Raw genomic sequence first — 144,179 nt, forward strand, 5'->3', positions numbered from 1 at the left:
CCAGCGGACCCTCCGCAGGCACGTCTGCAGGAGGTCCACTGGAGCCACGGGACCAGCGGACCCTCCGCAGGCACGCCTGCGGGAGGTCCACCGGAGCCGCCTTCCGCCCTCCCACGGGACGCCGCCCCAAGCGCGTGGTTGGCGCACTGGGGTCTTGAGCCGGCCCTGTGCCCTGCATACCAGTAAGTCCATTAAGTTACTTTCACCCCTGCTAAGTTGACCTACATTTTAGGAGTAGACCAGCCCGCAGTGGGACTTGAGACTGAACATTGGATTCAGCACCTGAAGGCAAGCAAAAGAATGTTACAGAAATAACTACCTGGTAGAGAGAGGAGAGTCTTCTGAGGAGCTAGTTCTACACCCTGGTTCTAAAAGGTTGAACTGAGTTCTCTGTTAATGTAAAAAATCCATTTCCCCCCATACCCTATGCACTCTAAAGCATACAGCCCTGGCTAATATATCTTGCTAGTTGAAAGGCTTCTTGTTTGTTGCTGAAGCACTCCAGCTTGCACTGACATGTATGTTAACACCTTATCTGCTGTACTGCCTCTAGCAGTGAATTTTAAGCACCATGCAGTATGTGAGATTACACCTTTGATAAATAGTCAGAAAACATCTTGGCTAGTTCTCCGAATACCTCCAGCTACAAGTAAAACATATTGATGCTAGTACAAGAAAATTATAGAGGGGTTGTGGTGTTTTTGGCCCTATGTAAAATAACACCTGTGAGAACATGTCTAGCTTTTTTCCCACCTGGAACTGGGCACATCTCTGCATTGCCTTTCCTCACTCATGCCATCTCACATTTGTCTACAATCCCCATGCAGGCTGTGATGATTGCTTATTTTCATCTGGCCTGGTTTTGCAGCCTCTGATGTCCCACCTGCATGGCCCATGAAATCATAAGTGGGGCGTAAGTGTAACTTCCATGGCATACTACCATCAGAGACTGGGAACTGGGGATGTCACTTTTTCCACTTAATCAGATGTGTGTGGTGCAGGACCCTGGAAAGTGCAAAGGGCAACAGGATCAGAACTGAAAGGGAAATACATATGATCCAAGATGCTGACAGAGACAACTGAGAGGCTTTGGAGTACAGAGAGAGACAGAGAGAGCGATCAATGAAGAATAAGTCCTGTCCACTCCACCAAATGGGTTCTGTTAAGAAATCTTGACAATCGTTATCTAGTCTCCAGAATTATTTCCAAAAACTATCATTAAAATGTTGCACTCCATTCACACTGGCTGGCAGTGACATGCAAAACTGTGTCACCTGAAACCATTGTCAAAATCATTTCCTCATAGCATGTTCCAGTTGGCTAGGGAGAGAAACAGTTCACCAGAGGAAAAAAGAAATGAGGACCATATAGCAAAGAGAGGGAACTCAAAGACAGAGAAGGCCAAGCACAGCTGAGGGATACCACCAAGGAAGGTTGTGTCCCTAACTGTCTGTCAGAGAAAAAGAAGAAGGGTCTTGAAGCAGAAGGGTCAAGAGTTGTGGCTCATTAAAAGAAGTAAGCAGGGAAGAATAATTAGGAGGCGGGAAGAGAGACAGAAATGGAGCCTTGGAAGTACTGTGACATGAATACTACATCAAATAAATATAATGCACATTTCTACCGTTAGTGACCATTTACAGATTTGGATTGTGCAATCATTTTGCTCACGTTCAGCCTTGAACAGTTTCCCCTGGCAGAGACCTATGCAGTCCAGTCTTTAAGTTAATAGTCCTCTCCCCTGGCAGAGACCCTGAGGGAGGGTGACAGGGCATACATCACCTGCAACAGCGTATGAGTGAATCCCCTGAGCCACAGCAGTCCCTATCTATATAAGGAGATAGACTTTTCATCACTACCAACCACCAGCTGTGGTAAATTGAGCACAGTGACTCAATGGAGAAAAGTTGAGTGTATATGACTTCCTTGTAGACCAGTCAGAGGCAAAGCTCAAAAATGTCATATGCTCCTGCCCTCCTCCTTAGCTTCATTCTATTTTTAAAAAATGTGGAGAAGGGAGCCACAAGAGATGGGGAAAGAATTACTCCAGCAGCTGCATCCCATAGGCTCAAGGAAAAGAGAATGCAGATCCACACATCCAGTCCAGTCCCCTGGAGGAAAACCACACTGAGGAGCAGTAAGAAGTAGGAGGGAAGGCCTATGAGATGAGTGGTGCACAGATGTAATTAGGATTTAGATTCAGAAGTATGAATATCATCCATATTGCAGACCCTTCAAATGTGAATATGACCCTCATATTAGGCAATTCATCCATTCCTATAAAGACATTGAGTGATTGTGCTGGAACTGGGATTCTCTCTAGGTGAAGAGAAGTAACTCCTTAATATTCTACAAATGAAACACTACCCATTATTCCTTTCATGAATTTGGCCATTTGTTCCACTCTTCCTTTAATCTTGCTCTCCGGTATTCTGTTCCTCACTGGTGCCCCTGGTGATGATACAATGCTACTCATTCATCCCAATGGCATGTGGAGATTGATGATGCAAAGCATCTCAATTTCCCTCCCTGAGGCAGCCTTTCCAGTGACTGATTTGTTCTTGTCCTGTGTAAGGGCTGTGTAGTGCCCCTTGCCAACTCTGTTTTACTACTCTATCAACCTTTTAAAAGTTCAGGAACTTAATTATCATGGAAAGCATCATACACTAAATTCAGGTGTGGTGGGTGTAAAATAAGGAAGTGAGTAAAAACCCCACTTTCTAAAGTGGCCTTAGTTATAGTTATAACTTGGTTGTACTTTGGGTTTGTTGACTTTATTAGAAGTTTTTCTTACTGAAGACAGAAAGGGAACCCCCATGGATCTTAATATACATGATTAAAACATACCAGATAACTCTCCTATCAGTATTCACATGAGATTACCATTCCACTGTGATTACACATTTTCATAAGAGATATTAGATTATTGATTCATATATAAGCAAGCAGCCTTAAAATAAAAACATGATGGTATTAAACACTGATGATGATAAACCTTGGTTAAACACATGAAGTATGAAAGCCTTCTCCAGTACATCAGGTTGAGTGTCAATGTGTAAAACAGAATGCCAATATTAGTTAAAAGGCTCTTGAAAAGAGTTAAGCTTTGTCAATAACTATAAGTGTATAGATGCCAATACCTATGAGTCTATCAATCTCTCTTTACACACTCTTCGAGCAGTATTAGTCTATTTGACAAATAAATGACAGATAACTGATATCTTTATGTGATACAGTGGAAGTATACAACACACAGAAGCAACTCCTTTCCCCTGGAGCAACTTTGTTTGTGAATGATAAGTTCCCGACTAGCCCTCCGTAAGGTAGGCTTGCGCTTCATAGGCTTTTTTTCCCAGCATGCCTTTCTGGGGCTGGTCCTTTGAATTTGGCAGAGGAGGCACCTGTAGTCCTTCAGTGGCCATTTTGTAACAGTCAGCAGCTTACTACAGCTTCTTCTCTTCCTACTGGTAAGTGTCCTTAACTTCTGTTGTGTTTTTTTTTATTGTGCCTAAAGAGATGAGGATATGTTTTCACATGAATATTTTAAAATACATAAATCAACTGGGAGTTCTTTGTCCCATGATACTGAACATTGTTAGCTCTTGCATTCAGTAGCACAGGTATCAAAGTATTGTATAGCAAGCCATGTTGTTATAATGTGGTATGTGATTTTTGTGGTAAAGTGATGTACAATTAATTGGTATAATGCAATTAAAATAACATACAGCCTGAGGGCAAATTTCTTCTCTCTGATCTGCATTGTGGGGCACTTATAGCAACAGGGCAGATCTCTATGGCATATTCTATACAAGTAACTCTCATCAATGTCAATGGAGCTTGCATATTCCATCATTGCTCTGCATGTACAACAGAGAACTGGGTTACCAATAACTGCTCCATAATGTGGATCAGGGAGGAGAAATTTGTCTTAAGACTGTTTAAATGTATACTGCATCAAAGCTTTTTGTTTCTTGGGGTGGGGACGAAGGAACAGATGGGAGAGAGCAGCACAATTACATATTTACAGGACAATTTTCACTTCCTTTGCATGTTTTCTGTTAGAAACATTTCTGCTAAAAACTGACTGCAAGAAAGACATTGTCTTTTCAGACTCTGTTAATGAGTGTGGGCTGCATAAACCTATCTCCTGTCGGTATGCAAAGCTCAGAAACATTTTATTTTAGTATAGTATTAAAAATAAGATCTGAAGAAGAGCCTGGATTCTTTATATTTTTTGTGGTCTGTGTGGAATTAATAGACTTTTGTTGTGCACATGTAATATTAGAGGAATTCCAATCTAAACACTATATTGTATGTTAAACTGAACTGGAGAAATGTTTACATAGGAGCTTTAGCTTCAGAACAACAGAGGAAAGCTAATACTTTACAGAAAGGTGTCTGGAGACCAAATGAAATTTTTCAACTGTCCAGCAAAATTAGCCTGGTTGTGGTCCCCTGACTGCTATGGTTGTGATGATCTGATTCTCACTACAAGCAGCTAAGTCTTTAAAGTCCACGAGATTAAAGCACTGGTCAAGCCTTACGGAGTAGATATTCCCGCATGAAACATAATACAGCGTGAAATGGACAGAAAAAAGATCCTGGGCTTTTAACCCACCACTCTTTGACAATGAGGCTGAGTGTAAGCAGATGTTGTTGCTACATAAACAACTAAGCCCTTTGTCCATATAGGCCTTAAGAGCTTAGATTCTAATGGACTGGTGGATGGCCTTGATTTATACAGTTTAGCAATGATGTTGGAAATACCTTTTTATAGGCCTAAAGAGAACTATCTCCTTACTGCCATGCATTTTGTGATCACTTTATGACCTGGAAAGACAGTGAATTTACCTGGCAACAAAGCAAATCTGTAAGGGATCCTACTAACTAGGTTTTGCACTGTTGTCAAAGGCAATGTCATAAGAGTTAAGTTTTTATTTTAAAGTGCAAGTTTCAAATTTTGAGGGAAGTTGTTTGAAGCACTATGACTACAAAAGGCCCATGGCTGGAACACTGAGAAACATGTCATGGATCCTTTTTGCCTCCTCCCCTATCTCATTACACCCTAACATATTTTTGGTAATATAGTACATAGGCCAGATTTAATTTGGTTATGTTGTTTAGATCTATCTTTTAAAGTAAATGCCTCGTATCGTAATTATTGTGTTGACATTGTGGAGTTCACAGTTCGTGAAAAGTACAAGCCTGGACAATTAGTGTCACTTAGGACTAAAACCTGGATGGGTGAGCAAAGCACAAGTACAAGGCAATGCAGGAACTACATGGAGATCGAAGAGAACAGAAGCCTCCTCATCAAACACCCCCAAGTAGAACCTAGAATATCTAGTGCAAAATATGGGGAGGAACAGCAGAAGCAGTGTGCTGCTCCCCCATTTAGTTTTGAGGCTCTTCAAGTCTGTGCTGTATACAGACCCATGTGCCACACTCAGCTATGTCACTCCCACAATCCAGTCCTGACATACTTATGCAATGCCCATGGAAGTGTGATATCCCCATGAATGTGATCTCCACTGTTTAGTACTCCAAGCAGTTAAAGGGAAACATTTCTGATGTATTTATGGTTTTGTGTAGCTGTGGGGGATAGGGAAGAAACTGGATTTGTTCCTTCTGCTAGCATTGTAGCATAACCCAAAAATCTTTGGTTATTGTTGCTACATACATAACATCACTTACATCATATTTTTGGACCAGAGAGGAATCCCCTTTCTCTAAATCGTATGGCTCATTTATAATGAGCATGAGTGAGAAACAAAATGAAAGCAAGTTTCCCCAGCAAAACAGCAATATTATAATTAATATTATTATGATTAATCTTAAAAATTCCTTCCCCACGTGTGTCTAATTTTCTATCTATAGATAAATGCATATGTGCTATCAGAACACAGGATGCAAATTATTTTGAATAAGTGTTAGTGAAATGTTTCTGCAAAAATGAATAACTATTAACCACTAATAGAAACAGTAATGGCAATACTTACTAATGCAGATATTAGATCTATAGTTTATTATTTTAGAAGTATTATGATCTTCATTTGAGAGAGTGACAAAACTGTGATAGACAAACAATTATTGGGCAATAACACTGAAACAGTTAAAAAAACCTACAATTATGTGCAAGAAATTGCTTACTATGCAGCTTCTTAAATGAGTCGTTTAGATTTTTATTTAAATCTTGCTATGTAATGGTAAGGCCATTTGGAAACACTTGTGTTAGCATAAACAAAAATGTAAATGACAGTTTAATTTGGATTTAAGTTTCATTCCCCTCCTCCCTGTCTTAAATTCCTTGTTAACTGAAACTTTTTTTCATTAACTCAAATAATGCCCTAAGCTTAATATATTTGCTGATTTAAAAAAAGCTGTGCATAAATCACATGAACAATATGAATTTTGTGCTGTTTGAGACACATTTCACTTCTGTTTTTTTCATAAATAAATGTTAGTTGTTTATTTTAAATTTTTTGACTGAATTTCCAGACAAAACAAGGTCAAATCTCAAATAATACCAGATCAACTAAGAGCAAAGGTCAATGGTTTATAATGCTGGGCGGTTAAAGGTGGTAGGTCAATGTGCAAAGCTGTGGGATTTTTGAAAAAAAGAAACACACATCTTATGCTAAGAATACTGCAAAAGAGAGATCTTGTTTTAAACCATTTATTCCAAAGACAAATACCTCCCTAACAACGAGCCCTTGACGTCTGTGACACAAGAGACATGCAAAAGTCATTAAGGCTATCCCAAGGGAGTTTCTACAGTTGCTTCACTTTAGGGTGGGTGTGAGTATGCTTAAAATTAAATTACTTTAAAATAAAGTTAGAGCACTAAGCAATATCCTGCTTTCAACTCGGCAGGGTTTCCCGTGAGAAAAGAAAGTGGGCAAAGAGAGCTTAGACAGACAGACAAACATATTTACCCCTAGGTGGAAGGTACAAATTAAATTAGCCTGCCACAAAAGGGAGATGTTTTCTCCTTCTGTTCAGATGTCATGGTAGTGAGGAAACATAGTCTGGGGCCAAGAAAAATGGCACAAATACATTCATCCAAGCTACCATTCATCCTGTTCCAAGGTCTAAACAGAACACATAAAAGAACAGCACTGTTGAAGCACTTCCTCTCCTTAGTTACCAAGTTGGGACTTGCAAAGGAACATGGGTGCAGAGGGTGTGAATATTTCCAGAATGTTTCACTGTTGTGATGGGAGTGACTATTGATACTATAGATCTGATGAGATGGGAGTTAAAATGTTATGAATATAATTCAATTTCTGTTGCTCGGTACGGTATACTGCAAACTTTCTCTCCATTTAAAACTAGAAAAGAACACAGGCACTTCCTGACAGTCAAGTATATCTTTTATTGTGCCTCATTAATATGCATGTTTTTGGCACTCAGTTGGGTTCAGCTGGTATGCTTTCCAGTATCTCATTCTTTATTTATATGAGACTGGGAGGCGTGACCTATGGAGCCAGTTGGCTGTCATGAATTGGAATATTCATTTAGCCTTGTGAATTATGCATTGGACTGTTTATAATACTGAGATCCACATTTGATCCAGCCAGAACTCTTAAATGCTTCCCATTAGGTAAAATGATCCACAATTTGGTCCAAATATGCATGTGCTCCATACACTGCAGAAAGAAAGCAGAACCGCTGTGTAATTGTATTTGTAATACAGAAATGCTTAGGGATTCTGTGACTCATGTTTGACAAAGTGGTTTTGATATTTGTACTTGTTTGAAAAGCTTTATAGTTGTATTTCTTCTCTTGCAAATCACAGTCAGACTGTGCTATCCTATATTTTGAGGGGGTTTTCCTATCCTTCAGCCGTCGCACAATAAATTACCTTGTTGTCAGGCTTAGAGGTCTGGATCTTGCAAGAAAGCCTCTTTATATAGATATCAACTGCTATTTTATATAGGAAATTCAGTGCTTAGATTAAGGAATGACTCTCAAGAATTCAATTATTCAAAAAAGGAAAACTACCGACTGATATAGTGGCCACTGCCTATTTCTTTTGATGGATAGATGTATTTCACACAAATGCTAGATTTGTTTTTCAACTACTCCTTGTAAGAGTTATACTTGTATCCAGGTTACATTTGTCTAGTAGTTTTTAATCAGAGGAATTGCATATGCCTTTTTTTGTCATCAAAGGACACTGTTTAGCATCTTATTTTCAAAAGCACCTATTGTATATCTTTCTTAAGAGCTGCATTGTTGAAATGTACTGTTGACTACCTAAAGAAGACTTGCAGAAATGCAGGCAAGAGGATAAAAAAGAGGTCAGTGAAGGATCTTAAAAGCCTTGGTCACTTCAATAGCATCAACAGGTCTTACAGAAGTTGAGTTGTCTTGTCACCTTATGACTTTTAGCTTGAGATTTGTAGTTTCAGTATGACCCATGCAAGCTAAAACTGTAAAGGCAAAGCAATGCAATCCTTTTGGTGAAATACCTTCACATAGACCATTATGGTTAATAAATAAGCTCTGTACTAGCTCTGTCTAAGTCTAACCTGTCTATGGTAGTGTACCTGCTAAACTGAGTAGCAACTACATGCAGAGTAATTATGGAAAGTAAAGTTCTTATTGCATAATCTAAATTCACTTCATTGTGTGTGATAGGTTCTGTGGCCTGGTCTGAAAGTGGATAGTCTGATCTATGAAAAGGTCATGGGTGAGCCCTGTGTAAAATGGCATTGTTTACAGGGTTTTTTAGTAAAGAGATTGACTGTCATTTATTTTCACATACCTAACTGAAGAGCTTTAAAGGTTCCCAGCAAGAGCATGTTCCCTTCTCTTTCTGTGCCTGTCACATACTTGTCAGTTCCAATAAAATTACTTACCTGAATTATGCAGATGAGGTTTTGTGATGTCCAGCACTCATCATTGTTCATCTCCACTACAGCTGAAACTTCTAGTATTCCCCTTGCTTACACTGTCTGATTTTAGCACTCCTTAGGTCAAGACCTTTCAACCCCAGGGCTTGACTTATGCCACAACCGTTTGACAAATCGCCCAGACCCTCACAAAAGCTGGTTGAGCTCCAAAGTGACTGCTCTCTATACACCACTGTTTCACTGTTTGGACATTTCCTTCTCACTTTTCCCCTCAGTAATTACACAAAGGAAGAAAAAGACATTTGTGTCCAAGGAATGCTTTCATTGGCGATTGTGATAAATGGCTACCCTTTCCAAAAAGCTGCAATCCCACTGTATGACAGAAAGTTCCTTCACAAGAAGGCTGAGCACAGGGAGCCACCCATCAAAACTCTTTCTGCTTCTGGAATCACCTTTTAAGTGTAAAACTTGCATATGTTTCTGGTGATTGTACAACTTTTTCATCCTGGCAGTGTAATGGAGTTGAACAAATTGTCCAGATTCTAGGTTTGTCCATCATTTAATAACTTGTCATGGGATGGTTTAATGTGTTCAGCATGGTGAGAGCAATAGTAGAGCAAGTTTGGTATCTCTTAGTGCAGTTGGGTTAAAATGTGAATGCTGAAAACTATTGAAAATATGCCACCTCCCCAGTTTTTTCTTACCTTCCGTAGAGGGAACAGAATGAAAATTAGGGTCTGAGCACAGAAATGGGAGTCAGGAATTTGAATTTTAATCCTGTCTCTGACACTGACTCCTTTTGGTCAAATCACTTAATTTCTCAGCCTTAGTTTGCCCATCAGTAAAATGGGGATCAGGCTACTTACCTCTTTCTGTAAAGTGCTTTGAGATCTATGGATTGAAAGCATTATTTGGAGTTGATTATTCTTGTAAGTACTCTTGTTATTCTGCTGTTAAGTGTTTCTAACATAGAGCTCTATTTAATTCAAGCACAGTTTTTTCTCATTAACCCCTACTGCCCATTATTTTTCATGCATTCACCTTGCAATAACACTAATTTATTGAACTATCAATGATTTGACATATTAGTGGAGCATGACAAATCGGAAACTATTTTCAAGGCATTCAGATCAGGATCTTTCTTTTCAAATGTACAAGCAAGTGTGGTTAAAAACAAAACTGGCATTTTACTGTAAACATATTTCTTAATAGAGAATAAGTTATGTCAACTATGTTTTTATAAGCTTCTTTCAGATTATTGAGTTAATGCTTATTGTTCCATTGGGGAAGAATGGCTGCCAAACATGTAAAATAATTGAAACGGCATGTGACTCAACTGTTAGAGTTACAGTGAGGAATTAGTTGTGTTACAATTCATATGGTTAATCTGTCTCTTCTGTTCATGCTAGTGCATTAATCAGAACATTACCAAATCAGTCAAATTACCTTTATGATCTGGTCATAAAGGTAAACCAACAAAGCTGCCCTTGAAATTTTTTGAATGAAATATAACCCTCATTACCAAGACTTCCAAAGAACAGTACCAGGAAAACACCAGCATCTTCTCTGAATGCTTCATTTTGGGGATAAGAAGATGCTGACTATATTTTTCTAGTTGTAGCATTGCCACGCCATAATATCATTTATTCATCAGAAATCTGGAATGGAAGGCAGGAGTACAATATTTATACTAAGCAGGAAGGTTATAGGCATTTACAATATAATTCCATTGAAATGCAGTGACACTGGGGGGAAACAATAAACATCACATCTGAAACATGGCATTTAAAAAACCTGCCATCCCGAGTCCCATCTCCAACATACATTGTGAGAACACAGCTATAGTCTACTAAGATTGCTTCCAAAATTAAACAAAGCCAAAAATGATTTAATTTAACATGAACTTTTGCTTTGGAATTGGAACAAGGGAAAGGAACTTTAAAAGTTTCCCATGTAAATGCACTAGACCAGACACCTGATATGCCTTAAATAATTCATCCTGAGGCCTAATACCCCGGATGCATTCCACTTCACAGTTCCTTTCCAGTGCATGGGAATGCATTCAGTGAGGGAAAAGGAAACCATGAGAACTCACTTGGTAAACCTTTAACTAATATAGCATATACTTTACTGGATTGTTTCTGTTGAATCAGCTAACTGGAGAGAGCCCCACTTTACGAGTCTGAACAGACTGGAAATAATCATATTGCATAATAACTTTACAAATGTAGGGTAAAACCTTCAGTCCTTTCTCAGGCAAAACCTCCACTGACTTCAGGATCTGGCCACCACTTTTCATTGAAAATAATATCTCGGCTACAAAATAACAGTCCATATAAAATTCCACTATTTAATTTTTAAGCTAATATAAATGTGCTTTTTACTTGCCTCTCCTGATGTCTGATTCTGTGCTCTCGCTACATGAGGTTCAGTGAAAGATAGGCCTAGCCTAATTCTTATATCCTGCTATTAACTTTCTTGAATGCCAAAACTACAGTTTTTAAAGCTTAAAACTTCAGCTCCTTAGAAATGTTTTCTGTACTTTCCTCCAGTATGAACTGTGGGGTATTAACGAGAAGACAGAATAGGCAGCTGAGTAACATACCCACTGAGACTTAGTCCTTGAAGGAGGACAAGGGATCTTTGTCCATTCATTATTCAAGAATTTACATAGGTAACTCCAATTAACAATAATAAGGGTGGTATATGTTTGTTCTTTGCATAGAGGTATAAGAATAAATTGCAAGTCATCTCCCAATGGCCATATTTTGGTTCATTTTAAAAGTTACATCAGATCCCCTCCTACGATTTGCTGTAATCAGGACCTCAACACATTACACCCAATAGGAGAATACCAATTAAGCCCAAGCAGCACTCATAAAAATACATGCAGAGAACTTCAAAATATGAGGCTCCTCCCACATCGTGTTAGTTGGACATTAATCTTGTTACCCAAAATTGGGCCAGCTAGTAAGCTTAGGGAGGACTAATGACCCACCAGAGTGTGGTTCATACACCACATTTATTACACTGATAGCTAAGCTCAAAAGAAGGGGGCGGGGGGTGTCACACTCACACTTGCATATTCACTCTCCCAGGACAGGCATGGCACTGGAGATGTCAGGATTGTTCAAGTTAAGTGTCCCACAGCACAGCGATGGACGTGCGATGAAGGTAAGTCTTCCCAAGGCACGATGGAATGCAACACGGTGAACCACTGGCCAGGCGGTCCGGACGAAGGGTACAAGCTTGTGAGTGCACTCCTGAGCACATGGCCTCTTCCTCTTTTAAGGACCTGCTCCTCATGGCCTAGAGATGACTTGTCCATGCCTGGTTGGTCACACTCCACCTCAGGCAGTGTCCATGCATTGAGTGTGTGATCTCTGCCTAATTAGAGTCCCAGACACCTTGTCTACCTGGTAGCTCTTCTGATCTTCCAGCTGTTCAACCAGCCCATTCATCCCACAAGCATTCCAGGAGGGAGGGGGAGGGGGGAAAGCCACTTCACAGGTATTCAGAGAGGGAGAGGAGACGGGGGGAGGGGGGAGTGTAACAGACCTTTTGAGCATACAGGTTATACATAGCATACAGATCACATTAGTGCTCCTACAACAAATCTAATTTCCTAGATCAAGCACCTTAGGCTGTGATCCTGATACATATAACATATTCAACATGGTTGGTCCTAGTCAGTAGTTGGATGGGGCTAGGAACTTCTAAGGAAAATACCAGGTGCTATAGAATGATGTTCTGGTGATCTTACAGGTGAGATTTTTCCCTCAGAGTACTGGACTGGAGCCCCAGCATTGCATTAGCGGGCACTAACTACACTGCTTGAGGATTTATTTTAAGATAACACTTCAGTTAAAACTGAGGTCCTGAACACATGTGGTGATTAAAGATGCTGTGGCACTATTCAAAATAATTAGCACTTTAGCCGTAGTCTCTTAGGCAAATTTCAATGTATATAATCACATTCTGCCTACCTACATTTCCTCTGCAATTTCAGTTAGATACAATATTCTTCTCTGAAACTTTCCAAGTTAGTTTTGATTTTCTCAGTCTTGCTGTTTTTCATATAATTCTGGACAGGAAAATTGTTCAAATGGTGAGAAATCATTTACTTATCCTGAATTGGTGTTGGATACGGCATCAAATTTTTATAATATGGTTTTTAATTACTGATATTTAAAAACAATGAAGTCCGTTCAGTGTATACATACAATAAAAGATTACCAGATATCTATTTCTGTATCAAAACAGTTCAATAGGTGAAAAACTCGTTTATCTAAAAATTAATATCCTTTAAAGTGTTGCAAGGTACTTGGGTTAATGGTAATTGGCAACCAGAAGTGTAATATACACCAGGAGAAAAAACAAAGCATAATATGAAGATGCTCAAAAGTTCAATTTTCAGAGATTCTGATAAGATTCAATAATCAGATAATTGGAATTCATTTGAAAAGAAAACAACTTAGTAGCAGACATTCTCTAACAGATGATAAAAAAAAATTTCAATGCAAATTCATATTTGTAATGGCAAACTGTCAAGGCCAAACTTGACTGTTTGGCCTTCTTAAAGCAAAAATGTTCAGGTACATCCATTTTCACATACAAAGACCTTTTAGTCCTAGACCCAGACATGTTTTATTACAAATTGGATGCTGTTGTTATCATTTATATTTCACTTGTGCTCACATATTCCATTCAGGGTCAGGGTCCCATTGTTCTAGGTACTCTACAAACACAAAGTAAAATGCAGTCCATGCCCTAAACAGTTTACCAGGAAATCCAATTTCCTGATTTCTGTGCATTTACACATTGATTAATATACCACTAGTTATTTTTTTCCTTAGATGCTGCTCTAAGACAGCAGGTATTAGTTTTTTGTCATAGATTATGAGAACCACTGCTTTTTGCTGGCTTTATTAGGTGCATTTGAGGCCCATAAGAGAATGAAGTAGATATTCCCATATACTCCTTGATCCTGCATGCTGATCTGCATGGACGGAGATCCATGTGAAGTCTAGCTGAAGTCAGTGGGACTTCCAGGAATCAACTCATGCAGATCAGCTTTCAGGATTGGGGCCATAATTTGTAAGCAAAGCACCAAGCGAGATGGTGCACAAATAATTATAGTATACGTTTATAGTGAGAAAGAGGTGAACGTATGTGAAAAAAGAGAGAGAAACTTTGAGTCTGTGGGATCTTAATGATGAAATCAGGGTATGTCTACACTGCAATTAATGTGAGAAGAGATTGAAAAGACTGGGACTGTTCAGCTTGGAAAAGAGACAACTAAGAGCAGGGATATGGTAGAGGTCTATAAAATCATGAGTGGCATGGAGAAAGTAAATAAGGAAGTGTTATTTACTCCTTCACATAACACAAGAACCAGAGATCACTCAATGAAATTAATAGGCAGCAGATTTAAAATGAACAAAAGGAAGTATTTTTTTACACAATGCACAGTCAACCTGTGAAACTCCTTGCCAGAGGATGTTGTGAAGGTCAAGACTATAACAGGGTTCAAAAAGGAATTAGATAAGTTCATGGAAGATAAGTCCATAAATGGCTATTAGCCAAGATGGCCAGGAATGCAACCCCAGGCTAAGACTCTATCTGCCAGAAGTTGGGAGTAGATGACAGGGGATGGATCACTCAATAATTGCCCTGCTCTGTTCTCTCCCTGTGAAGCACCTGGCAGTGTCCACTGTCAGAAGACAGGATACTGGGCTAGATGGACCATTGGTCTGACCCCATATGGCTGTTCCTATGAATATGGGATACAGAATTAAATCTTAAAACCTTTCTAGGCTGACTGAGTGGGCAGCTGCTGTAATGTCTTCTTTCTGTTGTACTCTGGTATGGCCACTGAATAAGGAATTATGAATTACTTTACTCAGTTCTAGCTGGTGAATGAAAGTTTGGCATCAGGTGGTCATGAAAAGAATATCAGTTTCACAGAGGTGTATGCTATCTCCCTCTCAACTTTTATCTCACAGCAATAGGCTAAAACTGCCTTGAAAAAGATTTTTATTACAGAGCTGTATCCTGGATTTAATAGCTGTTCAGTGTATAGAAAATCAGTGTATATTCTTGTCCAATGGTGGTTGTGAAACCTAGTCATTCTCATGTGCTCAGATTCCATCCGTTGGCTTTGTGTTTGTGTGTGTGTGCACGCGCGCACGTGTTCACATTGAAATGTTATGTTCTACTCTGTACATGAGACATTATTAAAGGGCTGAAATTTATAGCCTGCACATGCCCAACAGGAAACAAAAATTAAAAATATAGATGGACTGCAGAGTACTTGAGGAATCGCATTACTACATAATTTCCTATCGGTCATGTCATCTGTGGTAACTGGAGATACTATTTGAGATAAACAATTAAAGGGTTTTTTTCTTTTAAAAAAATCTTACAATATGATAACAATAATGAAACTATATTTTCAGGACTCTTGGACAACTGGTCATTCTATGTAAGGACCAAATTGTGATCTGAGCCTTACACCAAATTTACTTTGGTGTAACACCATTACATTTAGAGAAGTTACTCCAGATGTATCCCTGTGTAACTCTAAGGAGAATTTGCTTCAAATTACTTGTTTTTAAAATAACATGTTTTATACTGACAATATTCATCCTGAATGATCCAGTATCTGCAAATGAGTTAGTGTTTGTTTTGTTTGCCAGGCTTAGGTCCCATTCCTCAGCTGGTATAAATCAGAGCAACTATACTGACATCAATAGAGCTGTGCTGATTTACACCAGCTCAGGATATATCCTTTAGTCAGGTCAGTTCATCACATACCCTAATCAGAGGTGTTGTCATATGACTCATTCTGATGTAATACATATGCTAGAAGTATCAATATTCTGCTAGAGTTACCATTCTAAATGTAGCCCATTAAGAAATTGGAACAGCGCCACATTCTGAACACAGAAAAGGCATACTTTTACTGACCAGCTCTATCTACAAATAATTAACTTCAGTGGATGATTAGCTATGATCACTTCTTAAATAGCTAAACACTAAATACCAGTCAATTAAAAGGTTATAAAATGTGATTATTGGAGATAATTAATATATTTTAGAATGATATTTCAAAGCGGACATAGTTATGCATCTCATACATTTATAAACTGTGCTTTTTATGCACACCAAAGTGTGAACATGCATAGTATTACAATGTTACTGAAGGCTGCAACATCTGGATGATTGCATCCTTGAAAACAAGCTTTATGAAATAGTACTGATGCTCTAATCATTAAATGTAGTTCTCATTTCCACCTTTCAGTGACTGAAAGTGAAATGAGAGGATATTTATTGAGGAAAAAATACAAATTCAAGTAATTTGCATCTTAAATGAACCATATTTTACAATAAATGTGGTTAGTCCAGTTCTTTAAACTTTTGCATACCACTTAAACCAGGAAAAATACAGAATATCCAGGAAAAGGGTGGTGGGTTGGACCAGTTTGTAACAAGGAATCATCAGTTTAATTGCTTCATCCACTATGTCCACTTATGTCCCCAAACCTCTTGTTCTCCTATTAGAAACTGCAGCTTGTCAGCTATTTAAAAACTGGAGTACTTGTGGCACCTTAGAGACTAACAAATTTATTACAGCATAAGACCAGGTTATGGGTTGCTGGTTATGATTATGGTGTCTATATGTCTGTATCATTTTGTAGTTGAAGTCATAAGTATTGGCTCTGTACTGTCTGTATTTCAAATTTGTGCTGTGTTTCTGGGAAACATCCCAGACAAGTTGATCTTAGCTCTGCCTAGTCTGCCTGATAGCCCATTAAGGACCATCAGCTACACAATTGACCCATTGAGAGAAGGCAGATACGCCTTGTAACTCAGCAAAGTGCAGGGACTTGCCCATGTGACTCCAGACTCCATCATAATCAAAAAGGCCGACAAAGGAGGTGCTGTCGTCATCATGAATAAGTTGGAATATGAACAAGAGGCTGCTAGGCAGCTCTCTAACTCCACATTCTACAGGCCATTACCCTCTGATCCCACTGATGATTACCAAAATAAACTACACCATCTGCTCAAGAAACTCCCTGAGAAAGCACAGGAACAGATCTCTACAGACACATGCCTAGAACCCCGACCAGGTGTATTCTATTTGCTACCCAAGATCCATAAACCTGGAAATCCTGGACGCCCCATCATCTCAAGCATTGGCACCTTAACAGCAGGATTGTCTGGCTATGTGGACTCTCTCCTCAGGCCCGTATGCTACCAGCAATCCCAGCTATCTTTGAGACACCACTGACTTCCTGAGGAAACTACAATCTGTCGGTGATCTTCCAGAAAACACCATCCTGGCCAATATGGATGTGGAAGCCCTCTACACCAACATTCCACACACAGATGGACTACAAGCCATCAGGAATAGTATCCCTGATAATATCACAGCTAACCTGGTGGCTGAACTTTGTGACTTTGTCCTCACCCACAACTATTTCACATTTGGGGACAATATATACCTTCAAGTCAGCAGCACTGCTATGGGTACCCACGTGGCCCCTCAGTATGCCAACAGCTTTATGGCTGACTTAGAACAACGCTTCCTTAGCTCTCGTTCCCTAACACCCCTACTCTACTTGCGCTACATTGATGACATCTTTATCATCTGGACCCATGGAAAAGAAGCCCTCAAGGAATTCCACTGTGATTTTAACAATTTCCATCCCATCATCAACCTCAGCCTAGACTAATCCACACAAGCGGTCCATTTCCTAGACACTACTGTGCTAATAAGCGATGGTCACATAAACACCACCCTATACTGGAAACCTACTGACTGCTATACTTACCTATATGCCTCCAGCTTCCATCCAGGACGCACCACACGATCCATTGTCTACAGCCAAGCTCTAAGATACAACCGTATTTGCTCCAATCCCTCAGACAGAGATAAACACCTACAAGATCTCTATCAAGCATTCTTAAAACTACAGTACCCACCTGCTGAAGTGAAAAAACAGATTGACAGAGCCAGAAGAGTACCCAGAAGCCACCTACTACAGGACAGGCCCAACAAAGAAAATAACAGAACGCCACTAGCCATCACCTACAGCCTCCAACTAAAACCTCTCCAGTGCATCATCAAAGATCTATAACCTATCCTTAAAGATGATCCCTCACTCTCACAGATCTTGGGAGACAGGCCAGTCCTCGCTTACAGACAGCCTCCCAACCTGAAGCAAATATTCACCAGCAACCACACACCGTACAACATAAACAGGAACCTATCCTTGCAACAAAGCCCAATGCCAGCTCTGTCCACATATCTATTCAAGTGACACCATCATAGGACCTAATCACATCAGTCACGCCATCAGGGGCTCGTTCACCTGCACATCTATCAGCGTGATCTATGCCATCATGTGCCAGCAATGCCCCTCTGCCATGTACATTGGCCAAACCAGACAGTCTCTATGCAAAAGAATAAATGGACACAAATCTGACATCAGGAATCATAACATTCAAAAACCAGTGGGAGAACACTTCAACCTCTCAGTGACAGACTTGAAGGTGGCAATTTTGCAACAAAAAAACTTCAAAAACAGACTCCAAAGAGAGACTGCTGAACTCGAATTAATATGCAAATTAGATACAATTAACTTAGGTTTAAACAAAGACTGGGAATGGTTGAGTCATTACACTAATTGAATCTATTTCCCTACGTTAAGTTCTCCTCACACCTTCTATGGGTCATCTCAGTTATCACTTCAAAAGTTTTTTTTCTCCTGCTGATGATAGCTCATCTCAATTGATTAGACTCTTCCTGTTGGTATGCATACTTCCACCTTTTCATGTTCTCTGTATGTATAAATATCTCCTGTCTGTGTGTTCCATTCTATGCATCGGAAGAAGTGAGCTGTAGCTCACGAAAGCTTATGCTGTAATAAATTTGTTAGTCTCTAAGGTACCACAAGTACTCCTGTTCTTTTTGCGGATACAGACTAACACGGCTGCTACTCTGAAACCTATTTAAAAACTGTTAGTAACTGTGGCTAATCCAAAAGTATTTTATTAGTTACATTTAAGTTCCATCAAATCTTTAATTTGTGTTGCTGAGTTTCCCCGTTTGATCTTCTGCTCAAGTTTTGGTGGGGGAAGAGCAGACAAAAAGGATGAGGGAAGGAGGAATAAAGAAAAGTCAGAAAATGTAGTGTAAAAAACCCCACATGCTAGAGAAAAGTAGAAGGATATAGGAGACCACAGGAAGTAGAGATGGAACAGAAACAAGGAGAGCAATGAAGAGAAAGGTGAAGAAACACTACTTGTAAGATGGCAAATTAAGAGGGAAGCGAAGAGGAGATAGGGAGAAAAGTAATTCATAAGGGAGGAGGGAACAAACATGAAATGGGAAAGGAGCAGGGCAGATGGATTGAAAGGGGAAAGAAAGAAGCAGGGAAAAAAGGAGAAGATATGTGATGAAAAAAGAGGGGAGGAATGAGAATTACAATTAAATGGGAGGAACAGTGGGCTTTTCCCTCTTATTGACTGCTTATTCCCTCTTATCTCTTCCTCCTTTTCCCCTTTACCCACCTATTTCTCTCTCTCCTCTCTTTTCACACCAATCTTCTTCTTGGTCTTTGTGAAAAATGAGTCCCTTTTCTTACCATTATATTCAATTCCTTAGAAAAGAAAGTTATGTATCAAATAATTGAAATAGTACAAGGTAACTTGTAGAAACATATCAGCTCTTTTGTGGTCAGACATTCAGCTTCATTTTTGTCTTAAATAATCTATTTGGACTCCTGCTATGTCTGTAGGGTCTTCTGCTTCAAAGGAGCCCCCTTTATGAATCTCTGATAACTTTAAATAGTTTTATGTAGGATGTTTCTGCGTATGCCTGTGATAAAAGTGGGGCCACTTTGTATATTGGTCTAGTTATTGGTATGTTTATTGTATGAATATATTGGCTCAATAGGAGGGCTGTAAGGAAAAGCAAGCAGGAAGGGCAAAGAATAGTTCAAGACAAAGCCACTCCATGGTAGACACTTAGGCCCAGATTTTAAAAGCTATTTAAGCACCTAACTCCTATTGATTTCAGTAGGAGATAAGCACTGAAATACCTTTAATTTGGTCCTTAATGGTAAAGAAACAATCTCCAAACTCTTAGCTTTGAAGATTTTACCTCCTCCCCAGCCAATCTACAAGACTGTTTTTTACCAGAAGGGACAAAGCCCAGGACCACAGAAAATTCTGGCTTTTTATTATAAAAATAAATAAATAAATAAAACTGCTCTCTCAGGAGAAGTGGGTTGTTTTTTTTTGGAGTTTCTTAGTTAGAGCTGAGATTCTGCGATAATTGATTCCAGAAACTGGTGCTTTCAAAAAAAAGCACCAAATATTGCAAGATTCACAATACAATAATGATAATTGACGACACTGCTTGTCCTCAAGTGGGGGCTCTTCCTGCCCTGGCAACTCTACTCCGAGCTTTAGCTGTTCTTTCTCCTGCATTTCTCAGTTACGCTCCAGCAACAGAGCTCCCAGCATGATTGGAGTTTAGGTAAACAAACTCTTTTTTTTTTTCCCTCACAAGGCAGGAGTTTCATTCTCTCACTCACTCAGACACTCTTATTCCTTTCCTTTTATGTTGTCTCTCATCTCTGAAAGTGGGTTTCAGTCAATTCTGACACCATGTCACCTTGTGATGGAAACAGGGAGCTAGGAACACAGAGCAGAGGCAAACATTTTTATTAGGAATAATCCAAAAGTAAGAGAATCGCCTTTATTTCCTGATGTAGTGAAACCTAGGCTGCAAAAAAGTGGGGGTGGGGGGAGGAAGGTTTACAGCTGGAAAACTAACACGCACATTTGCTATCATAGCTTTTATTGCATGGTAGCTAAACAAAGTAAGCACTTTGCCTTTGCTCATGGTTCACCTAACCTAGCTACCTCATGGTAAAAACCACAGTGCCTTGTCTCCACTAGGATTTCACAGTAGGATAGCTAACCCTGTGGGGGACAAAACAGTCTCTTTTTTTTTTTTGACTGAAGACAAAAGTTTAGATTTTTAACTCATAATGTGCCTTCCAAGGCAGTAGAATACTTGCTAAATAATTTCTCCAGCCTCTGGACAGTTGAACATTTCTTTTTGACAGAGTTAAATCATTATTATTATTTTGCTGTGGAAGGCTGACCTTCCCTTGAATAGTTCTGCTTGCCACAGGGCCAGCACCTACAGTGGCTCTGAAAGCTTAGGCTATTACCTATGACTGTTTCATAGAGCTGGAAGGGACCCTGAAAGGTCTTCAAGTCCAGCCCCCTGATTTTGCCCTAGATCCCTAAGTGGCCCCCTCAAGGATTGAACTCACAACCCTGGGTTTAGCAGGCCAATGCTCAAACCACTGTTGAGCTTGATCAGGCCATAAGTCATACAACAGTAATCAGCTGAACATTTTTCTGTGGGTGATTGACTTGTTTTGTATTTCTACTAAAACAGCACTGATGAGCCATGAAACATCAAGAAAAGGAATCAAGGTGTTTTTTATTTAAGTAACTTGCTGCTGGTGTTAGATTGATCAACTGAGCTGTTTAGGAAAGGTGAACCAAGCAGGTGAACTGATTAGAAAAAAAAATCCTTGATTTATTTTTTCTAGTGATATGCATTCTTCTCGTAACTCATAATCTATGCTGCCTCACATCTGCTGTTCACTCAGCTTTTATATGTCACCCTCTTTTTTAATACTTATCAACAACAAAAAACTTGAACTGCCATCAATTTTCTTTTTAGCATCAGTAATAAGTTAGCACCTAAAACCCTGATCCTGCTCTTATTAAAGTCAATGGAAAAAGTCATTGGCTGCAATGATGCAGGATCAGGCCCTAAACAGCCATCTGAGTAAAATTGTGAAATAAGATGCTTTCATTGGTTTCTGGGAGAGGTTTTCTGAGCATAATCCCATCATTCTATGGTCCTACGACTGTGCAGACCCAGAGCTAAGAAAATAAAGAGCAGAGAGCGAGAGAGTTTTGTGAAAATATTGTTGGAGCCATGCCTTCTCCTTTGTCTAATTGTTACATCTAGACAATCCAGGGTTTTTCATATACTACACTTCTGAGCTCTAAGGGTTTTAACATTGACTGAAAAATGCAGTGCATTGTTTTGTTTTTAAACTACAGCCATGCAAACATTGCAACTGAGATGCTAGACTTGGCATTGGAGATGTATAAACCTATACACTCCACTGGGGAACAAGGTCAAAAAATTGGAAGGTGTGTATCTTTGCTGTAATTAAATTCAGTAAATCACTGTAAAAATAAACCTTTCATTTGATTAAAAATAAATAGGTATATTCTAACAATATATCTTTAATTTCTTCCTTTTGTCTCCCTTTGTGAAATATTCTCTCAATTTTTTTATTTTAATGCAGACATTTTCTTTACCCCCACATCTGCTGTCTAGCCAGGGCAGAATACCTTTTTTTAACCCTCCGCATAAGCAGTCCCGTAAAAATGTGGCAGATTGCAAAGTTCAAGTGCTCCAAAATGTGAAGCAAAACAGCTGTCCCTAATCACTTGCACAAGTGAGGTTTTTGGAGCTTCGATTTCAGATCTCATCTGCCTGGAATTCTCCATTTCCTGTGTCCAGATCAAGTGGCAGACGGTGTCACAGAGGTCTTTGATATATGGACACTGATTCAGAGCTGGTGCATGAGTCTTTGCATTAACAACCCTGTCACATTTTTTTAATTTGATATGATTTCCAGACTCTTTGTTCACGTTCAGTTAAGAATAGTCCTGCCAAAGAGTCATGCACAATGGTTAGAAGTCATTTGTCAAGCCAAAGGTAGTTCAGATTAATGAATAGAATGGGATTTTTATGCATTGCTCACCATTTAAGAAGAACAATCCACTTAGAATGTCAAGTATAGTCACTTGCAGCAAACAGAAATTCAGCCCCCTCATTTCCTTAATGCACCTTGACTGTCACGTAATTAGGACAGCCTTCTCTCAAGAATCTGCTGTACACTTCACTTAAACAGACATGTTGTATTGAACTGTTGTTGAACAGGCAGTTCTTTCATGAATGAATCCACTTCAGCATGCAAGTCCCAACTACTCTAAGTGAGGACTGCACATAGAATGAATTGATATTTGGTTTCAGGACAATCTTCAGTAAAGTAGGTTATCAGATACTGTTAGTGGGGACCATAGAAAAACCTAGATAGGTTAGGATTGTGTCCTCATATCTGAAACAGAATATATTGATTCAGTTCTAAACTGAAGGACTACGAGGTAATCCTGGTAATGGGATGTTAGGTAAGTATGTTGTATGTCTTTGATGTTGTATGTCATGGAAAGAGTTCTTCAAGAATTTTCTGATCCAAAACCAAAAGCAAAATAGGATAAAAAAAATCAAATGAATGAAACACAAGCAAGGAAAATCAAAAGGTAATTTTCCCTTCAGTGTTTGTCTTGCTTTGAAAATCTTACTCAAGCTTAGTGAAATTTGAAAATAAACCACATAGTGAACAATGATGAAAATAGAATTAGATTTAATTATTCCAATTTTAATCACCTATGTTGTCATTAGTAACACATGAAAATAAATTAAAATGAGTTCTTTGTTAACAATGAGCTTTTAAACAGGAAAAATTATCAAAAGGGCAATTAAATGTGTTATTTTCATGTGCATATTGCACAATTGCATCTGGTCATTAGAATTAAACATTATTGCTGCAATATACTTAAATTGTCAGATGATTTAGCATTTGCTACAGCATTTTATCAAACTGAATTTTCTGATCAATGGTGCTTTGGAATGTGAATTGTGTAGATGGTAATACTGGTTGTTCACTGCTTTCAATTCCAGCCCTCTGTTTACCAAGCATAAAGACAAATGCCAGTTATACTACTTTCTGTTTTATCCTTCTGCTGTTCAAGTGCAGGAAGAATTATCTCCATCAATATTTAATGGCCTAATCCTAAACAGACAATGCCACAAGTACAGGCAATACTCCTGTTAACTGCTGTTAATTTTCAAGCATAGAGGCTGAAATGGACTATAGAGTTACTGGAAATGAGTAGAAGTACATTTCCCTAAGGTAAAATACACTCAACAGTCTCCGAATAATGGAATTAGATCTCTTTCATAGTTCTGTTTAATGGGTTAAATCTGTGCAGTCCTCCATGTTCATTTGGGGAATGTATCTTTTCCATTTTCTCCCTGAGATTCATTGTAGCAGAACTTGTGGGTAGCTGACTCAAGCTGGGTGTGGTGTGTTGTTTTTTCCCCATCTGCTCATTGATTTCTTATTGAATTAGCTCCTAAAATAAACACGCTTGTTTCCCTAGAGTCCTTGTCCAGGTCTCTGGAATCTGGTCTGTCTGGCCTCTTTTTGTATGCCAGAATTTCATGGCAACATATGACATGACTGAAGTTGATTAAAGCCATGAAAATAAATGTATTTGTCAATGTATGAACCATAAATATAAAACAATTTTCCCAAAGAAATGTAGTATTTGAAATATGTATGTTTGCATTTGATAAGACTTGATCTCTGAAATGAGATGACTATAAGGCAAATCTCTGCCCTGTAGTCTGATACATATATGGTATATTTAAGTATAGGTGGTGGAAGGGCAGTGTCTTGTAATAATTCACAAAATCCCCTTCTTTATTCACAGGCTAAATACAGTGCAGAGCAGCTGCTCTGTGGGCTCAAGTCCATATTACCCTGTTCATGACCTCAGTTCTGACCTTGGAAGGTTTTATGCTCCATTTATGGTAGATAGTATTTCTGTTTCTAACCTGAGTTGATCATGAAGCACTCTTGAAGACACGTTTAACTAATCTTACAAAAATAAGCCAAATTTGTTACTCTGTGATTATAAAATTCATACTATATTATCTACGAGGGGCTGAAACTACCAAAGCAATTACATTTGAGGTCTCTGAGATTACTTTCATTGCAAGCAACGCTGCTAACATTCAGTGTTCATGCTCCTGTGATATATTCCCAGAAGATAAAACAAGGAAGCAACCTGTTTTCACATTAAAATGTGAAGCTTAGCTACAAATCTGATTTAGAGCCTCATCCTATAGAAGCCATTAAAGTATATGTTTCACATTGCCAGGGTTTTAAGATTGCTCTGTGCTCTTCATTAGTCTCCAAGTAACCCTGTAGATCTTGGAGTGCTAATTAAATATTAAAGATATTATTAATGCAAAGGAACCAAGTAATGAATATTCTTCAGTGTATTGTGTAAGGTAATGAAGATTGATACGTCTGTTCCACAATATTTTGATAAGGGACAAAAAAGATGAACTATTTTTTAAACGCTGGGCTAAGTAATATAAACATGAGAGAGAGACTGAGGCCAGGTCTACGCTACAGAGTTTAGCCAGCATTGTTGTACTGGTTAGGAATGTTTTTAAAAATCACACTCCTAACCTCCATATGCCAGCAAAACCCCTGTATCACAGGGCAATTGGTTCCTTCAAGGGGAATCAGGGCCCAATTTGCATGTAACGGCCTTCTGAAGCCTTACTGAGGGTAACTGACTGCTACTTAAAGGGTAATTGGTAAAGGAGCATCTGGACCTAATAAAAAGGGTGCCTGAGTTTAGGTACTCTCATAGTGTCTAGAAAGAAGGCTCTCACAGCAAAAAAGTGTTCTCCTAGGACAGGGTTTCTCAAACAGGGGCCGCCGTTTGTGTAGGGAAAACCCCTGGCGGGTCAGGCCAGTGTGTTGACCTGCAGATGGGGCAGGTACGGCCGATTGCAGCACCCACTGGCTCCCGAGGACAGCGTTATATCGGGTTAGAAGTGTATTTCAAATTTCAGAAATATAGTGAGAAAGTATGTTCCTTTGAGGTTTCTAGCTCAATTTCTAGATCAAATGAAGTTTGCCTGAAGCCAATCCAATCTTAGAAATATTTGTATGATTGTCAAAACTGAACAGAGCCTCCAGAAACCACCTGAGGTTTGCCTATCCATAGATAGAACTTGACACTAGAGGAAAATGAAAAATGAGAGCTCTAGATCAGTAGCTCTCAAATAATAGTCTCAGACTCTACCTGTGAACAACAGAGGCTTTTCTAGCAGTTGACAATCACGGCAGACAGAGAAATCCCCAAAGCAGACAGGAAATTGGGAAGTTGGAATGGCAAATGGTCCACAAGAAGATGCCTGGCTGCCTGCCCTCCCCCTCCCCTCCCCCCCCGTCTCTCTCATATGAAGTGGTCTGGAAAAAAAGCGTGAGAATTGCTACTCACTATATATTGTCAACGTTATGGGATACTAAATCTCTTGTTTATTACTTGTTAACTTGTTTTCTATATCTATTTTTGTAGTTTTGTAACACTTCAGAAGGAGCTCAGTCAATGATCAATCACTGGTAAATAGTGGAGAGCAAAAGGCAAAACCACTGATTGACTCACGTTTCTGCTTTTAAAAATGGCACTTGATCAATAGCAATCATCAGTGCAGCAAACTTCACTTTTTCAGCCAGAGAAGCGTGCTTAAATGAGCTCCACAGAAACCAGCACTAGAATAATGGCACCTTTTTGTGTCTTTGGCAGCCCAAGTCTGCCCTGTTCACACTGTCTACTTTTAGCTTCTTTAAGGATTATGCATTGCAAATTAAGCCAAGGTCCAAGTGTCACTTTTTTTTTTTAATTTCTTGTTTCTATGATACAGCTTGGGAAGGGCACTGTGATAAGATGCCTCTGATACCTATTCATATCATTGGGCCCTTCCACATATGGATCAGCGAGAGGCAATACATGTTATTTACGTGTAGAGGTATGTGTGTGACAATCAGGGCCCAGACACTCCTAAGGGAAGAAAAGTGAATATGAACCTCAAAGAATAAGCAATTGAATCCACTGGTTGTATAAAATGTTATTGTATATAAATATATGTTGAGTAAAGTCTTTTATGAAAGCTTGTAATGTTCTGAACTTGATGGTCATTATAAGACATGTATACAGACTGTGGTTAAGAGGAAATACGGTGGGCCAGTACTCCACTGACAGTACAGAAGATTTCTGGGAGTGGTGAGACTCTGGTACAACTAGGAGATATTGGGAGCTCCCAGACAGGGCCGGCTCCAGGCACCAGCGCTCCAAGCAGGTGGTTGGGGCGGCCAACGGAAAGGGGAGGCACGTCCGGCTCTTCAGCGGCAATTCGGCGGTGGGTCATAGAATCATAGAATCTCAGGGTTGGAAGGGACCTCAGGAGGTCATCTAGTCCAACCCACTGCTCAAAGCAGGACCAAACCCAACTAAATCATCCCAGCCAGGGCTTTGTCAAGCCTGACCTTAAAAACCTCTAAGGAAGGAAGGACCCGCCGCTGAAAAATAAAGCGATCATGGCTTTTTTTTTTCCCCCGCCACTTGGGGCAGCAAAAAGAGCTCCACTGAGAGCAGGGAAACTGAGGCACAGCTAGGCAATGGTGTGGCCAGGAAATCCCTTGGAGCAGGGAAGACTGCTGGCAGGTGAGACACTAGCATAGCTAGGAAATTCTGTGGGCCAGAATGCCGCTGGGTACAGGGAAACTAAGCAGAGTCCTCAAGTGGCGAGTGTCAAAGCTCCGGTGGAATGAATGACTCTGCATGGTAAAAGTGCTGACAAATTCACACTACCCAGTAAAGTTTGGGAAAAGCCCAATAGAGGTGTAGATATCAAGAAGGGGGAAAGGTACCCATTAATCTATGGATTTAGACTGATCATTTCAGATGTAATAAACACATTGAGCGATTGGAGAACAAAGTAGCCAATGCCCTGCCCAGAAAAGAGGGGGCAGAGGTGAAGCTTACATCATAGCCAGTGGCCAAAACTTCAGCATCAGACTCACAAGGGTGTGACATTCAGGGTCCAGACACTGCATGGGGAAAACAGGAGGTCTGAACCCCAAAGAATAAACAATTAAATCAACTGGTTGTATACAACATTGTGTATAAAAATATGTCGAAGGGTCTTTTATGAAAGCTTGTAATGTTCTGAGTTTAAAGGACATTATAAGATATGTATACAGACTGGTTATGAATCTCTGTATTTATGCATATAGAAAATTGTGCTCATAACCTGTACTAAAGTGTCAAATACACCTCATGACAGGGAGAGGTGCCTCCCAAGCCAGGTGTTTACACAAAACCAGATGCAAGTAATGAGCCATGGTACAGCCTCAGAAAAGATAAATGATGGACCATTACTATTAATGGAAAGACACTGAGATACCCAGACTATCAAACTGAGAGAGAATTTCCCCTGCTCTGAATAACCATGAATCACCATAGTCTGAGAGAAAGAAAGGGAAAAACAAAACCAAAAAAACCCCTGCAAACTTTGTTAAAAGGGAAGCATAATCTATCCAAAACCTGAGGAACAGCATCTAGGCAGGAAGCTGTCTGTGAAATGCTGGATCCCCTCTACAGCTAGGAGGTATGCTGGGAAACGGATCAAAGGCAATAGGTAACTTGTATTAAAAAAGGGATTTATCTAATTTGAAAGTGTAAAGCCTAAGGTGGCTTTCTGTGTAACATGCATATGTGTGCTTCCTTTGCTAATTCATCTTTGGATCTATGATGTTTCTATCAAATAAACTTTTCATTTATTTTTACCCCCAAGCGGGTCGCTCTTGTGCAAACTGTGTGGAATATGTGTGCTAAAACAAGCAGGTGTCTGGGGGCTGGTTTCATGCCTTTCAGAGCGGACAGATTTGGAACAGGAAAGGTTGTGGCGGTCACCCTGCAAGGAGTAACTAGGCTACTGGAAGCCATGAGGAGACCTTTATGCTGGTGTCAGGACTCAGACTAACAGCATAGCATTAAGGCACCCAAAGCGACAGGGCAGGCAATGGCAGAACCCATTACTGGTGCGGGTGATCCCCAAAATGTCACAATGTTCTTTTTCTCTTGTTATGCAACATAAGATTCTGTCACAGAATGTTGTAAATGCATATTATTGACTTGACTGCTTTTTGGAGCTGTTCCAGTCTCTCAGATAAATACACGTTCTGGCAGTTTTAAAAATATGCATTATGCCCATGACAGACCAGTTATCAGTTTAAATAACATGTATACATTCTTTTAGATGCAAACTATTATTTAACCATCAAGGCTTTATAGCTGGTTATAAATAAATGTATTAATGAGGTTTTATTTACCTGACATATTCAAACAGTTCATGCCCAGCCATCCTAGTGTCTGATGTAAATATAATTTAGGGCCTAGCGTGTGCTTATTAAAACTGTATCTTTAAAATCCTTATAACAATGTGTGACTGCACATTCACAGGAGCCAGTTTGCAGAGAAGGATAGCTTGGCAGTTTTAAAGTTTCCCCCTCTCCTTATATCAAATACAGTTATACCATATTATGGACTAATAGCTTATTAAATTATGGTTATTAAATCAAAATCAATTTAAGCTTTATAAGAACATGTGCGCACACGCACGCACACGCGCACACACACACATTATGAACCACTAAAAGGGAGACAAGGTGGTGCAACTAGGTTAGTGCCTTGCCCTTTCACCTCTAGCGACCTACATTCAATGTCTGGCTTTGATCACAAGTGAAAACAATTTTGGTGGCTAGAGACTCCTCCACATTAGAAAATCCACAGCACTATTGCAACAAGTAGTTTCTCCTCGAGGAAGGCCTAGAACTAGAATAGCAGGTAATGTTGCAGGCAGATCATGAAAGTACGTTGTGTGAGGAACCTTACATAATCCTGCCCACACTATGCTCTCTTAGAGAAAATGCACTTAGTCCAATTTTGATCACAAAGTGGGTGAGAGAAGTCTCATAAATGTCAATGTTTCTTTTGCCTTAGTTCCTTGTTTGAGCTGATAATTTACTATTAACTACTGGATTTCAGACCAAAAAAAAAAGAGCATATGATATATAAGAAGGAAATCCCAAATTCTGATATTTGTAAACTGGTTAAAATTAGTTTTCATTGTGTTCAAAGAGCTGCTGTTACTGATTTAACAGCTTAACTTTCCTATGAGTTAGCTGTCCCAGAATAATTCATTACTGATGGTTATTCTGCCTTTGCAATTAATCAGGTTTGTAAAGTGCTTCATTTGGTGCATTTGTATTGTTTAAATAAATCTGGAAACACTAACCTTGTCACGTTCAGGGGTCGAGTGTGGGAATGAATCTTTAGAGCACAGAGGGTAAAATACTTCAGAGCGTATCCACAAGAGATTTCTGCTGGACAATCAGAATTTATTTTCCCAGCGGATGGTGTACCCAGTGTAAGTGAGCACTATGGCATGTTTTAAGGTCTCCTTAACCTGTCTGTGCAAATTGCATAAATCACAGCAATAAAGTCTTCCTATTCAACATGCTGGGGCTGAAGAGCACTGACCAGCTTTTGACCTCCTATTCTGGGCCCCAACTGACCCTAACATAGAAGTTCAGTCGGTCAATAGCAGGTCACTGGGGGCAGTTGCAGTGTCATTTTAATTCCAGTTTGATTGCAAGGTTAAATCTGTGCAGTACAGGTAACCTTTCTTGCCTTCTTTAAGTCTTCCTGACCACCACAGAACATATGGATCTAATGAAACAATCAACAGAAAGATTGGGGGTGGGGGGGAGTTGCTTTCTTGCTGGCCAGTTCCATTTTGGCATATACCAAGTTGGTCGTTTATCAGTATAATGGTTCTACAGACAGCCTTAAACAATTGTCAAACATTCTTTTAAAAGCCATTAGTTTTTCAGCTAAAATAGATCTGTTTTGTGCATTTGTTGAACCCTTCACTTGTCACCGAAAAAGACCTGTTAAACTAAGCAGAGGCCTGATCAGTTTTCAGTGAGCTCTGAGCCTCAGAGTTCACTTGGGTCACCCACAAGATTTATGAGACCTAGTGCCAGCATCTGATTGGAACTGTTAGTCCTATGGAAAGCTGACACTCCCTCCCCGCAGCACAAAAAGTCCAGTAACTTCGCTCATACATTCCCAGTGGCTGTCAAAGAGGCAGCAAAATTGATGACCTGTACAGATACCAAAGTGGACATCAATAAAAGGAGATGGATGTGAACCAGCAGAGTGACATGCCTCACTGCTGGGGTGGCTGGGCAGAGGGGGAAACAGGTTAAAAAAACACAGGAAAGTTATTTATATAAGCTTCAAGGACAAGGAGTTTGTCACTACTTGCTTGAGAATTTAATCTTAAAATGTTCTTTCTTCTGGCTTCCATCATTCTCTAGTTTACAAAAAGACGGTGAAGTTGGCTCTGTTGTGGGGTTAAGTGTAGGAAAATGTGTTGCAATTTGCATTAAAAAATAGTGCCCTCCAGTAGAACAAGGAGCATCAAATTTTGTGCATGAAAAATGCAGAGCAGGCTATGAAACAAAAAATAACATTGTTAGTTTGATAAAACAGGAATTTAGCTCCTTGTGATACATAAGTGTGCTTGAAGCCCCAAAAGAACTAATATTTTCTTTATGGTGGTGGCTGTATGGTGTTGCATGGATTCCTAAGGAGTGCTTGATTTTCCTGATATCCACCTGTCTGAGGGACATTTCTATGGGAGAGTTGGTAACAACCAGACTAACAGCTATTGTCTGTATTGTAACTTTTGTAAAAGAAAAAGAGAAACTAACCTTGTTGTAAATTTGTGATATCCATCTCTTAGGCTTTAAAACACTCTAAAAAACCCAACGAAGAAACGGTTTTCAAGATATCTTTCCATTTTATACTCAAAGTGTTTATTTGCCCTTTGGGAGATTTTCTACAGCCTTATGTATTATGTAAATGAGATCTAAATCTAAAATGTGATCTGTGTATTTGGAAACATTATGCATTCATCCATATCAGAAGCAATGGCAGATTCCCCTGATCGTGATGTTTACAAAGAACTGTTCTACTATCTACTTACTGTACTCAGAATTTATGGAGCTTTTTCAGTAAAGAAACTGATGCCTCAGGCATTGCAGCTGATAAATATACAGAAACAAAAGCAGAAAATGCATCCATAAGAATAAGTAATGATGATAAAAATTAAGCACGACCTAGTATTTAAAACTCAGGATTGAAAGCCAAGCTATTTGAAGTCTGTTTTCATTTTTAGTACAAACAGCATGTTTCACTTTCCCATCTGTATAATGGAGAGAATACTTAACACCTCTGGGAGGTAGAGATCTTAATTTGTAAAGCACTTTGAGATCCTCATATGGAAGGCATTATAGAAGTAAAAAGCGTAATAAATATTTGTCAGTCTGATGTTCTGGAGTTTGTAGGAGGATGGAAATTATGGGGAAGATGACTCAAAACTGATGTAATCAGTTAATAGGAACAGCAATATTAACAATGTAAGCCTATCTGGTCACATAACTTATTTGCCTTAGACTAATGAGTACTCCTTCTGACTTCAGTGAAACTACTCACATTAATAAAATAAACAGGTTTAAACTCATAAGAGCTGTGCAAAAATTTTGCAATGGAACGCAAAATACAGCACTCATGTGGTTTTGGGTTTTGCAGGGAATCCATACTTTAGACCAGTTTAGATGAAACGTTCATCAAAGTTTACAAACCCTTCAGGTGAACTCAGGCAGAGCTCTGAGCCAACGTTGGCCCAAGTTTTGGGTGAATGCCAAGGATTTATGATTTGTGGTGAAAAACTATATGAAACTGCATTTTTTCTTACTTTTAATCCCAAACTGATTTTGTCTGGGTCTCACTGTGAGCTTCAGATTTGAATGAATCTAAGTGTGAAAGCATATTACAGGAGAACCAAATCTCCTGTTTACACTACCACGGTAAGTCAACCTACATTACGCAACTCCAGCTACATGAATAATGTAGCTGGAATTGACGTACCTTAGGTCGAGTTACCGCAGGGTCTAAACCACAGGGGGTTAATGGGAGAAACTTTCCTGTCAACTTACCTTATTCTTCTCATCAGGGGTAGAGTACAGGGATAGACTGCTGTCGATTTGGCGGGTCTTCGCTAGGTCTGCTAAATCGACCACTAGTAAATCGGTCTCAGAGCGTTGATCCCAGCTGTGGTGTAGATGTAGCCCAAGTGAACCCTCTAAATAGCCATGCCATCATTACAAGTAGATGGGTATTTTATTGCAACCAAGCAATTCAGAAATTAAAACCTCAGCTGCACGCACAACAGAATATAGAGCCAGACTGCTTAGGATTCCCTATGAATAGCACAGCTAAGTAATCAGGCCGCACTGCATTTTGCACTACATTATCTTAAGTTTGAGTGGTTTTCGGCTGTAGTCTGAAGAAGACCACCTTCCTCTGCAGTCTAGATATGACAAGGATCTTTGACAAGATTCTCTTTCTGGTCAAGTGTAGATGGGAGCAGTGAGAGGGGAGATGAACATTCTTGACTAGAGCTGCTAACTGAACATACAACAGCATCCAAAGATACAGCAGAACTCTAATGTTACAAACCTGAGTCACAAAAGGTGTGGAAACTTCCTTAATCAATGGAATAGATTTCTTCTATTTCTTCTGTTTCTTTACCCAAACCTACCAAAAATAACTGAATTGATCTTCAAACAGTTAGCTCTCATCCGAGTACTATTTTTTAAATTCAAGAGAGAGCTATCCTCCTCACTCCTATTCACCCATGAGGTTAAGCCCCAATAGACCTCTTGACTCACTGCTGAGAGCTCATTTTCAAAGATCTTGTTTGCTAGGTGAAATAGAGTTAGGCCTTGTCTACACTGGCAAGTTTCTGCACAGTAAAGCAGTTTTCTGTGTTGTAACTCCTGAGTTGTACACACTGCCAAGCCACTTAGGCCTTGGCTACACTGGCGCTTTACATTGCTGCAACTTTCTCGCTCAGGGGTGTGAAAAAACACCCCCCTGAGCGCAGCAAGCTACAGTGCTGTAAAACGCCAGTGTAAACAATGCCCCAACGCTGGGAGCGCGGCTCCCAGCGCTGTAAGCTAATCCCCTCGGGGAGGTGGAGTACCTGCAGCGCTGGGAGAGCTCTCTCCCAGCGCTGGCGCCGCGACCACACTCACACTTCAAAGCGCTGCCGGGGGGGCGCTCCCGCAGCAGCGCTTTGGAGTTTCGAGTGTAGCCAAGCCCTTAGTGCACAGAAACTGCGCAGTTGCAGTGCTGTAAAAAACAAATAAACAAAAAAAAACCCCACCCTGACGAGAGGCGTACAGCTTTCTGCGCTGGGGGTACAGCACCGCTGTGCCAGTGCAGACACCATGGTCGATTACAGCAGTGCAATTGGCCCTGCTTTGAGCAGACTAGATGACCTCCTGAGGTCCCTTCCAACCTTAATATTCTATGACTTCATCAGTGTTTGGGGGGAGGATGCTGTCCAGTCCTAGCTGTGCTCCAGCCATAGGAATTATGTATCAGAGGGATAGCCGTGTTAGTCTGGTTCTGTAGAAGCAGCAAAGAATCCTGTGGCACCTTATAGACTAACAGACGTTTTGCAGCATGAGCTTTCGTGGGTGAATACCCACTTCTTCGGATGTATTCACCCATGAAAGCTCATGCTGCAAAATGTCTGTTAGTCTATAAGGTGCCACAGGATTCTTTGCTGCTTCATAGGAATTATGATACCTTTGGACAGATTTCAAGATGCATGACAGAAAGGAGCCATGACCGGGCCACACTGCAGTGCAGGGTCAGTGAAGGAGCTGCAGAACGCCTACCACAAGTCGCAGGAGGCAAACTGCCATTCCTGTGCTGTGCCCATGAGCTGCTGGTTCTACAAAGAGCTGAATGCCATACTCAGTGGCGACCCACTGCAAAGGCCACTGTGGATACTTCGGTGGGTCACGTGCCAGTCAAGAGTGGACTGAGCCAGGAGGAGGAAATCTTAGATGAGGATGTGGAGGGGGAAGGGGACCAGAAGCAGAGGATGACCCGGAGATGATAAATGCATGCAGCCAGCTCTTTTTTACCCCACAGCTGTCGGATCTTGGCAAAGCGCAAACTGGAGAGGAGGTCCCTGGTAAGTGGATTTGATTTTGTGAATCGCTGAAGCAAGTTGTTGGGGACATGAGGGTTGCAGAAAGCAGGCTTGTCTGTATGATGCAGGTACCACCACATGACTAGTCTGAACGGCAGGACAGGGTGTTGATTTGACTCCTTCACTTTATGGGAATCTACCTCAGATCTCCAGGAAACTGTCACGGATATACTAGGCAATCCACTGCCACAGGTTCTTTGACAGTGAAAAGTGGCTCTGTTTTAAATCAGAGAATCAGTGTTCTGTGTGTTGCAAACAATACTGCTTCTGTAAAATGTTGCATTTTGGCTTCAGAGAGATGACCTTGGGAGCCCAGCCTCCCTCTTTGTTGTTGCCAGCTGAACAGCTGTGCAAAATTAGAAAGTGGACATGAAGAACTAAGGAGGACTTTCTGTGTGATGTTATAATACACTCCAAAAAACAGGAAATGAAGGAGTGGCAGGACAGCGAGAAGAGGGACTAAAAGGACAATGTGGTGTGCCAGAATGAAACCATGGAGCGGCTCTTTAACGTTATATAGCACCAACTGGACACACTCCAGGCGATACTAGCTCTTCAAACTGAGTAGCTCCGCGCCTGCCCTCCCCTGCAGCCACTGTCACAAAACTGTTTCCCATGTGCCCCCACCAGACACCACCAACACACTCTTATCAATCTCCTGGCTCCAGTTTGTACCCGCTGCTTTGCACTCCTCCTCGTCACAGTCCAGCACGGCAGACTCCCAGTACCCATTGCACTCAACACCAGTCCCTCTGCAGTTTAGCCCTGCTGAAGCACGGTATCCACTGCACTGTACTCCAAAGGAGAAAGTTGGATATGATCCCTGGACATCAGGGCAGGTGCAACCATTTAGGCGACCTAGGTGGTCGCTTAGGGCACTAGGATTTGGGGGGCGCCATTTTCTTCGGCAGCAACCGCGGTGGCCGGATCTTCAGCTGCCCCAATTGCCGCCGGCATTTAGGCAGAGGGAGCTGGGGCAGGGGAGTGCAGGGAGGGCCGCCTGCAGCAAGTAAGTGGGGGGCAGCATGCAGGGGAACTCCCCACCTCAGCTCACCCCTGCCCCGCCTCCTCCCTGAGCATGCCATGGCTGCTTCACTTCTCCCGCCTCCCAGGCTTGCGGCACCAATCAGCTTAGGTGCCGCAAGCCTGGGAGGCGGGGGAAGTGAAGCAGCAACAGCATGCTTGGGGAGGAGGCGGGGCAGGGGTGAGCTGGGGCAGGGGGGTGGCTCAGGGCGGAAGTGGGGGGTGGGGAGCTGCTGCAAGGGGGGCGCCTCAGGGCAGAGGGGGGGAGCTGCTGCGGGGGGGAGGATGCCTCAGGGCGGGAGCACGGGGGGGGACGGGGGAGGGCACAAGGTGGAAGTTTCGCCTAAGGTGCGAAACATCCTTGTACCGGCCCTGCTGGATATACACAAATCTTTAACTGTCCCAGGACCCCACCTCCTCCTGGGACCTTCCCTTCCCTCATTCCCTTCAGTGCTGATGTGTTGTGGTTTGGTTTGGTTTCTGTTTGTTTGTTTTTTGTCTCTTTCCTCTGGTTGGTTGGTTGGTTGTTTTTAAATAAAATAATTGTGTTGGTTTGAAAGCAATCTTTATTCTATTAATTGAAAGCAATCAGAGCCCTGCAAAGCAAGAGACAATTATCTTAAACCTCCATAGTGCATCTTCTGCACCAATCACAATCACCTCTTAGCATTACAAGCACTGCACTCCCGAGCATAGCAACAAATATTAGTGACTTTCAGGTTCAAATTGCTGCTTCAAGGCATCCTTGATCCTAATAGCCCTGGTGTCTAGCTGTTCAAATTCAGCCTCCAGGCGCTGAGCCCTGAGTGAAGCTTTCACCCTTCTCTTCACGGCTATACCCATAGGAATATTGTCATCAGCCAGGTCCAGGTTCCCATATAGGTAGCACCAGTGGGCCTTTAAATGGCCAAAAGCACACTCAACAATCATTCTTCACTTGCTCGGCCTGTTCTCGAACCACTCCTTGCTGCTGTCAAGGTGCCTCATGTATGGCTTCATAAGCCACAGCATTAAGGGGTAGGCAAGGTCTCCCAGGTTCACAATGGACATTTTGACTTCCCCTATGGTGATCTTATCAGCAGAAGAGGAAGAGATGCTCTGTGGGATAGCTGCCCAGAGTGCACTACTCTGAATACCGCTGCAAGTGTCGCAAGTGTGAACATGCTATTGCTCAGGCAGCTGACAGTGTGAACACACAACAGTGGTTTCCCTTCAGTGCTCTCTGAGCGGTGCTGTAACTGCTGGTGCTGAAAATCTGCCAGTGTAGACAGAGATGGTTAAGGGCACCTTAGTTCAGCATGTCAATAGTTTTCATGGGTTAGGGCTATTTTTAAGGTTGATCGTCATTTTGAAATTCCTGGTTATCCAACTTTTCTCTTTTAAAAACATCATTATTTTAAGGGGTTGTCCCTGCAAACTATTGATAAATATTGATAATGTTATTTTAACAAAGTTGCAGTTTAGGAGTACTGTGAGGGTTTCCTCATAGTGTCTAAAAAATGTCTGACTTGAGGAAGAATATAACTGGCTTGGAAAGATTATGTGTATTTTTGAAGTCCTAATTTGCAGTAAATAACCTCAGGAGTCCTTGTGGATATTATAATCACTCCAGGATGCCTAGGGTTTATAAAAGTCCATACAGAGTTTATAAACCCCACCAGAGTTCATGTGGAGTTGACAAACCTTCAGGAGTCCAGTGGATTTTACAGTCTCTACCGGAGTCTTGCAAGTTTTATAAATTCTGCAGGAGAATTTGTGGGGTTTACAAATTTATGCAATAATCCATCAGGGTTTCATAAAACTATTAGGAGCTTTTTTTCTATGCCATATGTATCCCACAGGCTCCAGGGATTATAGTATCTACAGAAGAGCTCCCCTCCCTGCTCATGACGAGTTTATAATTTCTTCAGGGTCCCTAGCAGGATTTACAGTGACTTTTTAACTGACCCATTCTATCAGGGGCTTTAATCCAGTCCATTCTGCTATTTACCTACCTAACTGTTTAATTTTTAGGGGGGAACTAGATAGCTTCCAGTAATTCAATAGTGCAGGAGGATAATGGAGGACATGAAAAAGAAAGCTAATTTCAAGAATCTATAACAGGCCACTCCAGAATTAAGCATCAGACCTTTCAAAAATATTTAACAGATAAAAGAAGCAAATATGGAGTTCTAGGTCCAGTTGGTTTGTGATAAGATGTTCCCAAAAGAGAGTTAGATCTTTCAGGTTTTTAACATCTATCCCTTCAAATTTGGAGTTGGGGCAGAGGGAAAGGTATATAATGACAAAACATTTTAAGACAGGTGGGAATTTTTATGTGGCTTGGATTTGTTCTGAGGCATTTTGATTGACGTGCATGTAAAAATAAGACTTAAAATGGAATCTAATTGCACATTTATCTCTATGAAACCCAAACCTGCACCCTTTTCCATATAAATTCTAATTCTGTATGATTTTAAAAGGGCTGCCCAGTTTCATAAACAAGAGGAACCATACCTCATGTCACTAAAATATATATAGTCAAATGTATCCCTTTTGAAGTCAATGTCATTACACCAGGGATTAATTTAAATAATACAATGTAAAGAATTATAGGCTTAACTCCAGACTTCTTACTCAGGCTAGACTCCTCCTATTGATTTCAGTTAGTTTTGTCTATGTAGAGGTCAAGCTTGAGTCCTATGACTCTTTCTTTTCTTTAAAATAAACAAGCCATCACATTGGTCATCAATTGCTGCTGCATTTTATTATTGCAAGTATCTTAAATAAAATGTATACATCTGAAATAGTGCAATTTTGCTTAGTTCAAGACCAACAGTATTGTGGGAGTTTTAAAATGCACATAGTCCCCTCCCCTAGAGGTAGGCAATTTATGAAACATTAAGGATGAACATGCACACATGCGCACACACAGGCACCCCTGTTGAGATTAGGTGTCAGCATCTCCAGAGGAGGCATTTGATATCTGTTAATGGGAGATCACACCACACACATGTATTTTGAATGTACTTTTCCAGAATGTTTCCTTTCTCTGCAAGCTTCTCATACTGTATTGAACAGTGAATCTTTTTATTTCTGCTGCTTCTGCATTAGTTTCTAGTCTTAAACTGGAGTAATAGGAATCTACCTCTTTGACTAACAGTCAGATACTATTTTGTCTGTTTTGCTCTTTAATACTAAGTGGCGTGGCAGTTATCCCTCCAGATGTCCTTAAATCTTTGTAATCTAGGTGCAGGTATGTCCTTGTGCTGACTCTCTGACTATATGAAAATGCCCAGAAAGAACAAAAATAGCCAAAACAAAATAGACAAAATGACAAGTATGTGCAATCATTGGGTCTTACTCCTTCCTGTCTTCTACAGGACAGAGTGTAGTGGGCAGGGGTCTGAGCTAGAAAAAGGTGCAGAAGCTGGAATACCACAAAAAACCCTTCTCCCAGTTGTACGGAGAGATTTTTCCCTTCGTGTTCTGTTTAGTTCCACCTGTCCAGTGATTGTCAAGTAAACCCTACATTAAATTATTTTTTGAGATTTCCACCATTATATTTCATCTTCTCACATCTTCATGCTTCCTGATTTCAGATGGAACTAGAAGAGACAAAATACAATGAGAATGGTTGTTGCTGTTTCTGGCTGGGTTAGAAATATGAATAGAAGTACTTGAAATCTCATGAGAGGGCCTCTTTGTATTAGATTTCAAGTCCAATTTTGCAGACCTAAGAGATTCATCTAAGGGTCATATAAATATCCAAATGTCTGTGTATTTTTCTAGTCAAACCTCTGAACCTTTTGAGGTTCTTATAACTAAGCAGCTCAAATGTTTCCATAATGATTCAGCTGTGACTTTTCTGTTTCACCTGAAATAAAGAACCAGACAGCTTTCCTGGCCTGTGTCTTTATACTAGTAAGTAACTCCTGTTCAGCAGCCGAATGACAACTGTAATGGATAATTTACAACCTACAGGGCTCCTAGATTAAATAACAGTGGGTCTGTAAACCAAGAGGCTGCAGTGAAAACACCAGTAATTTGTTTATTGCCCTATCTCAGTTCCACAATTACAATTGATCTCTGCTTAGCAGTCTAGTGCTGCTAATTGTTAGGAAAGAGGAGAAATGCCTTAATCTTTATAGGCATCTTCTAACCTAGGGATTTGACTTCATAATTCAGTGAGTCAATCTCTTTAAAGAAAAGATAAATGGAATGCATATAGTTATACACTGTAATACTTGAAAATTAATTTATAAATAGAAAAAGCTTAGAGAGTTTCTGTTAAGTATCTGATAAAATTATGCTACTGATGGTGTCTGGCTTTTTGCCTCTGATAGACAGACAAGTGCTCCTATGCTTACCTTTTGTCTATGCTATTGTCCTAGCAGGTCACCCATTTGAATTCTACCAATAGCAATTTAATCAGCTCTTTATGGCCTTATAACTTCTTGAGTGTTGATCAACTGTGAGGCCTGGTCTACACTACAGAGTTAGGTCAATGTAAGGCAGCTTACATCAACCTAATTCAGTAAGCGCCTACACTAAAATGTAGGTCCCACCAATGTAACTCGCCATTACACCGAGTTAATAACTCCCCCTCTGCGAGAGACGTAGCACTTAAATTGATGCCGTTAGGTCAACACAGTGTCAGTGCGCACACTGCATTGCTTACATCGAGTGTTGCTGCCTTTCAGAAACTGTCCCACAATGTCCCACACTGGCAGTTAAATCAGTGCAAGCACCCCAGGTGAGGGCATGCACTACAGACACAAGGAGTCTAGTGTGGGAGAGTAAAACCAATCCAATTACTGCATTGGCTGTACATCGATGTAACTTAGGTCAACTTAAGTTTTGTATTGAAGACTTGCCCTGAGTGTCTAACATCGTGCAGAACCCATACAGACATTACCACTTCAATTTCTGAAGTAGATTGGTTAGGTCAAGTGTTTCCTAATCTTATTTTTAATTAGAAATAGGTTGGAACAGATACCTGTATCATTAGGAAGCAGCTTTACAGACACTAAACTGATTCATTTTTATTGTATGTATCTTCAGGGTTTGAATGAGCATTGAGAAATCTGGCTATGAGGAAATGCAATACAGAGCAATTCAAGGTAATGACAGGGTGTATTTAAAAATCTCATCAATGGTACACATGCACCTTCCATATTCTCATATTTTTGTAATAAGTTACTAATATTTGGCCCTTATATAGCACTTTTTATTTACAAAGGAAAATATAGACTCATAGAAATATAGGGCTGGAAGGGACTTCGAGATCATCTAATCCAGCCCCCTGCACTGAGGCAGGACCAAGTAAACCTAGTTCATCCCTGTCAGGTGTGTGTCCAACTTGTTCTTAAAAACCTCCATTGACAGGGATTCCACAACCTCCCTTGGAAGCCTATTCCAGAGATTAAATACCCTTAAAGCTAGAAAGTGCATCCTAATATCTAATCTAAATCTCCCTTGCTGCAGGTTAAGCCCATTACTTTTTGTCCCGCCTTCAATGGTATCATAACCTCCATTTTACAGATGAGAAAAATGAGGCATGAAGAGGTGACATGCTTGCCCCAAACTCACACTGCAGGTCAGGGAGAGAACAAAGAATACATTCCAGGTTTTCTGAATCCCAATCCTGTGCTCTATACACCCAGTGATGCTTCCCTCCTTCACCATCCCTGTGGCAGTATTTTTCACAGAGCTGAGCAAATAATTGATGGTTTTTGTTTGATGCGCACGCGCACACACACACACACACACACACACACACACACACACACACACACACACACACACACAGTTTTCAATCAACCCTAAACAGAAATGTTCCTCACTGAAATTTAAAAAAAAATGATTTCAGATCTAGCAAAACATTTAACCCAAAAATAAATTATTTGTTTTCCATTTTATTTTGTTTTTTGGGTGTGTTTACCAATGTGTGAGTGTTTAAATGAATCTAGCTAAATTTTGAAATAAAATGTCATTTCAAAAGGGGGAATCAAAACATTTCATTTTGAAAATATCAAAATGAAACACTTGGTTTGAAAAAAAAATCTTTTTGGCCAAACTATTCACCAAATTTGACTAGATTAATTTCATTTACCCAAAACTCGCATATTTTGGTGAATAAACTATTCATATGAAAAATTTCATCCAGCTCTAATATATGAAAAAGCACCAATATCTCTGTTTTGAGTAAAATCCTGCAATAGAACTTGCAGCCTAATAAAACAGGCTGTGCATTCAGCCAAAAGAATCTGTGGATGGTACCCTGCTCTGTAACTCACAGGAGCCAGTGCAGTGACTGTAACTCCTGCAAGATGCACTCAAGAGTAACAGCAACAAGCTGTTAGTCTTCATCCCATATGCATTTTTGTGGGACCATTCATGCTTTCCCCTTCCAGCTACCCAGGGAATGGGCTGAACTGCAGCATATATGAAGCTATAAAGGAACATTCACAGCTCTTCTGCATTCTAGCACTAAGTGTAACAAGATCACGTTTTGTTATGGACTGTTCCTCAACAGCTCCTAGGGATCAGGGTCGGTGCAGGGAAGTTTCGCGCCCTAGGCGAAACTTCCACCTTGCACCACCCCTTCACCCAGGTAACCCTGTCCCCCCTGTGACAGCTAACCCCACCTGGGGAGCCCCCCTCCACGGCAGCTAACCCCGCCCGGGGAGCCCCCCCACCCTGCGGCAGCTAACCCAACCTGGGGAGACACACACCCCTCTCCCCCCCGCAGCAGCTAACCCCGCCTGGGGAGCCCGCCCCAGCTCACCTCAGCTCCACCTCCTCTGCTGAGCACGCCGGCGTCGCTCTAATTCTCCTCCCCTCCCAGGCTTGCAGCACCGATTGGGGGAGACTTAGAGCAGGGACTGTGTGCTCAGCGGAGGAGGCAGAGTGGAGGTGATCTGGAACGGGGAGCAGTTCCCCTGTGGGCCCCCCCCGTTACTGCGGGCAGCCCTCCCTGCTCCCCCCCACAGCTCACCTCCACTCCATCTCCTTGCCTGAGCGGGCTTTTAGGCACCCTCAACCACTAGGCGCCCTAGGCGGCCGCCTAGTTTGCCTAAGTAGTTGCACCAGCCCTGCTAGGGATTCACCCATCATACATTTTTAACGGTTCCACACTTTTTTGTTTTGATTACCTTTTAGGACTTTTCTGATTCAGGGTACATTAGACCAAAATGGCAATAGATGATTCCACGGTAAGTGACGGTAGGCAAAATGGTTCCTTCAAATGAGTGCACTCAATTCCCAATGGCTTCAGTGGGTGGACTGAACATATATGTATATCCAGGGAAAGAGCATAGTCTTATGTGTCAACTCTATCTGATCTAAAATAATTTTAGTGAAACTTGTACTAAGGAGCATTCCAATGGGCAATATCTTTTCTTAAAAGGCTGCTTTAAAGTATCTTCCAGGTTTCAAGTATAATTATATTCAGGCTTAGTAAAATACCAACTCAACTTGGCAACTGATTCTTTTCTGGTCCCTGGAGTGGTAGCTTAAGACAGCCGTCACTGTACTTCACCTGTCTGAAACATTTTCACATGTTCACAGAGTTAAACAAAATTGGAATTACTCATTTTTGATAATCCACAGTGCAGCTCTTAGATAATCCCTAAAATAATTCTGAATAAAAATGTGCCATCAAATGGACTTTCAGCACCTGCATATTACACTTCCCCAAATCAGTGTGTAATATATTTCTAATTTCCTCAATTGTTTTCTTCACATTTATTCCCATTTATTCATGCCAACAAGTACCGGCAATCAATGTATGATATTAACTGTGGAATCTAATGTATTTAAAACCTCAAGTGGAAGATTTAGATTCATTCCACCTCCCAATTCATCTGTAATCTGCTAAAGGCTGGGAAAATCTCAGAAGCTTTGGTTCCCAGAGGATGAGTCCCAAAAAATGTGAATGCTTATCTCAATGTAGCTGAAAATTTTGAATTCTCCCTTCTCCTTCACTCTTCCTTCCAGCTTTGTCACCTTCCATACTTGCCCTTCCCTCTCTAAATCTAACTAGGGGCCTTGATCTAATACCCACTGACTTCAATCGCTACATTCTTTTTTAATTTTCCTCAACCCCAGGGCTTTTTCTCCCTGGCCTGAATCAAGTCACTTTTTTCTGTCTAACATCCCCTCTAGCCTTTAGTGATGTTGCAAGGGAGTTTTCTCAAATCTTGCAGTATCTCTACTGAGCTGTGGACAATCTGCTCCTTTCAAATCTCATAGTTTCTCATAGCTTCCCTGAGTCAGAAGTGCTCCTTACATAGTCACATACTTGCAAATATACATATATATATACAGGGACCTATCAAAGCTCTATGGCTTCCCTGTGCTTTTTAAGGTACCATCTGGCACAGCAGAGAGAGACAGACCTTCTGAGATTCCAAAATGCATTTCAGCAAAAGTAGGACAGGACAAAACAAAACAAAAACATCCCCCAGATTATGCCCTAATTTGTCTATTACCTTTTCTGGATAACTACATAATCTTGTTGACGTTGTCCTTCCAATCTCTTCCTGATACCTCCAGACATACATGTAACCCTTTCACTCCCTTTGTTGTCATGTCTGCAACTGCACACTGAACCTGTAATTGGATCTACATAAGTGGAACTCTGACAGGGTGCAAAACCCCAATAGCTTCAATGGGGCTTAACAGAGGCACAGGAGTTTATCTGCACGGATACAGTCACCAGATTGCAGCCTTTATTTGTCAGCTCTTTGGTAGAGAAATTGTGCCATCTTTCTCTTTGTTGTTACTAATAATGTTCTTAGTATTTGGGAGATGGATAGAGGGGAGGGTGTTGCATGAGGAAGGTTGAGGTTTGGTTCAATTCAAAATTAGAGCAGAATTTTGGTATAGTGCTTATCGTTTTCCAAACCATCTATTGTTATGTATCAATCAGTAGCTACAAAATGGCATAACAAACAATTTTCTGAGAAGTAATGAAACATAAACTGATTCTTATAACCTTTGTAAAATTAGAAGCCACCTCCTGTGTTTCTTTGGCTTTATAACTCATAGTAGGCCTCCCAGCCAAGATGTCACCTCTAAGCCTATTTTCCATTTCCTTTTTATAACCTATTGTGCTTTTTTAAAAAAAACCTTCATTTAGAACTATCCTCTCTTATTTATATGCTCATCCCCATATAATGGCAAACAATATTTATAAAAGAATTTGACATAAAAAATCGAAAGTATTGAACTCTGGGTTTTCTACTACATTGAGCATGTTGGGTTTAAATTTTGAATGATCAAGAATCTTAAAAATTGGTGGTATTGAGCTAGCAACAGTGTTGGCTAAGTATCTTTGAGGTATAAATAAGGAAAATACAATAAAAGGCTATTATTTATATAATATGAATGCTTCCTAAAGTAACTTAGATACTTCTATTTTAGTTGAATATTGCTTTTTGTTTCCTCTGTTAAGTAGTGCTCAAAAACCACAACTTCAGTCAATCAGTAAACAGGATCATTACTTCTAAGTGTTTCAGATTCTGAATCAAGGGTTTCATTTAATTTTCCAAGTGGAATAATGCATATAGATGAGGATGTCAAATTGCAAATAACCTGTATTAGAATGGCATTTACAGTGCTTATGGTAAGTAATCAACATTATTGACTTAGCTCAGGGATTTAAAATGCTGAAAAACACTAACAGAATACATTGATTGGAAGAATGGAGAAGTGCATCACTGTGTTAAAGATTTGAAATGAGAGTGAAGCACATTATATTATTTTGTAGTGTGTGTATATATCTATACATATATATGTATGGATATATACAGATAATGTGTGTGCTATTGATTAAAATTTCCCGCAGGGACAAAGAAAAAAATTCTGACTTTGGTTTGAATGGTTATGTTGGGATTCATTATCAATATGTTAAAATACAAATTGGTGGCTATGTAGTATGGATTTAGTGTCCCTGCTGAACTTTTCCCATTAGTAGCTAATGGCCATCAAGGTTGACTTTTTATGGTTTTGAATGCTCTTTATTTTTTCTTCTATAATTACCATTGTGATACAGGAAGCCTTTCCAGAAATAACAATGAAATTCAAATTATTCATTTCCAAATCCATGAATTATAGACTTGCATCTGTCAGTAGGAGCGTTACCACATAATAATATGTGATTTCTTATAGCTAGAACCTCTAGAGCTGACTTAGTGACGTGTCTTTTGGCATTTTTCATAATGAACCTGGTTTTGAGCATTGCTAAAGTAAAAATTTGCTGGATTTGGCGTATACTAGCTCTCAGCCCAGGAGGAAGCTTTTACTTTTAAAAAATGTACTAAATATTTTTGGTTGTTATTAAATAAACACTGTAGAGTTGTGTTTCTTATTGTTTTTGTCAACTACAAGGATTGCTTGGGACCTCAGTGTTTTAATAAATAAATTGTTTTAAAAATGCTAAGCCAGATTGTGATACCCTTACTCATATTAAACAACACCTTACTCTACAAGTGGTCCCATGGATTTCAGTAGAACTATTTGCAAAGTAAAGTTCAATTCACTGTGAGTAAATGTATATCTGGTTCACTTTGTTACAATGAACGAAAGCATTTTCACTGTAAAGTCTCCTTGGGCTGGCATCTTGTCAGATCTCATAAGTACAGCAGCATCCATCCTGACCAATAGTTGGATGAAAGACCCTCAAGGGAAATCCACATTCTGCATGTAGTAATAATGCTAAAAGTGAGCAATAACAGATCAGAGCTCCACTGTGGCGATACTGTGCTGTTGGAGATGACATGGATAAGATAAAAACCAAGGCCCTGGCCTTTGTGCTTCTTGAAGATCCCACCTCACTTTCCACAATAATAAAGGCATTAACCTGACACTCCTTCTGCTACACATCCATGTTTCCTGACCAAGTAGCAATTCTGCCTTCCTGAATTGTGTAGTATTTCTATTATTTGTAATACCATAGCGTCAAGGAGCCCTAGTAATGGACCAGAATTCCATTGTGCTAGGAGCTGTACAAACAAAACAAAAAGCTGGCCCTTGCCCTTGTCTAAATAGACAAGAAAAGACAGACACTGGGTGGGGAAGGGGTTAGAACACACAAACACACAAGCAGAGTGAATAATGTGATGGGATTCATGTTAGTGGGGGGAGAGGGGGGAGATCATTAGGGCCGGATTTCCAATTAGGCACAGTAGGCATGTGTCTGAGGGCTCCAGCATTCTAGAAGTGCCTTACCTCTCTAAAACTGTGTGCAACATGAAGGTCAGCTGTAGGTGGGGGGGTGGGGGAGAGAGCACTGAAGATGCTGTGCCTAGGGATGTGTAAGGTGTAAATCCGGCCATGGGGATTATTTAGGAGGAGGCACTGAAGGGAAGGGGGTATGAGAATCAAGGAAGAGCAGAAGAGGATAAGAGGTGTGATACTGAGGTGAAGAGATTGTGGGGGAGTGGAGGGGTTGGAGCAAACAGCCAATCAGCACAAGGCAAAGAATACCCCATCAAAATTGTAGAAAGTTCTCAAAAAGAGAAAATCTCCCTTCTTTGGCTGCTTCTGCCTCTATCAGCTGGAGTCTCTGGCTGCCTCCTCTTTTCTGCTTTCTCCCAAGCACACATGGGAGAAAGGGAGACATCATCTGGGCCCTAGTGCTGGACACCTTAGAAAATAAATACCTGCAAAGGATTTTGGGCATTAGTTGGGAAGATTTAATCACCAATAAAAACGTTCAAGAAATTGCCCACCAAAGGAAGAAAGTGTTGAACATATTTGTGTGTTTGTGTTTGGGATTAGACTAGATGACCCTTGCAATCCCTTCTAACCCTATGATTCATCCTGTGCACTTTTTTTTAGAAAAAATAGCCTTTAATTACATGATCACGTGCTATTGTAAGGCATATGCACTGGGAGCTGTATAAAGGTTGGAAAAACCTGGAGATTCCTAACTTTTGAGTGCTTGACTTTGCAACCTAAATAACATTTTAACAGCTTTTCTGTATGTAACTTCCTAGGATTTTTTAAAAGAAAAAGTAAAAATAAATTATATTATGTTCACTTGTAAAAAGAAAAAAACTTGTAAAACCACCCAATCATGCATCAACAACAGGGTTTAAATTCTGAAACTTCAGAATTTGAGCACATATTATTACATCTGGAAATACAGGACTATGTTAACTGGCAGCTGGAGAAGGCTGTTGTCTTGGGATACCAAGGAATAACTACTGAAGAAGAGGTGTTGTCTGATGGGTTATCAGAAGAGCCCAGGCCTGCTCTCTCTCCCACTTAACTTTTCCTCACAGTATGGCTACTCTTGTAGCTCCCAAGCATTCCCAATGCAGCCTCTGTTCTGGCTTTGGGGCTGCATCATGGGCCCAATTCTTTAGAATGTTCATGTTCGGTGATTTTGGCAGGCAGCTATAATGTCTTGGGGAATGCAAACAGAGAAAGGAGATGGGAATTCTCAGCTATTTATATCTCAGCAAAACCTGAATGGGATTTCATGAGACAAAGAAAAGGGCACTTCCCTAGATCAGCAGTCTTTCCCCCTACTGAATTTCAAAAGACTGCTGGTAACAATGGAGGTTTTAGGGCTCCTCAAAAAAAGGTCATATTAGAAAGTGCTATACAACCTTAATACATGGACACCACCATCTCCCCTATAATATATAATGTCTTTAATAATATAAATTATGATAATCGCAATCAGTCCAAAACTCTAACTTGCCCTTTTCTACCCAGGGCCGTCCTTAGCCACAGGCAGAACAGGCAGCCGCGTAGGGCACCACTAGGTCTGGGGGCACCGCTCTGCTGTGAGCCCGGACAGACAGGAAGCAGTGGAGCATGTAAGAGCAGGCTACTGGGTCCTAGAGAGAGCCGAATGCAGCACAGTCTGAGGGAGGGGATTGGCTGCTGGAGTCTCTGGGAAGGGGTGGGGGAAGGAACTCACCTGTAGGGTGACAAGATGTCCCGATTTTATAGGGACAGTCCTGATTTTTGGGTCTTTTTCTTATATAGGCTCCTATTCCCCCCCACCCCCGTCCCGATTTTTCACATTTGCTGTCTGGTCACCCTAGGTGGGGGTAATTGGTACCTATATAAGAAAAAGCCCCAAATATCGGGACTGGCCCTATAAAATTAGGACATCTGGTCACCCTAGCTGGGGAGTGCGTCTCTCCCCCGGGCTGGCAGTGATCCATCTCATCCAGGGGGAGCTGCGCAGGGCAGGATGTGCTGCTGTGGCTCCATGGGTGCCCCGTCCCTGAGATCAGATGCTGTGCTAACTTCACCATGGTCATTGGGCTGGCGGTGGTGCCCATTGGTGTGTGATCGGAGATGAGGGTTTGCTGCTGCTGCCGCCACTCTGCACCCCAAGAGGTGGATTTTGGGGTCCTGCAGTTTTCCACCTATCTCCTCCTCTACTGTAGCTGTTGGACCAGCAGGTTGGAGGGTGAGCCAAGCATGAAAGCAGTACTGCGTTGCCATTTAGATTGTCATTTAACAAATTTGTTTGCAAAAGAGCTTGCTAACCACCCTGAATTCAATTTCAATATTTTTTTTTAAAAAATCAATATCAGCCAAAAACAGAAAATTAAGTTGTTGGCAATTATTTGTGACAAGTTTGGTATGGGGAAGGGAGTGGGCCAATTTTCATCAGAGAAACAAAAAATGTTGACTGACCTTCCTATAGCCTTGTTACTGCTAAATAGAGTCCTCCAACAACTGTAATATGCTCATCTCCTTACTAATGTATAGAGCAGGGGTCAGCAACCTACAGCACACGTGCCAAAGGTGGCACGCGAGCTGATTTTCGATGGCATGCAGCGGCGGGCTGAGCGGCTCAGCCCTCCGCTGCTCTGGGGTTCTGGCTGCTGCCCCATTGCCACCCGGGGTCCCGGCCGCCAGCCCCACTCAGCACCCACTGCTGGCCTGGGGACCCCCAAGGAACCCCAGGCTGGCAGCGGGCTGAGCAGGCTGGCGGCTGATACCCTGGCTGAGCCACTCAACCTGCTGTCGGCCTGGGGTTCCATTCACTCAGCTGGTAGTGGGCTGAGCAGGACTAATTTCAACAAAATAGGAAAACAAGAGCAACTAATGACAAAGTGCAAGAACCTAGAGCAGTGATCCCCAACCTTTTTTGTCTGGCGGGTGCCAGACGAAGGACCGTGGCAGTGGACGAGCATCCGCCGAAATTCGGTGGCATTTCAGCGGCGACGCCTCTGGATGACGCTGCTTATCGGCGGCAATTTGGCGGCATTTCGGCAGATGCTTGTCCGCCAGCCAGTACGCAGGTGCACTGAGAGGCCCCTGCGGGCACCATAGCACCCGCAGGCACCACGTTGTGGACCCCTGACCTAGAGAGCCTCCTGAAGCACGGCGATCGTTTTGATTTAAATGGACTTGAACTGTATGAAGAATTGAGGACACTGTCATCAATGTTGCCACATGCAAAATCGATAATGGACATTGTACAGTTTACTCATACCAGCAAACTTGTTGATATCTATCCTAATGTGTACATTGCCACTTGTATTCTACTGACAATTCCTGTAACAGTAGCATCAGGAGAACGGAGTTTCTCCAAACTAAAGCTCATTAAAAACTATCTCCGCTCTAGAAGGAGTCAGGAACACTTGACTGGTCTTGCTATTCTTGCAGTCAAACAAGACATCACTTTGTCTTTGTCATACAATGACACTATTACTGATTTTGCAGCCAAAAAAGCCAGAAAGATTGCTTTTAATTAAAAACTAATCCTTGTTTCAATACCTCTTCATATAAATTTCCAATAAAATGTTGACAAATTAAAAAAATTATATTATTTGCATCCTTCTGTCAAATCAGAATTTTTTCTATAGTGCTACTTCTTTAGTGCTAGTCCATCAGCACTATAGTGTGCTTAATTAAGTTAAACTGGTTTTAATAACATGCATGTGGCAAATTTTCCAATAGTGTAAGCTTATGTTTGTGTTGCTAAGAGCAAGACAGGCACAGGGGCACCAGTTTAATAATCCTGCCTAGGGCATCATAAATCCTAAGGACGGCCCTGTTTCTGCCCTTAGGGGGTCAACTGATGTATTACAGTTGCTTGCCACCAATGGCTGAGTTGGGTTTATTCTCTAAAGTAGATAAGGCCTATGGAAGGCCAAAGCTTGTTTGTTCATTGCACACTGTTTTATTTTACCTCTTTCAGTACCCAGTAGTAGGACATTCATTCTGTTTCTAACTAGGATTGCACAACTTAATTCTTCCGCTCTGGGCTATACCGAAGATATGCTCCATATAAAGCAGCTTTGAGCATATACATTCTTGTAACATATTTGTAACTGATGCGGCAGATGCTCTGACTATCAGCACTTTTGATGTTTCAAACTGCATTTGGGCATTCACCAGGGATCATTTCCCCAGCATGCTAGAGGAACACTTTGTGAACCTCCTGCTGTGTTTCCCCAGTTGAGACCAATGTTACTGCTGCTGTGGAAGAGCTATGCTTCTGTTAGCAATAATGACTCAGTACATTATGGTGGATTTTCTTTTTTCTGTGAGTCCCATTCAGAGACTGTCAGGTGGCTAATATTAAAACTCAGTTGAATTTTCTGTTCTATCTGCTGTTCATCTTTCTTTGGTTTGCACATTCTTTTAAATACTATAATTCCTTATCAGGCAAGTTTATGTTCTATGCAGAATTTTATTATAACAGATTAGGGTTAACTGAGAAAGGAACTTGTATTTTGAGTAGCCGTTGGCAGGGCAAATTAGGCTGCCAGGTGGCTGAATAGTCATATCTAGAAATTCCTGCAATATGATGTAGGACCCCTATATCCTCACAGAGCCCCATTCACATCAATGAACTCTGCCCATGCACATCATATTGAAGGAACAGGGCCTATATTCTTAATTTTTAGCTGAAATATGGTATAACTACCAAGAGTATTATAATCTTCAATCAAAGAGTAATTTTAATTACAAAGATAACTAAAGTAACATTATCAATAGTTTGTATTTTATATTATTGTTTATGTGAAATATGTTGAATAAGCTGTAATATATTATATAAGCTAATGTTTGGTTGAAATTCACAAGATAAAAGAATTTGTACATAACATCACCCCTTTGTGCCTAAGTATTAAAGCACGTTTGGCCACAGTGGAACTTTATAGGTGTGTAAACCTGTTTACAGTATTTTTCTTCATAGATCAGATTTAGATGTAAAAGATAACATTAAAAAAATGCTGCTCTGTGGTAATTTATAGAAATCTCTCTAAAAATATCTATGCTTTTTCCTCTGTGCCACCATAATTGTGTCTACGGGTATGTCTTTACTGCAAAAGTACTGAATCCTTAACTCAGTTTAGCTAACCTGCATTAGCTAACTGGGGTTAAAATAGCAGTGAAGACACAGCAACTTGGCTTTGAACTCAGGTTAGCAGCTCATACACAGGTTTTAATTTGGTAACAGTCTGCACCATAAAATATTAGTCAAGTGCTAGCATAACTATTAATATGCTTCTAACACAAGGCAATTTCACAGCCTCATTTACCAACTGGAATCTCCCAAATCTAGTTGGTAATTGGGCTTTTTATTCATCTCTGTAAATTCCATTTCTTAGTATAAATTCATTGAATGTTGTTAAATGGAATTAATAGCTTTTATACATAAGGTATATTATGTATATGTTTAACTGTGGGTGTTTTAACTCACATTGTGACAATCTCTGTTTTAATGCACAGTTTTATTTTTTACATTTTTATTACATTGATTTTTTTCCTCTGGTAATACTTTTGTAATATGTTTATGATCGAGCTATACCCACTGTAGGAATATGGGTGTATGGTCATGTTTCGTTCCCTTCATATGGTTTTGTGAAGCCTCAGGATAAAACCATTTCAGGTGGATTAGAACCTAGATAAAAACTCTTGTATTGGTATTTTTCTTTTTTTCATTTACATCTCTTGCTTTGCTTAAAATAGATGGAAAATCATAGTTTGGTGCAGGGACATTGTATTGCAAAATGCTCTTCAGAGTATGAATATTTTTAAAAATCATAACTTGATGTTTACTTCACCCTTATGAGTTTGTTCATGATATTATTTGTGCTTTACAGTTAGAGCTTGAAAAAAAACTGAAATTAGTAAATTATAATTTATAAATGGTCAGGTGTCTTCAAATACCAAGGCATTCAACAGACACAGAAACTCTAGTCGGGTTGCTACAGTGTTATGACTTTCCAGCCTACTTCTTGACTAGTTAGTCTTAAGTCAATTAACCAGCTATATTTGAATTATGACATCACAAGTACCATCTTTCATTTCCTCTTTGGCTTCCACATTCTGTGCTCATGTACAGGCAGATGACTGGGAGACACATGTGTAGAGGTCATGTAAATGATGTCCCTTTAAAGCCATGATAATGTAATCAGAGAACCCTGCTGGGAGTTAATCTAGTGCATGAGCTGTTACGGAATGGAACAGACCACTAGAGTGGGTCAGGAATTTTTCAGCCAAACTGTTTTTCCGTTAGACAATGCTGGTTCATCAGAACCAAAACTTTTCCGGAAATGTATAAGTTTCAACAAAACTTTTGCATGTGAAGCTCATCTGGGATGTGGGAGGCACAGGTACTTGAACCTGGGACAGACTCAAGTCCCTGCATCTCTCATATCCCAGGTGCCCTAACCACTAGGTATAGAATCTCTCTCTCTCTCGCTCGTGATTTCTCTCTTCCTTCCCACCCTCCCCCCAATTACTATTTCACTATTTGTACAAAATGGAACAGCTCCAACCAACAGGAAAGATTGAGAGACCCACCCCACAATGGCTAATATGCTATCAAGTGGTGCTATCTGTTTCAGAGCAATGACTAGAATTTGGGTGTTCTGTATACCACATAAGTGCTCTAACCACTGGGCTGTTCTGAGGTCCTACACGCGCTTTCCTTTTTAAAAATAAACAAATAAAAAAAAATCAAAAGTTCTCAGTTTTATATGAAATGGGAAAACTTTTTGAAATCTTAAATTTTCATAGGATAGGAAAACCATTTTCCACCCAGGTCTACTATGTGTATATGTGTGTGTGCGTGCGCGTGTGCGCTCACCTGGCTGCGCCTGAATTTACTTCTACTCTTAGTCTTTTGTAATCTCTATGCAAATGTCAGATTTTTCCCCATTGTACAGAGTTATAAGATCATACAGCTAGAACTTACTCAGGTGTCAAACTTTTTGAGTTTGTAACAAACGTATCATCAAATGCATGAAGGCGATGTTCATGTAATAAATTGCAGACCTATGTGATTAATTCATTTACCATGCACATTTGATCACCTCACTAGCTCTCTGCCCACTAATCCAAATGTCATGGGACATGTTCTTATCTTGCTGCTCTTTTTGTTTCTTTATTTAATCTTAATGTCCCTCTTTCCTCCCCAAAAGGTGTAAATTACCTACAGAACTACTCCTACCTGAGGCCTAGAACAGGCAAAGTTCACTCCTGGACCATTTCTAGATATAGGATTTGGGGCTAGAAACAGAAGTCTTATACTATGGCATTGGGGGTGATTTGCTTTCAAATAGGATGCAGTGCTTGCTTCTTGCCATGAAAGAACCTGAGATATCAGCATTTATAACTCCCATTTTTACACATAGAAAAGCTATTTAGTTCAACTTAGAGGTTTAATGTCTCTATCAGAGCTCTGCACAATTGGGCTCATGGCAAATGTGGTACCTGGCAGAGAGCTACAGAATACAGTTGCAATAAAAAGAAAATAAAACTCTCTCTGACTTTTCTTGAGCAGCATTTCTGTACTATTTGCAGCAAATACAGAATAGGTGATGGTGAGGGATGGTATATTTATTGCCACGTGTTTGGGATGACCTGCATACCTTTGCCACTCATCCATAATTCATCATCCCAAACTCAGGATGATTCTATACTATACCATCATATATTCCATATATAATAACTGCTTAAAAAATTTCCCTATTCTCTAAGGAGCCATAGTAATTAGCATATTATTTAAAATCAATGTATGCCCTTTTACAGAAAACAGCATGGAAGAAGTAAACATCTGTGAACGTGCAAAATCTGGTGTGCCGTGTTATGCTGTAGCAAGCCCTTCAATCTAGGCAAACCATTGTGTCAAGCTAAATGGGTGTGGTTAAAACACATTTTACAGAGCCAAATCATATGAAAATTCTCTTGGAGGACAATGTACTGCTGAGCATCAAACATAGGGTGGTGGGGCTTGCACATTTACACAGCAAACTTGTCTGCACCTCTTGCATTCCCAGGAGTCTCTGACACCCACAAAGACTCTCTATGTGCTCTGAAGGCTGCTGACAAGACTAGAATCTGATTCATCATAGAGTAGGCCTTGGAGTACAACCTATTACTTACTACCTCTGGTAGTTGTAACTTATGATGTTTCTCTGTAGTAAACTAGGCTGGTGTTAGAGTATTATACAGATTGCTTTTTAAATTATCTGACTTCTCCCACAAAGTAGATGTCTTTCTATGCTATTTGCTGATCTGTTGCAGATGCTGAGGGTGGAAAAAATGTTGGTTGTGAGTGGTGTGTTGTGACATTGGAAACAAAGGTATTATTTAAGTTGTGATTGTGTTCTTTACTTTGCAGCACGCCAACCATGGGAGAATGTGGCCCTTAGCTGTATAACTAACCCAACTTATTTATTATTTTCTTGCCGCCTGAATCTAAAAGAAAATAAGCAAATACATTTTGCAATTTTTTTCATTTATGAAGCCTGTTTTGGAAAGATAGTTGAAGACCCTTGTCATGCAGGCCATTTTTCCTCCCTACCCAGAGAGTCTATTTTTTCTCTCTACTAAGCTGAAAAGAATGTTCTTTTAGTTTTAATTCTATGGTTTTCCAGTCTCAGTGCTGTTGTAGAACAAAGCCATACTGTTCCTTCTGAGAATTATCAGCAATGAAGTCCTCAGTGTGAATGGTCCCATTCCTCTATTGTTGCCCTACACTAATAAAAGTTGAATGATATTTGTCATTCTTTTTCTTTCATTTGTGGGATAGAAACAATTATTCATTTTTAATCCTCTAGCGATCCACTTTGGAAAACAGTTTCCAGCTTTTTTCTGATTCAAAAATATTCTTGTCATTTATACACCAGGCATATTCCATTAAGATGTGTTTATCTCTGAAATAATTTGTATTCTACTAGAGATGATTGATGGTGGTCTATTTTTTTTCCTTTTGTTTGTAGCAATCCATGATATATTAGTATAATTGCTAACAGTATTGAGCACTACTGATAATTTTTAGGAACATTCCAAAAATCCACTTTGGTGGGTACAAAATCCAGTGTGGTTTTCTTTTTGCAGTAAAAAATGCTAGCCCATGGATTCTGTATTAATGTGGCTGGGTTTGTTAATTTTACCTGGAACACGGGAGGAATGTATGTGCCCATTTATACCTGAAATGGACTGTGGCTCCATGTTCTGATCCTGCTCCAAATGAAGTCAACTCTTTTTAAAAAAATACGTACTACATTGTTGTACAGCAGTTTCCCCAACCATTATGGTATCATTAACATACCGATGTTAATGCTGGTTTGGAACTATTATGATTTTTTTTAATGAGAGAATGGTAAAATGCCCATTGAATTAATATAAATGGAATCAGACTCTGTCCCAAGCTTCTGAGGGAGGACTGCCCCATTTTCTAAACCGGATTTCCTGTGCCTGACCGATACAGTCTGATAAAGATTGGAATATCCGTTGCAATGGCAAATTTTATCCACAGTTTTTGTTATTGTTGAGAGACTCTTTGTCTTTTAAACTGAACTGTAGCCTTACTGAGGGATTATGTATTGAGGGATTATGTACATTCTTATTCGTAGCCCAAAGAGTAGGGAATATATAAGGTCCTGACTATTAAAAATATTATGCATATGAAACATACACATTTCACAGAAACAATATATGTAAACTAGAACACACTTTCTACATTTAACTCAGAAATAAAATCTCGGCTATTCTAGTCTATATAACAATATCCTTGATCTTATGCCAGAATGCTGCCGAATTGATTTTTCAAGGTCTGCTTTCCAGCTTCCTTTGCTGTACTGAGGACAGGAATCATGCTCTAAATGCCTGATTCTGCCATCCTTTCACTTTTTGGTATCTTAGTCCACAAGGAGTTCCACTTATTTCAGTAGAATTATTTGTGAAGAGTATGATTAGAAGACTCCATGTGAATAAGGGTGGCAGAATTGGGTGCTGAGTGAGTTTGCTTTCTCAGATGGTGAATTGAAATTGGTGCTGATAGTCTATACATAGTTTTGGGTAAGGGAGCTGGGTGGGATCTGCACTGCACTGAACTCTCAGCCTGAGGTGCTAGAGGACTAACATAGTTTTAAGCTACCTCTGCATCCTCTTGAGTCTGGACTGGTCCAGGGACTAGAATGGGGCCCAATGTAACTTAAGCTGCCCTATAGTAAATTGTCAATGACTGCCTCTGAGCAGCAGTGCAGCCCAGAATTAATGCAACACTAAGAACTGGAGCTCCACCACTTACATGTCTCTCTCTTTATCCAGCTTCACTACTGTGGCATATCCCCTACACCAGAATTTGCAAAGGGGTCCTCACAAACCAGCCTGTGTCTTCCTCAATCCCTGCACCAGGGGAATTCTACCCCAGCCGCTTTACAGTACTATGACCCCAGGGCCACAACATGTGAGGACTGGAGAGGAGATGAGAATCCTCCCATATCTATATTTCCCCAAATTTGTGAAAATTCAGATCCAGATCAGATTTTTGCTGCTGGCTGCAACCCTATAATGAAAGGAAGAATCACCAGAATTAGAACATCCTGGAAGTGCAAAGAACTTTGGATCTGGATACAAACTGGGTGGTTCAAGCTCTTTTCTGTTATATTTCTTTTAATATTTTGCTACCATGACCAGGAAGATTAGGCTGGTTATGATAATTTTGGAGATGGCATAAGGGAACTCAATTAAATAAAAGTCGAAAAGATGGAGTAGAGGAAATCAATACATTGATGTCCTCTGCTGACTAAGAAGAGAGGCAGATGCTATTTTTATGAATAAAATGTCATCCCATTGTAATAGAGTAGTTTACGCCTTTAAAGGCTAGATGCCTGGGGTAGGCCAACCATAGTAGCTAAATAGGCACACCTGAGCAAGGATCAAGTGATTCTATTATAAAGAGAAGCAGGAAACTAGGGAGAGGATTGGGGGAGAAGAGCTAAGCACAGCACAGAGACTCCTGGGAACAAGTAGTCTCCTGCAGAGAGAGAGAAACCTGAAACTTGGGGAGTGAGACTACAGGCAGGAAAGTCTGTGGAGTAGCCTGATAAGGAGCTAAATAGACGGGCTTGAGGAGGAAACTGAGAACTTTTATTTTGAATGTTTGTTAATGTAATAAACTGGAACCTAAGAAGGGCTGTGAATGGAAACAAGTGTGTGTGAGTTACTGAAGAACCCCCTTGAAAGGGGAAACTGAGCAGCAGGCCACTTGCGGGGCTGCCCCATAGCCATACCACGAGGTACATGGAAGGAGGCTGCCCACTGACACCAATATTTATCCTTTACTGAAATAATGATAATCAGCTGGATCCACTATTATCACTGGCATTAATCTCATTCCCCACTACTTAGACCTGAGTGGACACTTCACAATAGGCAATTTATCTGATGAATGTAGCCTCCTTTCTGATTTACAAAATATTCATGAGAAGATCACAATTTCCTCAAAATTATATTCTACTTTGAAGTAACTACCCATATTTTGTGTTGAGTTTGAAAACTGGTTAGTTTTGATTGGTTGGGTAAATCTGTTCCTGGATTGGTAGTGTATTTCCAGCACCCAGGCACACACAGGCAAATCTTAAATTCTGTTTCCACAAATATTTATGCATGAGGTCTTGAAAATTGCTTTACGTGAATATCTATGCCAGTAAAGTTTAATCAAATGAATGTCTGTGCAATGTGAACATAAAAAGGGACATGAGCATGCCTGAATATAATTAATTAAAAAATGTGAGTAAATATTCACAGAAAACTTTTGGTAGTATTCACCCAGCACTACAGCCACCCGATGCTAGCATAAAATCAGAAAATAGTATTTTACTTAATAGTTCCTTCATTTATTCCTGAAGGGTATTGTAGCTAACCTGTTTCACCAGGTAAATCTCAGATTGGAATTTCTGTTCCTGTCTAAAATGGACACTTTATAATATTGCTCTAGGCTGCTTAGGTTATGAATTTTGTGGTGTGTTGGAAAATACTGTTTAGTGATAAGGAAAGAGCAGAGATTAGATATGTTTTGAACTGTGTATATATGCTCTTTTTCAGGTGGTTGAGAGAGAGGAAACTTTTAAAAGAATGTTTCAAAAATCTTTTCTGAATTGATATGTGGTGTATTTCTCTTTTTTACACAAGGTGTATGTGAGATGTAAAGACGAGTTTGCTCAGGCAATTACCCCTTGTTGATAGCAGATTATTTCCTCTGGCAAACTCGAAAATAACTTGTTGGTGTATAAGTTACTGCTGTTCTGGGGATGCAGTAATTTACTCTCCTGTCTTTTTTATGAGCACATTTATTTTAATCAGTAGAGTTTGGAATGGCTCTTTTTCATCTAACTCCATCTCTTCTGGAGTTATACACCCTCTTACACGTAACAAAGGAGAGTCCATTTGCACACACAGGAGAAAAGAAGTTTGATGTATTGCAGAAGAGCATTCTTTATATAGGAAATCATAGCCCATGCTCTTTTTCGTGTAAAGAATGTAGCTTTCATTTTCTATAGCAGTGGCCCAAATTATTTTTCTGAATAAGGCAATGTTTCACTTCAGTGAGTTACCAGACGTTATCACTCACAGTGGAGAATGGTGTCTTGGAAAAAAAGTGAACATAAACACTAGGGCTGTGGGAAAAGCCACAGAGGGTGGAGGGTTTGTTTAAAAATCTAAAAACCTTTAGAATATTTTAAAATAATGATAGATGTTTTGTGAAATATCCAGTACATGAGAGATTTCTGAAGAGGGAGATTACCTCGAATGAAATGAAGGCACTTTTCTAACTAAATCGATTATTTTGCATCTTGCAGTATGAAAAAAATAAATGATACATAAAAAGAATCGCAGAATTATGCCTCTCCACCCCCAGGTAGACAATACAATGGGCAATCAGGACTTGATTTCCCACCCTTACTCCACGAGCAGTTTCAATGAAATCTATTAGCATAGCAAGGTACTCTTCCACCTGCATGTGGCAGAACCTGTCCCTGACATAAAAGGAAACGTGTATCTTACAGTATTTCGTGACGTCTAGGTCAATATACAATTACAACATAATTGATAAAATATTAACAATCACCAGCAACCAGTTAATATATTAATAATTGAAAACATTGGCAAACAAATATGTTTTCAGTTCCTGCATAAAAATTAAGAGGTATACAGCTTCTCAATGCATGTAAATAGCTCACATTAAAATGAATGGGAGTTATTGTTATGTTCATGGCATACATACAGAGAAGTTAGATGAAAACATAAAATACTCTTGCTGGAAGGTTGCAGTGTAATGCTACTTTATTTCTTGAAATCCAGCACACTAACACACAATAACCAAAAACAAAGAGAGATAAAGCAGACTGTTCCCTAAGGCAGAGAGGCACAGCTCAACCCACCTTGCTCTTGGCTGGCTCTTTGCAGACTGGCTGCTGGGAACACAGATCCCCATCACCTGCAAGCAGGACCAATAAACCCCCTAGGATTTAAAGGGATAGCCTATAATTTTAACACAGTCTTCAATACATCACAGTTATATGAACACTTAAGTTTCTCCCTAGACTTAGAATAGGAAATGACAGTATTATCACAGGCATCCCTCTGGGGCAAATGAAAATTATTACTTTATTGGCCACCACTATATGTAGGCCCTTTTCCCTTACTTTGCATGTATCTTATCTTTTCTTATGGTGTTTTGCTTAGCGCCATCATCACTTTTACTCATATTCCTTTTCATCTTATTAAACAAAATTTGAGATATTGTCAGTGTAGTGTGCCTAGTAATCCAATTGCAATGCAAGATTTGTGGCCAGATCGTAGTGAACGTACCCTGTCCTTAATCTGTTTTATTTGGATGTGTTACGTTCATTTATTTTCCTGTGATGCACGGCATACTATTATGGTCCATTTGTGATTCAATAGTCATATGTTGCACTTGGAGATACCATTTGTTCTCATATTTTCTCTTTTCACTCTGCCCCTGCTGATACGTGTCTCTTCCTGTATAGGTTTGTCCCGATTCAGGGGGGAAACTCTTCTGTGTTTCTGACTTTTCCATTTATATCCATTATTGGCTAGAAGAGAACTGGCTGCAACCTAGTCCCAGAAATACTCTTTCGTATTTATTGGTTCTTAACAAACCGTTTTGGCTGCCAAATCATGATGGGAGACTTTAACTCTTTGAGAGTCCTCAACTATGGGAATCACAAAATGATTCTGCTGTAAGAGCAGTCAACCCAAAACTTGAACTGACCTGAATTGAACCATTGTGAGAAGTTCAAAAAAGTCAACTTTTAATGTATATTTTTCAGCTGTCTGTACATCAGCTTATGGTTCCAGCCAGCTCTGCCAAACAGAAGTGCCAGAATACCATAAGACAAAGCGCCCTCATATTTATGGCCTACTTCAAAACTAGTAAGTAACAGAAAGATCACATTGTCTTGACTACTGCTTCAAAATAAGAAGTTTGAATAGTTTAGCTAAGGTCTGGGTAACTATCCACAGTTGCCTTCATTCTCTGATATTAATATTAGATCAAGACAATCTGAAATAGTCAGATAAATCTTGCAAATACAGGGAAATTCATTCACTTACTGTCCATTAGTTTAAAAAAGATAGAGTAAAAAATTAAGTAAAATCAAGCTAATTCTCCTGAATATTAATATTCTAAATTTCAAGAGAGAATCAAGTCATTTCTGTGACAGATTTGGAGCTGCTCAGTACTATTTTATGAATACTGGATGTTGACCTGATTATTGGGATGGGTACTGTCTGACTTTTGAGGATTAGTTTAATAGAGGCTGTCTGGAGAAACTGGGCGGAAAAGAGAGAATGGCTCAAGATAGCCATTTCTCCATGAACACTTACGGGTTATTGAGGGACAATGCCAGGACTATTAACATTGAAGATGTTTCCTCCGCTCCAGTCAACCTACAATACTGATTTGAACCAGCACAGGAAAAGGCCAACAAGCACAGTAGAACAAAAGAACTATAACAGGGTTTAAAAACGGACTCTCTCAAGAAAGGGAGGTTAGTTGTTTGGGTGAGCCAGGCTGAGACATAGGCAATAGCTGGAGTAACTGAAGAAGTTAGAGCTATCTAGGTCACCATCAGGGGATAAGACAAGACTTTAGGTGCGATAGACATGAGTTGTTTGAAACTCCCTTTTCTATGAAAGCTTTGTTAGCACTGCTAAAAAGAATACTTTTGGTTTTTGAAGGCTGCCCCATCACTATATCCACTACTAGTTACAGACTTCCAAAGAGAAGAACCTCAGGTGCTGAACTCAGTCGGACCTGGAAGGTAAGAACAGTTGACATACAGAATGCAATAGCCCCACATGGTGTAAAAGTGGGAGAATTTTACCCCAAGATAGGTAAAGGCATGAAGACTGATATCTGTGGAGATACATTCAGAGAGACCGCAAAAAAGGACAGAAATGCAGCTAGCCCATGATAGTCCCCCTGGCCTGAAATTGTTTCCCACTAAAGTCAGAGATAAGAAAAGAATATTCAGAGGATAGAGTGAAAAAGCTGAAACCAAGAAAAACCAAAAGCTAAAGAAAGAACATTGGGCAGGGACTGTCTCTTTGTTCAGTGCTGAGGTGCACAATGGGGTCCTGTTCCATAACTAGGGCTATGGTAATACAACTAATAAAGTGAGAGTAATGCTCTCTCTACGGTAAGAGTGTGGGAATGTTTGCATGATGATGAAAAAAAGAAGTATCTAGAATTCCTTACAGCACAGTCACTTGGAGAATCAGTGTGAACAGTGAAATTCCAGTATGAAGGCACTGGAAACATTTGCGACAGTGCTATTTACTAGGCCTTGACATTTTCTTCTAACTAACTGCTTCAACAGAGAGAGTAAGTAAAACAGAAGACGGCTGTAACTGTAAATTTGAAAAGAAATGAATAATGAAAAAATCCCTCAGGGTTATCCATGTATTTTTGCTTTTAAACTTCTCTGTTCATATCATACTGTAGGCCACATGCTCCCCCTTCTTGAATAAAACCACAAGGGAAGATGAGCACAGACTCCCTGTGCTTGTGTAGCTCTCGAAAAGCTGCTTGTCTGATGCATCGCTCCCTTTGGACCAGCAGGCTGGTGGCTGTGAAGAATAGGTGGGGAGCATGACTAACATTCTTGCATCTCCTAGATATTTCAGACTATGTGTGTGTGATCTCTGTGGTCTGTGAGATGTCTTTGCCACCTGTCTCAACTCAATTGCAGCATGGGGTTGTCATAGGTACCAAGCTGGACCCTGATGTTGTGCTCACGTTGTCTCCTCTCTCTTCTTCCTATAACTCTCTAAAGTGTCTAGACTCCACAGAGGGGAAGTTACTGCTGATCAGAGCAGCCCTAACTTTCAGTGGAAATTCTGTAATATGTTTGATAGGTTGCCAAGGGAATATAACACATTAAAAGCTGATTTCCACATCCCCTGCCTTATCTCTGCAGGTGTGAGTTTCTACATAATGGCCACATAGAGCATGTAGTTAGTTACATGGTAGGAGCAAATACTCTACAAAACCATCTTTTCCCCCTTGACATGCCCACTCATCTGTCTCAAACACAATAAGAGGCCTCTTGTAGTGTATAGGAATAAGGCAGTATCCTTTTCAATTGTTTAAAAACAATGAGGAGTCCTTGTGGCACCTTAGAAACTAACAAATTTATTTGAGTGGAAAATACAGGAGCAGGTATAAATACATGAAAAGATGTGAGTTGCCTTACCAAGTGTGAGGTCAGTTTAACAACACAATTCAATTGACAGCAGGATACCAAGGGCAGGTCTACACTAAGGGCGGGGGTCGAACTAGGGTACGCAAGTTCAGCTACGTGAATAGCGTAGCTGAACTCGAAGTACCCTAGTTCGAACTACTTACCCGTCCAGACGCCGCGGGATCGAAGTCCGCGGCTCCAAGGTCGACTCCGCCACCGCCTTTTGCAGTGGTGGAGTACCGGAGTCGACCGCAGCGCTTCCGGAGTTCGAACTATCGCATCTAGATCAGACGCGATAGTTCGAACTCAGAGAAGTCGAACTCACCGCATCGACCCGGACGGTAAGTGTAGACTAGCCCCAAGGGAGGAAAAATAACTTTTCAAGTGGTAATGAGAGTGGCTCATTTCAAACAATTGTCAAGAAGGTGTGAGTAACAGTAGGGGGAAATTAGTATTGGGGAAATTAGGTTTAGGTTTTGTAATGACCCAACCACTCCCAGTCTTTATTCAGGCCTAATCTGATGGTATCCAGTTTGAAAATTAATTCCAGTTTTGCAGTTTCACATTGGAGTCTGTTTTTGAAGTTTTTTGTTAAAGAATTGCCACTTTTAGGTCTGTTATTGAGTGACCAGGGAGATTGAAGTGTTCTCCTACTGGTTTTTGAATGTTATAATTCCTGATGTCAGATTTTGTGTCCATTTATTCTTTTGTGTAGAGACTGTCCGGTTTGGGCAATGTACATGACAGAGGGGCATTGCTGGCACATGATGGCATATATCACATTGGTAGATGTGCAGGTAAACGAGCCCCTAATGGTGTGGCTGATGTGATTAGGTCCTATGATGGTGTCCTTTGAATAGATATGTGAATAGAGTTGGCACTGGGGTTTGTTGCAGGGTTTGGTTCCTGGGTTGGTGTTTTTGTTGTGTGGTGTGGAGTTGCTGGTGAGTATTTGCTTTAGGTTGGGTGGCTGTCTGTAAGTGAGGATTGGCCTGTCTCCCAAGGTCTGTGAGAGTGAGGGATCGTCCTTCAGGATAGGTTGTAGATCCTTGATGATGCACTGGAGAGGTTTTAGTTGGGGGCTGTAGGTGACGGCTAGTGGTGTTCTGTTACTTTCTTTGTTGGGTCTGTCTTGTATTAGGTGACTTTTGGATACTCTTCTGGCTCTGTCAATGTTTCTTTACCAGGTGGGTATTGTAGTTTTAAGAATGCTTGATAGAGATCCTGTAGGTGCTTGTCTCTGTCTGAGGGATTGGAGCAAATGTGGTTGTATCTTAGAGCTTGGCTGTAGACAATGGATCGTGTGGTGTGGTCTGGATGAAAGCTGGAGGCATGTAGGTAAGTATAGCAGTCAGTAGGTTTCTGGTATAGGGTGGTGTTTGTGACCTCATTGTTTTGCTGATACAGACTAACACGGCTACCACTCTTAAATTGTTTGTGAGTTCTCAAGTGGCACTTATTGTGTCTGTCTTTAGAAGCTGCCAAAAATCAGCCAGAGCAGCAATATGTATAGTGTACACTGGCATTTGGGACTAACTTTGGTGTGGTTTTGTCATATTGTTTTTGATGTGTAAAAAGCAAAAGAGAACTTTTTGGTTCCTCTCCATGCTGTGTAAGGGAAGAGGAGACCATTACCCTGTTTTTCCCCCAATAAAAGATTGAATGGATGCTAATTAGACTTCCCTAATGGCAATGCTAAAATACATACAATTAATGTATTTTAAAATAAAACCTAATGTACAACATGGGGATATGAAATTGTCTTAAATATGTATTTGTATGACATCTGCCTAAGGTCATATTCTGAGATGCCTTGTGCCAGTGAGGGAGGCCCAAAATATGTGCAGTTTACAGAATAATGATGGCTATTACACTCCATTGGGATATTCCTGACAGGAAAGAATGGACCCATTCAAGAATGATAGAGTCCTTAAGCAAGTGAACACAACCTCATGCTCAAATGGAATATTAGAGATTGCCTCCCTCGAGATAATTTCTTGGGCAAGTGCATAAAAGGGCCTCCATACCTCCGTTCTTGTTTTCACCAATCAAGTAGGACAATGATCGGATTTTTTCCAAGCAAAATTTTACTTTGTTTGGACTTTGTTTTTTGGACTTCTCTAGCATGGGAATACTTACCACTGTGACTGTTCCTACTGTTGGGATACAGTCTGTGATAACTGAATCAAAAGAGAACCTTCCATTTCATCTGAGGGAAGCATTTAACCTCAAAGTGTCAAACACATTCACTTATCTATGCAGAAGATGAGTTTAGATTTCAATATACTTATAAAACAAGGTTGGAATATCACTGAGATACTTATACTATCTTTGTCTTGCTTATCAGTTACATTCCATCTCTGCAACTTCTGTCCATTTTTCTGTACATTATTTATATTTTTAAAAGTTCAATAAAAATATCTGAACCTAATTATATGAATGGTCCTAACAATTAAAAATAAAATTAACACTAATTTTTCAGTTTAATTTCTCCTAGAAAGTGAAACGTAATTTGTGAGCTCACAAAGATGGAGTATAATTTTCACCATGATATCCAGTAGTGCTGAAGGTTTATTGAAGTCCATGCTCTCCATGTGTTCAGTGCAGGTACTCAACACTCTGAGATGAAATGCTGACCCCAGCTACAATGGAAAGGTTCCTCTGTTTTTATCTCTTGAGGAGCTCTACCAATGGGGAGCATTCACAGAAGTAGCCCTTCTCATGATAGGTAGAGTCTCAACAAAACAAATCACTTCTCAAGTCAACAGTGAGATCTAAACTGGATAAGTTGTTTACCAGCTAATTCAGGGGGAAACTGTCACGCATTCCATGGGATTGTTTCCCTAGCAGTTAGCAGTGTACAGGACCAAATCATAATTGTTTCAGAACGTGCACACAAGGAGTCCTTCAATTCTCTCATTGCCTACATGTATGAATGGGGCAGTTATAACTTGGCTGCAGGGAGCGTGCAGTACAAGAGAGGGGTGGCAGTGTAAGCAGCCCCACAGGAGGCATGCATGGGCAGGGCCATAAGTCCATCTCTCTGAACTACTAGGGCTGCCGTAATAGGAGTGGTGTCTGTCACTGTGCAAAGGTGTAGCAAGCATGCCTCTCCTGGTAGAACTTTTTAAAGGCATAATGTTCCAAACACTACTGCTCAGCCATCTTACCTCCTCCCCTTCCCTTAATACTGCTCATGCTCTTACAATGCATAACTGAGCCCTTATTAAGACCTCAGTCTAAAGTTTCCTGTGTAACCCCTTCTCCTTCATGATCACTACTGGACTTACCAATCACTTCTCCTTAGGGCAGGTCTACACTACGGGGGAAAATCGATATAAGATACGCAACTTCAGCTACGTGAATAACGTAGCTGAAGTCGAAGTATCTTATATCGAATTACCTACCGTCCTCACGTCGCGGGATCGATGTCCGAGGCTCTCCATGTCGACTCCGCTACCGCCGTTCGGGTTGGTGGAGTTACGGAGTCGACAGGAGCGCGTTCGGGGATCGATATATCGCGTCTAGATGAGACGCGATATATCGATCCCCGAGAAATCGATTACTACCCGCCGATACAGCGGGTAGTGAAGACGTACCCTTAGTCTTCCTTGTCTCTCTTCTTAATACCCAGATATATGAGATACGTCTCTGTATATAGATTTGTATAATATGTGAGAAGCAGTATGACCCAGTGCATAGGGCACTGGTCTGGGACTCAGGAAAACTGGGTTCTGTGTCTGGCTCTGCCAATGATCTGCTGGATGATCTTAGGTAAGTCACTTCATTTCTGTTCCCCCTCACACTCCTTGGCTGTCTTATTTAGCCTGTAAGATCCTTGCAGCAAGGATTGCCTCTTACTAGGTGTTTGTACAGGGCCTAGCACTATGGGGCTCCAGTCTCAGTGCTACTATAGTACAAATAATTGTGTGTGTGTGTGTGTGTGAAACCACACACATATAGTGTGTGTGCTTATATGTGTATTATGACAAAGCTCTGTCCTTGTCTCTGTGGGTCCTGCATTTCCTGGCGGATTTTGCTAGCCTCAGGGGCTCACTGTGACCCTCCATGTAGCCTTCTCTCTCTAGAGGCAAGGGTCACAGCTTACTGAGCCATTTTTATCATAAGCCAGAAAGGCAGGTGAGGAGAAGCAACCCTCCCTCGCACAGTCTCTGTTGTCTCCCAGTCTCAATGATTAATCGGGGAGAGGAGGAGAGAGCTGGGCCCGCCCTCTACTCTGGGCTCCAGCCCAAGGACCCTAATAGTAGCAGCTATGATAGCTACTTTTGGAAATAGGATGTGTACAATTCCCTGGGCCACTTCCCCACAGCAGCCACCACTCAATATCTCCTTCACTGTTACCTCAGGGCCTCCTTCCTTGCCCCTGATATGGATTTGTACTGCTTCGTTCCTCCAACAGCGCGGCTTCCTCCTACAGCTCCTGACACACACGCCTCACTGACTAACTGGGAGGCTTTTAACTAGTTCCAGCCAGCCCTTGATTGGCTTCAGGTGTCCCAATCAACCTAGCTATCTCCACTGCTTTCTAGAAGGATTTGAATTGGCCCCAGGTGTCTTGATTAACCTGGAGCATGGTACCAGGGATTTGTTTAGTTTGGAGCTAACATACCTGTTCCTCACTACTTTACTATAGCCATCTGGCCTTGCCCCGTCACATATTCCCCCACTTTGCTCAACACCATAGGGTTGGGCAACTTGGGACACCGGGCAGTGTGCTCGTGACAGACCATCAGCGTTGTCATGGTGGCATCCAGCCCTGCGCCATATGCGGAACTGGAATGGTTGTAGGGATAAGAACCACCTGGTAACCCTTACATTCTTTTCCTTATTCCCCTGCATCCACTGGAGGGGTGCATGGTCCATCATGAGAGTAAATCGCCGGCCTAAGAGGTAATAACACAGTGTCTCCATGGCCCATTTGACAGCAAGGCATTCTTTTTCGACTACTGCATACATCTGTTCTCTTGGGAGCAGCTTTCTGCTTAGGTAGAGGATCGGGTATTCTTCTCCAACCATTTGCGACAGAACCGCCCCCAACTCCACCTCGGAAGCATCTGTTTGTAAAATAAATTCCTTGTTAAAGTCCGAAGCTATGAGTATGGAGTCATTACAGAGGGCCATCTGAAGGTCTATGAATGCCCCCTCTGCTGCGTCAGTCCACTTCACCATGTCTGGACCTCGGGCCTTCACCAGGTCTGTTAGGGGACTAGCCCTAGTGGCAAAGTGGGGAATAAAACATCGGTAGTAGCCTACCATGCTTAGGAATGTGCAGACCTGCTTCTTTCGGGTCAGCTGGGGCCAGTTTTGAATCGCCTCTAGCTTATTCGTTTGGGGCTTCGCTATGCCCCTGCCCACAATATATCCCTGGTACCTAGGCTCTGCTAGCCCTATGATGCATTTAGTGGGATTAGCAGTGAGGCCAGCCCACCTTAAGGTGCGCAGTACTGCCTCAACTTTCTCCAAGCGGGTTCCCCAATCTGGCATATGGATGATGACATCATCTAGGTACACAGCTGCATAACTAGTATGGAGGCACAGCAGTTTATCCATCAGGTGCTGGAATGTGGCCAGGGCCCCATGTAACCTAAAAGGGAGGACAGTGTACTGGAACAGCCTGTCTGGGGTGGAGAACACTGTCTTTTCTTTAGCTTCTTTAGTCAGGGGAATCTGCCAATATCCTTTTGTCAGATCCAGTGTAGTCAAGAATTGGTCTCTACCCAGTCAATCAACCAGTTCATCCATGTGTGGTATGGGGTATGCATCAAATTGGGATACTTCATTCAGTCGGCGAAAGTCATTACAGAATCTCGTGGTACCGTCAGGTTTAGGCACTAGAATGATTGGACTGGACCACTGACTGTAAGATTCTTCAGTAACCCCTAATTCTAACATTTTCTTTAATTCGGCCTTGATTTCTTCTCTTTTGGCTGATGGGATAGGGTAGGGTCTCAATGTTACCTTGGCTCCGGAGATTGTGTGGATATGGTGATAGGTCTCAGTCATCTGCCCCAGTTTTGTAGAGAACACATCTCGGTTGCAATTAATCATGTCAGCTGCCTCGATCTTTTGGATCGGCATCAAGTTGGGTGATATCCTCACTTGCTTGTGTAAGTTATCCTCCTGGGGAAAGGTTTCCTGTGTGACTAAGCATGCCTCTCAATCGTGCCAAGGTTTTAGAAGATTAATGTGGTAAATTTGCTCCAGTTTCCTGCGGCCTGGCTGCCGTATCTTATAGTTCACCTCTCCCACAGCTTCAATCACTTCGTAGGGTCCCTGCCACTGTGCCAACAGTTTACTTTCTGCTGTGGGCACAAGGACCATCACTCGATCCCCTGGTTAGAACCTTTGAAGCTTTGCTTGGTGGTTATAATGGGTTCGTTGGGTCTCCTGTGCTTTCTCCAAGTGTTCCCATACAATGGACTTAACTCGGGCTATCCAATCCCTCATCTGCAGTACATGTTCAACTATGTTTCTTCCAGGATTTGGCTCCTCTTCCCAGGCTTCTCTGGCTATATCCAATATGCCCCGGGAGTGGCACCCATATAGTAGTTCGAACAGAGAGAAACCCGGGGAGGCTTGTGGAACCTCCCAAATGGCAAACATAAGGTAAGGCAATAGGGTATCCCAATCTTTACCATCTCGGCTCATCACTTTCCTAATCATGGCCTTGAGGGTCCTATTGAACCTTTCCACAAGGCCATCTGTTTGCGGGTGGTATACAGAGGTCCATAGGGCTTGTATGTGGAGCAACAAACAGAGATCTTTCATCAACTTGGACATGAAAGGTGTCCCTTGATCAGTCAATATCAACTTGGGTAGCCCAACCAGGGGAAAAGATCTGTACTAGCTCCTTAGTTATTGTCTTGGAAGCCGTGTTGTGTAGGGGAACAGCTTCCAGGTATCGGGTTGCATAGTCTAGTACAACAAGCACATGTTGGTGGCCCCTAGCTATCTTCTTTAGGGGCCCAACCAGATTTATGGCTATGCGTTCAAATGGTACCTCTATTATTGGAAGAGGTATCAAAGGGACCCACAAGTGTGGGCGAGGGCTATGTAGGTGACACTCTGGACAAGAGGTGCAGTATCGCTGGACATCTTCGTGTACTCCTGTCCAGAAGAACCTCCGCAGGATCTGTGCCTGGGTTTTCTCTACCCCTAGGTATCCTCCAAATAGGTGACTGTGGGTGAGGCTTTCTAGAAGGATCTTAATTGGCCCCAGGTGTCTTGATTAACCTAGAGCAACTGCCATTTGGTTACCATGGTACCAGGGGTTTGTTTAGCCTGAGGCTAACATACCTGTTCCTCACTACTTTACTATAGTCATCTGGCCTTGCCCCATCACAGTGTATATATATATATATATATATATATATATATATATATGTGTGTGTGTGTGTATTTGTGGTGATTAAAGTAACCTTCTTACAATAAATAGTAAATGGAAATCTATGCCAACTTTTTCAAAATTCCACATAGCTCTGAACACATACTCTTTCCATTTCTTTGCTGGCTGCACAGAAAACAAGCTTCATAATAAGGAGAAAAAAATTGCTAATTAATTGCATTTTGTCCTCGTTGCCTGTTTTAACCTACAGCATTATCTCAGGCATTGTACTACTGCCAGTGCCAGAGATATGACAAATGCATTGTGACAATCCCAGTGCAAACCATGTTATAGTCCTCTGAGTACTAATTTTAACAGCAAAAGAAAAGGTAATGCTTCTAAGGGATAGCTAAGCAAAATCATTATACCACATTACTAACATGTATGCAGGGCCTCTGTGGCATCATTTGTATCAATGGGAAGCAGCAGAGTTGCTATCTTTATCAGAATCATTTCTCTGGCTTGTGATTTGTGACACCGGACTACAAGCAATTCCATGCACTGCATCAGTACCAATAACAGTTCAGAATCAATGTGGGTGTTAATGACATTGTGAGTAGACAAATACAGGGGCAGGAATCCAAGTCCCACAACAGCCTTCCTACAGTTAATGCCATTCCTACAAATGGCATATTCTTGGACTGAGTCCAAGGAACTTGGTCCCAAGATGAACTTCCCCTGACTTTGTGATATGTTAACATCCAGCGTACTCAGGGATACACAGGCTTTGCTTATGAATCACTCAGACAGAGGCCTATATGTGTATTTTCTGAATAAGTGTCAGTAAATGTGTTCTGCCTACACTAAAGAGTACAATTGTTTAACATTTTGTCAGACTATGGGTTGTATCAACACACCAGGATGCGTCTTTTATAATTTAGTTTGAATGGATTTTTGACCGATGAATCAATGAACCGCTTGCAGTCTGAGTAATATTTGCTTCCTGAAAGGCTGAATGATATCAACAAGGTCACAGTTTACTGTCATTTTTTTAAATTAAAAAAAAAAAGGTACTCAGGGGGCATTTAACATTTTGCAAGGTGACCCACAATTATCCATTAGTGTTGTATTTGTCTAAGCCCCTCTGCATTGATATGCAAGGATCATGTAATAGTTCATTGATGTCCCACTTGGGGGTGGGGAATAAGGCAAGAGGGACTTTTCCAAGGTCTTTCGCAGCCAGAATGCATCTAGCTATTGCTGTATTGATTAAACATTTGGATAGTTAATCAACACAGCTAAGCCCTTTTAACCTGCCATGTGCTGTGTATATATGAAGAAAAAAAAAAGCCACAAGGATGCAATTTTTATTTTCAAAATTGAACACAAAAAACATATCTTTGTAGACAATAAGACCATAGTAAACACTATTGGGTTTGCTGTGGCCCCTGCTTTGAATACTAAGTTTCAATAGAATCCTGTTTGTTGTCTATACCAATTTTTGTGAATTATTCCTGGAAAAATGGTTAACTATATTTTTACCCAGTAATGTTGTACGTTTCTTTACTCCATAGTAGTAGAAAAGGTTCAAAATGAAATGACTAGCCATTCAAATGCCTTGGATATTGTGCAAATGTCCTCTTACTTTGGATACTTGGCATACATAGAGCTCGTGGTTTTTTTGGAAATAACACCTCTAAAATGAAGAACTTCAGGGACTGATGTAACAGATTTGGCTTGGGATATTATTTCTGCAAGTAATGTGCCCCTTTCCAGTTCTGAATAAACATATCAAAGGGCAGTTCTGGAATGAGTATCGAATATTTCTGAAAAATGTAGAGTCAAATTCTCCAGCTTCCTCTGAGGGCACAGCTTGAAAGCATCAGAAATGCAGAGGCAGATCTTCAGTTAGTGTGAAGTCAATGGAGCTGTGACAGTTTACACCAGCTGAGAGTCTGGGAAGAGGACTACACTCCCTATGCACATCTGAGAGGTCAAATCCCTCCTTAAACTCTTTTGCTGGGATTCCCACAAAAACTTAACAATTAGCCAATGGTTTACTGACACCACTGCCCATCATACTGATCCATTTTGTCTCATTGTACTCCCCCATTGGTTTATCTGTATCCATCTGTTGTCTCTTGTCTTCTACTTAGATTGTAAGCTCTCTGGGGCAGAGGCCATCTTTCATTCACGCAATGTAGTCATGGTCCATGACTAGAGCTCCTAGGCACGACAGTAATACAACTGATAAATAATAATAATAAAAGGATGATATATTGTGGTATAGGCAGGGAATGGTAGGGTTAGCAAGCCAGCATTCTCTAGTCTAACACCTTGCATATAAAGTTATAGTGGACCATTGTTCACTTCTCCCCCCCATAACCTGATGTAATGTCTGCAGATGGACTCCACGTTGGATATAGCATCACAGAATTCCTTTTTTTAGACCGATGCAGATTTCCCTTAATTTAAACAACAAGGATTGCAGTAGAGAATTTGTTTGAAGACTTGACCCAAAGAAAGGGAAATGGTAATCTGTGGAGTGAGGCAAAATTACAAAATAAAGGTAATGCTATGAGTATTTTTAATTATTTGAATAGAAAAGCTGAGTAAAGAATCTCATTATGTACTAACTACATAACTCAAAGAGTACTTATCAATGATTCACTGTCAAACTGGAATGACATAGCTAGTAGGGTCCTTTAGAGGTCTGTCTTGCATCCAGTATTATTCAATATTTTCATTCATTACTTTGATAATGGAGTGGAGTATGCTTATAAAATTTTTGGATTAAACCAAGATGGGAGAGGTTGCTAGCACTTTGGAGGATAGGATTAGAATTCAAAATGGGAGAACTGGTCTAAAATCCACAAGATGAAATTTATTAAGGACAAGTGCAAAGTACTTCACTTGGGAAGAACATGAAATGCGCAACTTCAAAATGGGTAATAACTAGCTGCTGAAAAGGATGTGGGGATTATAGTGGATCACAGGCTGAGTCAACAATGTGATGTTAAAAAGGCTAGAATCAATCTGGGGTATATTAACAGGAGTGTCATATGTAAAACATTGGAGGTAATTGTCCCACTCCACTTGGCACGGGTGAGGCCTCAGCTGAACTACTGTGTCCAGTTCTGGGTGCCACACTGTAGGAAAGATGAGAACAAATTGGAGAGAGTCCAGAGGAGAGCAACAAAAATGATAAAAGGTTTAGAAAACATGACTATGAGGCAGGGTTTAGAAACTGAACATGTTTAGTCTTGAGAAAAGACTGGGGCAGGACCTGAAAACAGTGTTCAAATATGTTGAGGGCTGTTATAAAGAGAAAGGTGAACAATTGTTCTCCATATCCACTGCGGCAAGGGAGACTTAGATTAGATATTAGGAAAATCTTTGTAGCTATAAGGATAGTTATGCACTGAAATCAGTTTCCAAGGGAGGTTGTAGACTCATCACTGGAGGCTTTTAAGAACAGGTTAGACAAACACCTGTCCAGGGATGGTCTATGTATACTTGGTCCTGCCTCAGCATAGGAGGCTGGATTTGATGACCTCTCCAGGATCCTTCCAGCGCTATATTCCTATGATTGTATGTTGTGAGCATTATTGTGTGACTCTGCTTATTAAAACATATTATAATGCACACGTTTAAATAGAATTAATTGAATAAAGTGAGAACTAATTGCATAATGTGAAAATAATGTCCCAAATATGACACTGACATGTACGCTGTGAAAGCCTTCTTGTGTCAATGGGCTTGCAGAGGTGGAATTTGTAAAAAAAAAAAAAAAAAAAAAAAATAAGTACAGTGTTGTTAAATGACAGAGGCTGTTGATAGCTGAGTTTAACATCTGAGCATGCCTAGTGTGAGCTTGATGTTTCCAGAAGCCTGATCTAAGTGTTTGTTCAGTTAATAAAAATGCTGTGCTTTCTCTCCAGCCAACATACCTCTTTCTAGTTCCCACATAATAATATGTGGTTCTTTTTCTTCTTCTTTTTTTTGATGTCTATATCTTCTAGTTTTTCAGAATAACCAAAAAGTTCCTTCATGTATTCCATCCATCTCTCCAAGATGCTGTTAGTTTTGTTAGCATTTTCTGGCGTTCTTAGTTTTTAACACAGCTAATTCCTTTTTTTCTGACTTCTTTATTTATCTCATGGTTCTTTTTACAGTGCAGTGAATCTCTCTCTTTGTGGTTTTGTCGGATTTCATATTCTTCTATGTCATCACATCTTTATTCTAGCCATTATTCTTTTGCCTTTTTGCATGCTTTCTGAATTTTTCTGACTTCTGATATTCCTCACTTCTCCTATATTTACATTCTATTCTTTCATTTAGTAAGTTTACAGTTTCATCAGTCATCCATGGTTGCTTAGCATCACATCCTTTCTCTCCTAATACTAACTTAGTGGTGCTATGTACTGCTGTCTTAAACTTTTTTCCAGTTCCTCTAAAGTGTCTTCATTGTTGTATTCATGGGAGACATCAAGACTTTGGTTGACTTCTGAAATACAGTCCATGATTTTTTGTTGTTGTTTGAGTCTATCCATATCAATCTGTTGTCTGTGTCTTTTACATAGTTTAAGGAGTTTTTTAAGCTTTAGTTTGTTTCATGGCAAGCAGATTATGATCACTATTGCAGTCTGCTAATGGGAACATCATACTACAGAATTAAATCTTTTTGATATTATAATGTAACATGTTTGATTCCTTCTAGCATGGCCCAGTTCATCCCCAGAGCTTCACCACATATAGAATTTTCTTGGGTGATGCTGAAACCACGTATTGCAAATGACTAGATTTTTCCTGTTTGCAAATTCAATCAGTCTGTCTCGTCTTTCATTCCTGAATCCCAGTCCATGATCTCCAACTATGGCCGCTACCCAAACTTTTCTTCTTTTAGCATTGAAGTAATTCATCTCTATCAACATGTGTCCATTTTTCCCTTTGTTTTCTTACTTTTTCTATTTTATCATAAAAAACTGTTCAACATAGACTCTTCACAGACTTCTGTGGGGGTGTAAACTTTTAATATCCAAATTATGATTGGTAAGGTATTGAACCTCATCAACAGCATGCTTCAGATGCCAGCCAAATTCTAGATCCAGTATACTATTGGTTTGGTATTCTTTAACATTATTACAAGTCCTCCTTCATGCCTCACCCTATCTGAACTGTATCTATATGGACTGTAATTTGTGTAAAAAGAACAGGAGTCCTTGTGGCACCTTAGAGACTAACAGATTTATTTGAGCATAAGATTTCGTGGGCTACAACCCACATCATCGGATGCATAGAATGGAACATATAAGAAGAGTGTGTGTGTGTGTGTGTATATATATATATATATATATATGATGCCATACTAGTAGTGTGCTACTTGAATCTATTTCCTTATGATAACTATCCTTACACCTCTTTTCAACGGTCTGTAATTGACCATCTTGATTATCACTACAAAAGTTTTTTTCCTGCTGATAATAGGTCATCTTAATTAATTAGCCTCTTAGAGCTGGTATGGCATCTTCTCTGTATGTATATATACATACTCTTCTTATATGTTCCATTCTATGCATCCGATGAAGTGGGCTGTAGCCCATGAAAGCTTATGCTCAAATAAATCTGTTAGTCTCTAAGGTGCCCCAAGGACTCCTGTTCTTTTTACAGATACAGACTAACACGACTGCTACTCTGAAACCTGTAATTTGTGTAGCTGTTTGTAGCATTTGTACAGAAGAGAGCATTAAAATTAAAATTGTGGAGTGACTTATTTAATATACAAGTTATATATCAGAATTATTAACAGCGAAGCTCCCAAGATCTGCTATTCTATCTGGTCTAGGGCACTGAAACAATTCTTAGGGAAAGAATGGCAACAGATGTACAGAAACTGAAAACAAAGCATTAACCACACTTTGTTAGTTAAATTATAGTTATAATTGGTTTAAAATGAGGGTGCAATAACATACAGAGTTGAAATATAAACAAAATGTGAATTTCAGTAATGAATCAATAGGTGATGTGTTCACATTTCTATTCTTTTTTTATTATAATTAGACATAGCAAAGAATAATCTAATATTAATAAGATATGTATAATGCAAACACTGTTTTTAAAGTTGGAATCTTCTTTTGTAATTTGATTAAGAGAAAACGCTTCACAAATGTTTGTTTGAAATGTTTAATGTAATAAACATTTGAAATTAGAGGTGAATGCAAGAGAGAGTAACACATGAGCTTCAACTTTGTGAGAGTGTGAGCAAGCATGAATGTGATTAAAATATTTGTGAATGTGCTTGAAAAATTTACTAAAATGAATCACGACATGCATGAATGTATATGGCATGTAGGCAACCTGCTATCTACTAAAAAGTATTAACCTCTTATTTTGCATGTTTTAACATTCTGTTTTGTATCATTATTTATTAGTATCGCAGTAATCCCTGGAGCCCCAAAACAGGAATCAGAGCCTCTTTGTGCAAGGTGCAAACATATATTCAAAAGACAGTCTCTGCCTCAAAGAGCTTACAATCTTAGCACATAGTGGGAGACGAGGAAAAACCAAGGGGAGGAGGATAAAGGATCAGTGAAATTCACATTTTTGGTATAAGAAGCAGTAGTATCAACAGGATAAATGAGCATCATTGTTATTTTAGTAGCCATTAAAAAAAAAAAGATTCACCCAATACCCTAATGCAAGAAAACACCCTGCTGAAAAATCCTTCCAGCAAATATCAATTCATGGGTGCATGAGTCAGCCATGAGTGTGACAACAAATAAGTATAAACCCTTTGTGTGATAATGTGATAGTGGCTTGATTTAAAAGGCACGTGTATGCTCATCTCTTTGTGAAAATTTAAAAAATCTAAAAATTACAAGTTGGGCATACCCTGAATGGGCACGTTGTGGATTTGTATGTAATGGTCACTGCACTGTATATGAGGTAGAGGATTTTTTTATTATTATTTATGAACTGATAAGATTTGGTTAATAGCCATTATAAATATATAAAAATGTCAAATTTGAGGCTGGTATTCAAACATTTGTTTTTTGGAGATTATTCCTAAACTTAACTTTTATTAGCTCAAAGAGCTAGATAGCAAATGATAATGTTGTTGAACCTTGAAAATCTTTTATTTTATCACTTTTAATCCATCTTTAATATTTAACATTCATCTTATTATAGACTGAAATTGTGAGATGCGTGTGCTGTTTCCACACAGTTTTAAAGTTCAATGCACAGTCACAATTCTGAGGGGAGATTTCACACATTTATGAAAAATAAGACATTTTTGCAGTAAAGTTGCAAAGTGTGAAAGAATTCTTGTTTTATCTGCCTTACTTATCATGTTTATGAGTTATTTTGCCTGGAAGTAAATTGACAAGTTGTCAATGAACAATAGACAGTGCTTCAGCTAGGCTTTTCACAGGTTTGGATGCCTTTGGGCAAAAGGGCTAAATCTGTAGTTTGCAATCTAGCATATGGAGTACTGAAAAAAGTGGCAATGGGGTGAGAGACGTTTACTGAGAAATGCATGTGTCTGCTGATCTCTAACCAATCCATTTGGTCTGGAGTTTATGAATTCATGTATAAGTGCTCTACACTAACAGTCAGGAACAAGTTTTCAGTTTACACATAATGACCCAGTTCCATTTATTCCTGAAACACTGCTGGCCTGCTGTGTCATATTAAATAACTTTATTTTTCACCACAAGCAATGTCACACACATCTTTAATAAAAAAGCTCTATTTTAAAAACAATATACAGCTACTGTACACTTTTGCTCCAATAATTGTACTAAAATCACCCTAATTAACACACCTCTTTATATCTCTACCCTCCTGAGGTGTAAAGCATATTATACGTTTTAGAATGAGATAAAGATGATTTCAAATGCACCGACTGTGGAAAGAGAAACACCATTCTTTTCTCCTTTACATGATGTCTTATTTGTTGAGACCCTAATGCCCAAGAGTGAAAAATGTGATGCCAAAAGCTTTCTCATTTCCAGATGCCCTTAAAAAAATGTTTCGTATCAGAATACAGTAAAATGGAAGCACAAATTTAAAGAAATTCAAAAAGTGAAAGAGGCCAAGAAAACTAGTCAAATTGAAAGAGAATTCAGGGGCAGTTCAGTTTTTCTTTCAGCAAAAAACCCCTCATCTTAAATGTCTACCTACTTTACCCTTTTCATTCACTGAAGAGCTGTTTAAGCACAGAAACCACATTAAAAACTGCATTGTGTTTGCATGACCAAGGACAAATTCACCCTACATTAGATTTTTTTTCCTATCCAAGTGCTGCACAGAGCATGTTTTGCTGTGGAATACTTGCAGCGAGCTGCTGGAAATGCTGAACTTCTTGTCCAGGAAATATTTATGCAGTTATGTAGTTTAGGAGTATTACAGTGAGCAATTAGCATTAGAGCTAATACTAGGAGCAGTAAGAGTGATGATAAATGACTGATGAAAGGACACTAAATTAGACGAGTTACCACACTTAATTAAGAAACAACTGTGCTATTTGCTTGATGTCAGTATCTTACATCTGACAAGAAGGGTAAGTAGCCTATTTTAGTTATTATTGTCATGGCCAATGGAAGTATAACTAAAGCAAGAGAGGTTACAGATTATAAATATATCATATTATGTAATGCTCTAGTCAACCTGAGGAAAATATGAATACATTATATTTTAATGTCTTACAAACTCTTCAATTATTAACGATCAGGCAGACTAATTTGGTTACCTTAGTGGAATATTTTTTAGACTTTAATTATCTGTATGCAGCAATGAAGCATTTTTTTATACTTTGCATGTCAGGGTTAGCAGGTAGAATGACAAAAGGCCTGTGACCTACACTCTCATTTTTAAGTGAATTGCAAAGAGCATCACTAAATGGATATAAAAAGCACACATCTTTTTTAAGTTCATCCCTCTCCTGCCAGCTACCAAATCTGGATTCCTTATATTTGAACAGAAATTATCAAAATTCAAGTTGTCTTGTAGAATTCTGCGTATTCACTATGCTTTTGTGATAATTATACAGCTCATAAAGCTGAGTATAGCCTGATCATAAACCTGAGCACTCTATTTCTTTCAAAAACAGATTAGATCACTCTCAGGAAAACAGTTGGGTGGAAATTTTAAAGGGACCTATCAACTTTAAATCAGTCAATTTTCACAATGGAGTTTAAAGTCGTTTCAGGTACTATACTTGCCCATGAATACAGGTCCCAACTTTTGTGATGTTACAATTAAATTTTCCTATTTCAAAAAATATTTCTCTCTCCTATGCTGGGCAAGACCTTGTCAAACAACAGGGGAAAGGGATGGTTTGATTGTACAAAGAAAACTCTGAAATTTACTCTTCGCAAAGGGTGAAATTTATCCTTAATGCAGAGGCCCTCCACACCTCTTAAAACCCGGACTGAGGGTGTGTCAGGAATCATACCAACTTATCAGAGGCTGGCACAGAAGGCAGATAGGTTGGTGGTGGTCCGGGTGCAAGCCAGGAAAGAGGCATGTATGAGGATCCATTGCCCCATGCAGTGGGACTACAGGTGTAATTCTAGTCCAGTAGCAGTTGCCTGGTCACCCTGCATCCTGGCATTGGGGGATGAATTTCATTTACTCAACATGCCCACATTCTGCCTGCACAGAGCCTTTGCTGGAATTAATTTCACCCAAAGGGCTGTCAAACACACCAAATAAATAAACTGGGGAAGAGGAGAGAAGAAAAACAGACAATGATATTTTCCCTCTAATTAATCTTATTCATTTATGGTATTAGGTGTTATCCTGTAACAACAGTCAGTTGAAAAAGATGTCCTAGTGAAGTTGCAGTCATTCATTTTAGCATGTTTCCAGACGGTACTTTAATAAACTATAGTGCCTATTTCAGCTTTATAAATCAAAATAGACACTCTATAGCTATAGACTATTAGTATTCTCTCTGCAATATTATATGCTGTAAAAATTCTCTCTGCAATATTATATGCTTGTAACTTGATTTTTTGGACAGTATGTAGCTACAGTGAGAAAAAATAAGATTAGTAAAGCAGTAATAATCTCTTTAAACTGGATTCCTGTACATTAAACTGGAAATGGCCATAATTATGCTATATTGTGCTATGGTCATTGTAATGTGTGTCAGTTGACAACTTTTCAAATCTAACAGAAAGACTTGCCTTGTTACAGTTGTTTTCTTACGCCTTGGCTAAGTTTTCCTTAATTATTTCTCCAATTCTGTCAACAGTGTTATTGCCCCACTAGTTTAAAGGTTAAACAAAGCACCAAATCTGTCAAAGTGAGTGAAACCAACTGGTGAAGAGCTATCAGAAAGTAATCAGTGCTAATAGGTACATAATGGCTAACAGTGGGCTGTTTGCACTCAGATACATCATAGCAGACAGAACACAGGCTTCACTGAAGTCACAGTTAAAGAAAACATGGAGTACTCCAGCCAGTTTGTGGTTAAAAACAAACTGAGAAACACATTTTTCCCTGGAGAAAAGGTCTCTGAAACCACATACACTTCTCAAATAATAGCCACTGTTACGGTTGCTAAGGCTAAGCCATAACTTTTGAATTAGTCAAAGTGATCCTTTTGTTGCATAACTGCCATGTGGGGTTAAAAATCTGAAGGAGGGATGTTGGTAAGAATTGTGTGGGGTAAAAGGATAAATGGAGTTTAGGGCATATAAAGGCTAAAACTTCTGGTTCTTTCTAAAATAGTCTAATGGAAGCTTCCAAAAATATTTAATAAACCATTTCTTTTTCTTCAAGATCAATTGTGTGGCTCATTAGCAGTTCCCTGGACTCATATGCAAAATATATCTGCTGGCTGTGATTTTACTGTATCATCACCTGACTCTCTAATGTTGTGGTAAATGCCTAAAAAACTCAGTTTTAAGCATTTAGGGACTAATTCTGCGAGATGCTTTCTGACTCCTGCAGGATGTTGAATGGCCCAAACTGCTAGTGAAGTCAATGGGAACTCAGGCAGCTCAGCACCTTGCACAATAGGGCCCTTATTTACTATGTGGCAGGACCAATTTCTCTGTGAATTTTTCCAGGACTATGTATGACATGAAGTAAATGTTAGAATGTACTAGTATGAGGAAAATAATGGTTTGCTCACCATTTAATCTTTTATGTTTTAACAGTGCATAAGTCTTGAGCTGGCCCTCTCCACAGTGTGAATTTCACCCTTCTTGTTTACAGGAACAACTTTTCAACTAGAGGCTTTATTCTGTCATTACAAGCCTGCTTGTAACTTGATTTTTTGCATTATTTGTAGAAATGTGTGTCCCTGCCTAGCTCTCTAATTTAATGAATGTCTCCTTCTTAGTTCTTGAAGGAAACTTGCCTAGCATCTGAAATGAAGGGTGGGTGGGCACTTCCAATAGGTGGCAAAGAAACTGAAAGAAGGAAAGAGCATCTTTCCCAAGGTTAGTAAATTTCACAAAGTCATCTGAATATTTTTTTTAATTAAGCTTTTCTTAAGCAGCTTTGACTTGCGCTACCAATTACTCAGCACCACATCATCCCAGAGCTTTGGCAAACTTCCAGGGTTTATATTTTCATATGGATTAACTGTTCTTGAATAAATTCCTCAATATATTTTCCTTTCACATGAGAAAGATATGTCTTCTCTTTCCTTCAGTGGTGTGCCTTTGGAGTTGAGGTTTGGTTCAAAAAGTTTGGGTGCTTATCCCTATTTCATGAGTCTACAAAAATAAACTGGAAAGCTCATGAAATCTGATTTCTTCAATGAAATAGCCAGCACTTCTGCTGCTGGGCCTGGCTGGGAACATTTCAAAGAAGCTGGTACTGCAGGACATTTTTAGCACTTCCTAAAAGGTATTTTCCTCTTCACTGGTACAGCTGTATGAAGCAACACACTTGGGTTTTTTCCCCTCAGTTGATAATTCCATTTCTATGGGGGATTGAGACTTATTCTCATTTTAGAATGTGACAGCCTATTGTGTTCCCCTATTCTGTCTTCAGTTGCTTTGTCTGCATTATTGTCTACTCTACCCCATGTGAGGAAACCACTTTGAATAATGTGAACAAAACTTACATTTGTTAAAAGCTATTGTTTAAAACTAGAGAGAATAAGTTTAGATCTAGGAATCACCACAATGGATCAGACCAGAGGTCCATTTAGTCCAGTATCCTGTCTCTGACAGCAGCCAGTACCGGAGGCTTTTAAAGAAGGTTTAACAACCCTGCAAAAGGCAGATGTGGGCTAGTGTGCCCCTTACATTAGGTCTCAACCTGATCTCTGATAGTTAAACATTAGTTTAAGTCCTGAAGCATGAGGTTTAATATCCCTTCCATGTATTGCTAAATTCCAATAAAAATGTATTATTGTTAATTCTAATAACTGTGGATATTCATGGTATCCATGTAGATATCCCATCCCTTTTTGAATCTTGAGTTCTTAGCCTTAGTGAATTTCTGTGGCAATGGCTTCCACAGTCTAATTACATGTTATGTGGGGGGGGAAAGAGCCTTTATCCATTTGGAATTTCCCACCTTTTAATTTAATTGAATGTCTCTTTTTATTGTGTGAGACAGGGAGAACAGATGCTCCTGATCTACTTCTCTTGACCATTCATTATTATATATACTTTTATCATAGCCCCTTTAATTTGTCTCCTTTCTAAAGTTAATAATCCCTGTCTTTTCAATCTCTCTTCATTTCCCAAGTGCTTCATCATTCTCATCACTCTTCTCTGAATCCCCAGTATTTCTGCAGTATATTTTTTTAGACAAACAGCACTGCACACAATATTCCATACAAGGCCTCACCACTGATTTTGCATTGTAATATTATTTGTATTATTCTCTTTCCCATTCCTCACGCACCTTAATATCTTGTTAACATCTTGATCACAGCTCCATACTGAGCAAATGTCTTCACGGATCTGTCTGAAACACCCAAGTCCCTTTTCTGAGTTGATATGGTTAATTTAGAACCCTGTAAGGCATATGAGACAAGGAAGAAACATAGACCTCTCTGTTAATACACTTAAAATGTTTTTTTTTCTTGGGTGGGGGAAGTGCTGCCAATTCAGAAAGCCACTGTTCTGTAAGAAATGACTGATGTTTTATACATCCACACGCGTAAGCCACGCTGGATATAGAATGACTTCTAAAATTTAAGCGACCAAATGTCATATTAAATGTTAGACTAGCCCTAACTCAAAAGTAGGTTTAGGGGTGTGGAGTCATTCATGAATCACAGACACTTTCTTTCCAAAATTAGGAAGGAGTTTTGAAAAGGAGGATACAAGAAATAGTTCACGCTGGTAAGGAGTTAAAAGCCTGAGGTGTGTCGCCATTTAAAATTAATTAACAAAACATTTAAGAATTAATTAACCAGTGTGATTTAAGCAAAATTATTTCAGGAAAATGTAGCGAATAATAGACTAACAATTTATCTTGCATCTCACCACCTACAACTTGGGACACATTTTCAGAGGAAAAATGACCCAGCTCCCAATTAGACACCTAAATTAAGTGGCCAAATTGAGAGCAGTAGTAACTGCTGATCACTTTTCAAAATCTGGACACTTCATTTGCATGCCTACATGAGCTCAGCTCTTTTTTAAATCTGGCTCATCCAAAGAGAGACCCCCCCCCATGCTGCAAATATACGATTTAATGCATTCCGTACCTGTAGGTGAACGATACCAAATGTTTATCTGTGCACAGCTGCACTACACAACAGTTTAGGATAGGGTGTGAGGAAAAACACCATAGCTAATTGATACTACAGGACAATATAGAGGAGCAGAATATAATCATCCAAATTTGAATCTGATGCTGAGGATAATAGTCCTATACTTGCAAAATATCTCATGGACTCGTCAAAAAATAGTTGAAGACTCTTGGCATTACATCTTTAAAAGCAGTGCTGTTCTCACTGATGCCATGCTTAGAATGAATCAACACCACTTGCTATAGCACTTGCTTTTCCTTTGGCCATGTTATGATCAGATCTCACTTTGTTTACCATGTGAGATCTGTTGAGATCGCACCCCAGGGTGGTATGGACATTTTCAGAGAAACAGTTCACAAGTGAGGCAAGAGTAGCCAATAACAATCACAAAACTAGAATTATCTCTGGAGAGAGATAGGTGAAGAATAGAGTGAACTTAACTTTTATTATTTTTGGCACTCTTTTTACGTGTATGGGTATATATATGCATGGGTATAATATGTATGTGTATATATGTGTATATATATGTATGTATGTGTATATATATGCATGGGTATAATATGTATGAGAGAAAGAATGTGCTTGAGTTTCTTGACTGGGATTTCAGAGGCCAAATTTCAGCCTAGAGCACATTCTACAACTGAGTTATAAACCCTTGAAAATAGGTGTTTAAAATGGAAATACTGAGACCCTAAAATTTGCAGCGGCACACAAAGCAATGCCATACCTCATCTAGAAAGGACACAAAAGCAGTCAAAGTATTCAAGTTTACTCTTGAGACCTGAAAGGGTTAGAGTTTGACTGTAATATAAGTTTAAGGTGTCCAGTTTAGCAGAAACCACCTACAAACATTGTGAGTCTAATGACTGCAAGAACATTGCAAGGTTTGTAGCAAAACTGAAATATACCACTGCAGAGTGATGTTGCCTAATGCCACTGTTAGCAAAGCAAGGTTGATTTCTTGAGACAAGTTGTAACCAATCAAAATTTCCAGCAACAAGTTAGTGTAAAGCATGTGTTTACTTTTGGCAAAGGAAATAAGTATATGTTGTTACTTCTTTTCATCAAGATACTTTCTGAAGGTGAACTGAAATTTTGTTTAACAAAAACAAATGTAATCTTTTTTTAAGAACCAAAATCAAGCACTCTCCTATTCTTAAGTTGAATAGTGTCTGACAGCAAGATAACTTGGGTAAGGGAGCAGGATCGGGCCCTCTTTACAGCTAAAAATAGCAAATAAAAACATTAGAACAATATACATTAAAATCAGATGCTCATTTGTTTACCTACCAAGAAACTGAAGACATCATTAAGGTCCAGATTTTTAAAGGTATTTAGGCATGACAATCAATGAGATTTAGACTCCTCAGTGTCTAAATACCTTTTGAAAATTAGTTGTAGGCTCTTAAATCAGTTAGGTGTTGTGAAGCTGAGTGCAGCAATGCCTTAATGCCTTTAAAAATCTGGGTAAAGATTTTAAGTATTGTAAAGAAAGTAGTTTGCTTCACTGTTTTAAGCACTTTAAGTCTCTTTGCAGCCCTGTCTAATAATTAACTAAATATTAAGGTAATTGAAGCAGAGAGATTAAATGATTTGTCAAAGCCACCAGGGAAATCTGTATTAGAGGATTAGAATTTAGCAGTTCCTGGTCCCTTGTCCTGTTCTCAGACCACTGGATCCTGCCTTGTTAACATGTGTTCTCATCCACTGTTTCAGAAGAAACAGAATTTTTAACTCAGACATGGTAGGCAAAAAGCCTCTGTAGTGCATCTTCAAAATATATTTCTTTATAAATTTTGGGGTCAGTTTCAGCTGGGCCTCTCTCTCTCTCTCTCGATATATATTTTGTGAGCATGTACAAATCAGGTAATGGGTTAATTTGCCCATTTTTATGTGCAAAATCAAAAGCTCGGATGAAAATGTAGTTCTGTAGATGTCTATGCATTTATAGCATGGATGACATAGATTCTCAAAATTATATATATCTTTTTAAATCAAAAGCATTTTATTTCATCTTTAACTTAGTATTGTTTGGGGTTGTTCAGAACAAAAATGTTAATACAAAAAGAATTTTTGGGCAGTTATTAAACCATTTGGAAGGGGTTATTAAACCTCGTGCCTCATTTTGATGCATCTATATCTCCTACTATTGAATGTTTCTGCAGGAATTCTTTCTTAATCATGGAATGTGTCATTTGCCCTTGAACACATTCTATGGTATCTAAAAATAGTGCAAAGCATGTTCCATAGGTCATGTAGGATGATCATCTTGTGACTGGTTGTTATAAATAAGGGCTCTGGGGTCAAACCGGTCTTTTCTTTGAAGAGGTTAGAAAGTTTCACCCTGAAAGCAACACCAGCCCTGAATCTAGAAAACCAGTTCCCAAAAGGATTCTGTGGGCAAGCACCTTTAAATAGCTAAGAGTGAGAGAAATGGTACTGCAAATGTCAGCTTACATAAACCCAGATGAGAAAATTGTGTCCTTTTTACAAGGGCAGCAATTTAACTTTTCTAAAATGCTTTAAAAAAAAAAGTGTAACAAAATCAAACAAACATACCAAAAAGCTGGCTTACATTGTGTCACACAAAAAACTTCAGTAAAGTCTCTGAGCTTGCCTGTTCGAATTAGTCTTGTTGAAAATATTGGAAAGAACAATCCATCTATATTTTAGGTGCTTTGCTGTAAATTCAACCCCTTTTTAAAAAAATTTCTGAATTTATGTTTAAGGATTGATTTGAGAGGATTCTACTTTTGTTTTCTCTGGTGCTATTCTGTTCTTTTCTGTCATCCAGCAACTGCAGCAGTAAGATGTCCAACTCATTAATAACAAGAAAAAAATGCAGAAATCTCATGAGAAACTCATTTAAGGTGGCTTTGGATTAAATTTGACCTTTAAAGCCTATGTCTGAACCCAGTGCCAAACAATTAAGGGCTTGCTCATTCCTGGTCAGAAGTCTCGGAACAGTTTTAAGAAAGAGTAGGTACTTAAAGTTCTGCAGCTTGATGGGCTACTTCTCATTGTGATGAAGACTGGGGGGAGAAAAGTGTTTACTGTTTAATGTAAGAGGACAGGGCAACAGTTCAAATTTTACAGAAACTGCATTGAGCAAGCTGTTCAATTAATGATCAATCTGTGGTGAAAAGTGGGTATTTTTTTCCAACCTGCACAACACAGCAGACACTCATAAATCCTATAAAGACACTTTAAAAGGCACTTAAGCACAGCTGAGTTAATATAAATATTTTATTCTTTTATATGTGTTGTTGAGGTTCAGTCACACTTCAGCCTACTGCATCTTTTACACAGCACATCATTAGTTTGCCTTTTTGAAGCATTGTTAAGTAAACACTAGTACTGTAGTTAGGTGAGGATAAAGGTTATTATTTTCAAGATGAAAATTCAAAGCCTCTTGACATCTTTTTGATACCCATATAGGTTGGCTAAATTAATAAAAATGCAATACTGAAGTCCAGTTATACGGATTTTCATTATAACATTTTATAAAATTATTGGGTTCTCCTCTGTTTTGGTTTTTTTTTACTTGTTTGTTATGCAATTTCTCCAATATGTAATGACATACAAGTTTCTGTTAGAGTTGCAGCTGATGGTGGGGGACACATCCAGATCTAATGAACTGTAAAATAACACACATACAAGTATGTGTATGTGTTCTGTTGAGAAAGAAATAATTTTAAAAATGCAGGAGAGCTGAACTAGGCATAACTGAGAGCAGATGAATCTTCTGAAAGCTTATGGACCAGAAATCTTATCTTATTTTAAGGACTGTTTTCATGCCAAGCTTTTGGATATCTTGTATGGCAGGATATCATAGCATTTGGAAAGAAAAGTTACCCAACATCAGAATAACTCTGAGAAAGGCAGAAAGCAGAATTCTTTAAACTGTGTGCCTCTAGGTATCTTTGCAAACACCCTCTTTGTTGGGATTCAGATCAACATAACTCTAGTACCACTTGAGTCAGGACTGGCTTCACTTTGAATCTCATGGGAGTCCTTATGAAAAAAAGACTAAATGCAAAGTGCATTCTCTTCCCTTGACGAAAGATTCAACTGTGTGTTGAAGAAAATGAATAACTTTAAATTATGAAGAGCAAAATGCAGTTGTACAAGGAATCTGCGAACAGCACAGTAAACTCACAATACATGTAATTCATAAACTGTCTAAAAGTAGAAAGACAAAAATGCACACAACTCCCCCCACCCAACCCTACATCTCTCTTCCTCAGTCTCCATCTGGAAAATAATGCTGCTCTTAGCTAACTCCTATAGCTTAGTGGGTATACAAACATCCCAATAAGAACAGCTATAACAAAGTTCTCAAAGATCTCAGGAGTTTGATGAAACAAGGAGATTACTAAAAGCATAGACACAGATCAAAATTTTAAAAAAGGAGTCTCTGATTTTGTGTCTCTCTCATTTTTTGGGTACCCAGTTTAACACTCCTGTTTTTTAGAAGTCCTATGTGTTGAAGTTAACGGGAGCTGTGAGTGTTCTGTGCCTCTGAAAATTAAATCTAAAGAATTTCATGTCAGCTCCTTGTGAGGTGATGCATCAGTGCAACAGCACCCCTTCTGGCCAAGCGTGGTACAGCCCTATGGCTCACATAACCTAGCAAGGCTAGTAGTCTATTCCTGGTGTCCAGGACTCTGAAATCCCTTTCTTCACTCTGATGTCCGTCAGGCAGTCAGGAGGGGAACCCAGGCCTGCCCACTCCATTGGGTTCTAGCTCAGGGCCCTTGAGCTAGATAAGCAGGAACAGGGTTCTTCGACTCTGACAGTGCCCTGAGCTCATGCAGCGGGACAGGGAACACTCCTCCCAGACAGAACCCAGTGCACTGTGACCTATTGACATCTCAAGGCTGAGACATTCCAGCATTTCCAGGAACATTTTGGGCCCCTATAATTTTTTTTTATCTGACATTTTGTGATATTCACTACTTGGAATGCTGTGAAACAGCTGCGATATTTGAAGTGAAGCGGGAGTCAAACTACCCTAAAGAATAACCAAATAACATTCAGTGAGTCAGCCCCGTATGACAGGGTGTGTCTCCACCCACTGGGAAAGGAAAAATGTGCCCTTCCCACAAGTCAATAACCAGAAAAAAATGGTTAATTAAAGTAATGGTATGAATGTAGCTTCTCTTTTTTTGAACCACTAAAGCTGTAGTTTAATAAAAATAAACAGATACCCCAAACAGTAATGGGCATTGTCCATTATTTCTAGATAACCCCTTTCCTTCGGGCAGAGCCACACACTTAGATACCCAGTTTAGAGGTGGTCTCTTTCCCGATAGTTTAGACTCGAAATGAAAGTCATCTTCATTGTGAACTTATCTTGACAAACAATGTCAGGCTCTCGGTCTCAATGTATCAGTGTCACTCACTCAGCACTAACCCTGCTACTAGCTACTGCTGGATTTAGCCTTCAAAAGCTCCTTATTGTTTGACAAGTTAGAAAAGGTAGTGATAGTACTAGTAATTGGAGAGCTACAACTCCATCCTTGAAGGTGATCTTGTCCTCAGACTAAGCCCTGGCCAACCCCAGGTACGATACCTTAATTGGCAGTGTGGTTATTACTGCTGCTGCTACAGCTCCTCCACAGGCACATATTCCAGAAAAGAGACAGATGTGAAGGAAATTAGAACAATGTGGCACAGAGATGAAATGCTGTTACTTCCTCTGATGCTGGCATGTTTTGTGCATGGTCTCACTGCTTTTAGGCTTGGCCCGTTCTTTTGTTGTTTTTTTAAAATTTTTCCTATTTTTTATCTTATTTTAATTTTTTTCTTTTTGCTCCTGCCACAGTTTTTAGGTCCATTAAAGAAATTTTAAAACACACACCAAAATACATAATGTATCCATTAAATACTTCCAATCTTTCTTACATTCACTGCCCTCCTCACTTGCCTCCTCCCTAAAAAAAAGGAAGGGGAAAAAAAGGGCAGGCCAAGCAGATGAGCCCAGTGCACTGAGTCTGCAGTCATAGGTCTCACAGACCCAGGCTTACTATGCTGTGTAGACATACCATCTATTTCCTATCAAATCAGGGAGTTATTAACTCAAGCACCACTATCATGGTGTCTCATGGAGATAAAAGCAGTGTCTCAAGTAGATAGGACCTGTATCGTTTAAGGCTTTATATTCTCGATCAAAACAACGCCTCAATCTTTGTGCAGAAATCAAATAGTTGACACTGCAGATCACAGAGTATTAGTGTAATGCACTGACTATGTGAAACAGCACTTAATAAGAGGGTTTGCATCATTCACCACTAGTTGCAAAATTTGAAGGGATGGGACCTAATTCATAGATTCCAGTGGTTAGTTGCCCTCGCTGTTAAAAGTTTACATCTCATTTCCAGTCTGAATTGGTCTAGCTTCAACTTCCAGCCATTGGATCATGTTATATCTTTCTCTGCTAGATTAAGAACCCATTATCAAATACGTGTGCTCCACAAAGGTAATTATAAACTGTAATCAAGTCAAACCTTAACAGTTTTCTCTTTGTGAAACTAAATAGATTCAGCTCCTTTGGTTTATCACATAAGGCATGTTTTATAATACTTCAGTCATTCTCAGGGGTTTTCTATGACCCTTCTCTAATTTTTCAACATCATTCTTGAATTGTGGACACCAGACATGGACACAGTAGTCCATCAGTGACAAATATAGAGGTAAAATAACCTTTCTGCTGCTACTCAAGATTACCCTGTTTACGCATCCAAGGATATCATTTGCCCTTTTGGCCACAACATTGTTCAGCTTATTATCCACCATGACAGCAAAGTGCTTTCCTGGATAGAGTTCCCATCCTGTAAGTATAGCCTACATTCTTTGTATCTTGATGCATATGTTGACATTTAGTCATATTGAAACATATATTGTTTGCTTGCACACAGTTTACCAACAATCCAGATTGCTCTGTATCAGTGACCTTTCTTTGTCATTACTTACCTTATCTCAATTTGTGTCATTTGCAAACTTTATCAGTGATAGTTTTATGTTTTCTTTGCGGTCATTGATAAAAATGTTAAATAGAACTGATGCTTGCAGACACCCACTAGAAATGCCCCCACTCAGTGATGAGTCCTCATTTACAATTACATTTTGAGACCTATCCATTAGCTGGCTTTTAATCTATTTAATGTGTGTCATGTTAATTTTATATCATTCTAGTGTTTTTAATCAAAATGTTGTGCAGTACAAAGAATCTAGGTATATTACATCTACACGATTATCTGTTTCAACTAAATCTGTATCAAGACTTACTGAAAATCAACATTAACAGTCCAGCAAGCTCCTCGGCCAACTCTTTTACAACTCTTGGGTGCAAGTTACCTGGACCAAGTAAACCAACCTCAAGGTGACAAAGGCATGATAACTATTTTAAAATGTTTATCTGAATGAAAATGCAACAAGTTTTTTGGCAAATACAGATAGAATCATAGGACTGGAAAGGGACCTTGGGAGGTCATCTAGTCCAGTCCCCTGCACTCATGGCAGGACTAAGTATTATCTAGACCATCTCTGACAGGTGTTTGTCTAACCTGCTCTTAAAAATCTCCAGTGATGGAGATTCCACAACATCCCTAGGCAATTTATTCCCGTACTTAACCACTCTGACAGTTAAGAAGTTTTTTCTAATGTCCAACCTAAATCTCCATTGCTTCAGTTTAAGCCCATTGCCTCTGGTCCTATCCTCAGAGGTTCAGAACAATTCTTCTCCCTCCTCCTTGTAACAATCTTTTATGTACTTGAAAACTATTATCATGTCCTCTCTCTCTTCTCTTTTCCAGACTAAACAAACTCATTTTTTCAATTCCTCATATGTCATGTTTTCTAGACCTTTAATCATTTTTGTTGCTCTTCTCTGGACTTTCTCAAATTTGTCCACATCTTTTCTGAAACGTGGCACCCAGAACTGGACACTAGACTTCAGTTGAGGCCTAATCAGCATGGAGTACAGCAGAAGAATTACTTCTTGTGTGGTGCTTACAATACTCCTGCTAATAAATCCCAGAATGATGTTTGCTTTTTTGGCAACAGTTTTACACTGTTGACTCATATTTAGCTTGTGGTCCACTATGACCCCCAGATCCCATTAATTATAGCCCTTATACAATATACACACAAGTGCCCAAAAGCCCTTTAAGACAGCTGTGCACTGGGCTGACCTATTCAGAGGAAATTCAGACCAGTGAACAAAGAGGGACAAACCAACATGACCTGCCTGGAAGGTAAAAGGTGGTCAACTTATGTAAATAAGTTCCATTTCTCCCAAGCAGATGTACTACCTATTCTAAGTTCCTTTATTTCCCACATCCCCACTCTCCAGGAAGCAGGAGTTACTACAGCATGTTTAGTGCTCCTCCATACACATCTGACTACTCCATACAGGAGTGGGGTAGGCATAGGCAACCATGTAAAGCCATTCACCTTTATGCATCTCAACTCCCCCATCAGAACTGGAAGCTGCCACTATGGATATAAAGCACAAGAAGCTCAAAACACTTCTGTGAAGCTGAAAAGAGCCCATAATGGCTATAGAATGTAGTAGGTTTTGCAGTAGAAACCCCTGCTTAAATGCAGTTCTGCATGCTTGGTACTTAAATGCATCACTGCAAAATTCTAACAATTTACCTAGTCAGACATTAAATTATACTTCCCCCACACACACACACCTTTCTACCATCTGATGATCAGAAAGCTTTCCATTAAACCGGCATTTAACAAGCCCATCAAAAATGTTGCAAGTAGAATTTTGCAAGGCTGATTTAAAGTATGTTTTATTGAAAAGTTATGTGATAGTAATATAAATGTAATTAAGTTGAATTTATTAAAGACATTAAATAGAGACAAAAGTATAATCTAAAATCAGTGTAGAGTTAAAAATAAATAATCCAACTCCAGCTGGGTGTTTACATTTCTGAATACTGTATCAATTTAGTAGTCTCAACCACGCTTTGATGTTAACAGTTCAGTGAGTTAAAAGGGGGTGTTTACTGTTGTTTGACAAGGGACAATTTTCTATTTAAGGCTGCCTTCACCTTCATTATATAATCACTGTTGCTTGGTAAGCAGCATGACCAAGTCTGTAGATGTCTTATGATCTTGGCTTTCTAAGGATGTTTTAAGAGCTACCTGTGCTTGTTTTGGTTTTTACTATTACAATAACCCCAAAAGCCTGACATTTCTATAGTTGAAAGACTTGGAACTTTGGTTGAAGGGCTCTGACCGGGAAACAGAGTCAGGACACCAGCAGCCAGTGTGGGTGTGTCTATTCAAGATTTTGCGTTGCTTTTTGTTGTTGCTGGAGTTACTGTTAGGCAAGAACTTCCAATTAGGCAGGAACTGAAGGAGCAACCAGTCCTAGATTCTTAAGGAAGCAGGGAAAATCATAGATCCATAATTTTTCAATGTCCATAATTTTCTACTGATTATCTGTTATCTACCTATACAAAGACATTTGGATGGTTCTTAGCTGGGCTGCTGCATAAAGAGCCTGATTCTGCTTCAGTGAAGCCAATAACAAGCTTTCTGTTGTCTTCCTGTGGTGCAGGATTGGGCCCAGATCTTTATTAAACACAAGTCTGTATTTATATTTAGCATAATTAAGGGGGAGTAGAAATAAATTTATAAAGATGATCAGTTGTTGGAGTCCATAGAGAATAGAGCTTTGGATGTAAACTTATAAGAGCTACAAAGATACAAGCATGGAGTGTATTATTCTGTCAATGTGCATATGTAACTCCTATGATACTAAATTAGAGTCTAGCAATTTTATTCATGTACAAACTGTGTTGAGGAAAGAATATATATTATATAATAAACACTCCTACTCTGCAACCAAGTTCACTGTCACTAAGGATGGGAAAAATGGTTCAGACAAATAACTCTCCCAAAAACTTTGCCCTAAGCCCAAACCAAACCTTTCTTCTCAGTTCAAAAATGTTCCTTTAACTTTTATGTTTATTTTTCACGCCACTTTCAGAGTCCACCCAGGAGCACAAGAGAAAGAGTTGAAATACATCAGGAGAGGCTGTTCTCTTAGTATTTCAGGTTCTACTAGAAATCTCACCAAAGAGCCTGATCTGGTGATATCACCAACTTACTTTAACACACAAGAAGTTCAGATGTTTTCCTAAATCTTATCTAAACTTTTGAGTGCTTACCTGACCTGTACCTCCAAATGTTTTGCAGTTCATTCATCCGCAGTTGCTGTGTAAGCAGCCTGAGAAAATTTGAAGGTGTAGAGTGTGCTGACGGTTTTGTCTAGCCAATATGTTCCAGTCAAGGAACACACATTTCTTGTATATCTTGGGAAAAGTTAATAAGGGTCTATGAGGTTTACACAGTATAGTCAGCCAGTGTAGCAGGCCTATAAATGGTCAGGGAATATTTGTAAAGGTTAGCATAGTGTTGTGTGCACTTTTTTGTCAAAATGAAATAAAATGCTGCACAAAGCCTAGCTGAGTTTCTACTCAAAGCAATGAATTGACCCAGCTTTATTCAAAATATAGTACAGGCTTTCTTAAAAGAAATAGACTAGATGATCCCTTCTAGCCTTAAAATCTATAAAACCCAGCCCAAGTTCACCAAAAAGGTTTTTGAACCTCAGCAAAACGCTGATAAACCTGGCCCACATTTCAGCTTAGCAAAGAACCTAGTCAAATTTTGGGTTTAATCTGGAAAGTTTTTCACAACCACTATACTGATGAGCTTTTAGTTGCACAGTAGAAATATTTGTTAGTGATTTTTATAGAATAATAATGTCACCTTCTGCAGTGCAATTCAGCCCAATGAGAGGTGTCAGTGCCTGTCCAGTAACCCTGAGAGCCTTAAATACTCTCCTGCTATGGCTCACAGCCTGGACACCAACAGCCCACAGATAAGCATGCAGGTCTGACCCCAGCAGTCTGCCTACAAAACAGCCACCAGCTTTGGTTATTACTTGCAAGTGGACCACAACACTCCCTCAGTCCTGAATTTTCCCAAACTCATCTGCCCTGAAATGTCCAGCCCTCTCCTGGAACATTCAGAGGAGTAATAATTTCTGTTGCTTCTCTAAAGAGACAAAAGCACAGCAGCTTCTTGTTGTAAATGGAGTTACTAATCACTTCAGGTCAAACACAGTACTGGATTGATTTAGAATAAAAGTAAAACAAGTTTTAATTTAATTTAATCAAATTTAATTTAATTTAATCAAAAAGAGAGAGTTTATGTGAGTTAAATACAAAAGATAAAGTCAGAAATGGTTACAAACAAATAAGTGAAACATTTTCTAGTGACTAAGACTTAAACTCAACAAACTACAAGGTAGTTCAAGGTAGATTTCTTACCAATCTTTTTCTTTTCAGCCATGGCTGAAGTTCTCTCAGTCAGGACCTTGTACAGAAGTACAAGGTGCTGGTTTCCCTTCTTAGGTGAAAAATCTTTGCCTAAGCAGGTTTCTCACCTATATTCAGTTCCCAGCACCTTCAAGTCCCCTTGGTTGAAGGACCCATCTTTCTCAGTTTTTTCAGTTTTCAAGAGCTCTGGCACCTTGCTGCCAGCTCTGATTACTAGGCTAGACCACCCTCATCCCAGTCAACTGACAGAATTCCTCAGCCAGAGTGTGTAAGGTGTGGAGAAAGCGGAGTGCTCAGCAGCTGTGCATTCATTTGCAGAGTATGATGGGTTAATCCTAAATTATAATCTCTGTTACCATATTTGTGCATTTTCCATTTTCTACTCACTAAAGTTTCTAAAGCTTTTTTCTATAATTGTAAGAATTATTGTGGTCTTTTAATGTCTAATATTATATCTGTTTGCTGGTTTAATGAACTGATGGTGGTGCTTATTTCATATTTGCTATTATCACAGCTAAAAGAAAAAAGCCTATAGTTGGCATATTCCAAGGACCAGCAGCAGTGCATATGGAAATTGAATATGTAGGTCTTGCAACTGTAATAAATAGATTTTGAAAGAAAGAGGTCATTTCAGTTCTTATTGCAGGCAACTGTTTCATATAGTATAAAAAGATTGTATTAGCATTGGAACTACATAAATATGACTTTTGTAATTACAGTAATAATATAGAAAGATAACAATAGCTTTCCAATGATGCTGAAATATACACAAAATAGAAAGTAAAATAGGGCAACTTCTGCATACAGAACTTCTGACCTTGCAAAGACCTGAAAATTAAAGGGACACTAACAACTTGAAATACAGTCTTTTTCAAAGAATGAGTTAAACATTATTACAGACACTATGTCTGTCCATGAAACCCCTTCCTATTTTGGTAGGCTTACAATCACTTTATATGTTTGTTTTTCCTCTTTTTAGCACTGAGAAAGCCATATGAACAGTGGAATCCACAAAATAGCTTACTATTGGGAGAGGGTGAAATATAAACGAAGCACTGTCAAAATAAAGAAAACAAAAATAATATAATTGAAAGGTTTAAAAATATGTTTATTTCTTGTAAAATTAATGTTTAAAAGTATTCAAACAAATGTGATAATTTTAAGTTGAACCTCCCTTTATATTTCTGTAAGTCTCTTGTATATGAATTGGGGATATTCCACTATTTTTAGAAAATTAGCATGGGTTAGAAACCAAAAGACAGAAATGTTTAGGTCCAAAATTGAAATATGTTTAAAAAGTCTTTAAAATTGTTAAAAAGTGAGTGTGTGTGTGTGTGGTCTGAACTTGTATCTACTGACAATGGAGAAACTTAGGTTTATCATGATCAATTGAAACCAAACAGGTCCTAAATTAATCAAACCTAAGAATACAAATTGATATCTCTCAGGCATTTGGGACTATAGCCTACAAAGAAAGGGGAGGCACCCAGGAACAGAAAATGACTCCACAAGATTTGGTTGAAACTTCAAATTCTGTTTCAAGGGAAATTCCAACAACTCAAAATTTTCTTTTATTCCAAATTGGAACAAAAAGTCAAAATTCTGAAACTTACTGCAAAACGAAAATTCTGAAATAATTTGTTTTAGAAATATCAGAATCATAATTTGTTTTGATAAGGTCAACATGTTTCATTTTATACATTTTAACATATTAAAAAATAAAAATGAAACGCCAGCTTTATTGAAACAAAACATTTCCCCTCAAAAACTTTTGATGAAATCTATATATTCCTGCCAAGCATTTCAATTTCTTCAATCAGCATTTTGCCCATTCAATCCTTAGCCTCTGAAATAAGGCAGGTAATTAGTGCTGGTTGTGATATATCCAATAAATTCTAGAGTGACATTTTTCACGTAGGCCGCCAACCACTTTATCAGATGGTAACAACTTTCAGTAATTACTGGCCTAAACTGTATCTAAATGAGCTGTAATGAATCCATACATCTGCTACAAACTAAAGACATATATACTAAATAAATCATATACCTGGAGAGCAAGAACCCTGGTCTTTTAGTTCTCCCTCCAACCTCCCTACCCCAAAACAAAAACAAAACAATAAAACACTATCACTTGAGCTTACCTAGAATTTTGGCTGGAAGTAGTAACAGGTTCCTACCTTCTTTATAGGCCAGTCACTGAAGGTCAGTGTCACATATATGCAAACCCAGTACATTCAAGAGTGACTCAGACTTAAAACTCTCTCTCATTTCCAATCCTCATGGCAATCAGTTCTAACAATCATTTTAATGTTCAGTATTAATATATCCTCTGGGCCAGGTTTTACTCTCAGTTATAATGGTGTAACTCACAACTAACCCTGTTGACTTGCATGGAGTTAATTTGGTTTACAACAATATAATCAGGATTAAAATCTACCTCACTGTGTAATGTGAAAAGGCAAACCACAATGTAGTGCTGTAGAAATCTTACAGAAATAAGGAAAGAAAATGTCTGGCCATTTAAACATTATAGCAGAGAGGTCCTCTGCCACAAATAGAATGTCTCATTTTAATGTTTTCCAGGACAACCCAGTTAAGGCCTTGCAAACCAGACAAATTTGACATAGAAGGGTGGATAATATGCTGGGTTCAGTCAGCCCTCAGCATATTCAGCTTTATCCCTTGTGGCTTAATTTACTTCCTTCTCACAAGACTATAATAAAATCTACCTGCCAGTTGTGATCTACTTTGCCTTGAATAGATAATATGGCTTCTTGGTACTGCCAACTTGGAAAACATGATGGTGCACAGGAACCAATTATAACGTATGTTCTGAAGAACATCATGCAATGTGTGATTTTGCTCTTCTTACTTACCCAAGAGGGAGATCATGCAAGACCTCTGAAGTTAACTGGTTATCTCAAAAGAACTTCCTTCCACTCTATTCTGCTAGGTTTGCATAGTAATACAGAACCAGAATTATCACATGCCAATAGTACTGAATAAGTGAATGTAAGTAACATGGATAATGGAACATAAATGGAACATAAAGTGATGAACAACGAAATAAGATTAACACGCAAACAACAGATTGGAAGAACCAAATTATATGATAAATAATATAATTCTGGGTTAGTCTTCTAGCTTTCAAAACCATGAACAACTCCAACTGGAATATGTACGATCCACACACAGAAATAAAGAATTGTTTTCATCCCAAATATCTCTACAGTTTCAGTTTCATGCATATATTCAGCACTTAGACTTCTTGTGCCTTTCTTTTTTTATTCTACTTCAGCTTTCTATGCTTGTCACTCACCTGCAGCACTTCATCCATTATCCACCTTGATTTCCTCACATTGGCTTTTTAGCCCAACATTGTTCCATGGTTCCTCAACATTCATTGCTTCTTTTACCAGAGAGGTGATGTTTTTTCCACATGACTTTCTCATATTCTTTCCTGATACCTGGCTCTTTCAATTTGTCCATGTCATAGATTCACAGCACTTTTTTGCTTGCTCTCAACCTCATTGATGCCAGCACTAATTTATAACTAACTGAGTACAACAGGTTGAGCAGAGAGCTAAAACAAAGTGAATAGAGACAGAAACAACTGGAAAAGTGAATAACGTAAAGATGCAGAAGAATAAATTAAGCAAAACTGACACAGGGCTTATATCACAAGATGAGAGAACTAAATGGACCTTCTGAGTTGAAGATGGTTTTGAAGAGCTGTACAATGTGCAGAACACAGTAGATGAAACTGTCCTGAAGCAGCTCCGTGGTACTAACAAGGGAGAGCAGACAAAAGAATTCTTAAAAGAAGTAAAGACCTTGATAAGAAGTTTGAAAAAGAAAAAGACACCAAGAAGTGACAACATAATTGCAGAGCTTCTGCAAGCAGGGGAGAACACATGGTAAAGGCAAAGCACAAGCTATTCAAAAAGATTTACAGACAAGAGCAAGTGCTGAGCAAATAGGGGAAAGCGATAATAGTACCAATTTATAAATAAAAGAGAGAAGATTGAGTGTGAGAACTACAGAGGAACCAGTTTACTGATGTGCTGGAAAAGCATTCACCAAGATGTTGCAGAGGAGAATGAAGAGCTATGTGGAAGGGATACTAGCAAAAGGAGCAGGCTGGATTCAGACAAGAACAAAGTACAATAGGTCAGCTATTTGTGATAATTATCACACATATATAGATCACAACAGAACCTGTTACAACAACTTTATAAACTTCAAACAGGCTTTTGATAGCATTGGACAGAAAGGATTATGGCAAGTTTTTTGAGAATATATGGCATCCCTGAGAAATTGGTCAAGCTTATAACATCTACAGCAAGTTGATAAGTGCATTGAGAGCTAACAAAAAGCTGACAGATTGGTTCAGGATGACCATAGAAGGGATGCAATCATGCACACTATTGCTAGATTTGTTCAAATTGGCATAAGATGCAGGTATAGCTGTAGAACTGAAACATGAACTGTGAGGAGTCATGTTATGTGAAGGATTGTGAATAACCTTAGATTTGCAGATGATATTGTAAGATTGTGTAACTGACTCACGAGTCCACCCAATTTAAACTTAATCAATTTTCACCTTTATTTGTTAATTTTCAAACATAATTATTGTCACAATTCTGAACATATATTTATGCCAAACAATAAACAGATAAGACAGAACAGGTAAGAGCCCAAGTCACTGAGTTCTGGGATACCAGGAAGCTCTCCTGCACTTCATGATGGTGTCTCAGTGTCTGGCCTCTGGTCTGCTCCTTCAGTCTCATTTCTTCAATTTCCAGTCTATTATTTCTCTGGCAAGAGCACCTATTCACTTGATTTCTTATACTTTTTCATATTACGTATTCATTAGCTTTCCTCCAATGAAGTTAAGCATTGTGTCTTATATAAACCATACAATACATATGTACATTTTTACTGTGTACGCTATTTTCATGTCATCATGTCTTCATGTCACCTTACTCCTATTTTTCCCAACAGGGGCTTTTACTACGATGTTTTGTGTGTTTTATTGTACTCATTATCTTCCTCTTATCTCAGTCCTCCAACACCATAACAAAACATCACCCTTGTCCTGTCAGTTGTAAGAATTATCTAAACAAGTCTATGTAAAAGACAGAGATTGTCAAGATAACACTTATGCCAGGCAATGAGCTAGGCTAAAGCTCTGCATAAGTATAACCCTATCCAAACTCATTCACTGTCCGTAAGTATAAACCATTAAAATAACAAAACCTTATTTTTACCATTCAAATTTTTTTCATCTTTATATTTCAAAGTCATAACTCGGTATACATGCATTATTATAACCTTTACTTTTTATTTGAAGGGGGGGTAGTTGCAAGGACAGCATGACCTTTAATGTCAGCATTTCCTTATTTTCTCCAAATATGGGTTTTCAGGGGATTTTTGATCAAAGTTCTAGCATCACACTTTTAAAAATTATTAAAAAGCCTTGTCAGTAATTTTGCCTGTTGCATTTTTTAGGTTCTTTTTATTCTTAAGGCCTTGGTATTCAATGGTTCACCAACAATATTGACCTCATAGCATTGACCAAGGATGATTTATAGGGAATAACTGACTAGGTGGACTGGGAAAGCAGAAAATTCAGATTGAAGATCAGTATGGAGAAGACAAAAGTTATGGCAATTGGAAGGCAAGGGGATGAGGTAAGGGATAAAATTCAGAGACAAAGAACTAGTACAAGTGGAAAAAATTGTATAGTTTGAAGGACTAGTATTGAAGAATGGGAATTGTGAAAATGGCATAAAAAGAGGAATTGGAGTAGCCACTACTACATTCAGAAAACTCTGCAAGAAGGCTAAAAACATTTAGATAAAAATGATTCTATGTATATGAGACAACTGTCACACTGACACTGCTGTATGGTTTGGAAATTTGGAGTATGAAGAAAGCCGACAAACAAAAGAGACTGACTGAAGAAATGACCTGGCTGAGGGGAATACTGAGAGTTTCAAGATGCAGAAAATAAAATTTAAAAAAGTTGCTAAGTCAAGAAATGACACTGTGACAGAAGATTCAAGAAAGATGACTGCAGTGGTTTGGCTGCATGTCAAGAGTGGATCCAGAAAGGATACCAGAGTGCAGGGAGCTAGAAATATAGGAAGGCTGAGGATGTGTTGGATAGACCCATTGAAGAATGACAGATAACAAAGAAAGTTGAAAGATGAATGAAGCCATGAAGCTGGTACAAGACAGATAGTGATAGACTTCATTTGGGCCCCATTGCTGAGCTGACAGATGAGAATCGAAGATGACAACTGTTAGTAACAAAGAAGCATCAGTAAGAGACACTTTACTGTTCATAAATGATACTGTAATTAAGAATTAAGATGAAAGAAATTATAATTCCAGGATAGTTGGAAATATGAAGTAAAGTGAGCATCCTGCATATTTCTATTTTAAGTGTTACTCAGTAATAGTACATAAACAATATTAAAGGGATTTTTTCCCTCTAGCTATATTATCTGGTACGTAATATATAAATGCTGACAAATATATTCTAAGCCATACTTGGAGTGATGGAGAAATGAGATTTAGGCCATGTATACAGTACCACCTATGTCAGCATAATTTATGTTACTCAGTGGTGTGAATAATATAAGTTACACTGACATAAGCACTCGTGTTCGCAGTGCTATGTCGGCAGCAGAGCTTCTGATGCTCACGGAGGTGGTTTTATTATGCCAACGGGAGAGCTGTGGGACTTCCAACATTATGTATCCACTTTTCTTGGGTTGTGTGTCATAACAAGCATATTTGAAGATCTCTCCTTCACTGTTCCCCTCCCAATCCTCTCATTTTATTGCATTTTCAGCAGAAAACATTTGGAAACGAATGCACAATGGTAATAACAGTAAAGATAACTTAATGGATACAAATGTTTCACAGAGGTGTTGCTCAAATAGACTATTAAGCAGAAGTGTGAATGAATGTGGAGGAGGAATAATTCTGTTTAATAAGATGTTTCAAGCATTATCTCACTAATTTGCTGAGGAGCAGGTACAGGCTATAGTGTACTTACAAAGTAATTAGAAATCCTTGGTAATAGTTTTTTTTAATTAACAACAAACCTTGAAAAAACTGCTATCCAATCCCACATCCCTTTTGGATTAATTTAGTTTGCTCTGGGAAAGGTGGTTATGCACAAGAGATTTTTTTCAGTTCCAAAGTCGAGGGTGAAGAGGAACAGGGTGAATATGTAACGCCATCAGACTCTGGTCATCGGTGGGCGGGATCGAACCGAGGACCTCTGGAACTTAGTGCATGAGCCTCTATCTCATGAGCTAAAAGCCAGGTGCCTGTTAGCTAAGGCTGTAGAGCAGACTCATTAATTAATACACTCATGTACCTTCTAGATAAGGTCCTCACTTGTTAATTTCAGTATTCTTGCAAAAACTGTTGATCAGCTCTGTCCCTTATTATGTGGAATAGTAACTCATTTTTTACCTTTGTTTTACTATCGTGACCTGGTGTTGTATCCTATTTTCAATTACTCCAAGCCACTAAGAACAGGCTGGATCTTTTAGAGACACACTAAGCAAGAATACTGGGCATCAGCAGATATGTCAAAGCTACCTGCATTGAGATAATTGCAGTGGGTAGACTGTGTAAAATAATGGCTTATTAAAATTATAAATACATGATCCTGTGAACTAGTTTCTGTGGATTCAGAGTGACAAATAGGCCTAGAATGGTTGTGGTGGTTCTCACCTGAGAAAAGGCTAGGGATAGGTGAACTAGGCTCTCTGTCCCAACACAAATCCTATTGTTCTCTACGGGTCCTGTGACAGACACTCCACCCAAAGGCTCTCCATCAGTTCCCTCTGCTATTGTCATCTTGATGAAGGAAATATCAGTGCTCTGCTACCCTTCTGGTGTTTTTGGAGGATGAGTCCTAATCCTTTTTCTGGTGTTATTGGGCATGTAAAGGGGGGCCCTATAAAGGGCCCCTGCCTGTGCCCCAAATCTAGGCTAATTTTGTGGAAAATAAGTGCCCCATAAGACCTTGCAAGTGGCTGCTAAGGAAAGTCCATGTCTTCATCTCCTAGGTTTTTTCCTGTATGTCTCAGAAAGAGCAGACAATATGGAGCCAAAGTGATTAGACTCATGAACACAGGGAGCAGACACAGCCAGTCATAGAACTAGAATAAATACCATGTGACTTTTAACATTCAGCTTTTTAACTTCTGCCACATTACCAATCCCAGCCTGAAACTCAATTGGAAATGCAAAAATCTGCCTCAACATTTTCAGACAGCCACAAAGTGCAAGTCAGATTTGCCTGACTTGGATGCAAATCTCAATGATTCAAAGTAACTCATAGGGACAACAGAGTGAACTGAAACATGGCAGACCTCAAATATTTTAAACTCTGTGTAGAATATTTTGCCCAGTTCCAAAAAAAAGTGATTCCTTCACATCGAAATCATCCTTCACATCCTTGAATCATAAAACAGAAGTCACCTCAGGTCTTGCTTATGCTAAAGTATTTATTTACTCTTCATTCAGTGTTTTCAGCACTACTAACTTATACAGTCTCTCTCACTTTCTGATCATTTGTTTCTTATTTGTAGGGTCAGGGTCCCACATTGAAACTTCAGTTACATTAAGAGGTGTGTGACTCAGAGCTTTGCCTCTCTTGTGTTAATAAAAGATAAACATGTGAATTCATGTTAGCACAGCAGGCCAAGGGATGTGTGATGTAATGCCAGCTCTAAAGTGAAATTAGCATTGTGATGGGAGCCTATATGAAAAATCTTGTGGCGAAGCTGATTGAAAATGAAAAATAGTTGTCTTTTCAAGAACAAGCACTATAGGTCCAACAGTATGATTAGTAAAGTAGTTAAATATATAATCAGGGTTGTTAACTCTCTGGAATTAAGAGAATATGTTTCCACTGACCGCAAGCAAATGTGTTTAAAAGAGGACAAAAGCAAAATTGCAGCATGTTGGAGTTGGTTTCTGTACAAATTGATAAAATTGCTAATTCTCTGTTCCTTATCCATTTTGGATGCCATATTCTCAGAAAGATTGGGATAAAGTTACATAAATTTGAGGATTTAGCATTCTACTAGAGAGTTTGCCATTGACTTCCATGAGAGCAGTAGCAGACCATATAGGATGTAATATCACAAGCTTGCTGTCCCCCCTTAATATAGCAGATGAAGTACCTCCTCTATCCCTACCAGTATAAAATGTTTGTTTACAACATTTTAACTACTTTTTGTTATACATGTGCCTGTTTTTATCCCCCATTATTACCAGAGTAAATTAAGGTATAGCTTTAGCGGACTGGTTCTTGGCCATACTCTTAATATTTAAGATAGAAAGAGAATAGTGTAGATTTTTTCTTTGAATCGACTTTGTAAGAGGCACACAGAAGCACAGAGTATTTTGCAGTAAATCATGTCATAATAAGCCACAAATCACTTATTAAGAGCCGCATGAAGTCTGCAAGCTGCAGAGTGACTATAGCTGCTTTAAGGCTTTTTATGAATCAGGACTCAGAACCTATGTGACCGATACTCCTTTTACCACAAACCTTGTTCATATGAACTAGACTTCATATCAAACATGAAATTAAGATCATTCAAAGCCTTTTGAGGTGTACTTTGCCACATGGGTGAAATTCATGTGAAGTAATTGAGGTTGTTGATTTGGAGGTTTTTCTCCCCTTTTTAAACAAAATCGTATATGTCTAAAGAGAAAAACTTCATGCATAAAGGCTTCACAGATCACTCTATGCCTGTTTGCTGTGCCCTCATTCAGGTATCCAAATGATACTGCAAATACAGAACTGGCATATCACAGACAGAGAGGTTATTTTACATCTGTATTTAGCACTGGTGTGACCGCTGCTGCAATACTGTGTCCAGTTCTGGTTCCCACAATTTAAGAAGGATGTTGAAAAATTGGAGAGGATTCAGAGAAAAGCCACAAGAATGATTAAAGGATTAGAAAAATCTGTTTTACAGTGACAGACACAAGGAGCTCAATCTATTTAGCTTAATAAATAGAAGGTTAAGGGGTGACTTGAATACAGTCTCTAAGTACCTGGAGAACAGGGGGGAAAGACCGGGGCAATGAGGAGCTACCAAAGCCTTTAGATCAGGGGTGAGCAATCCTTTTGACCTGAGGGCCATATCTGGGTATGGAAATTGTATGGTGGGCCATGAATGCTCACAAAATTGGGGGTTGGGGTGCTGGAGCGGATGAGGGCTCTGGCTGGGAGTGCGGGCTCTGGGGTGGGCCCAGAAGTGAGGAGTTCAGGGTGTGGGAGGGTTCCTGACTAATTGGAGCTTTGGGGGCAGCGCTTGAGACGGGGGCAGCATGCAGAGCCCCCTGGATGCCCCTATGCATAGGAGCCGGAGTGGAGACATGCTGCTGCTTCCGGGAGCTGCGTGGAGTGGGGTAAGACCCCGCTCCCCTGCTAGAGTGCCAGAGCACGGAGAGTCCCAGACCCTGCTCCCTGGTAGGAGCTCAAAGGCCAGATTAAAACATCTGGAGGTCTGGATGCAACCCCCGGGCCATAGTTTACCCACCCCTGTTTTAGATTGTGCGCAGTATCCATATCAGGAAGCAAAAATCTTCCATGCCCAAGAGTTATAGTAGATTCTCCATCACTGACAATTTTAAAATCAAGATTGTATGTTTTTCTAAAATTAAGTATTGTCTTCTTACAGCATTCAGAAGACAGGACTAGTGGGAACTTCCCCAACCAGAAGTAAGTAGAGCAGTTAAATTTCCTAGTCTGATGCTCAAAAGAAAAGGTGTGATTGGACAGGCTACCCTGGGTGTGGCAAGATGGAGAGGGAGTTTGGAATAAGTTGTTCAATTTCAGTGACTCAGTGTTATGTACTAGTTAACTGCTGTAAAGGTTAGTCACAGCATCACAGGTGATGAAAGACTAAAGTTAGACTTACTGAGAAAAGAAGCAGCAGGAGGTCAGAGAAGGAGGGAATTCCTGGGGAGACTTATGAAAAAGCTGTGAAGAAAAGAGATGACATGTTCCTGTCTGTATGTTTGGTTTATTGTTCTGCTTTCTGCTTCAAATGTAAGTAGAAATCACAGTGCTAATGTCTGAAAATGGTGGAGCGGGGTGGTGGGAGATTTAAAAAATGGAGAGACAGCTGCAATCTAAAAGGCCTGAATATGGGAATGGGACTTGTCTTCTCAGATCTACGCTGTGTTACCACGTGTCTTTGAACAAGTCAGACAAGCTCTCTTCCATATTTTTCCCATTAATAAAATGGGGATAATGAAACTGACATGCTATTATAGAATACTTTGAGAGCTATGAATAAAAGTGCTACATAAATGCAAATACTATGATTAGTATTATTAAAAATGACAATAAATATATTTGCTTTTGCATGCATCAGGCATTAGACTTCTTGTTCCACAAGCAGAACTACAAATGCTGAAATATGAGGCTTTACTGTACATTTTGGAGTGGTCTTTTTTAGGAAAATTAAGTCCTAACATTTATTTTTACTATATGCAATTAGCTATTACCTTTGATTAGGTAACAGTATATAAGGTAAAATTTTCAAAAGTACCTAGATGACTTATGTCCTATTTTAACATGTCGGATATTATTTATTACCCAGTACTTCAGTTTTAAAGCTGCCATTTTCCATTTCTCCCACACACATTTTCAGCACCTCTATTTTTGCTGCTTTATAGTGGCTGCCCTTTTCCTCCATCTAGCAAGGTCCAAAGAGCTCCAAAAAAAGTGGTCTACAGGAGCAACTCACCCTCTCTGGTGACCAATTTGAAATGTGCCTGATAATTTTCTGGTACCTCCTCTCCTACACACCATAGCTCATTATGCTGTGCTACTGAGCCACCTGATCAGCCCTAATTCTTGCTTTTATTTGAATTAGAGTGCCACCAAACATGCCTTTGGCCCACACTGGGGAGTAGATTAGCAGTTTGGTGTTGTTTTAAAGCCACATGGTCTATATTATGAGGATCCCATTAGAGATAAAGGGGGCAGCTATACAAAACCTAAGGAATATAGGTGCCAGAGGAGTTGATGTAATTGGCTGATATTAGAAAGTGTTTTACTCAATGAAAGCATACTGTGAACTTTTTTAATAGCTTAACATGCCTCTTAATGACATTCTCAGTTGTTAGTTTACTATGACTGTGTCTTTCAGAACTGCCAAACTATTTAGGGAAAAAAAATGTGAAAAGTATATTGTACTGGGTTGGCGAGCCTCAGAAATTCAAACTATTGGTATTGGCTGATCGAAGTGGTCTAGCCTGAACAAGAGAAATGTTTACCTAACAAAACAACCCCCAGAAATGACAGGATATGGAAAATGACTAATATACAGTATAGTGGGCATCAAACAGATTGGCTGTGCTTAAGAACTTTGTCGGGAATACTATTATAGGTTTCAAAAGCAAGAGAAATGCATGTTTTCAACATTTTTGAAAAGCAAGAAAGGTGTGTGAGAGCTCATAGAGGGCAGATCTTTTAGTTCTATTCGTGATAAAATTGCTTTATTTTTGCAATATAATTTGTACATATCTTTGTGCGCATGATCCATTTGGTCCATTTAAAAATGGAATGTGAAATATTTCTTTGAGTTTGCCCATTGAACTCCCATCGCAGATTCCATTTACAACCTGATTCTAGGAATACTTCCATTGTTTGTTTCTTAATATAGATAAGAACGTTTGGCCAGAGTTATTCTTTATTTATACAGGAAGTCAGAAGTTTTACTTTTCTTGCTTTCTTATAACCTTGAGTTGTGGTGTCATCCAATGAAAAGCATCAAGGATTACATATTTTTTTAAATGACAGAACTTAGTAGCTTTAAGCAATAAATAACATGGTGAATTTTTAGGAAAAAATCCTAGTCTCTGCTCTTTTTATGAATTTCAATGAATGCATGTGTGTAGAGAATGTGAAGGTGACTCCGCTGATGGTGGATTGCCTGTAAATCAATGGACATTATGTAAATAAGTATTATTTAGCACTTATGCAGTGATAAGACAAACAAGAAGTTAATGTACTTCCCATGCAATATTAGAATAAAGTCTTTTTTCTCGTGTTTTTCAAATAAATCATGTAATATATATTCTATGAGAGAAATAAAGGGAGTCAGGTAATAACTTTTATTGGACCAACTCCTTCAACTTGGTGAAAGAGACAAGCATTCACACTACGCAGAGATGAAAAAGAGCTTTGTGGAACTCAAAATCTTCTCTCTTTTACCTGCAGAAGTTGGTCCAATAAAGATATTACCTCACCCACCTTGTGTCTTTCATATCCTGGAACCAGCATGGCTACAACAACACTGAAAACAACAAAGGAATATATATTCTATGTTAATTCCAGTAGGCTTCTTCCATATCCTTTTAAAGTTGCTAGTTAATGGATGGGAATATATGGATAGATCTAATATGTATATTCTTTCTTTTGTGTGTGTGATTATTGTAATGACCAGTCAAATATACAGGTTTCCTTTAACCACAATGTTGATTATTATTATTATTTATTATTATTATTTATTATTATGCAGGCCTTGAAATGTGAAGAAACTGAGAACTGAGCACTGTTTAGGATTTCAGACTGGACATTTTACAGTTATATCTGTATAAAGTAAGATGGGTACATTGCATACAGTACCTAAGGCCATAATGTTCTATTATTATTTCTGGAAATACTGTCCCTAAAAATTGCTAGAAGTTACAGCACAGCATTCTGAAATTGTCCCAATAAGAGATGTCACTCCTGGGCTTTCCTGTAGTGATGGTTCTGTGCAGGGAATTTGAGTCAGATACATATATACACACACACACAAACACACTGTGGCTTCATGTTAGAGTTTTAGAGGGCATCTTCATTTCTGGAAGCAACTGAAATTTGCTAAATGAGAAGTCCATCACTAGCTCAGATATTAATTTAATGAAAATACTAAGAGAACTGAAAGCAAGATTTCCTCTTGACAAATGTTTACCATTCAGCCATGAGGTAAAAATTGGAGAAACTTGAAAGATTTTTAATATTTTATATACAGATAGTATTCTGTTCAAAGGCCAACACTCATAGTCTGTAAATGAGTTATAAGCACAAGTATACTAACTGTCTATTTGGTAAATAGAAGTATTCATCAGTTCATGAGCTTAATATGCATCTTAAGTCCCTTCTGGCTTTAATCATCAGTTTCATTTTGAATTCCCAATATCTGAATTAATTGCAGGTGTCTGCTTCCAACAAGAGTGTAGTCTTTAAATTATACATGTCAGTGCATCACTGACACTGTGTCACATCTCGTTAATTTTTTTCTCATTTAAAGTCTATATAACACAATGCGACATGAAAGAAGTGCACTGACATGCCACAGTACCTCAAAAATAAATGCTAAATTTTAGGATATTATATTGTACTCATGTTTTGAGTTACCTTTGTATAAATAAGATAATGGATAACAGTTCACTGTCAAAGGAAGTGGAGAAGAGGCGCTCACAACCCCCAGTAAACTTGAAGTTGGCACAATCCTATCATGGGTGTCCATGCATTATATAATAAATTACAAAGAAAAATACATTTTTAAAAAATTATCAAACATCTGCTCATGTACACAATATGTACAAAAGTGTATTGGAATGTTATGACAGGTAGATTAGAAAGACATACAAAGTGATGAATGAATCCGGCCTGAATAATTAAGTCAGTAGAGCATCAGGGTTTGGACATCAGGATCCACAGTTCAAGTCCTAATTAGGTAGCTTAATGTCCTGGATAGTGTGACTGTGTACTTTCAACTGGGAAAGATCAAAACTGCTTGACTGAACCATCTACTGCTAAAACTTAAGTGAGATTCTCTTATAGCTTCAGTAATGGTGATAAATGCTTTGGGAGCCAGAGAATCTGAGTGCTACCCTGGTTTTCACTGTGAAGTTTCAAATGGTCATTTTCTATAGTGTTGGAACCATTGTGAGATCCCCAAGAGAATGGATTATATAAAATAATCCTCATTCATCTAGGAATTGCATTGGTTTGAGATACCATATTTTCTGCTATATCTAGTAGAGGAAGTAACTGCTGTCTGTTAGCAGATGACTTTATTAATGGTGTCCATTGTATTAAATGCTTCAAACTTAATATTGAGCTATAGAGATATGAGAGTTGAATCATTAATTGAGTACCCACGTTTTGAGGACTTTGCCATTGCTGAATCTTGAACTGAGCCCTTTTGAATGTTGAATCTTAAAACAGCAGCTCTACCATTTGAGCTAAAAGAGCATTGCTATTAGCTTTTAGTACAGTGTTTATAGTCTTTGTGCAGGGTCATTAAAGGCCAAGGTTATTCCAATATGTACTGCAGTACTCAGACATAACTGGTGGTTTAAAGATATAAACTGGAGCACTCAAACTTTGTCCAGTGAACAACCTCATAGAAACCTTGCCAGAAGCCCACTGGCTACTCCTAATTTTCAAATAGACAGCTGTTACACTTATTTTTAATATGGAAGCTTGTTCTATGAAAACTATTATGCAATTCTCCATCCTGTTCCGTCAAAAGATGAGGCTATTTGCATTAAGATGAAACATTGTATGCTGGGACCTGTAGTTTATGTAAGCTGCTCCCAGATATGAAAGATGAGAATTGCTTAAAATTCTGCAGGACACATTTAGTCTAAGAGTTTCACTTTGGCTACCCGATGTAATTATAAGTGTAGCACAGATTTCCTTTGTTCCTTCTGTGTGCTTCAGTAAGACTCTCAAATATCTGAAGTTGGCCGGGGGCTGGAGTTCATAGTCCTTTTGTGTTCAACTACAGGTGTTGATAATAGCCAGAGCAGGCAATTTTGCAAAATAAACATGATATCTTTTGGTCAAAAAAGTATGCATACGTGTCTTTTAAAACATTGTGGGTAATGATTTCCAGCTTTAATAAGGGAAATGGAATTCAGAATAAATTCATGCCAGTTAGTACTGGATCAGGTGTACTGCTTTGTGAGTGTACTTTTAAAACTATTGCATTACTTTTGGCAACCTCTCAAACCTAATTACCTGTAGATTTTAAGGGGTTGTGGGTTTTTTGTTTGTTTTTTTGGCAACCTAATTGTTATCCACATTTGCAGCTATGAGGTAGAGGGTTATTCCTATTTTTTTGGACTTAGTGATTTCATCTCTTTATATCTATTCCAACTATTATGATTTCATGGACAGTCCATTCCCATTGTTTTCTTTTATTCTAGCCAATGGTGACGATATTTTTCTCCACATTTCATATAAGCATACAATATCTCCCAGCCATAAGAGAAACAGGATAGTCCATGGCTACTCCATCGATTTAGCTCATAAAACTCGTTTTCATGGCTATCTCTATATATCTGTTCTTCACTGGCTTGAATTTGAACAGACAGAAAGGGGAGCTCAATTGGACTGACCTCAGGACTCCCACTCCTGTAGCTTTTGACAGGCCTTTTAATGTAGAGGTGCCACTTCTCTGTTTCCTCTTTATTGCCTCTCTGTAGACATCAGATCTATCTGAGACAGCCACCTGTATGAACAGGGAGTGCCCTCTCTTTTTTCACTAGTGCTCTTGACAGTTGATTAAATCTTCCTCAGCAAGAGGTCTTTCCCTTACCAGCCCACATAGCTAACTGGTCCTCTGCCTCCTTCCAGGACCCCAGACAAACTGATATGATATTTTCCTAAGCAAACTATTGCTTCTCCAACTCTTAACTCCCTGCCAATTGATACACTGCCTCCCCACTTTCCCAAATATTTGCCTCCCCATCACCTAGCCCCAACAAATTGATACTATGCCTAGCCACCGCCTTCCCCACTGAAAGGACTATTACCCTCTCTCCAGAAGGAAGCTGAGCTGCTGCAGGTTTGGAACTAACCAGAGAGACTGTATGCAGTGTTCTGTGTAAGCTCGAAAGCTTGTCTTCCTCGCCAACAAAGTTGGTCCAAAGAGAGGCATTACCTCACCCACCTTGTCTCTCAGGGTATGTCTACACTACAAGAGTCGTTCGATTTAACTTAAGTCGAATTTGTGGATTCGACCTTATGAAGTTGAATTTGTGTATCCACACTAAGGACACTAATTCGACTTTGTGAGTCCACACTAACGGGGCAAGCGTCGACATTGGAAGCGGTGCATTCTGGGCAGCTATCCCACAGTCCCCGCAGTCCCCGCTTCCCATTGGAATGCTGGGTAGAGCCCCCAATGCCTGCTGGGGGAAAAATGTGTCGAGGGTGGTTTTGGGTAACTGTCGTCATTCAACCGTCATTCCCGCCCTCCCTCCCTGAAAGCGCCGGCGGGAAATCTGTTTGTGCACTTTTCTGGTCAGTGACAGCGCGGACGCCACAGCACTGCGAGCATGGAGCCCGCTGCGATCATCGCTGCACTTATGGCCATTGTCAACTCCTCGCACCTTATCATCCACCTCCTCCACAGTCAGCTGCTGAGAAATCGGGCGAGGAGGCTCCGGCAGCGCGGTGAGGACATGAAGTGTCAGAGTGGCACAGACCTCTCACAGAGCATGGGATCCCGCGCCGCGGAGATCATGGTGGCAATGGGTCACGTTCATGCTATGGGACGGCGATTCTGGGCCTGGGAAACAAGCACGGACTGGTGGGACCGCATAGTGCTGCAGGTCTGGGATGAATCACAGTGGCTGCGAAACTTCAGGATGCGTAAGGGCACTTTCCTTGAACTCTGTGACTTGCTGTCCCCTGCCCTGAAGCGCCAGGACACCCGGATGCGAGCAGCCCTGAGTGTGCAGAAGCGAGTGGCCATAGCCCTCTGGAAACTTGCAACGCCAGACAGCTACTGGTCAGTAGCGAACCACTTTGGCGTGGGCAAATCTACCGTGGGGGTTGCTGTGATGCAAGTAGCCCACGCAATCGTTGAGCAACTGTTCTCAAAGGTAGTGACCCTGGGAAACGTCCAGGTCGTCATAGATGGCTTCGCCGCGATGGGATTCCCAAACTGCGGTGGGGCTATAGATGGCACTCACATCCCTATCCTGGGACCGGCCCACCAGGCCAGCCAGTATATTAACCGAAAGGGCTACTTTTCAATGGTGCTGCAAGCACTGGTGGACCATAGGGGACGTTTTACCAACATCTACGTCGGGTGGCCGGGCAAGGTTCATGACGCGCGTGTTTTCAGGAACTCTTGTCTGTTTAGATGCCTGCAGGAAGGTAGTTTCTTCCCGGACCACAAAATAACTGTTGTGGATGTGGAGATGCCTACAGTGATCCTCGGGGACCCAGCCTACCCGCTACTGCCCTGGCTCATGAAGCCCTATACAGGCGCCCTGGACAGTGACAAGGAGCTCTTCAACTACCGGCTGAGCAAGTGCAGAATGGTGGTGGAGTGTGCTTTCGGACGTCTCAAGGGGAGATGGAGGAGCTTACTCACTCGCTCGGATCTCAGCGAAACCAATATCCCCATTGTTATTGCAGCTTGCTGTGTGCTCCACAATCTCTGTGAGAGCAAGGGGGAGACCTTTATGGCGGGATGGGAGGTTGAGGCAAATCGCCTGGCTGCTGATTACGCTCAGCCAGACACCCGTGCGATTAGAAGAGCCCAGCGGGAAGCGCTGTGCATCCAGGAGGCTTTGAAAGCTAGGTTTCTCAGAGAGCAGGGTAACCTATGACTGTCCAGTCTCTTTACAGAGAAGCTGAACCTGCCCGTTTCAGTTACTATTGACTTTTTTCAGCGGTTACATACCCCGTTCACCAGGTTTCCCCCCTTCCAACAGACGTTTAAAAATAAAGTTATTGGAACATTTTTAATTAACAAAGTTTTCTTTACTAACGAATTCACGTTAAAGGGTTCAAACAGGGACGCAGACTGTGGTGGGTACGGTGTGCAGTGATGTACAGACCGCTTCTACACTCGAGGAATGACAGGCTCCTGCTCCTACAGTGGTCTCTGGGGGGAGGACGGTTACAGGAGGGTGTGCAGGAAGGGGTGGGTTTGCAGGAAGGGTTGAGGGGTGTGTGGGAAGGGTGAGTAGGTGTAGGGGGATGACGGCTCTGGCTGGGGCTCAGGGCATCGGAGAGGCTCATGGCTAGGGTGGAAGGGCATGGTAAGGGCAGCCTGCCTTGCCATTTGTGGATGCCAGGCGCTCGGACCCTGGGGCAGCATACACCTCCCAGACTGACCTGGGGCAGCAGACACCTCCCAGAGTGACCCGGGTGCCTAGTGACTGCACTCTATGTGTGACCTGCTGTTGATCCTGCCCCCATGTCTGTACCCTGGTAATGGTGGCTGTCCTATGCAATTAACAAACCCCTATCTCCCCTTCACAAAAAATCTTCTGCAAAGAAACATGACGGAAACAGTAATGAACAGCAAACTATTTTTAATACTCAACTACACAGTTGGGGGATGAAACTGGGATTTTGGATTGGGTGAGCCAGGAAGGGAAGCAATTCTCATACTTTAGGGAATGAGAGCTGTTTGTTACATGAGCGCTCTGCTGGGGTGGAGTGACAGTTTTCACGGCCCCTAGCACCCCTCCTTCTTGTGATTTTGGGTGAGGCGGGGACAGGACTTTGTGGCGGGGGAGGGCGGTTGCAGATACAGTTCAGGGGGGCTCTCTGCTCCTGCCTGAGGTCCTGCAGAACATCCACAAGGCGCCGGAGCGTGTCCGTTTGCTCCCTCATTAGTCCAAGCAGCGTTTGAGTCGCCTGCTGGTCTTCCTGCCACCACCTGTCCTCCCGTTCTCTGTGTGAGCGCTGCTGCTGAGAGAGGGTCTCCCTCCACTGGCTCTGCTGGGTCGCCTCGGCTCTGGAGCAGGCCATCAGTTCAGCGAACATGTCATCCCGAGTCTTTTTCTTTCATTGCCTAATCTGCGCCAGCCTCTGTGAGGGGGATGCCGGGGCAGTTCGGGAAACAGCCGCAGCTGTGTGATGGGAAAAAGGAAGTGATTTCCTTGCAAAGATACATGTTTGCGAACACTGAACACAGTCTAGTCTGTCTCTGTGAACAAGACCATACACGGCACCTATCTCATGCGCTCTCAGGACAAGTTCGAATTTTCGGCATTCGCTTTCATTGCCTGGGGTCTTGCACTGGAGATCAGACAAGCGGGGCAGGACAGCAGAATCCGTGTAGCAGCCAGGCCTGGTAAGCCGTAAACTTTAGGCTGCTTAACAGTTAATGGATAGCAGTGCCCTCCTGCTGCAGGCAATCTGGAAAACATAAAGTCTGACCCTGTTCCAGCCCCTCGCGGCTGTCCCCGGGAAAGATCCCTGTATGCTTTCCCTCTGCAGCCTCCACCACGTGGCTGTTAAACGACGGTCATTGTTATGCAAAGGAAAAGTCAACCATTCCCAGTAGTAACATTACACTAATTCCCCTAATTAGATGCAGCAGTCGCCAAGCGAGATCACCCTGAGGCGGGTCACTAAGAGAGACAGAGAGCGCATGCTGCGAGAATCCCTGCACAGACCAGGGCCCTATGCTGCCATGCTCATCGAGGCAATGCTCCCACTGTACCTGAGGATAGCCTGGCGCGGAAGAGTGTGCTTCCACGGAGCACCCAATAAGGCACCTCTCCCCAAGAACCTCCTGCGGAGGCTTTTCGAGTACCTCTACGAGAGCTTCGTGGAACTCTCCCAAGAGGATTTCTGTTCTATCCCTATATGTATTTACCTTCTTTTCATATAGTTTTTATTCCTGTTTTTTAAAAAATAAATGTTTACATGTTTATAGCACTTACCGACTGATCCTTCCCCTGATTCAGAGTCCGGGTTAACGGCCGGGGAGGGTTGGTAGGGGATCTCTGTGAGGCTGATGAAGAGATCCTGGCTGTCGGGGAAAGCAGTATTGTAAGCGCTGTCGCCTGCCTCGTCTTCCACAAACCCTTCCTCATCTTCCCCATCCGCGAACATCGCCGAGAAACTGCCCGTCGACACTATCCCATCCTCAGAGTCCACGGTCACTGGTGGGGCAGTGGTGGCAGACCCACCGAGAATGGCATGCAGTGCCTCGTAGAAGCGGCATGTCTGGGGCTGGGCTCTGGAGCGTCCGTTTGCCGCTTTGATTTTTTGGTAGCCTTGTCTCAGGTCCTTGATTTTCACGTGGCACTGCGTTGCATCCCGGCTGTATCCTCTGAGTGCCATGGCTTTGGAGACCTTCTCGTAGGTCTTTGCATTCCGTTTTTTGGAGCGCAGCTCCGAAAGCACAGACTCATCGCCCCACACAGCGATCAGATCCAAGACTTCCCGGTCAGTCCCTGCTGGGGCCCTCTTTCTACTCTGAGATTGCATGGACCCCTCTGCTGGAGAGCTCTGCATCGTTGCCAGTGCTGCTGAGCTCGCCCCGATGTCCAATCAGGAATTGAGATTCAAAATGGCCAGACAGGAAAAGGAATTCAAATTTTCCCGGGGCTTTTCCTGTATGGCTGATCAGAACATCTGAGCTCGGACTGCTGTCCAGAGCGTCAACACAGTGGTGCACTGTGGGATAGCCCCCGGAGCTACTAAGGTCGATTTCCGTCCACACATAGGCTAACTCGACATAGCCATGTCGAATTTAGCGCTACTCCCCTCGTCGGGGTGGAGTACCGAATTCGAACTAAAAAGCCCTCTAGGTCGAACTAATTAGCTTCCTGGTGTGGACGGTTGCACGGTTAAATCGAATTAACGCTGCTAAATTCGACATAAACTCCTAGTGTAGACCAGGCCTCAGAGAAAGACCGACATTCTGATGGACAGCTGAGTTCCTTCCCAGTAATCAATCAAATCACTTTGAGGATCACTTGGAACTAAAGACAAGGACCCATATTGATGAGCAAGAGTAAGAAAGGCAGATGCCTCTCTGATACTGAGGGCTTGTCTACACCACACAGCTTTTAGCGACAAGGCTGTGTTGACACAGCCTTGTCGCTAAAAGTCAGCGTGTGTAAACACTCTTTTTTGGTACTTTGTCAGCACTTTTGCTGACAAAATACTTCCAGCCCCACAAGTGGCATTAGCTTTCTGCCGGCAAAGCCACGTTCACACTGCCACTTGCATCGGTAAAACTTCTATTTGTTGTGGAGGGGCTTTTTTAAGTACCCATGAAAGACAAAAGTTTTGTCAACAACTTCGTAGTGTAGACAAGCCCTGACAGAAATAGGGGAGGCTCTTGGAACCTGGCCCAAATAAGGAAAGGCTTGAGTCTGGCCTGAGTAAGAAGTCTCTGGCCTGGGAAAAGGGGAACTCTTAATAGAAATGAGACTGAGGAAGGAGACATCAACCCTAGAGATTTAAGAATTCCTGTGTTGGAAGGAATTTGATCTCCAGATGTGTCTGCTCCAGAGAGATGCATGGGGGATATGGGGATTCAGGATCATCTAAAACAAAAGGTCTCATTACTACTGACTGATTGTTTTGGATCTGCTCATTGTTTGTCTGACTGCCACTTAATTCTGTTTATTGTAGCCCTTATTGAACTCAGTTCACAGTTTCCAGCCAGGTTGGGAGTAAAGTTCCTCATTTATTTTGTGGGGTGTGGGTGTCAGTGTCAGTGTCAGTGTCAGTCACTCCAGGGCAAACCCACTGAGAGTTTGATGTTCTGTGGCTTTAATAGTTAGACCACAGCATTTGCCCTAGGGATTGTGATTTGGTTGTTGTGATTACCAACGGTAATCTATTTCTGTGCACCAGGCCTATAGGCAACAAGAAGGAGTTGGTTACAATATTGAGCTACCCACGACAAGTTGTTAGCTTATCCCACTGAGTTACCCCACCCCCCCCACCAAACTGATACTGTGCCTCACCCAGGGTTCTTTCCAATTTGTGGGCAGCTTCTCCCTTTTTCCTCTCCAGCCTGGATTGGGTGGCTCTGAGGTGAAGGCAGCTACCCTGTGTGAGGGACTCCCATGAATTCAGGCTGGGCCAGGGAAATGTTATCCTACTCCCCTTGCAGGTTCCCACAATGAAGCACTTAATATTCCCTGCCTGCTATCATCCCCATCCTGCAGGAGGTGGCAGGCAGCCAATTAGGTTGTTATTGAACAGCAGCAACAGGACATAGACAGATTAGTTGTTCAGACCACTCCCTGTTCACACAGGTGGCTGCCCCAGAGAGAGTTTGAGGTCTGCATGGGAGGCAGTAAAGAGGAAATAGAGAGATGGTGCCTCTACATAAAAAACCTAACAAAGGCTGAAGGAGTGGGAGTCTTGAGGTCAGTCCAAACCCAGAACTTCTGCATGACAGCACAATTCACTTCCTATGTGTCACCAAGACAGCATTTGCAAAACATTCACCAGAGATGTTGCACTGTGCTCAGAGGTTCAGATTGCTAATGAGAAGTGAGTAAAATATTTGGTTGCGACAGTTTACAAGTTTTGGTCTCTCTTTTCAATTACTAATGCAAAATTTTAATGAGTTTGACTAAAAAGCTTACTACTAAAATACCAGAGTGATAGGCAGCTTATAAATACAGAAAGTAGATAGATAACATAGAAGTGAGAAAATAAGAAATTGCAATCTATTTAGCCATTTTAGAAACTTTTTTTTAGCAAATTAGACTTGCACAGTTTACAAGTCATCTCACCCTTTGTTGAACTCATCTTTGAAGTTTCAGTATTGAAAGTAGCTCAGAATCATGCAAATAGTGTCTTTTTGTTCTTGGATCTGCTGTTCTCACAAAAATGCTGTAGGCTGTCCACTATGTGCTAGAAAGACTAATTTACTGTAGAAGTTACCAAGTCCATTCAGTTGCAAACTATGAAATAATTCAAGTATAACTGTAGTGCCCGCTAGTGCTGCTCTGGTTCAGGTTGAGTCATCATTTCCATATACTTCCCTGTTTGTTAGGAGTTTAAATTCAGCTAAATATATTTTCCCCCCTTGCACTGAAACTTGATATATGAGATTTCAACCCAGCTTATTTTCTTTACCTATTCCTCCTTGATACACCCCATATCTGTTCAGCCTTGTTAACATGATTGCAAAAGAGAATTTAAAAGTTTAAATACAATTTTTGAATTCATATAGCCTCCCCTGGTCTCTCCCCACCCACCCCCCACCAACAGCTACATTCGGTTTAAAAATCAAGTTTTGCTACTATAGTAATCAATTATTCTATAGTATGGTTAAATCACTCTTGTTATTTTGGCAATTAAATACCACAACAGAGCTGCCACTTTGAAAGTGGTTAGTTTGGCACGCACTACTTTAACTAAGTACATTACTCTTTTATTAAATACTGAGCATGTATATTTCAAATTTCTGTATATGTATTTACAATAATAATGTGATTATATGTTTTGAACAGTTTTAAAATCTATATTACAGTATTTAGTCCAAGAAAATGGACAAGTTAAAACCTTGGAGGGAAAATGATGTTTATTTCACTATATGCAAAGTAATCTATCTTTTTCAAATATACAATTTGTATTTTAACAATCTATGTAAATATTTTAATAATTAGGCCCTATGAGTTATCATGTCCTTTCTCCAACATTCCCTTGCATCAGTCTTGCACTGTAATTCAGTTAACTTGAATAGAGTTATTTCTAATTTAAACTGATGTAACTGAGAGTGGAATCAGGTCAGAGTCTATTTTGTGTGTGTGTGTGTGTATATATATATATAATATATGAAAATAATAATAAATTGGCACAAACCAGAGATGGGCAGAAACCTATATCCCAAAAGTCCCACATTTTGGGAAACCCCGGCTTTGTATTCAAATGAGAATTTTGCAACCGGCCTAATTCTACAATTGGCTGCATCCAGAATTCCGAATCTGAACATCCCATACTTTGAAGAAACTTCACATTTGGATCCAGTTCTAGATGTCAAACTTAAGGTTAACAATTCATCCTAATTTCCCTTTGTTCTAATATGATTCTATAAACAGCATCATAAAATATACACTGTAAATAGAGCTGAGCGATTCACTGATTTTACGATTCAGCTGTTTCAGGTCAACCGGAATATTTTTTTTTTAATTTTCAGTTATGCAAAAAAGTGGTGTTGGGGGGGATTGTTTGGGGTCGAACAAAACATTTATTTTGACCCAAAACAAAAGTTTTCTTTTAATTTTGAGGTTTTTAAAACATTTTCTGATTTATGTAAAATAACATTCAAGAAAATTTTGAAATGAAAAGTTGTTTTGAATTGAAAATTTGAAAAGTTACATTTTTAAAAATGTTCAAACAAAAAGTTTCAATTTTTTTCTGAAAAAAATTAGGGTTTTTTGGCCCAAACAATTTAGTAAAATAGACACAAAGTGCTAGATTCACAAAAGTACTTAGCCATCTAACTGCCATTTTAAATGCTCAAATCCTAGAATTAGATCCCACTGGGATTCACAAAACCCCTGCTCAGCTGCCTTTGAGCATTTAGGTGCCTAAAATTCCTGAGCGCCTAAATTTTTGCATTAAAAGTTCTGGAGGTGACTAGGTTTCTGCCTCGGCATCCAGCCACCTAAGCACCAGAGCAATGCATAAACCAGAGAAAGTTAGGTGTTCCTCTGCCTAACTCACCTGCAGAGCCCAATCCAGTAGGTGAGCTCAGTGCTTGCCTACTGGAGTGGAGGGCACCATAGACAAGCTTACACAAAATGGGTGGGATACAGGAGGAAGACCTCCCTCATAACTTTTAGCCCAATGATTAGGATACTCATCTGGGATGTGGGAGACCCCCAGTTCATGTCCTCAGAGGGAGAGGGGATTTAGAACTGGAATCTACTACCTCTCAAGTGAGTGCCCTAACTACTGGACTATGGGTATCCTGACATGGGGCTCCTTCAGTTTCTCCTGTTAAAGCTGTTACACTGTGGATAATACATTTAACAAGTGTGAATAGAATGGTGGGACTGATTCCTGGATCTCCCACATGAGTACTCTAACCACCAGGCTACATAGTTATTCTCTTGATCTTCTTTCTCTCTCTCTCTGTCTCCTCCTCTCTCCCAATGATTCTTTCATTATTTATCCACCATGGAACAGAGAAGGGTGGGACTTAGCACAACCCCTTCAGCTTGGCATCTACCATTGGCTAGTGAGGAGCTGCCCAGCACGCTGGCTTAATCCCGTTTGAGGAGCATCTCTCTTCCCATTCATTGTATAGGAAGCGTAGGTACCAAACTCAAGCTTTGTGAAGCACAGTGATTTTTCTGGGCATCTCAACATTAAGCACGGCGACACACAGTATCACTACACTTGAGTTCCTTTGTGAATCTAACACAAAAGTCACAACATTTGTGGGTTAACCAGAATCTTAATTTTTTGCAGAAAAATTTCACCCAGCTCTAGCAGTAAATACAGTATGAGGCTAGACATAATCATGTGTACTGAAGGCCTTAATTTTGACATTTTGGAAAATTCAATGGGATGTGGCAAACCTTTCTACTTTAGCTCCTCAATCTGAGTCCTGTGCAAATTGGTGATGTTACCATTTGATGCCTATTCATTGGCATCTGTGAAATGAGATGGTGGTCTAAATCGAGTTCCTAGTGGACAAGGTTCCACATCACACTAAAAATACCATTCCCAATGGGCACTTTTCCACGCAGTCTCCTCAAAAAGGCCAGAAATTGAGCTGCCATTTCTCAAGGCAGTTTGATCCTCAGTAGATGGTTGGAAGGCTAGAACTACTCCTGCTTTTGCTCTACCTGTTCTGCGACTGAATAGAGTTATTAGTGTTGTCAGTACAGCACCTTTCATAACTATGAGACTATCACAACCAAAAATCATTGAGAACTTTGAATGGCCTTTTTTTATTGTTTGTGTCACCACCACCAGGATGGTATTTAAATATATTGTTGTAGGTTATAGTAAACTACAGTAAATGAGAAACAGTCTTCACAATGACTATATAATCAATATCTTTCTTACACTGAATAAGATTTTAAGAATATCACAGTACAGTATGTAAATGGAACTTGTGAGTTTTTGCTTCTTGTAGATAACTCTTTGGGCTGGAATTTCTTTCCTTCAAAAAATAGATGTTTTAGTAACCATTTTTAAATCAGTGCAAACATGCTAACCAGTAGAAAGCCCACAACATAACTTACCCTACTATTTGTTGGGTCCTGGATGTGGAGGGGGAGCAGCATTAACACACTGAATGCAGAGCTGACAGACTAGGGAAGGGAAATCATAATAAAGTGAAATAAAAGGAGAAGGAAAGCAAGGTTTGAATGTTTCTCACTCATCTATAAACAGAGAAAACAACTTTAATATTGTTGGGGGGAAAAGAGACAGAGGAAAGAAAGAATGAAGGGAAAAAAGAACAGTTCTTCATATGATTTTGCTAGATTAAAAACAACTTCATAGCAAAGCAAATCAGTACTTTGTATTCATCCCAATATTTTCATTTAAAAGGGAGTTGCTGTGCAAAATAATGTCCTTGTCTGTCCCTTCCTCATACAAACCTCCAATCAAATTTAATAAAGCTAGTTTGATGCAATGCCAGCCTACACTTGGTTTACCCTTGGTCGACTTTAATAGGGTCAAAAATATTTTCGCATTGGCAGTGTACGCATTAATCATTTTTCCAGAGGATTTAGAAAATTGGAAGAGACAAGGCCAAGCAAAATTTTAAATTAATTGGGCCTACCCCAGCATTCAAGGGTCACCTTGTGTCAGTTGTCCCACATTTTCCAGGTCATGGAGCTACAGCGTATCCTACAGCTGCCATGAGAAAAGATCCATGCTGTGGGCACACAAAGGTGAAAGAATTTCTCTCATAAAGTGTGAATTTTCCTACGGGCAACCACAACAATTGCAGCTTCCAGATTGTCGCCAGACACCAACCACTTAAATAATGCATGCTCGGCTGATGCCTCTACTTGGTGCATTTTCTAATCGAGTAGTCAGGAAAATTTGCAAACACTCTGTCATTTACCATAAATCTGCTGCCTGCTTACAACTACAGAGTAATTAATTTTAGTGCTGCTCAGAATTATTAATTTCAGCTGGGAAATCTGTCTTCAGAATCGCTGCTGTTTAACCGCCCCCCCCCTTTTTTTTTTGGTTGTTTCCTAATATTCTACCTAGGGGTCGGAACATCAAAGCACTATTCTACAAGGGAAAGACTGTTTGTGGCAATGCTAATGTGCTATTCCAGTGTGACACAAATCACTGCTTCAACATTTCTGATCGTAATCTGAAATAATGCTCTCTCAGTATCTGGCTAGCTGGCCAAATGAAACTGGCAATGCAAAATAAAGGAGGCAAGTGATAGTCTTCCTTTGGAGATGTAATTAATTTATTAGTTCCTAAAAGGGTTTACTGTGTGATAGGCAGGGTGAAAATCTTTCCATTCTTGCTCTTATTCAGGGGAGCAGAGTGTCACAACCCAAGTATCGAAAATAACTGGAGGCAAGAAAGTTACAATGAATGGTTTATCATGTGTCTAAACATATAACATTATGCACTCTTTGGTGAGAATAAAATAAGTTTATTCGCAAAACTCAAGGTTCTCAGAACACTAGACACAAAATCTCTAATTACTTTTTTATATCCACCATTTTGTAAAAACAGAGAATTTAGCTTGTTGAAATGGTTCATCCTTATTTGCAAGGTTGAATTCTGGAGTTATAGCATTCAGGATTCAAGCAGCAGTCCGACTTGGCTGCAGTCCAAGCCATGTCCATGTCCACTACAGTGAGAAAACTGGTGCAGCTGGGTTTTGCCACTGGAAGCACCAGTTCCCATCAATATTGTGAAGTAATCAGTATTAATCTTGTAACTGAATTGCCATATGGCTGTGTTCAAACAAATAATGTTAATTTCCTAAAGGGGGGAATGGGGCAGAGCAAGCTAAAGTTTAAAAAAAAAAAAAAAAGCATGACTCACTGAGACTTCAGACATTGTAAAGTATTTCAGGATGCTTGTGGTCATCTTGGTCTAAACAATCCTGATAGTTCTAGCTGGCTAGTCCTGCTTCCAATTGTTCTTTTTAGGGCTGTCTAAAACTATACTTGTTTTTTGAAGAACTGTAACCCTTTGATTCCAAGTAGACTGCCACCTGACTTTAAAAGCAGATTGCAAGGGTTAATGAAATTAACTATTAAACTATGAATAGTGCCATAGCTAATGATTTAAAAGCAGGACTGTGAAATTTGACATAGCATAGTTGTACATTTAGCATGTTGATTTACTAGTAAGCAGTGAGATTATAGACACTTGACAAGCAGTATGACAAATCATAGATTAGACAAATGTAAAAAATGAAGACTATGTACTTGAAGAGCATGTTTCACAGAAAGAAAATGCCACCTCCAGTTTCTCATCTAATTACTACATGAACTAAACTACACATTTAATCCTGAATTTAAGACTAGTGCAAAAGTACCTTTAGAATATAATGAAAATTCAATTCTGTGATCTTTCAATACAGTAGCCAAGTTTTCCTGATCCAAATTATTGGAGGTCTATAATATAAACAGTATGAATTTTTAAGAAACATCCAAAAATTTGACCATCTCCATCAATAACCTATGGGTAGCATTTATTTGGGGCATTTTAGAGGAAAAAAATGGTAGAAAAAATCTCAGTGTATCTTTATAGTAGATTATTTAAAGACTTTTAGCTCAGCATGTTGAAAAAAAGTGTCATGGATATGGGATTTTCTCTTTGGTTGTGTAGTTAATTTTTGCACCGCTGTAGAGGATCAATTTTTAAGGGGGTGGAACTAAGTTGTGAGAAATAATGTAAACACTGTGACACTAAACCAACACCAGTACAACATTCAACCCCATTAATTTAACATTACAAAATACTGAGTTACAGCATAACATAAGCAATGTTTCTGGTGGCATAAAATATTAGGGAATTTAGTCCTATATATATAATATATATATATGAGATACTGTATTTTAAATATATGCAGCACACTTCTAAATATCTGGAATTAATCATTACTGAACCATGCTGTTAGTGATGTATTATGTTACTTCCATTACTTCTTTTATTAATCAAAAACATTTTAAATTTTAATTTAATTCAGGCTATTTTGTTTAAAACCAGCACTGTGCTGCTCGTCACTGTATTTTGACAGCAAACTGAATTCTTGTTCACAAGTACAGGATTTGTTTAGCTCCAGGCATCTGTGTTTGGATTACGAGAATGCTGATTGGTTCACTGCCAGGGGCACATAAAGGTCAAGCTGTCCTTTTTTAAAGGCTTTTTTTTTCCCTAAGAGTTTGGCTCATTAATCAGAGTTAAAAGAAAGGGGAAAAGGCAGTGACTTGAAATCATTTGATTCTTTTTTCAAGGGGTATTTTAAAAAGCAGAACTCAATGTTAGTGTTAGAGGTTGAGTAGATGTTTGTATGGATCATACTGACATACTTCTGACAGGTGACCTGAAACCTTTCAAACTGACATCTGTCACAAAGACAGACAGAGGTTTTTTAGCCTGAGAGCCTGTTTTCATGACATTTCATTTTTCATCAGATTTTGAGAGAAGGGAAAAAAGAAGATGAACTTGAAAAAATCTTGCCAGGGGCAGAAAATGAGATCAGGTTTTCTGCAGCTGTCTAACTCACCTTTAAAGGTTAGAGGTCCAAGTAAAGTGAAGAAAAGGGTCTCATTTTGATATTATTAGCTGAAAGGACAGATTACCTCTTTAAGTGTATTTCTACCAGTTACATAACCAGTAGAGGATATTATAGTGGTGGGGATAGTTAAGAGTGAGTTGGTTTAGTCATTACAAATCCTGATTTTTCTGGTTTACTAGCTCAGCTGTTTCATGTTGCACCAAACTGAAACTTGGAGCACAAGTTTGGCTTGTGCAGCATCTGCGCCCAAATATACAAATATTTTTCACATCGGTTGCATTATGTGAGAAAATATATAATATGAACCAGTTGTCAGCTACCTTTTTGGAAAATAATGGCCTCTTTTAATAAACAAATAATTGGTGTGGACCCAGAAAAAATGTGACACAGACACAATAATATGGTTAAATGCAGAAGCCACAACTTTATTTTAAACTTTTCCCTAACTGGGATAGCCACCCTAAAACTAACCAGCAAGACTGTTTGAGTGCAGATCTCAGCTAGCACCAATGGCATCAATGAGATTCCACCTAGCACCTGAGAGTAGGTGTGAAGGCCATGCCCCTCTATCCCCTCAGGCCTGCCAAAAGACTTTGACTGGAAACCAGAGCATTAACCCCCCTCACTTTCTCGACATCAGACACAAGAGCCAAGATGAGGCCCCCAGAAGCTGTGTGAGACACATAGACATTCCCTTACCAGTCATTGTTGTGCCCAGGACCAATGCTCACTGGGCCACAGGAACCGCTATCAGACACTTTTTAATGCCCAGCTACACTGGAACTTACCAAAGTTGCAACAATTGTAATCCAAATTCCAAAACCAGACCTGCTGGAAGGTGTAAAAACTCACACAGCAAAACCTGAATCAACCCCCTCACATGCTACCGCCTCCAAATGGGAGCCAATCAGCCAGCCCCAAGAGCAGTATCCAGGACCTGGAGTGCTGGCTCCAGATGCAGCATGGGATCCTCTCTTCCCTTCCTCCTGCTCTGAGCATGATAAGGAAGGGGGAAGACAGACGCAGCAACCCCTGCATGTTGAAAACAAAATGGGGTGGGGGGAAGAAAAGGAGACATCATGTGGACACTGCCTCAGCTTCTCCCAGAGAACTTCTCCCCCCACCAGCCACAGAAGGTGTCTCTACTGCTCCCAGCCCCATCAAAGCCACACTCTGGCTAAGCATTTTGTCAGCCATTAATCCTTATTAGAGTAGCATGGATTTTTGAAATGGATCCTGAAGGCATGCAAAGTTCACCTGAATATTGTTGAGATTTCATTACAAATTTGAGACTCAGACCAAGACTTGTCAGTATTCACTCAGGTTCATTATCTCTTGAGTCTGGAGCAAACTTGGGCTGCTTTATGGTTTTCTGTTGTAATCATGAAAATTGCATTCTACGTGGTTTCAACATGAAAACAAGCAAACATAGTTTCAGTTGAATTTCACTTAGAGACTTTTGATTAGTTTTAACCCAGAGCTCAAAGTGAATCAAATCATATGTTTAGTCCTACTGAAGTCAGTGGAACTTCTGAAGTGATTGAGATTGCAATTTGGTATTCAGAAGAAGTTAGGAACCCATATGGGTCAAAAATGAAGACAATATTTTCATTAAACTCTACACAAGAAAAGCTCTACAGTCCTTACAGGGAACTGAGCCATTTGTTATTTTGAAAAACCAAGGTTTTAGTGTTACTGAGAGAATTATGTTAAAATCAAATTTACAACAACATTGTTTTACTGCTAACGTACAGAAAGAACCCCACAAAAGCAAAGAGATATGTTTTGTCACCTTTAGTTGAGTCCATTTTTTCCCCAAGTATTTCATATGGTTCTCCTTGGTTCTGCCTTCCAAGGGCTGTTTCAGTCACTTCTGTACTTTGTCATGTTGATGTTGTGGACACCCATCCTACAACATCAGTGGTACTCACAGTCATAAGTTGTTGATTTGGCTGCATGCTGCTTATGCTGACATGCTCTTCTGAGCCTAATCAGCATTTAGCAACCTCAATGAAAGGAGTCTTAGAAATACCACAGATACAGAGAGAAAAGTTTTGTGCTGCACTGAATTTCTTAGTGAATAATGTCAAGCTTCTCCGTCAATTCAGTCTGTACTTTTTTTTTCTTCCAAGAAGATCTTTCTTTCATTGCTGTAACACCTGATATCACAGGTCTCAACAGCAATTCCTCTTTTGAGGGTGATTACGTAATTAGTCTTTACCTCTAAAGTTCATTAGACTTTATAACTAAGTCTAAAGGACCTTTGAGGGAAAATGCTAATAATTTTGATAGTGTTAGGATCAGTTATTTATCTCACAAGAGAATAGGGGACCAATCTGAAAAGTTCATTTTGAGCATATGCAGGCTCTCACTGTCACAAAAGAACCAAGGCCATCACAAAGCCATGTACTGAAGCACTGCTAGAGTAAGGAGAGACGAGGTGGTCCAAACCAGTATACAACCACTATATGGTATTTCCAGTACAGAAAAGTCACCCCTCATTGATTACTACCATTCACAGCAAATCAGAAGGATCCGAAATAAGTTGCACTTTTATCAGGAAAAATATATTTTGTATACTAACACATTTGAATTCACACTATTAATTATTGTTGTATTTAGAAAGGAAAGTATAGTAATGCTGAGAACACTGGTGTTGTTCAAATATATAATGTAGGTATGAATGTATACATATAACTCTTTAGTTCTGTAGAGCAGTGGCTCTCAACCTTTTCAGACTACCGGACCCTTTCAGGAATCTGATTTGTCCTGCGTATTCTTCAGGTTTCACTTCACTTAAAAACTATTTGCTTACAAAATCACACAAAAATATAACACTGTCACAGCACACTATTACTGAAAAACTGCTGACTTTCTCATTATATAATTATAAAATAAATCAATTGGGATATAAATATTGTACTTACATTTCAGTGGATAGTATATAAAGAAGAATAAAGTCATTGTCTGTATAAAATTTTAGTTTGTACTGATTTTGCTAGTGCTTTTTATGTAGCCTGTTATAAAACTGGGCAGATATCGAGATAATTGACGTACCCCCTGGAAGATCTCTGTGTACCCCCAGGGATACATGTACCCCTGCTTGAGAACCACTGCTCTAGAGGGGATGATTGTATTCTTATGGCATGATTTTCAGAAGGTCTGAGCACTTTCAACTCCTACTGAAGACAGTGGAAATTTTGAGTGCTCGGAACCTCTGAAAATCAGACCTTTATTGTACTGGAGATGAAGTGTAGTCTAATGGGTCTGGGTTCTTGACTTGTGTTGCCTTTGGTAAATCACTTATCTCCCTTTCCTTCAATTTCCCTATCTGTGAATTATGAAAGACACCATACCTGTCTTTGCTCTCTGATTTGCTGATGTTATCAGCATTAATGAGAATGAAGTATAGAAGAGAATTGTTAACAAGCATATAACTTCCCTATACTGTCATACATTTGATGTTTATCTCATAAATAATAAAAAAAGAAAATGGGAATTTACTGAGGTTATGTGTGTAATACTTGAATTTTTATGATAGTTATATATTTAGGAGGAGCTTTAGAACTGGGACATGAACAAATAAATTGCAATTAATACTTTATTTTACATCTCCTTTCTGGTGTTAACAAATTGTCCAAGAGCGGATTATGAAATTCTTGATATAGTCATTGTTCAAAATTATTTGTGAATGTCTTTATCCATTAATTCTTGTGGTTCAGAGCATTTGTGAAGAGTTTGTTCGGAAAATTTGCACTGTTCATTTTGTAAATCATATATTTGTTTCCATTCCAACACAGCGGTGTGAATTTTCCAGCTGAATATGCAGTTGAAAAATAGCCTAATTTGAGCTTAAAATTTCAATTTTTGATGGTGTTCACACTAAAGAAACTTGAGTCATAAATATACATGAAAATGAAAAGATTGTGAATATGGTTGAACACAACATTGCTTTTGAATTTGAATTATTTGAAAATATTTCCTCTTTTCATTCAGCTGTATTTAAAAATAAAAAGCAACATATTAATAATAATAAAAAACCTCAGAGTATGTGAGGATTATTTCCATACTAAATCAACTTGGAATTTGCTTGTCCTACTTCCTGCTGCCTGATGAAACAATGTATGGTCACTATATACTAAGAGTAATTTATACTAAGCTGGATTGTTTTCCCATGTCACCCTGTCACCTAAGAATAGATCACTATGAATACCAGGGAGTATTTTTTCTAAGGAAAAGAAGACGTGCTTCCTTGGTTCTCTTGATTTTTTCCTTACTCAATATCTCACAAGATTCTCTCATTTCTGTTAATTTAATTTTCTCTGTGATCATCTGTCTAAGATGGCTGAAACAGATTAGTGCATGGTTTCTTAAAAACAACGTTTTGCTCCATCAACTGCAATATATTCGGTTTAAAAGAAGCAACTGCTATTCCCCATGCAAAGTAAGTTCCCCAAAAGCTTAACACGATGATGGGAGAAACTAAGCCTTCACTGGCTGGCACATCTTCAGTTGCATTACTCTTATACCTGTTTGCTAAGAAGCTTCACCATGTATTTCAAATTTATATGGACATAGTTAGGTGTGAGAACCAAAGTCTAATTGGGGGAAGGCTTCTAGGTTGATTGGTTGTTATCCACCCAGTTCCTCAAAGATTCTAAACCCATGTTTCTTAGTAAAAGAAATGCAACTCAGTGTCTTTTTATACATTTTATTAAAACATTTAAAACAAAAATTTAAATCAAGAAAACATACCACCAAACCAAGGTACTATCAACACTATGAAACTAAACTAAAAATAAAGCAATTCAGCTATCAAATCAAGGTCAAATTAACAATTTAGTATCTATATTGGACTGGAATTAAATAATTCAATTAGCTAAATCATCAAATTAATACCAAAAATAATCCACCCTTCTATGCATTCCAAGAAGGAGTCTTAGGAGGTGGTGCCCATTTGGTTATAGATCCCAACTAAAGTCAATAAAATATATATAATTTGAATGGTTAAATATCAATACTGAAACCAAATTATTATCTAATGTCAGAACCACAGGATGAAGCCTCCTCTTAGCCTTTGAAGCTTTTGTGATGGTTCACCTTTCCTAAATCTCATCCCCCAACAAAGATATTATAATACAAACTTTAACAGATCACTCTTGAAAAGCAGAAGTTACCAGAAATTCCAGATGACAATCTTAAGTCTCTCAGTCTTGTAAATGTAGAATACAGAACACACTCTAAGTAATTTTGTGAGATGATAGTTGGGGATGTTTAAACTTGGGGAACCTCTCTGTCAGACACTTTCCTCATGTGGTCACACACACAGGCACATCCTAAGACTAAAAAAAGGACTAGGATATCTCCCAGATAATAAAAATAGAAAAAGAAAAAATAAGTTATTTAAAATAATATGGGACAGCTCTCTGTCTTCTGGACTCTCATAGAGTAGGAGCTGGAACTGCAGTTACGGGTCAGACCGTGGTGTTCTGTTGGCACAAAGTTTCTCGCTAGCAAGTCTTCAGGTATAGGCATAGTGTAACCCTAAAAGCATCACAGTGCAAGACACAAGATGTTGTGTCACCCGTTTACAGAAAGTTCAGTCTAAAAAAATGACTGGAAAAAGAATACTAGCAACAACCAGTCACTCAAATTTCATTCATCAGCAAAATTAAAAATATGTTCAACCTTATGTCCATTTTCATCTCCTCCAATTCCTTCTTAGAGACAAAGGTGTTTACAATATTTTTTTTGTTTTGGAACTGAGCTATAAATCAAGCAGATTATTTTCTGAAATCTTCATTTTATAGAGGAAAGTTATTTTAAGCCCATCAACATAAAGCCCCTTGAAACATAAAATTTAAAATGTTATATAGGATCTTTATTCCTGTATAAGCTATTTCTCTCACATAGGTGTGTTTATACAGATAGAGTTTATAATGAGTAGAGGATTTAAAGTGCAATAGAAATAAATTAGGGATACTTTATAGCAGACCTTTGGTGGACAAATGAATCTTTAAATATTTCTCATAAATCCATTATGTGAGGGTGCCATTGATTGGTTTAGAGAACTTTGGCCTAACTTTAAGGCACCTAGAAAATCATTGTAACAACAATGTGATCTATTTTTAGCACAGTAGCTCAATGAAAGCTAGTGCAGGCATGTCTCCTCAAACTGGGAATCACATCCATAGCTCAAAGTGTAGACATACCTTTAGAAGCCAGTAAAATTGGAAATAGAAAATAGTTTCATGATCCCTGGTTAGCACAAAAGACCATATCTGGGGAAAAGATGATACTTCAGCAATTGTGTGAAATAATTCAAAGAGACAAATCCTCAGCTGAGCTCAGTTGTCATAGTTCCATTGACTTCAAGGTGTTCAGAGAGACAAGGTGGGTGAGGTAATATCTTTTATTGGATCAACTTCTGTTGGTAAGAAAGACAAGTCTCTCTAATATAGTGGGACTGACACAGCTACACCTACACTGCATTCGAGATCTTCAGGCAGAAGTAGAGTGTACTAAAGCCCTTAATGAAGCCCTCACTAAAGACATTGCTATCCTGCTCAAGAAGACAGAAGTCATCAAAATGTTACAATTTAAGAACAGTGGGACTACCTGGAAAGGTTGAGGAAATGAGCCCATTAGAGGTTTTTCTAGCTATTTTAGAACCCCAGAGTTACAAACTGACCAGTCAACCACTCATTTGGAACTGTAAGTTCACAATCAGGCAGCAGCAAAGACAAATACACACACACACACACACAAAAGCAAATACAGTACAGGACTGTGTTATACATAAACTACTAAAAAAAATAAAGGAAAGTTTTAAAAGGGATTTGACAAGGTAAGGAAACTGTTTCTGTGCTTGTTTCATTTAAATTAAGATGGTTAAAAGCAGCATTTTTCTTCTGCATAGTAAAGTTTCAAAGCTGTATTAAGTCAATGGTCAGCCAGATGTCTGGCTTCAGATAAAAAAGGAATTGAAAATAAGGATGAAATATAGGCATATTTGAGTCAATAGATGACTAGCTAACATTTGTATCATACTAAAGTTTTGGGATTTCTTTAATTTTATTCTAATCTGTTCTTCATTCTTTGTTCTGTTTCCCTCTTCCTTCCTCCTTCCTAGGTGGGGAATATCCTATTTGAAACAGAATATTTGTCTTTATGATGATGATGTTCAAGTATTGAAAATGTGTTGTGGGATATGTATTCATGGTTTTATTTAATTTGCCTTCTGTGAAGTTCAATATTAGAGCTCTCTTTTTCCATTCATCTTGAAAAAATTGAATGATGATTCAATAATGATTTATTCCTCAATTTTTATTATAACAATTTGGATCTTTTTCTGTTGGATTTTATAAAATCAGTATAACCTATCAAAACTTAAATTTTCCAAATCAAGTAACTGTGTTACAAGTTTCTTAGTTACCCAAGAAAACCAGAGAACATATTATACATTATTATTATTATTAGAACCAGAAAAAAATAAACAGCAAAGAAATGTTATTTCACAGAAAATTTCACCTATGACATTGAGGGTTGCTGAGGTAACATTAAGATATCTCTCTTGGCATCATCTTTTGTTGTGTTGAAAACTGAAAGGGAGAGATGAACTTTTGATCCAAGTTTGCTTGATAGGGCTTGAGAGGCTTGTAGCATGGTAGGATTGTGACATGCAAACAAGTAAGCTTCTTGGAAGATGTGACATCCCAATCCATATCAATATGGCTGAAACCCATGAATAAGATAAGGAAGAAAGGTCTATGATAGACAAAAAGTTTGAAAGATTTTTGGTATCTGAGACACTCTTCATGTCAGAGTTATATAGTTAAGTTTGTGCAGTTGTGTGCATCTGTTTGTGCATGCCTACCTTCAGCGCACAGATAGCTGATGTGAAAGTGCAAATGGTGAGTTACGCGTCTTAGTGTGTGTCCACTCTGCAGCTAGGGTGCACTTTCCAGGGTGGGTAAGTAGACACATTCTAGCTCAAGCTAGTGCACTAAAATATCAGTGTAGCTGGGGTTGTATGGGGCAGCGGCTCAACTAACCGCCCAAGTACATACTCAGGAGGTCTGGTCAGATTGCTAGCCCAAGCTGCGGCCCATGCTACCCTGCTATTTTTAGTGGGCTAGCTCAGAGCTAGCATGTCTTTCTACCCATGCTGGGAAGCACACTTCCAGCCACCACACATGTTTATCTGTAAATAACTGATTTGTGTTGTACTCTGGATACAGTCATGCACAAGTTAGATATATATAAGTGAATGTGCACAATTGTGGTGGTGATGATTGATGATGATGATGATTGATTTATTTATTATTATTGCAATAGCATCTTCTGATGTACGTGAAGGCTTGAAGTCCCAATATACATATACATAATAGTCACTGTCCCAAAGTGTTTTACAATATTGCATGTGCTTAACTTTGAAAATCTGCCCCCTCACATTTGGAAAGTTTGACTTAAAAGAAAGGAAGCATGACAAGTCAATTAATTTTCTCATCTTTATTTAGACAAATGAAGTTGTATTTTTAATATTAGCTTTCCTGTATATCCAGGTACTTTGTTCTCTTTTTATTATGTGCAGTAAGTAGTATACTGAGATTTTTAGTATTTTTCCTTACTCACTGGTAGGGTAGATAAATAATCATCATTTGTTTCCCTTTCCCTCATAACCCATTACCTTTAGTTGTAATGCCTGCTCTGCACTTAAAAAGTTTTATCAGCGTAATTATGTCAGTAAGGGATGTGAATTTATTATTTATTTGTTTTTTTTCACTGACATAGTTATGCTGGAAAAAGCCTTAATGTAGATGCAGTTTTACTAGCACAAGGCACTTTATACCAATATAGCTAATTTTGCTTCAGCAAATCAGAATTTGCTATACCAGTATAAGCATTTTATAAATGTGTAGGCAAGGTCTAATAGAATACAAAAAGGAACAAGTAACCCAAATTTGATATGTCCTGGAACTCACACTGTGATTAATCAATACTGAAGAGGAATCAGTGTGTTTTTTCACATTACTCTGAACAAATGTAATGATTGTCCAGTGGTTAGAGCACCCACCCATGTTGTGGGAAACCTGAATTCAAATCCTTCCTTTGCTTTATGTGGAGCAATGACTTGAACTCAAATCCCACCACCACCCAGGGGAGTGTGCAGAACACAGGGCTATAGGATATTCTGCACTGGGTGTTCTCAATCTCTCCCAGTTGAAGTTGTTCCACTTTGTATGAAATATTTAAATAGTCATTGAAGCAAGGAATGGAACCTAACCAGAATGCTGTAGGGTCCTTCTTTCTCTCTCTCTCTCTCTCTCTCCCCACTACTATAGTAGCAAAGCATCTCCTGAGAAACTAAAAATACACATAACAATCCCTCTCTCTCTCTCTCTTTTTTCCGTTTCCTAATCTTTAAGAAGAAGAATTTGATTTAGTAACAGGGCTGAATGAGAGAGAAAGTGGGTCACAGAGACACTGGGCCCAAAAGTTTACCAGTTTTTGTGATCATTTATATAACTTTTAGTTACCATCTGCTTTAAGCTAGATCTGTCTCTTATCTCTAAATTGACCAGACCTTCCAGATTCTGATGCTCAACAATGTTAATGATCTATCTGGCTGATTTAAAACAGTAAAAGTTTAAAACATGTAATTCCTATAAATAATCAAGCTGAGAACAGACAAAATAAATTGACCTCTTCAGACATAAAAAAAGAACCTGAAAATGAAGAGTTTAGAAGTTTCTCACCAACTGTCCATCAAATAAAAGAACATGTATTTATTTTTAATACTGACGAATGTGATCTCATGTAATGAAATATGTGTTGCAATTGCTTCTGTGGTCCTCTACAATTCCTGATAGAGTTGCACTATAATCTAGCAGAAGACCTGTATGATAGAAGCTCTTTCTGTACATATATTCATTTATATTTAAGGAGCTGGTCAATAAGATTTACATTGGGAAAGAATAAAACATTACCAGTAACTATGTTCTTTTGAGATTTTTAATGGAATATTTTGCTTACTATGGTATTAGTCTTTCTATTACAGTATATTATATGCTGTCTAATTAACAGACTAAAGTATTTAACACTTCATTCAACATCTATTTGTTTTTCAGTATTTTAATTCTCCTTTAGCTATCCTGCTATTTGTGTCACTGTGGTCTCTCCATGCTCTAAGAATCAGTATCATTTTACCAAGCTGAGGGCATATTTTGTTCTTTAGTCCCTTTGATCAAGATATATTTATCCAAATTAGGACCATGCCTGCCCAAATTGGATCAGACAATGACCCTGTATAGGCAATTATTTCCAAACAAGTCTTAAAATAAAACAGCTGTATGAGCTGCACTCAGAAAGAATGCATAGTATGTGTGATTCTGAAACTCTCTGTATACCAAATAAAGGATTTTTTTAATCTGTTTACTAGCTATTCAGAGAGTGAAGAGTAGTATTGGAACTGTGTGTGAATTTTCATGAAGATCATCAAGATCATTGGCTTGTGATTTGTCGAGACAGCTTGAGAAAGTCACAGACTAGAGGTAGCAGAGAGATTTTCTACAGGATGGCTAAAATAGCACGTGAAATTGTTTACTACTTCTATTTCTGGCTTGTAACGCCACACATAATGATGTCAAAAGGAAAAACAACAGTAGCTTTGTGATCCCATTGCAAGTTTTCAAAGCTGTTGTCAGGCTTGAATAATATGTATTGCTTCTAACTCACTATCCTGGTATGAAGCTGATGCTGAGGTGTTCCTTGTGCCTCAGTGTGACATGTATTACAGCAACTTGTGGTCCTTCTGTTTATAAATTCTTAAGTTCACAAGTTGGATATTCCTGAGATGTCTGATTTCTACTACTACTACTAATAATAATAATAATACTGAGGGCACCTGCCAAGAATGCAGTCTTTCCTCTGTGTATCACTGAATATTCATGTTGATGCAAAGGGTATGACAGAGAGCTGTGTGAAAGACCCTGCCAGACTCCTGAGCCTGTCCAAAATCAGCATGGAGTTAGGGTTCCAGTCAGACTGTAAACATCAAAACAGATCCCCCACATTCAAACAAGCACTTGAGATGCAATTTGCACAACCTAGTCCCCATGTCTATAGACGCCCCCCACACACACACACACAGACACTTCCTTTCTTCCACGTGCCCCTGTGACCAATATCACCTATGTGGCTGCACAATGGCCCCTTTGTATGAAGTTTTTTGTGGGTCTGGATTATTCATTTCCCCCCACATTTCCTTAGGGGTTGTCATTTCCCCTCCCCCATATCCTGCCATGACATTCAGAGTATGTCAGGAAGTGTCCTGCCAAAACATCAGATCTGGTCTACACTTAAGATATAGGTCAACATAGCTATTTTGCTCAGGTTGTGGGGAAAATCCACACCCTGAACTATATTGCTATGCCAATTTACACCCTCCCCCCCACACACACACACGTAGACACAGCGAAGTTGATAAAAGAATGCTTCCATTGACTGAGCTTCTGTGGGGAGATGATTTTAGTATACTGACAGAAAAACACGTTCACTCACATATGCTGTGTCTACCCTATGGGGTTATGCTGGTGTAGTTACAGTGCCATAGCTAAGCCAGTACAGTCCCCGCAGTGTAGACATAACTTTAGATGCATTTTTTTCTTCAATTGCCATGATATTTTAGTATTGTGATACCACCATCCTTTCTGACTTAGTGTCCTTATATCTTGAGTTTGAAGTTTAAATGCCTGCTTAACTACTCTCTCACACACACACTTGCTCACACACACACTACTGTTATTTATTACATAGGCAGAGGGGTGAAAAGCTAAACAACCAAACTAAGTTAGATTCTGCTCTTAGTTGCACCAGTGCACCCCTCTTGACTTCAAAGGAGCTGGATTGATGTAACCAGCATGTGCATTATGTAAATTTCATGAGCATAACCAAGGGATTGTTGATTAATGGGCCAACTTGCCCCCATATATGAATACAAGGATTTTATTTAGTAATGTGTTACTGAAGTGTAAGAGAATTGTTGACATTATAAATTATTTCTTCACATAATATTAAGGATCTGATCCAATGCCCATTGAAGTCAATGGGAGTCTTTACATTGACTTGAAGGGACACTGAATCATGCCCTAAAACAAAAAGTGACAAAAACGATAAGGAAACACCGCAGTATTGGTTCAATTACAGCACTATACATATTGTTGTTATGAATGTCGTATTTATGATTTTTTTCATCAGTTCATCCCACTCACTACTTCATTTCTCAGATAGCTAGCTCACTACAATGCAGTAAATTGGCCCATTTCTCTGAATTCCTTTGTTACTATCAGTCACACATTTATAGTTGGTGTTTGTTTTTGCAGCCTTTGTGATGCAGTTACAAAACTTCTAAACATGTTTAACTTCAACAAAACAGGGCATTTCCCTAAACCATAGTAATAGAAAATCAGAGGCTATATCCCTGAAATAGCTCTTGCATCAATTTTCTAGCATTAGACTAGAAGACATGAAAAGACATGCAGCGCTTTTAGGGTGAAATCCAAACAAGAGTTTGGCTCCCACAGTAGCCACGTCCAATGGTTGCTGTGCCTCCAGATTAGCAACTCCAGGTTTTTAATACAGTCTGTAAAAGAAAACAACAGACAGAACAACTTCAATTGATACAAACTATTTTGGTTCTTGTCTCACTGGCTCTAAAGAAAGGGAAGTTGGTTTTGTGGTTAAGGCATGTGACTGGAAGTTAGAAGATCTGGGTTCTAAACCCAACTCTGCTACAGACTGCTTGTGCAGATTTAGGGGACCAGGTCATAGGTAGTCCAGCCTACTAGATTACAAGGAGTCAGGGAAAGTAGGAACGGGACTAGTTTGAGGCAGGAGCAAGGCTGGGACAGGATGGGAATAAGACTAGGTTCAGGGCAGGATCTGGGCTGGAACCATGAAGAAGCAAAGTAGGAACAGGGCTTGAAGAAAGACAACCACAGGAACGCTAAGGGTATGTCTACATTGCAATTAGACACCCACAGATGGCCCATACTAGCTGACTCAGGTTCAGGCTAAGAGGCTGTTTAATTGTGGTATAGCCCATCAGGCTCAGGCTGCAGCCAAAGCTCTGGGACCCTCCCAACTCACAGGGTCCTAGAGCCCAGGCTCCAGTCGAACCACAATTAAGCAGCTCCTTAGCCTGAGCTCCGTAAGTCCAAGTCAGCTGGCATGGGCCAGCCCCTGGTTTTTAATTGCAGTCTAGATATGCCTAGAGAGTTCATGAACATGTGCATGGAGCAGTCACTGAGCTATTGCTGCTTTGGGGCTTAAGAACCAGCCTGCTAGCTTCCTCAGCCAATCCAGCAGTGTGGTCTGTCAGGCACCTTAAGTGAGTGTCAGTTGTACTGAGCAGGTGCAGCTGCAGAGCCTTACTCCTGACCATGGTTTTGGACAAGTCACTTTATCTCTTTGTTTCAGATTCCACATCTGTAAAATGGGCATGAGTAATAGTTCTTGCATAATTCCCCCGTGATAGGGTTATATTTGTTCATGAATGTTTTAAATGATCTTGTATATTTGGATGGAAAGCATAATAGGATTGCAAAGTAATTAATCGCTTTTCCTCCCACTCTATCATCCGTACAGAAAACGGTACAGTATTCTATGGTAATTTCCCCAAACATGACAGTTTCCCAGCCATTTTAGTATAAAGGTTTGAGACTCTTATTGCTAGGATACCCTAACATCCTGTTTTTTAAATAAGTGCAGGTTATGTACTTCTAAAGGATAAACCAGATGCTGTTCCTCTTGTGCTCTGTTTCACTGTTAATGTAGTTTTTGTTTAGTCACTTGCAGCTGTTATCATCCATTTTAACTGTGTTGGTCCAATGACGGTATTTTTCATATAGAAACAAAACCTTTAGCAAGGTGACTACTAAACAAGCTAATTAAAGGAGGAAATTGGAAAAGCATTTTCTCCATTCCTTGTGGTACTACTCAAGGTTGAGACTCAGAACAGAAGAGTTAGGTCAACTCTTAGATGTGAAATTCAAGCTTCTTGAATGGGCTGGGCGAATAGCCTAAAGCAAGGCTGTACAATATATTGCACAAGTTACTTTTAAAATATGATTTATTATGCATCATAAATACACTAAAACTCCCACTATATAAATTTATACCACAAGATTATATAAGAAACCAGCTGGATAAATCATTTTATCTTGAAACAGTATGCATGAAAGCTATGCATAATAACTAAGAGGTTATATATTGTTTGACTAGAAGACAAAATTATTTAACTGTTTCACTCCTACAGAGCCAAAATAATTCAAAACCCAATAACAGAGAGTCTGACTTATCAGAGATTCATTATATTTTTAATAACTAAATTTGACCTATCCACTCTCTTCAATAGCAACACAAGTGCACTTTTATCATCCTGTTTCCCCACAATCATGTTGTTAAAAAGTATGTTCACATATTCCCTTACTAATGAATCCTGTATATAGCATTTGTAAGCATCTGTTTGCTAGAGCCAAAATAGGTAGACCACATTCTCTATTTGATGCCTCAAGAACTGGCAGCATTAAAGAAAGAGTTTGCAGACCAAGCAGCAGAAAATTAGATCCTATGTCTGATAAAGTTCTCTCTCTCCTAGAGTTAAAATGTTTATATTCAAGGATTGCCAATAAACTCCTAGGAGAAACAATAATGAGCAAACGACCCAGTGGAAGATTAAGAGAACATATACATTTAGAATTTACATTTTCCCCACGTTCTCATATTTTCTTATAAAAGCAGCAAAGAGTCTTGTGGCATCTTATAGACTAACAGACGTTTTGGAGCATGAGCTTTCGTGGGTGAATACCCACTTCATCGGATGCATGTAGTGGAAATTTCCAGGGGCAGGTATATATAAGCAAGCAAGAAGCAGGCTAGAGATAACGAGGTTAGTTCAATCAGGGAGGATGAGGCCCTCTTCTAGCAGCTGAGGTGTGAAAACCAACAGAGGAGAAACTGGTTTTGTAGTTGGCAAGCCATTCACAGTCTTTGTTTAATCCTGAGCTGATGGTGTCAAATTTGCAGATGAACTGAAGCTCAGCAGTTTCTCTCTGAAGTCTGGTCCTGAAGTTTTTTTGCTGCAGGATGGCCACCTTAAGATCTGCTATTGTGTGGCCAGGGAGGTTGAAGTGTTCTCCTACAGGTTTTTGTATATTGCCGTTCATAATATCTGATTTGTGTCCATTTATCCTTTTCCGTAGAAACTGTCCAGTTTGGCTGATGTACATAGCAGAGGGGCATTGCTAGCATATGATGGCGTATATTACATTGGTGGACGTGCAGGTGAATGAACCGGTGATGGTGTGGTTGATCTGGTTAGGTCCTGTGATGGTGTCACTGGTGTAGATATGGGGGCAGAGTTGGCATCGAGGTTTGTTGCATGGATAGGTTCCTGAGTTAGAGTTACTATGGTGCAGTGTGCAGTTACTGGTGAGAATATGCTTCAGGTTGGCAGGTTGTCTGTGGGCGAGGACTGGCCTGCCACCCAAGGTCTGTGAAAGTGTGGGATCATTGTCCAGGATGGGTTGTAGATCCCTGATGATGCGTTGGAGGGGTTTTAGCTGGGGACTGTATGTGATGGCCAGTGGAGTCCAGTTGGTTTCTTTCTTGGGTTTGTCTTGCAGTAGGAGGCTTCTGGGTACACGTCTGGCTCTGTTGATCTGTTTCCTTGTTTCCTCGTGCGGGTATTGTAGTTTTGAGAATGCTTGATGGAAATTTTATAGGTGTTGGTCTCTGTCTGAGGGGTTAGAGCAGATACGGTTGTACCTCAGTGCTTGGCTGTAGACAATGGATCGTGTGGTGTGCCCGGGATGGAAGCTGGAGGCATGAAGGTAGGCATAGCGGTCGGTGGGTTTTCGGTATAGGGTGGTGTTAATGTGACCATCACTTATTTGCACCATGGTGTCTAGGAAGTGGATCTCCCGTGTAGATTGGTCCAGGCTGAGGTTGATGGTGGGGTGGAAGCTGTTGAAATCGTGGTGGAATTTTTCCAGAGTCTCCTTCCCATGGGTCCAGATGATGAAGATGTCATCAATGTAGCGTAGGTAGAGAAGGGGCGTGAGTGGACGAGAGCTGAGGAAGCGTTGTTCCAGGTCTGCCATAAAAATGTTGGCATATTGTGGGGCCATGCGGGTGTCCATAGCGGTGCCACTGATCTGGAGATATATATTGTCATCAAATTTGAAATAGTTGTGTGTGAGGATAAAGGCACAGAGCTCAGCAACCAGTTGTGCTGTGGCATCATCAGGGATACTGTTCCTGACAGCTTGTATTCCATCAGTGTGTGGGATGTTTGTGTAGAGAGCCTCTACATCCATGGTGGCTAGGATGGTGTTTTCTGGAAGGTCACCAATGCATTGTAGTTTCCTCAGGAAATCAGTGGTGTCACAGAGATAGCTGGGAGTGCTGGTGGCATAGGGTCTGAGTAGAGAGTCCACATATCCAGACAGTCTTTCAGTGAGAGTGCCAATGCCCGAGATGATGGGGCGTCCAGGATTTCCAGGTTTGTGGATCTTGGGTAGTAGATAGAATAACCCTGGTTGAGGCTCTAAGGGTATGTTGATTTGTTCTGGTGTTAGTGTAGGGAGTGTCCTGAGTAGATGGTGCAGTTTCTTAGTGTATTCCTCAGTGGGATCTGAGGGAAGTGGCCTGTAGAATTTGGTATTGGAGAGTTGTCTGGCGGCCTCCTTTTGGTAGTCAGACCTGTTCATGATGACAACAGCACCTCCTTTATCAGCCTCTTTGATTATAAAGTCAGGGTGGTTTCTGAGGCTGTGGATGGCATTGCTTTCTGCACGACTTAGGTTATGAGGCAAGTGATGTTGTTTTTCCATTATTTCTGCCTGTGCACGTCGGCAAAAGCATTCTATGTATAGGTCGAGACTGTCATTTCGACCCTCAGGAGGAGTCCATGTGGAGTTCTTCTTCTTGTGCTGTGGTGGGAGGGTTGGTGGGCTGTTCAGTGTTATCCTGAAATTATTCTTTGAGTCGGAGACGGCAAAAGTAGGCTTCCAGATTGCCGCAGAACTGTATCATGTTAGTGGGGGTGGCAGGGCAGAAAGAGAGTCCCCGAGATAGGACAGTCTTTTCTTCTGGGCTGAGTGTGTGGTTGGATAGATTGACGATATTGCTGGGTGGGTTAGGGGTACCACGGTTGTGGCCCCATGTGGCAGGTAGGAGTTTAGACAGCTTACAGTCTTTTTTCCTTTGTAGAGAGGTGAAGTGAGTAATGTAGATCTCCTGTCTTATTTTAGTGAAGTCCGTTTGTACGGAAGTTTGGTTATTTATGAGAGTCTCCAGGTT

The 144,179-nt window shown here is 39.8% G+C and overlaps 1 long non-coding RNA gene across 1 annotated transcript; it reads left to right on the forward strand.

The window, feature by feature from the left end:
- The first annotated feature begins 3,422 nt into the window (after positions 1-3,422).
- LOC123372802 lies at positions 3,423-107,045 on the forward strand. Its single transcript, XR_006580459.1, has 4 exons — positions 3,423-3,464; positions 61,407-61,509; positions 62,317-62,399; positions 107,001-107,045. It is a non-coding gene; the product is annotated as an uncharacterized LOC123372802 (long non-coding RNA).
- The last annotated feature ends 37,134 nt before the right edge of the window (positions 107,046-144,179 follow it).

The sequence above is a fragment of the Mauremys mutica genome, chromosome 6 (assembly GCF_020497125.1).
Source record: "Mauremys mutica isolate MM-2020 ecotype Southern chromosome 6, ASM2049712v1, whole genome shotgun sequence".
NCBI classification, from domain to species: Eukaryota; Metazoa; Chordata; order Testudines; family Geoemydidae; genus Mauremys; species Mauremys mutica.